Source organism: Papio anubis, chromosome 1 (genome assembly GCF_008728515.1).
Source record: "Papio anubis isolate 15944 chromosome 1, Panubis1.0, whole genome shotgun sequence".
Classification (NCBI taxonomy): Eukaryota; Metazoa; Chordata; class Mammalia; order Primates; family Cercopithecidae; genus Papio; species Papio anubis.
In genome coordinates, this window is record NC_044976.1 from 102582911 (window position 1) to 102727089 (window position 144179).

Sequence of the window (144179 nt, forward strand, 5' to 3'; positions counted from 1 at the left end):
CCTGTGTTCCTTTGAATCTTTCTTCCTCACCCATACATCCAATTTACACCAATTCTTGTCTCATTTAACTTCTAAGTATCTTAAATCTGAGCATATCTCCTTCCCAAGTCCTGCCACTCTATTCAAAGCTAAAATTTCTACGATTTGGATTCTGCCATTGGCCTAGCAACTTCGGCTCTCCCTCATTCTTTCTCTGTTCTGCTGACAGAATGACTTTTTCAAAGTGCGGTTTATATGTTATCTCTCTAAAGAAAAAGCTTTCAGCGTCTGCTATGCTCTTAGGATAAAGGTCAAATTCCTTAATAAAGCCGATAGGTACTTTTAGGAACATGTGACACAAAAAGTAGCCCAAACTAGCTTAAGCTATGAGAGGATGTATTAGTTCACACGATAAAAATCTAGGAAAGTAGCTCATTTCAGGCACAACCTGAAGCAACTGTTCCCCTTTCTCCTTCATCCAGCAGAGCCCAGATGAGTCTGAGTCTCCCACTAACCCTCATTCAATGCTAATAAGAAATAATTATTTGTTGTTTTGAACAACAAATATTTTTGGTGCCCCTCTTCCAGTTTAACCTAGAGAAACCTGAATATAGAATTTGGTATCCAAGCTATGGGGTGCTGTTAAAACAAAACACCAATGTATGTGGCATTTGCTGCAAACTGGAGGAAGGCAGTGAGGGCACTAGAACAGTGTGCTGGGAAAAGAGAGACCACAGGATGCTGTAGTGAAATACTTGGTAAAATGATCACTTACAAGCGAGAAGATGTGCTTTATACCCTTTGAGGTTTAGAGGAAAAGTTTTGGAGCAAAATATTGGCAATTTGAGTTGGCCATTATTTGTTCTACTTAAGGTAAATCAAGTAAGAAATAAGCTCAGGAAAAAAAAAAAAAAGGTTTTCAAGTAGGGAAAGAAGGGAACATATATAGAGATTTTTCAGGGCTGATAAATGCATTTATCCTTCATCTCAAGTTGGTAAAAGATTCTCAAATGAAGGTCAAAGCTAAAGATAAAATCCAAATCAAGGTGTGCCCACAGACACATAACCTGGAGACAAAGACTAAATAAAAAGCACAAGTGTCAAAACTTTTCTTAAGTCTGATTGTGTTAAGTAACCCTGAAAAATAATTTCCATTGGACAAAATTTCTTACAGATGGGAGTACACCTTTGTGGTTTCATGGAAGCTTGATGTATTAGTCAGCTCAGGCTGCCCTAACAAAATATCAAACTGGGGGGTTTAAAAACAGATTATTTCTCACAGTTTCGGAAGCTGGAAGTCCAAGATTAGGTGCCAGCACAGCCAGGTTCTGGTGAAAGTTCTTGCTTGCTTGCAGATGACCACCTTCTCACCGTTTCCTCACATAACAAAGAGAGTGATCCTAAGAGAAGAGGATTTCTTAAAAATACTGATCTCAGACCATACTGGCTAACACGGTGAAACCCCATCTCTACTAAGCATACAAAAAAGTAGCCTGGCATGGTGGCGGATGCCTGTACTCCCAGCTACTTGGGAGGCTGAAGCAGGAGAATGGCATGAAACTGGAAGGCAGAGCTTGGAGTGAGCCGAGATCGCACCGCTGCACTCCAGCGTGGGTGACAGAGCGAGACTCCGTCTCAAAAAAAAAAAAGAAAAAAAGAAAAAGAAAAGTATATTGATCTCATCATGAGAGCCCTACTCTCACAGTCTCATCTAAACCTAATCACCTTCAGAAGCCACACCTCCAAATACCATCACATTGGAGTTTCAATATAGAAATGTTTGGTAATGGGGCATAATTTAGTCTACAGCATCTGATAAACAGAAATAATTTATAATTAAGTCTAAAAAGAGTGTGAGAGAGGCCCTGTCTCAGAAAGAATTGCAAATGTGGCTATTGGCACATAAAGCGACTGGAATCAAAAAAATAAATGCTAGCAACATTTTTGAGCATTGCATTGTCAAAAGTGCTGTGTAACTTGATGAAAATGACTAAATATCTTTGACATAAAATGTCCCTTAGTCTCCCAGCCCTCTATGTGTAGAAAAAGACTGAGAAATTTATTCAGTAATAAGGTAGGCACATCCTCAATGCCTTTTGAAGCTATGACCAAAGAGAACATCCTCAAAGGAAAAGCCAAGTTCCCTGGAGAACAAAGAATAGAATAGTTAATTCTGTGGAACAGAATTGGAGCCTCATCGGGAAGCATTACCTGTTAGGTAATCTCATATTTGGTTAGGGGCAATCTCATATTTGCCCAATGTGATTTCAGAATTTCAAAAAACTGGTGATTACTGTAAATGTTCATTTTCCTTGCTTCTATGTGAATATTCATTGTAATTATCTTGTCCCTGTTCCCTCACTGTATTTTGGACATATAGGGGATCAGATAGTTTTTGTTGTTGTTGTTGTTTTTAATTAGAAGTTCTTTGATTCATGAAAAATCCTAACAGCATCTAATTTGGATTAAAAGCCTTTTTGTTTTTGTTTTTGTTTTTTTGTTTTTTTGTTTTTTTGAGACGGAGTCTCGCTCTGTTGCCCAGGCTGGAGTGCAGTGGCGCGATCTCGGCTCACTGCAAGCTCTGCCGCCTCCTGGGTTAACGCCATTCTCCTGCCTCAGCCTCCCTAGAAGCTGGGACTACAGGCGCCCCCCACCGCGCCCGGCTAATTTTTTTTTGCATTTTCAGTAGAGACGGGCTTTCGCCGTGTTCGCCAGGATGCTCTCGATCTCCTGACCTCGTGATCCGCCCTCCTCAGCCTCCCAAAGTGCTGGGCTTACAGGCGTGAGCCACCGGGCCCGGCCAAAAGTCTTGGTTTTTAAGCCTTTTCAAACTTTTAGATGAGGCATTAAGTGGCTTGGGGATGGAATAAGTATATATTTTGCCTGATATATGGAAATGACTATGTTAGATTGTATTATTACTTTAAAATTATACGTTTCCTCTTCACACTTGTCATGCTTCCTGGTACCACTGAATTTGGGATTGGTCATGTGGCATACATTTGCCAATTCACTGTGAACACTTGAGACTTTTGACAAATCTGACCCGAAGGTTTAATTGTAACTGAAATGGCTTTACTGGGGTCCTCTTGCTCTAGCACTCCCTCATGAGCACTTTTCTGGGACAGAAGCACCTGCTTCAGCCTAGATTCTGGATTGGGAGTGTATATAAAGCCAAGTCTAGGTCAACCAAAGCAAAGCCCAACACAGTCACAATTCACCTGAAATCCTTATGTAACATATATGACAAATAAATCATTTTTAAATATTGAGATTTATAAAAATTGTTTTAATAATGTATAGCCCAGGAAATTCAGATTGCAGGGATTTTTAATTTTAATGAAATAATAAAATGGTTAATAATATAATGTTGAGTGATAATAGCGGGGCTGGAAGTGTTGTGTACAGAATAATCCTGATTATATAGAAGAAAATTTTTAGAGCTGTATGTGTTCATTATATGAGAAAAAAATAGTGCAGCATCAACAATGGTTATTTTTGGACGGCAGACTGAAGAGAGATTTAGGGCTTTGTATTCAGAAGATCTAGATTCAATTCGCTGTTCAGCCACTCACTAGCCATGTGATTTTGAGTGGAGCAATTTAACTTCTCTGCCTCAGATTCTTCATTTTTAACGGCATCTTTGTGCCTTGGTGGGTCATTGTGAGATTAGGTAAGATATGAGTATATAGGTGTAAATGAATTAGTAATAATATGTGTAAATGACTTAGTAAAATACATCAGAATAATCTCTAGATAAATGCTAGCTATTACGATTATTTCAATATTGTTATAAAATTATTCTGTATTTCCAATTTTTTTCAATGGGAATGTTACTTTTTTAGTCAAACAAAAAAAATCAAAATCAGTAAGGTAGAAAACTTAAATTGCCAAGTTCTAATATAAAAAATAGCATGTTAAATGACTTATTGGTGAGAGTTAATGGTACCTAGTCAAAAGGCGTAGTGAGCAGACAGCAGACAGCTACAAAGCAGAAGCATGCTGGAGCCATTCTGATTGACGGTGCATGGTTGTCAGAGAAGCTGGCTGATTAATCTCCATGTATTGTAAGGAATACGTTGAAAGTGACCCAGAGATGAGAAAAAGGACAGAGGAGTCCTTGGAAAAGATAGTTCACTCTGGAAACTTAAGAACATTCTTTGCACCCAGTGGGATGTAGTTTGATGAAGTCCTGGCTTATGTGCCAGGAAAAATACCTAATGAAGGTATGCCTGCAGAGAGAAAACAGGCTGATATCTCAGCTTTCACACCTCTTTAATGGGAAATAACCAGTAGACGGTGACTTTTTAGCGGAGTAAGAGGAGCTCTTAACTATTGGTACTTACAAGGTCTCCTGTAAAATCCAAAGGGTTTTCTGAGGTCAAAGCTGTTGTAAACTTGCTGGGTCAGCAGTGAATTAAAAAAAAAAAAAAAAAAAAAAAGGCCATTATCCTTAGCAACAGCACAAGAACAGAAAACCAAAAACCACATGTTCTCACTTACGAGTAGGAGCTAAATGATGGGAACACATGGACACACAGAGGGGAACAACACATACTGGGCTCTATTGGAGGTTTGAGAATGGGAGGAGGGAGAAGATTAGGAAAAATAACTAATGGGTACCAGGCTTAATACCTGGGTGATGAGATGGTCTGTACAACAAATTCCCATAACACATCTTTACTTATGTAACAAACCTGCGTGTGTACCACTGAACTTAAAATAAAAGTTAAACACACACACACACACACACACACACACACACACACAAACCCAGGCTGTTTCTGCAAGAACTGGAAGCATAAGTATTAATTATAAGTATGTTCAGAACCAAAAGTTTGTGGCTGAGAAGTAGAAATTAATCTTCATAGATTATTTTCATAAGGCAGCATATTTGAGAACAAGCAACATGTTTTTATGGGTAGCAATATATACTATGGATAATACAACAACCTAAGTCCACTCCTAAATTGCTCCATGACTTTGTAATAATGGTTAGTATCTTGAGATATCAAAATATTCATTTATATAAAATTATGGTTGTTTTTGTTATACGATCTTTTACATCCTTTTTCTTCCTAATCTTTTTGTATGCTTTAATTTCTTTACAGTTTGATACAGAAGCATATTTCATTTAACATTAATATATAATAATAGGTAATTGATGCTTAAAAATAGACACTTTCAAAATTGAAGTATAATATCACACAGTTTACAGGTCACATATAGACAGCTCAATGAATTTCCACAAGTTCACAATCATGTAACCATTACTGGGATCAAGAAATAGAACGTTACTAGCCACCCAGATGTTCCTCTCATAGGGTTGTAACTCACCCTTTGAGTTACTACCTTTTCCCAGGGTAATCGCTCATCTTACCTACAAGAGAAATTATTTTTGCCTGTTCTTGAACTTTATAGAAATGGAAGCATATAGCATTTTTTTTTATTTTGTTTTCCATGTGACTTTCTTCACTCAGCATTATAGTTATAAAATTTTAACAGGAATGTTTAAAACAACAAATATGTAATATTTTAATTAACAAGGCATAGATTGATAATTAATGCCTAACTGCATTGTTAAATACACAATCCAAAAGAAAGCACTACCTTGTGGTAGCTATTTTCTCATATTTTATTTTCCTCCTAATGTGGCAGCCTCAGGGCAGTGCTTCAGTGAGCAAGGGGAGCATCTCATAGCCTTTTCTTACTTAGTCTTAGGGATTAGGCAGTGTTGTGTCAGTCACATTCTATGGTTACAAAGAAGTAATAAAGTCACCAGACTCAAGGCAAAGGAATTAGACTCCATCCTTGAAGGGAGTCTCAAGTTTCTAGAACAGAAGCTGGCAAACCCTCTGCAAAAGATCAAAGAGTACATATTTTAGACTTTGCAGGCCACATACAATCCCTTTCACATATTATTTTTCAATAGAAAACAAAAATCTTGGTTTGTGGGTAGGAAAAAAAAGAAAAAAGCAAACAGGCAATTCAAATCTAGGTGGATTTAGTCTGTAGGCTGTAGTTTGTTGACTTCTGTTCTAGAAGAATTTATGAGATGAAAGATATTGTAGCCATCATTAGAAAACACAGTATGCCACAAAATGAACATGAAAGAAACCTCCAGGCATGTGACAAGATGACCACTGTGGCTAGATATGAGAGTGTGTAAAATAGAGTGAAAAAGCAACACAATGTCAGGTAAGTAGATCATGAATACTTACTAATAGTTTTTATTTTATTCTATACATCATTGTCAGTTCTTTTTTTTTTTTTTTTTTTTTTTTTTGAGACGGAGTCTCGCTGTGTCTCCCAGGCTGGAGTGCAGTGGAGTGATCATACAGGCTTGAGCCACCGCGCCCGGCCATCATTGTCAGTTCTTATATTAAACAGCTAAATTTTGCAGGCTGTGTGACACATTGCAAATGTAGATAATATTCAGTCTGACATAGACTCTATACTTGATTTTATATTCTGCTAAACAGATGTACACATGATAATACAAGATGATCAGTCGTGGGAAATGTTTGTGCAAAGTGCTCTCAGAGAATAGTATACAGAAGGAAAATTTAAATTGTTTTGTGGGAAGACTTCAAAAAAGAGGGGATATTTAAATTGGCCTTTAAAAGATGAATATACAGTATTAAGCATAGAAAGGGAGAAAGGCAGAAGAATAAGTATAATAACACAGTCAGGAAAATACACAATGTATTTGGTAAAATGTGAGTAGATTGGGATTTCAAACGTTTAGAATCAGTGATGTGGGGATGCTAAAAAAAAAAAAAAAAAAGGAGATAAGCAAAATCAGTTTGAATAGCATCTTCAATAACATGCTAAAAAGCCTGAGGCTTTTGGCGAAGAGTTTTCAGACCCTCTATCTTGAATTATTAATATTTATCAATGGTACCCCAGGAGGTAGGGCATAGGAAGATTCAGTGGGCACATCTCTGAACCCTCCCCCAGTCTAATAAGCTCATTCCTTCTTAGGCCAGAGAAACTCTTTCTTTTTCTGGAGACATCATTATAGAGCAAATTATATAGAGGCATTGTTATAAATGATTTTTAAATAAATGGATCATAATTGTTATATGCAATGAATAGCCACCAGGTGTTTGAAAGCTGGAGAATGCTATGCTGAGTTACACCTTTTATATTATGATTTCATGAAGAATATGTCATTTGAAGTACACACGTGAAGCAGAGAGATCAGTTAGGAAGTAGGCAATTTGGAAAGTCTCAATTAAATGTAGCGGAAGTGCAGATTTTAATAAATACGTTCAGGAAGTATTTTTAAAGTAATGAAGGACAAATTGGATATGAATTAAAGTGAGAAAGTGTAGTCAAACATTACTTTTTAGATAAATGCAAAATGATCTTTGATGCAAATAAAATTTACAAAGGAGATTTGTAATTTGAGGGATGTAATCAAACGTATTAAGAATATATTATTTTGGGATGTTATTAGAATAGCAATACTTAATAAGCAGTTGAAAGTACATTTTGGAATATGAAATAAATTAGAAAATCTTCAACAGACAGAACATAGCTAAAAAATTAGGAGCAGATAAGATAATATCCCAGTGGGATATATGTAACAAAAAAGAAAAGTAAATGAGACTGAACTCTAAGGAGTCAGTCACTTAAGAGCTAGAGAGAGTAAAAAGAACAATTGAGAAATACAGAACATGAATCAGGAGAGAGCACTGGAATAATCTAAATGAAAACAGAACCTCGAGAAACAAGTAGTCAACAGAACCAAAGTCATTAGAAATGAAATAACGTAGAAAGATGTACAAAAGAAGCCACTAGATGGGAAGGTGAGCAAGTGTTTAGGGAGTTTTGCAAAAGTTTCTGTAGATAGCTGGAAGAGAAGTTTATTAGGTAGGCAAAATACCTTAATATTTTATTCATTTAATATTTAATATCACTTCCTGGATTGAGTTAAACTCATTTACAATTAGAAATAGAAAAAATAGCTGTGTTTGGAGTTCTCAAAGAAGTAAAAATCAATATCAGAAAAATTATTAAAATTTTAAATTTCAATTTAAAAATATGTTTAAAATAAAGGTACATTAAAGTAAATTCCTAAACATGTTCAAGTTTTAAATGTAAACTAATTTTTTTATAAAAATAGGTCTTGAATGAAATTTTGAAACAGTATACTACATATTTAGGATAACTTAAATGGAATAATAAACACAGACATTCTGATAAAACTGCTAGATTATAAGAAGAGAAAAATATTTTGGAGTCCTCTAAGAAAAGCCTCTTGTAGGTGAAGGAAATCAGATTATTATTAGATTTTTCGATAACAATAATCTTAGGCCAGAAGACAATGGAATAGCACATTCGGTACTCTAGGAGAGAAAAATGTAAGCCAACAATTTTATATAGTGCCAACTTACTTTTCAAATATAAAGATGTGTACACTGTGATAAATATACAAGGACTCAGGCAAGGGTATTCCTACAGTCACTTCCTTGGGAAATATTTTTATAAGCACTGTCTTTAAAAGTCTGTTAAAGAATAAGATTAAATGACCAAATGCCAGAATGGACATCAACATAAATACTGGTGATAAACATAAAAATACATTTTCTTTCAGAACCAACACTAAACAATGATTACAAAAAAGAGAAGAGTGGTTATAATAATGGTTATAAAGGAAAGTATGGCATGGCTATATACTCTAATAAGGTAGACAGAATATAGCCATCAAAAATAAGAAGAAGGGGTGGTGGGATCATATGCAAGGTAGAATAAATGTTTTAATTCCTTATGATTTTAATTAACAGGAAATTTTTAACAAAATAAGATGGCATGGGAAAGGAAGAAGAGGGGAAATAATTGGTGAATAGCTAATTTCCTTATTGTTCATAATAGGGTATCACTAGATAATGAGAAACAAAAGAGAAAACCTTTGACTTCATATAATTATGTATAGAAAAGTAAATTTTTGAATAAAAATAAAAACCTTCCTAAATATAAAAATAAAAATTAAATAAACAAACTACATAACGAAAGACTATATAAAATGATTAACACAGAAGAGAGGACAATTTTATCAATTATATCTGTAAGAACAAGTGAACTTAATACTCCTGGTAAATAAAAAGATTTTCATTTTGCTTAACCAGCAGAATATTAAGTAACAAATTGGCAAAGGGATTCAAAATAAACTAGTCAAATAAAACATGTTATATCCACTAATGAGATAGGGCAAAAAGATGGTGAAAGTGCCCTATAATTAGATGCAGATTATTTCTAGTTCATCTGAAGTAATCGCCATCCTGAATCTAAATCTATTAACTCCTTTCTTTCTTTATACCACAGTTTTATTGCACGTATTTGTATCACTATAGAGTATATTTTTGAATTATAATTATTTTAATTTATATAAATATATACTTCATGTATTCTTTTGGACTTTTTAAAAACTTCTGTTAATGTTAACATTTATTCATATAATGTGCCTTTCACAGGAATCACAAAGTCATGTGGTTCCTGTCCATTTGCTTTGACTGCTTTATAATAGTTGTGAGTGTGCGCGTGAGTAAATTTATTCTTCCCGTCTATGTAGTTATCTATTCCTATTTGGATTTACTCTAGGTTTTTACTACTGCAGATAGTATTGCTATGGAAGGATATTCTTGTGTTTATATGAAGTACAAATACAATTTTATCTATTTCAGTTAATTATTTTTTCTGACTTAACAATGATTTGATCTGTCATTTCTGGCTTATTGCAAGTTGCATATATGCATAGGTTGGTTTGTGGGTGCTGTATTTTATTTCATTAGTCTATTCCTTTCAATATATCACTGCTTAATTACTACAGCTTATAAGTGTTCTGAATATTCCTGACATTTTATGCTTTCAAGAACTTTTAGAATCATTCTATTAACTTTCCTAAAAGTCTACATTGAGATTTTGATCAGAATTGCATTTTACATGTGTTTATCAATCTCTCTCTCGATATTTATACATGCTTATCATTCTCCTCTGTCACTTTCATTTTTGCTCTTCACTACTTCTTTCTGTGTTAAATATTTTATTCTCAAAGTTTATCCTTTAGAGGTTCCTTCTGTAAATGTCAATCGTGGTTCAATCCTTTCAGGTTTCATTTGTCTTACAATTATTTTATTTCTTCATTATTCTGAAGAAAAAACAGCTCTACATCAATTCTGTGGTATGGTATAGTGATATTTTCTCTTATCATCTTGAGAAATAATTTTGTATCTAGATTCTATTTTTGGTGATACTGCATTTAAATTTTTGCATTGTAGATAATGTATTTTCCTCATGTCTGCTTTTAACTTTTTTTTTCTTGGATATTCTGCTCTTTCAGTATGTTGTTTTATGTATGAATCTCTTTTCTTTATCTTGCGTGGGGTTTTCTGAGGCTTTACGTCTTTCATTGGTTCTGGAAAATTCTCAGATATTCCTCCTCAAATATAATCTTCTTAACATTCTGTTTCCTTTCCCATAATACTATTAATTAATTTCTGGATCTACTCATTCTATACTTTGTGCTTTTAGGCAATTATTTTCTATATTTAATTTTTCTCTCTCTATGCTAAATTCCAAGTAATTATTTAGTTTTCTATTTTGGTTTAATAACTCTCTTCTGTTTTACCTTAACTTCTGTTTTCATTTTTTAAATTTCTCTCTCTGTTTTCTTCCTCATTTTTTTCTTTTATTTATTGTAGTATCACATTCATTTCCCATGTGTTTCATTCCAACTGTTAATGCTTTAATCACTTCATTTATTTTATTTTTCAGTCAACTATGGTGTGAATGTTTGGCTCTTCCCAAATTTATGTTAAAATTTAATTGCTGTTATAACAGTATTAAGAGATGGCATCTTTAAAAGATAATTTATCCACGAGTGCTCCACCCCCATGAGTGGGATCGGTGTCATTATAAAATGGCACATTTAGCCCCCTTTTGCTCTCTCTCTTTGCCTTTTCACCATATGATGCATCTCGTCATGTGATGACACAGCAAGAAGGCTCTAGTCAGATTCCAGCACCTTGATATTGCTTCCCAGCTTCCAGAACTGTAAGCCAATAAATTTCTGTTCACTATAAATTACCTAGTCTGTGGGATTCTGTTATAGCAGCATAAAATGGACTAAGACTAAGTCTATATCTGACAGTACATTGTCTTAATATTGAGGCATCTAATTCTGTGGCTGCTATTGTTGTTTATTCCGTTGCTCCCTGGAATGAAGAATGAATCCCTTCAGAAAATATTTGGATTTGCTTCTGTCAGGCACCCGAGTAAGAGCTATATGGCAAAACCTCTTTTCATGTAAATTTCTTTGTAAACTTTTAGGAGATAATATTCAGCCTAAGCTGATAATGTATTCATGGCACTCCTATGTGATTTGAGCAGATTTCTTTTTTTCTGTTTTACCCTTTCACTGAAGATTTTATCGTTAGAGTATTCAATCTTCTCATTTTTAAAATGGTGGTAGAAAAGGAGGTATGTACTTTAGTTTCAACTCCCTAAAAGGGAGTTTTCCACTAAAAGACTCTCGCTAAAACTGTTATGTTACTTGAAGACTGGTGAATGTACCCACGGTGGTTAAATATCTATACTACTTTTCCACTTTGGTTTTTAAAGTTCGGTTTGTTTATAAACCCATGGGTTCTTCCTTTGCCCTTATCTTTTATGTGTTCATCTATGAATTACAAAGAATATTCACCACATATAACACTATATATTTTTGAGTGTTTTGTAGTATACAACATTTTTAAAGATATCTAGACTTCTACGTTAATAGAAATAGAAAATTTCCATCCAATATTACATCCACATCAGAATTAACTCCATATTCTCTGAAACAAATTATTACATAGTTTATTGCTACTGAGGAAAATCACTATCCATAAATAAGTTGTATTATTTTGTCTTTTGCATTTCCCCATCCTGCTGCTTTTTCTCCCATCTGCAACACCTAGAGTTAGTTTAGGAATCTACCAATTGTAAAATAAATAAATAAATAAAACCTGTGGGAGTTCAATCATACTATAAGTAATTTCAGGTTTTTTGTGCATAAAATAACATTTGATTTGAAGGAGCTGAAATAAACAAAATGACTTTAACTTATAGCTAGTAATTCTAGTTCTGAATGAATCTGAACTGTAGGCCAGCAAAAATGCTTATTTTAATGTTAAAATTTTAATATGTATAATCAATAGATATTTTTCTATGAACATTGTTATGATGTTCCATAGAAACTTTGTTTTGTTTTTGATTTGGTCATTTTATTTTTTAACAATACACAGAGGCACACTCCTGTAATCTCAGTATTTTGGAAGGCTGAGGTGGGCAGAAGGTCAGGAGTTTGAGAGCAGCCTGGCCAATATGGTGAAACTATCTCTACTAAAAATGCCCAAATTAGTCGGGCATGGTGGTGCACACCTGGAATACCAGCTACTCCAGAGACTGAGGTAGGAGAATCACTTGAATCTGGGAGACGGAAGTTGCAGTGAACTGAGATCACGCTATTGCCCTCCAGCCTGGGTGACAGAGCCTAGCGAGGCTCTTGTCTCAAAAACACACACATACACACACACACACACACACACACAAACACACAGAGAAAATTATTTAGCGTATCTTTTAATATTCATCTTTTCATTTACCTCTGTCTTTTTTCTTGTTAAAAATTATTAAAAGAAATATACAAGCACCTGAAAAATTAAAATTCATAAACTGTTTCTTAATTCATAATTAAGTCATCTTTGAAGCTACATTAAGATTATTCCCTATGGTCTTTCAGTAAAAATAATAATAATAATAAGATCGTTCAATGTGTAAGCTACTGACATTAAGAACAGTTTTGTTGGAATCAAGGAGGTAAGTGTTTGATTCAGATTAGTTTATAGGAGAAGAGGATCTAATAATTTGGAAAGAAGACACACAGGCAAAATTCAGAGGAATATAATAGATTTTCCATTTATAATAACCCCTGCCCACACACATGCATAGCCTCCCTGAATATCAATATTCCCTACCAGGGTGGTACATTTGTTACAATGATGAACCCACATTGACACATCTTTATCATTCAGAGTTCATAGTTTACACTAAGGTTCACTCTTGGTGTCCATTCTGAGTTTGATCAAATGGGTAATTACATGAATTCACCATTACATTATTATATAGAGGTTTTTTTTCATGCTAATAATCCTGTGTTCTGCTTATTTATTCCTCTCTCTGTCTCTGAACTCCTGGCAACTATGGCTTTCTTTTACTGTCTCCATAGTTTTGGCTTTTCTGGAATATCATATAGTTGGAATCATACAGTATGCAGCCTTTCAGACAGGCTTCATTTTCTTAGTCGTATGCATTTACATTTCCTTCATGTCTTGTCATGGCTTGATTGCTCATTTCTTTTTATCACTGTGTAACATTCCACAGTCTGTATGTATCACAGTTTATTTATCCATTCCCTTACTGAAGGATACTGATATGGTTTGACTGTGTTCTCACCCAAAATCTCATTTTGAATTGTAATCCCCATAATCCCCATGTGTTAAGGAGGGGACCAGGCGAAGGTAATTGTATCATAGGGGTGGTTTCCCCAATGCTGTCTTGTGATAGTGAGTTAGTCTCACTCAAGATCTGATGGTTTTGTAAGTGTCTGGCATTTCTCTTGATTGCTCTCATTCCATCTTGCCACCCTGTGAAGAAGAAGGTGCCTGCTTCTCCTTTGCCTTTCCACATGATTCTAAGTAATATAGTTTGGCTGTGTCCTCACCCAAATCTCATCTTGAATCACCGCATGTTGTGGGAGGGACCCAGTGGGAGGTAATTTAATCATGGAGGCAGGTCTTTCCTGTGTTGTTCTCATGATTGTGAATAAGTCTCATGGGATCTGATAGTTTTAACAAGAGGACTTCCCCCGCACAAGCTCTTTTTGCCTGCCACCCTCCACATAAGTTGTGACTTGTTCCTACTTGCCTTCCACCATGATGGTAAGGCCTCCCCAGCGATGGGGAACTGAAAGCTCAATAAACCTCTGTCTTTTGTAAATTGCCCAGTCTTGAGCATGTCAGCCTGAAAACGGACTAATACAGTAAGTTTTCTGAGACCTCTTCAGCAATGCAGAACTAAGAGTCAATTAAATCTCTTTTCTTTGTAAATTACCCAGTCTCAGGTATTTCTTCATAGCTGTGTAAGAATGGACTAATACAGACACCTCCATTATTTCCAAGTTTTGACAATTATGAATAAAGGTGCTATAAACATACATACAGGTTTTTATGTGGGCATAAATTTTCAGATCCTTTGGGCAACCACCAAAGGGTGCGATAGCTGACTCATATACTAAGAGTATGTTTAGTTTGGTAGGAAACTGTCATTCTTCAAAAGTAGCTGCATCATTTTGTATTTCCATAAGCAACAAATGAGAATTCCTGTTGCATTTCATTGTTGAAACAACACTAGCATTTGACATTGTCAGTATTTTGGATTTTAGCCATTATAATAGGTGTGTGGTGATACCTCATTGTTTTAATTCACAATTCTCTGTCATATGATGGTGAGCATCTTTTCATATGTTTATTTGCCATCTCTACACCTTTTTTGGTAAGATATCTGTTCAGATATATTCCCTGTGTTTTTGGCTGGGATGTCTGTTTTCTTATTGCTGAATTTTAAAAGTTCTTTGTATATTTTGGTTACCAGTACTTTATAAGGTATATTTTGCAAATATTTTCTTTAACCTGTGGACTGTCTTTTCATTATCTTGATGAAATATTCTTTTGCAGAACATGCATTTTTAATTTTAACGAAGTACATATTATTAATTATTCCTTTCATGAATGACACCTTTGTGGCAATTAGTTATTGACAAACTCAAGGCCATCGACTTTCTCCTATATTATCTTCTAGTTTTATAGTTTCACCTTTTACATGTAAGTCTGTTTCATTGTGAGTTAATGTCTGAGAAGGGTTTAAAAACTGTTAAAATTATTATTTTTTAAATTGGATGTCTAGAGATGTTCCAGCAATATTTGTTGAAAAGACAATATTTTCTCCATTTTATTGCCTTTATTTATTTATTTATTTATTTATTGTCAATGGTCACTTGACTACTTTTATGTGGGTCTACTTCTGGTCTCTCTATGCTGTTCCATTAATTTATTCATCTGTCCTTTTGCCAATATGACCACTGTTGAATATTATAGCTTTATAGTAGGTTTTGAAGTTGGATGGTATCATTTCTTCAACTTTGTTTTCTCCTTCAATATTGTTTTAGCTATTCTGAGTTTTGCTTTTCAATATAAACTTTAAAATGAATTTGTTGATATTGACAAAATACCTTTTGGATTTTGTTTGAGATTATATTAAATCTGCAGAGAAATTTATGAAAACTGATAGCTTTCAGTTTTCAGGGATAAAATTGAGTCTTCCTATCAATGAATATGAAAGAATTCCCCATTTTTTTAGACATTCTTTGATTGCTTTCATTAGACATTTGTAGTTTTCCTGACGTAGATCTCTTAAATATTTTGTTAGATTTCTAGCTAAGTATTTCATGTTGGAGTGAGGATGTGAATGTAAATAATATTGTATTTTTAATATCAAATTTCAAATGTTCATTGCTGGTATACATTAAGTAAATGACTTACTTATATATTAATCTTGCATGCATACTTCCTATAATCCTTTATTAGTTCCAGCAGCCTTTTTGTTGATTTGAGGGGATTTTCCACATAGACATTCAGGTCATGTCAAACAAAGACAATAGTATTCCTACTAGTTATGTATACTTTTATTTCCTTTCGTTTTTAGTGCATTAGTTAGGGCTTCCAATATTATGTTGAATAGAAATGGTGAAAGGGGACATCCTTGGCCTGTTCTTTATGTTGGTTGAAAGCATTTAGTTTCTCAACATTTAATATAACATTAACTATAGTTTATTTGTAACGTTCTTAATCAAGTCAAGAAAGTTCCCCTATATTGCTAGTTTTCTGAGAATTTTTATTAAGAATGGGTGTTGGGTTTTATTGAATGCTGTTTCTCCATTTTTTGATATAACCATACACTTTTTTTTTTTTTAAGTCTGTTGGTGTGAGGGAATACAATAATTAGTTCTCAAATGTTGAACCAGCCTTGCATTCCTGGCATATATCCTATTTGGGAGTGATATATAATTCTTTGAATGCATTTTTATGTTCAATTTGTTAATATTTTATTGAGGATTTTCTTACACTTATGTTCATGAGAAATGTCAGTCTTTTTGTAACATTTTTGTCTGATTTTGGTGTTTGGTTATGCTGACCTCATAGAGTGAATTAGAAGTGTTCCTTCTGCTTCCATCTTCTGGAAATTATTGTAAAGAATTGGTATAAAATTTCTCGTTTCTTTTTTTTGTTTGTTTGTTTTGTTTTTTTGTGGATGGAGTTTTGTTCTTGTTACTTCCACCTTCCAGGTTCAAGCAATTTTGCTGCTTCAGCCTCTGGACTAGCTGGGATTACAGGTGTCCACCACCATTCCCAGATAATTTTTGTATTTTTAGTAGAGACAGAGTTTTGGCATGTTTGCCAGGCTTGTCTTGAACTCCTGACCTCAGATGATCTACCTGCGTTGGCCTCCCAAAGTGCTGGGATTATAGGCATGAACCTTTGCTCCCAGCGCTTCCTCATTAAATTTTTGATGGAATTAACCAACAATCCCATCTGGGCTCTGAGTCATTTATTTCTCACCTGTCTTCTAGTAATGTCACATACCCATAGTACAGTTCTCAAAGCCAGGAGATTAACATTGACACAATATCATTAACTAAATTATTTGACCTTCAATGTACTTCTCTCTTCTAGAATCCTATCCACAATCCAATATTTAACTTAAGTGTATTTTTCTTTATAGTCACCTCTAGTTTACAATAGCTCCTCTGGCTTTCCTTATCTTTCAGTATCTTGATAGTTTGAAGAATACTAATAGGTTTTTTGTTTTTTGTTTTTTTTTTCAAATTTCTCAATTTGGGTTTGTCTTATGTTTTCACATGATTAAACTGTGATAATGGTTTTTTTTTGAACAGAATACCACAGGTATAATGCTGTGTCAATCTTAGAGCATTATATCATAAGGTTCATAATGATGATATATTACTAATAGTGTTGTTATCATTGACACTTAGTTAACGTGTCTTCTGTGAGCTTCCTCTATTGTAACATTACTACCACTTTTTAGTTAATAGATATTTTGGAAGAGATACTTTGAGATGATGAAGTCTAATTTCTCCTCAGTTTTTCACCAGCTACCATTTGCATCCATCAACGGATCGTGTCTTCAAAAATCGTTCCTGTGGCATTTGCTTAATGATGATTTCTATTTTCCTCTTTCTTTCCTCATTTATTATTTGAGACTCTATTATAAAGAAGAGCTATTTCACCAATCTTAGTCGAGTGCTTATTTATGTCAGTATGGACTTATGAATATTTCTTTTATTCTATGGGCTAAAATCCAGCATTTTCATTATGTATTTTGATGCTCAAATGTTCCAGCTTTGGCCATCAGGAGCACCTTCAGGTTGGCCCTTGTGTTGTTTGGCGAGCCCCCATTTTTCGTTGAGCATTGTTTTACTTCTGGAACCAGGATACTCATATTTTCTCTGCCCCAGTCCTGCAATTAATCACCTCTCCAAAAAGCCCCCAGTTAATGTATTGGTAAATGATATTTAGAAACCAAAATTCAGGTGTAGGTGTGTTTTTAAAACTATTTTGAATTTTAAAATTGTGTCATATTTTTAAAGGGAGGAATTATTCTCAGCGAAAGAAGATAAATCCCTCTGAGGTGTACACCAGAACTAAAACAAAGGAAGATTCAGATTTTACATACACGTTAAGATGTGTGTTCACTAAGTGTGATTGTCTGCATTGTTTTATTTTATTTATTTATTATTGTTTTTATTTTTTATTTCAATAGCTTTAGGGTACAAGTGGTTTTTGGTTACATGGATGAGTTCTATAATGATAAACTTTGCGATTTTAATGCACCTGTCATTCTTGTGGGATGTACATTGTACTTAATATGTAGTTTTTTATCCCTCTTCTCCCTTTGTCCCTTCCCCCTTTTGAGTCTCCAGTGTCCCTTATATGATTCTGTTGTGCCTTTGTGTACCCATGACTTAGCTCCCACTTGTAACTGGGGACATACAGTATTTGGTTTTTCATTTCTGAATTACTTCACTTGGAATAATATCCTCTAATTTCATCCAAGGTGCTGTGAAAGACATTATTTTGTTATTTCTATGTTTGCATTATTTCAAATGTGAACATTTTTAGTTTCTGGATTAACATATGTGGATGACTTTGTCTAAAGTGAAGTTTGTATGATACAAATACACTGTTGTAAAGAGTCACAGATTAGATAAAGCTTTTCTCATCCTGAGAGAATCAGGACAGGTGATTCTTGTTTATTGATACTTTAGCAATTGAGAAAAACCAAGTGAGACAAATAAATGAAAAAATTCATGGAGCAAATAAAAGGAGAATGGCTTTTATTTAAAAGTTCATGTATCCATGGGCAGTATGGGCCTCAGGGACAAATGGAACTAGGAGTATGAATACTCCCAGAACTTTTTCTGTATCTAACATCATGGACTCTTTCTGTGTTGTTGAATGCAGTTTTCAAATCCCTTCATTTTGGGAACGTAATTTCTGGTAGGCCCCATGCCTTATGTAGCATAGCTTAGTCATTAAACAGGGCCCGAATATCTTGATTCAGTGAAGTCGACAAAATTATGAAGATGGACTTCTTCACATGGCTTGGACTACATGTCTACCCTTTGACAAATCCACAGTGTTCAGGAAACATTATTCTATAATTAGCATCCCTCACTAGAGTTGGTTAAAGTTCCACAAAAGACAGATGTTGGTCTTAGAGAAGGAGAACTCTGTGTAAAAACTAAACATAGTCTAACCTTAGGCAGTAATGTAAAAGATAAGAATCCATTATTTTATGCATAGAAACGTGTGTGTGTGTGTGTGTGTGTGTGTGTGTGTGTGTGGTGTTAGGAAATATTCTGTGCAAATAAAATTGGAACCTGAAAGTCAAGTGGACACAAGAGAGCATCAACATCAGAGGAGACTGTAGGGGAACATAAGTGGTAAAGAGAATGTTGGGTGATGTGTGTATACCATGAATATTTCCTATGGAATTATTTACAGAGAGCAAAAGAACAGAAGGTGAAATGGATTTTGGAGAGAAATACTAAATTATTTTAGGATATATTGGGTTTAAAGTATTTGTGCAACATTCAATTATAAATAACTATACTAATCTGATTAAATATTTCAAAATTCTGTAATTCATTTGCCTATGTTGATTAGATTAGTTGATTAGCATTCTGAATGAGGAATTTGGTCTTGAAGTGAAACTGTTTGATTTGCTTTATTCCTTCACTATTGACCTCATCCATAACCCTAACCAACTCTCTTGTAAATATACACACTCACAAGGGGTCTTGGGTCAAAATACATGATCAGCACCACTATATTACAACTCTGGAGTGAAATATAACAAACTAAAGTCCTAATGGTGGTGATCAATGGTTGCTTTTGTATGTGAACATAAATTTTATGTACAGCAAGCATTTTTTCTAAACCAAAACCTTAGATATTTGGTCCAATAAAAAATGTTCTGTGATGTTTCTCTCTACAAAAGGCAGAAAATGAATTAGACTATAGATAGTAAAATATTACAATTTATGGAATTTTAATGATTTTTATAAATCAACAAAATATTGGAAAAATATATTTTTTAAAAAAGTGCAGGAAGTATAGTCACCATAAAATTTGAGGATAATTTAAGAAGTATTCTTTTCTAATTATATTAATTAATTAATACCTGTAATGTAAATGATACTCAAACTCTCACTTTAATTTTCCTTTTTCACATTTCACACTGAACATCTTCCACAAAATATAAAATGTAGCACATTAATTTTTAAAAAATGATATCTTTTTTCATGAATTGAAATAAAAATATTTAGTCAAATTTCCTCTTATTGCATATATATACACACGTACACACACACACACACACACACACACACATTCCATAGGGGCACAAGAACACATTAAATCAGAATACCTTGAAAAACATACTATTCCTCTTTCAAATCCATTGTTAAACTGTGGGATATATGTATAAGCAGCAACTATTTACCTCACAATTTTATAAATGCTTCTGCTATTTTCCAACACAATATTTGCCCAAAAGTAGACAGTTTTGATATAGTTTGATAAACAATGCAATAATTTAAAAAAACACAGATACATAATCATCATTTCTAATTTTTGTAATGTCCCAAATCACTCTCTTTAAAATCTGGGTGATTATTTCAATAAAAAAAGACAGTCTGAAAAATCATATTTAATGTTCAACTACACCTCTAAATTATTGCTAATCAAATAGTGAACAGACATGGAATAAAGTGAGTTTTAGTGGTGCATTACAAAAATACTAGCTTAAGTATTTTTAGTTTTATAAATAATAATAGTGAGGTTTTACACTATCATTGATGATGTAGAGCTTACTTATGGGAATGTAAGGTTAAAACATTTTCTAGTTCAAGAACCCATGGAGAGAGGATATAGTAATTTATTTTCTTAAATGAATGAATTTACAAACTGATTCCATAGAGGATCTGATAACAAAACTGGTGGATAGATGGTGTATTGTTGTATAAAGCTAAACACACGTATTAAAAAAAAAATCAGAGAGGGAGAATGAGAGAGAAGATGTAAGAAGGCAGAGTGAATTGATCCAAAGAAAAAGGTGTAGTGAACATTATGAGAAAAGCCAGGACAATAAGGATGGGAAGAATTCAAAGACCCAATGGGACAGATTTGGGTCTGGAGAAGAGTGGGAAAAATGCAGAAATTGTTGCTAAAGTGAGGTTACACAAAATAAAGTAGGGGAAGGACCTGAGAATAAGTGGTCACATTTATTCAAAATGGTCACATTTTTGACGTAGGCATTATTCTAGCTAGGATGATGAAATAAAATATTTCTACCTGAAGCCAAATAGAGTCCTTCAAAGGTTTATATGGTTTGAAACTACACTTTCTTCAGCAACTGTTAGTTTAGTCTCTGTTTAGATGACTGTCTATTACAAGAAAGACACATGTGTAGCACATGCGGAGCTGTTCTTACTCTCTTTTCTATGGCAAACATGGATAATGTATTAGGACCCTTTTCCACCTAAAGCCTGAACATGGTCTCACAACTCTCCTCGTTACAGTGCTTCAGAAAGCACTTGCCAACTAAAGTTGGCACATGACCAAAAATCTAGTTTCTTTATCTATGTTGAATCTGTAAGGTTGTACTAATCAGAGTGACATAAAATCATGAAATATTATGAGTAGAAAAGACATCAAGTGACATTGGCTTCAATTTTCAATCACAGTAGGTGAATCTTTGCATTATTATCTTCCTAAATTTTGATCTACAACGTGACTGAAAATAGAACCACTGGGAGAGCTTTTTAAAGCAAGGCAAATTGTTAGGATTAACATTTGGACATTTGGATGCTCAACCCACTTCCTAAGATGAGGATTATGGACTGAATTGTTCTCCCCCACAAAAAAATTCATATATTAAAACCCTAACCCACATTACCTTAGAATGTGACTGTATTTAGAGATAGGGATTTAAAGAGGTAAGGATGTTAAAACAGGTTCATTAGGTTCAAACCTTAATTCAATATTACTGGTGTTCTAATAAGAAGAGATAAGGACAGAGGCAAGAGACAACACAAACCACAAATAAGAAAATCAGCATCTTCTGGTTTGTTTTTAAGAGAGAAATACGGAGAGAAGATAGGCGGTGATGGCTCAACATAATCCCAGCACTTTGGGAGGCCGAGGCAAGCCGGATCCGAGATCAAGAAGATAGGGAGCCATCCCTGTAGGCTCGCAGGTGAAACCCCGTCTCTACTAAAATACAAAAAAAAAAAAAAAAAAAAAAAAATTAGCGGTGGTGAACGCCTGTAGTCCCAGCTTCTGGGGAGGCTGAGGCAGGAGAATGAAAGCAGACGGGAAGTAGACTTGCAGTGAGCCGAGATCGCGCCTGGGGCGACTTCTCAAAAATACGGAGAATAACCTGACACCCCGTGCAACACAGAGACATATTTTAGACACACATACACACAATTTTTAAATTCTACATATCTTGTAACAGCAATCCAAGTCACTCTGATAGTCACATTTTGGCTTTTGAGTCAACTATTATGCTTGTTTTCTTGCCAAAGACATGCTCAGCTTTCAAAACGCAGATCACCTATTACCTTGTTTTAAAGCATTTTCCAGCTGTCCTTGTAATGACCACCTATTTTTGTGTAAAGCTCTGTATGTACTGTTGCACATTTGATATCATTTTGTCTCTATTTGTTTGCATGACTGCATTTTTTTTTTTACTAGACCATAAACTTCTTGAGTACAAGAATTTACTCATCTTTATATCTTCAGTATTTACCACTATTTTTGGCAAATAAGTATTCAGTAAATGTGTATGAATTAAAGAATAAACCTATATGAAACATGTTATCTAAATCTAATAGTTTTATGAATATATTTTTTGCAGGGTTCAGACAACCTAAGAAGTTGTGTGCTTGCAACCTAAAAATTTGTGTGTTTGCAAGTATGTTAATTTCACCTAAATGTTAATAGGTAGGAGTAGGCAATTCATATTTTTTAAATAAGTAGATAAATGATAAATAAATGATGATTAATGTGTTCATTTATTGCCAACGAAATAAAACATCTGAAGCATTGACTTAGATCTTATAAAATATTACTTTTTTGAAAGTGCTGAAAGAGTATTAAATATAAAATATTATATATCTCATTGAGTTTTTAAAATCAAGTCTCTTATGGGATGTAGTAAAATAGTTTTCTTAATACACTTAGTATGGGCAGTGAAAGAAAAATAATGCACCTATTCAGATACTAATTGTGTTTTCCTGGAGTAGCTAGAGTTTTGGGCCAAGATTGAGAGAGACAGCAATGTCATAACTAAATGCATATAAGAGCAATTTAATGAATATTTCATATTCTGATCAGTGATGTTAATCTTTCACATTGGTCCTGAGGTTTAAAATATACAATTTAGAAAAAATACACTAATAAGTGAATTATAATATTTATATATTTACATAATATATTATCAGCTTAGGGGAACAGAAAATATATTATTAAACCAGTTTTGTAAGTTACATTAAATTTTTATTATTCAGTTTATTTTAGATACTTTATTCTAAAATAAATTCAGAGTTATAAAAAGTTGTAAAAATTATCATTGGATTCTTATATATCTGACATCCAGCTTCCCAAAATGTTAATATCTCTTATAAAATGATTACTGCTACAATGCTATTAGATAATCTACAGGCCTATTTGAAAATCATTAATTGTTCCAGGATCCAATCCAAGATCACATATTGCACTTAGTTTTCATGCCTGTGTAGCTTCCTTTAATCTGGGACAGTTCTTTAAATTGAAGACATTTCTATCTGTGATGAAAGAGTAAAAAAAAATTGTCCCTGATAAGGCATGTGATATTATCATAATTTTTAGAGCATTAATTCTCTTCATGTAATAGGATCTGAAAACTTGTGAAATTGTCGTTAATTGCTTCCCCCCCTAAAAATAAGTTATTTCAGATAGATGATATCCAAAGTAACTAAATCATTTCAAGGACATGTGTTTGGCCACTAGATGACAATAGAACCCTTTTGTATTTGGCAGATTTTTTTTTTTTTTTTTTTTTTTTTTTTTTAAGTTTGGTTCAGATTTCCAGTTTAAGAATCACTACTAGTGGTGTCTTAACCAAAGGTATTACAATATTCTGATACTATTTGGAGATACATGAAAATCTTAGCAATGGTATCTTATGCTAGAAGATTGAACATTTTAGAAATCATATTGTCTTATAATTATTTATCTCTGTCTCTTCCACTATACTGTGAGGTACTTAGAGTACCTAGTATCTTGATTTATTCCTATATTCATGGTAAAAGCGTACCATGCTACAACCAATATATTTTTTCAGTATGTGTGTGTATGTGTATGTGTGTGTGTATGTATATATATACACACACACATATATATGCATATATATACACACACTATATATATGTTTTCAAATACTTGCTGAATTCTTTATATATATATAATATATTACATATATATTGTTTAATGCTCTGTTTTTTGAGAGAACTGAGAATTATTTTTAAATTTGTTTTTTAAAGACAGATTTGGGGTCAGTTTCACTGGAAAACAACATTTAGTAATTATGTAGTATTTATTAGTATTACAAAACTTTTTTGTTTGACTCACCGTGTCTTTCTTAGTTATCTTTCAGTCAAAAGGGACAATATAATCCAGGTTTAGACCAATTAACTGAAAGTAGAAGTGTGCTGTGGACTTCCTGCAGACTTTTGCTGTTTTCCTATAGATGTTGTCTTTTTTCCTTTCCTTTATCTTCCATTGAAACAAATACATTATTACTCATTTATAATGGGTTGTGCAGCAGGCGTCTTAGGATCATGACAGGTATTCTTAAGGGAGAGCGGAAGACAATAGCAAGGTTATAGGTCCACATTCAATGAGCTGCCAAATAGACAACAGCAATTGTCTCCATCTAGAATATATGTATATGAGAAAAATTAGCCCTATATATTTGTGTCACTATATCTTGGCTCTATGTTACTTAAAGCTTGATTCATTTCTAATGATGGATACAAGTTTCATGTGTAATTTGGAAGGAGGAGCTGTTACTCCTTTAACCAGGCTTCAAATTCTACAATGGCAGGCATCATGTTTATCTTTGCTTTATATTAACTTTCTAGTGACTAATACAGGGCCTCATACATATTAGAAGGCTAATAAATATTTGCCAAATAAATGTATAAATGAGTTATGAAGTCTGTAGGCATAGCTTATTTTAAATTGAAATATTCTTTTTGAAATGGTCATCCTTACTCAGAAAAAACAAACAAACAAAAGGGTAATGAATTTTTCAGAAATCAAAAGAAATTTCAAAAATTAATCAGAAATTATACCTGCTTTTTAATTATTCCCACACATAAACTTTACTTTAAGCTTGCCAAGTTTCTACAACCTATTTCTTGATTGTTTGCCCTTTATTCTGACTGAATGATCTTCAGAAGATATAGTGAATATCCCTCATGATCTCTAAGCTAATAATAACATATATCTGACTTTATGGCTTAATATAATGCTATTATAAAAGTCCAAATCATCTAGGGTTATTAAATATTCAGCTTCTTAAAAATTGGTAAGATTTTGTTATATTTATTACAGAGATGATTGGCACCTGAGGAATTATTAGGTTAGGCAGATATGGGAAGATTTCAGATAGATCTTGCTCTGTTTTGTATTAGGGTCTCAGAAGCAGCAGCAGAAAATAAAACTAGAAGGAACATTTATCATTAATTAATTTGTTATCTTATTCTTTTGATATGCATTTTACTGTATGAAATGCTTGCTGTTTTATTGTCCATAAGTTAATTAAGAAATCGGTGTCATTGAAAACTTTGGGACAAGTCTGGTGGCTCATGCCTGTAATCTCAGCACTTTGGGAGGCAGAGGTAGGAGGATCCCTTGAGGCTAGGAGTTTGAGACCAGCCTGGGCAACATAGCTAGACCTCGTTTCCACAAAAAGTAAAGAATTAGATGGGCAAGGTGGCATATGCCTGTAATCCCAGCTACTCAGGAGTCTAAGGCGAGAGGATTGCCTGAACCCAGGAGTTTAAGGCTGTAATGAGCTACGATCACACCACTGCACTCCAGTCTGGGGGGTGACACAGCGAGCCCCTGTGTCATATTAAAAAAAAATAAAGAAAAAAAACTTTGAAGTTAAGCAAGGGAGGCAGATGAATAAGCCATGGTACTTTTGGGAGATGGCAATACAAAGTTCACATTGAGCTAAGAATTTATTTATTTATTTATTTATTTATTTATTTATTTATTTATTTCTGGGCAGCAGCAACTAAAATCCTAAGGAAGACCTGACAGTGGAATTGTAGAACAACTTCAATGTTGTTCTGGTTGTTAGTTAATGCTAGTAAAGCCAAACTATGAGAGGATATGGGGAGGCTAGAAATTGAGCCTAATAGGTGAACCAAGAAGCAAGAAGTTGTGTAAAAATACAGAAAGTGTAGGCCAGTTGGAGGTTAGGAAGCAACTTACATGAATTGTTGGTGGACAGAAATAGCTCCCATTTGAACTCCTTGAGGGGCTTTTTATCCTATTACCTCTGATCTTTAAGGAATATTGAGAACCATCTAGTTGCATTTAGAGTGAATGTAACAGCTTTTCTTTTTCCTCTTACATAAAAGAATCTCATAAAAATAAATCATAACAAACATCCTTCCTAAAATCTGTAGTCTTCTGTCACTTAAATATAGTGATTTATTTTTCTAAATTACTAAACTTTTTTCTAAGAAATTTTAGGTTTACAAATAAAGGAAGCCGAAAGTACAGAGTTCCCATATATCCCTTCATTTCCCAAGCCCCACAGTTTGTCCTATTATTAATATTTTGCATTTGTGTGGCAAAATATTAATAATAGGACAAACTGTGGGGCTTGCATTTATTATAATATATGAACCAATATCAGTACATTATTATTAACTGACATTTTTTTACACTGAGGTTCACTCTTTGTGTTGTACATTCTATAGGTTTTGACATATATAATGACATATACCCACCATTACCATATCAGACATAATAGTTTCTCTACCCTGAAAATCCCCCATGCTCTGCCTCTTCATCTCTTGTTCCCTCTCTAAGCCCCTGGCAATCATGAATCTTTTTTCTCTCTACATACTTTTGCCTTTTCCAGAATGTCATATAGTTGGAATAATACAATATTAGCTTTCTCTAATTATGAATACAACTTAACATTGCATTGTTCAAATACAAAGATTTGAACAAAGAAAGAAGCCAAATTATCAAAGATTGGCTTCTTTCACTTAGCAATGCGCATTTAAATTACCTCCAAGTCTTTTCATAGCTTGATAGCTCATTTCTCTTTAGGACTGAGTAACATCACATTGAATGAATGTATTGAAGTTTGTTCATCCATTTACTCATTGAAAGGATATCTTGGTTGCCTTCAAATTTTGACAGTGATAAATGAAGTTGCTACAAATATTTGGGCACAGGTTTTTTTGTGTGTGTGGACATACATATTCAACTCATTTCACTAAATATCAAGGATTGTGATCACTGGATCATATGGTAACAGTATGCTTAGCTTTTGTAAGAAACTGCCAAACTGTCTTCCAAAGTGATTGTACCATTTTGAAGTACCACCAGCAATAAACGAGGGTTCCTGTTGTTCCACATCCTTGTCAGCATTGATGTCATCAGTGTTTTGGAATTTAGCCATTATAACAGGTGTATAACGATACATCATTGTTTTAATTTATATTTCCCTGCTGCAATATGATGTTGAATATCTCTTCATATGCTCATTTTCCATCTGTATGTTTTCTTGGGTGAGATATCTTTTCAGATACTCTACCCATTTTTTAACCGGGTTGTTTGTTTTGTTTTATGGTTGAGTTTTAAAAGTTTTTTTGTATATGTTGAATACCAGCACTTTATCAGGTGTGTGTGTTGCAAATACTTTCTCCCAGTCCGTTGTTTGTCTTTTTAGTCTTTTCACAAATATTTATTTTTCAAGATAATGAAGTTGAAGATATACAATACAACAACGTTAAGCTGTATTCATAATTAGTAGAGATTTTCCACAGCAGCAAAACATTGTGTGATCATAATTATTTTAGATGACCAATAAAATTTAATAAATAACATAATATTAAATAAATCTCAAATATTCCTGGAAAATTATCATCTATAATTTGAAATTTCTGAAAAATATGTGTTTAGTGGTAGTGTTGGCTATTTGTGCTGTTAATTAATGGAGTTGAAAGAAATGAGATGCTTCCAGGTTTTATTAGATATAATGTGTCTATAATTAGCAAATATTTTACAGCAATGAGCTCTTCCATGTAGTTAAATATATACAAAGGATACAGAGACTTCCGAGTTTTTCATAGTAACCATTATGCATAAGCTTAGGTTTCATAAACTACTTATTGATAAGCAGCCTATATTTATCAAAAATATTTAATAATGCAGAAAAAGAATTATTTCAACTTAATTTGTACTAACTAGTCAAATTATGTTTATTTGGATCAATTAAGTTAGAATACAACTATATTGGAATTCCCAATTGCAAGCAAACTAACTCAGGCTGATTTAAGTAAAACAAACAAACTTATGTTTATGTATTTATGGCATGGTGTGACAGAGGTGAATAACTTTTGAAAAGATGTTGTCCTTTTATTGTATCAAATAGGATTGTTGCTGAGGAATTGCTGGAACCTATGGACTACAACTATATTTCCCTTCACCTGTGAGTTCATGTGTGTTTGGTGTCTGGGTGTCACCAAAGAGAATGCACAAGAGACAGGATTTTTTTTTTTTTTTTTTTTTTTTTTTTTTAGTAGAGCAACTTTCTATGCCCTCCTTTCTCTTGCTCTAACCATAAATGTTGAAGAAGTCCCAGAGGTTTAGAATGAAAACAGCCTGAGTCATCCACTACCAAAACACCCTCTAAGGTTGTTGAATTGGTAAGAAAGGAACTTTCATGCTTTAAGCTACTGAAATTGTGCTGATTTATTACAACAACTGCCATAGTTACCTTAACTGATAAATTCACAGGTTTACTGGAATCCTGATCAAACTGGAAAACTGGCAGTAACCATGGAAAAGTAAAAGTCGAAATGACAGCCAAATCACACCAGTAAACAAGTGGAGTGAAGACACGTCTATTTTCACAGCTGAACACTGGAAATTGCAAATTTGATTTCCACTGGCATTGGACCCTGGAACTGCTTCTGTTTCTACTGACATTAGCATACCGGAGTACTTCAAGTTGCTGTAGTCTGCAGTATTGAGTGTTGGAAGGTGCTAGAAAATGACCGTCTGTCCTTTTTGGCTTTTATACTGGAAGGCAATCAGCTAGACTTATGCTGGAGAGTCATCGTACAAGATCATTCAAATGTACAGTAAACTAACATGTATATTAGTTACCTATTACATTACGATAAGTTAATCACAAATACGAATGACTAAAACAAAAAATATTTAGCATCTTGCAGTTTCTCTGTCAGGAATGTATTGAGAGCTTAACTGAGTGGTTCTAGCTCCAGGTCTTTCATGAAGGACTTTGTAGGGGCTGCAGGCATCTGTTGTCTTGACAACAGCTGGGGAATACGCTTACACGGTGACCCACTCACATGGCCATTGGCAGGAGGCACCAGTTTCCTGCCACATGGGCCTCTTTGTAGGACTATGTTTGTGTCATCACGATATAGCAGCTAGCTTCTCCAGCATGAGTAATGTAAGAGGGAGGAAGACAAGCAGAAGCCACAATTTTTGTTATAACTTAGCCTCATAAACATGTCATCACTTCTGTCATATTTATTGATCACATAAAGCAACAATGATATAAAGAAGAGTAGAGTCTATTTCATTACTTATGTTTCAATTTTGGCTACTCAATTTTAATCATAGAATATTCAATAGGGGTTTATTTTATTAATCCAATAGTACCAAATAATACTCTGAGATTGTTTAATTAATATCACTATTAATTCCTGGCTTTCAGTCTACTTTGGGAAGAGGCTAGCTTGTTTCATATCTTAAAACTGAGTAGTATCAGCATTGTTGGTAATTCTATATGATCATATTCCGAAAGTAGTATCAAGCAAATACATGGTAAGAATGAGGATGAGAAGTTGATGCTGTTCAGTTATCTGGATAGCAGGCTAAGCCTATTACTAAGATGCCAATGCCTAAAGGTAGGAAAATATATAAATATGCTGAATATTAAAAACATGATGTATGTTTAGGACCAGGTGGTGAGCCTGAGAGTTTACCTATCCCTCAAGGAATGTGTGTATATTGGGAAAATTCAAGTAGAGAAGACTATGAGGTTGAAGCAGAGTGGACAAGAAAGTGTTGCAGGGTAAAACAGCCAAAGGGGATGTCAGGTAAGATTATGTAGGGTTTATAGGCAAGGTTGAATTTTACTTTTATCTGAGAGGGATTTGAGTAAATGATAGATTTTTAAAATTGTTTTAGGGGATAAGGGTTATATGCAGAGATGCAGAATAAGAGGTCAATGCAATAATCAAGGCAAGAAGTGATGGCTACTTAAACTGTAATAAAATTTTGGAGTTGGTGAGGAGGAGTTAGATATGGGATATATTTTGATGATAGAGTCAGCATAATTTGCTTCCAAATTGTATGTGAGGTATGAGAGAAATATAATGTGTGGATGAGATCAGTAGCTTGGCCTAAGCTCCTGAAATTGAGTAAGATTTTAGGAGGATTGTTCTTCTTTTACCAGTGGTAGGGAGAACCAAGAAATTGGCTCTGGACCTGGTTAAGTTTTGATGGTAAACTAAACATAGATGGAGGTGTTGATTAGGCAATTTGATATACCAAACCTGAGCTTTCTGAAGTTTTGAGGTTTAGGAAAGGATGAAGAATTACAAAGGAGACTGAGAACAAGTATTATGTCAAGTAGAAGAATTCAGACAGGTGGTATTTTAGAAGCCAGTTGTAGAAAGTGAGTCAAAACCACCAATGATCGGATGGTGCTGATGGGCTGAGTCCCATGAGAACTGAACAGCGACCATTGGATTCAGTCACATTGGTGTCATTCATGAGCTTGACAAGCTTTCTTTCAGAAAAGTACAGAGACTGAAATCCTATTGACCTGAGATCAAACAGAATGGGAAGAGATGAACAGAAAATAAAATGAGTTAATCAATGATAGTGAACACAGTGGTGTCTGTAGAGGGATGTAGGGTCAAAAGAGGCATATATCTTTTTTTCCAAAAGGAAGAATCTTTAAACCCAAAGGCCATGTAGAAGTGCCCAGTACATTAGTGTGTGGAGTTGTGACTCCTACTTTACTACTTACTTTACTACTTACTTTACGCTTTCTTGCTTTTCATTGAAGGATAGTTTTCACATGTGTGAATTTTTATTTTAAGAAGCTGAGATAGAGATAAGTAAGATGAAGATTGAAATTATTGATACAAGAAATCTGCAGCTATACTCAGAAAGCTCAGAACTTTGTGGCATTTGGTTGGGTTTTCTTTTTAATTAAAATACAAGTCTTAATGTTTCAAAGTTTCATTTCTGTATTTGTCAAATAAAACTGTTCTTTCAGAGACCAATAATTAGAGGAAGAAACAAACTCTATGAACTTCTGGTACAATTTCCCAATCTGTGAGCTACCAGACCGGAGTGTTTTGGTAAGAGGTTCGCAAAATCAAATACAGCATTCCATTGTCTGCAGACCAGTTAATGAATGTATAGTATTTTAATGTATGTCATAGGTACAAATACAAAAATATCCTCCAAAATGGGAAGACTGGAAACACAAATTAGAGCCATCAAAAATGCACGTTTGTCCAATTCCAGGTGACTGATTAATTTGTAAACTGATTCAACCATACTCTTTGGGTTTCAATTTTGTACAAAGCAATGCACACAAATACAAATGTATTAACCAACAATTAGAATGTACATTTTCTGTCTTAACTGTGTTGTCATTGATATTTGAATGGAGTTTTATTGGGATCCAATCATATCTACTTTCTGCAGGAGACAAATTAGTTCATACCTTATCTTGACTTACAGAGGAATTACTTTTTCAACAGTTTGGAGAGGTGGACAATTTACCATACCTTCTGACCTGCATTATCTTACTTTTATGGTGAATAATAGCAACAAGATATTTTGATCAGAAAAATCCTGATATTTACTATTGAGGTAGTGGTGAAATAAGGTGACAAACATTCCTTATTTGATAAAAATATATGCAAATCAGCTTTTGTCTTAACCAGTAGAAAAATAAGAAATAGATTAATTCCCTTCTCTGTTTTCTGCAGTCTTATATTTGTTTACCTATTCATGATGAAAAGCAGATTACTTTCTGATTACACTGAAGATTATTCATGTCATTTGGGATATTACATTTTCAGGATTACAAATTATTACATTTTATTGTAAAAACATATACTGTAGGTATATGGAATAATAAAGAAACGACTATGTCATAAAGAAATAATGTAAACATTGACTTATTTTCTTGGCAATACCTTATAACAAGTATTTCTTATAGTTTACAGGAAAATTAGTAGTTTCTGCACTTAATTTATTGTTTAACTCATTCTAATTTCAATTTATTTCTTGGCATCCCACTACCTAAATAGCTTTTAATAAAGTTGCCAATTATCTCAAGAGTCTCTTTTTTTCTCTGATTTTATTTTAGTTTTTACTGTTCAGAAAATCTGTCTGGCATTTTACACTTTACTACACAACTCATCCTTCTCAAGACTCTCTCCTTACCTGGCTTTTGTGACACTGCAGCTTCAGGTTTTCCTACTTTTCTGAGTCATCTTCCATCCCTACCTTCCTTTCTCCCTCCTTTCCTTCCTATCTGTCTTTCTTATTTATTTATTCATTAATTCATTCACTCATTCATTCATTCATTCATTCATTCTTTCATTCATTCATTTTTGGCTACTCTTTCTTATCCTGATCCTTCTATGCTTTTATTCTAAAGCTTTTGCATTTGCTGATTTTTAAAATATTTATTAGTGTTTTTTAATTGTAACTTCACATAGCAATCACGAGGTGACCTTTTCTAATACAGCAACAGCCGGCCCCAGCCACAGAAATGTTGTTTGTGGGGTGATTCCTATGTATTTTATTTTATTTTATTTTTTTTTAAAAAAAGCATCCTAGGTAGCTTCAAACTGAAGACAGATTTGAGAACCACTACTATTTACATTCTCCTAGAGTGATCTCATCCACTCATAAAACTTCAACTACCTACTTTACACAGAAGATTTATAAATATGTACCAGCAGCTCTAGCTTGTCTCCTGAGCCTTCTCCTGTTATATATAATTGCCAGTTTGGATTCCTTCTTTTCTCCTTTCACTCATTGAATGTTTTTTAAGTGCTACCATGTGCTAGACACTGTGCTAGACATGAGGATTCAGAAATGAGCTACATATAGTTGCTGCTTTCAGGGACTTTGAGAAACACAGTATATGGAATAAAGACAACAGAAAACTAAATGTTACCATGTCATAGTCTAGACAGAGGTAAGAAGAGGAGAATATAGGACATGAATATAAGCCACATTAAGGCAGATGTTTATAATTTTCACAAATTTAATTCTGGATATGTACGAAAGGCAAAATATATCTTAAAAATGGAAATAAATTTCCAGGTATAAAAGATATGGCATGGAGAGAGGGAAGATAAATCTCAGGAATAGGCACAAAGAAAATTAGGATAGAATTGGGGCAGCACCCATAGAGGCTTCTCCTTCAGAGCTTCTTCCTATTAATGATTTCCTAGTGAAATACTTTTATGTCTATACTTCATAGAACAAATTTATCTGTTAGTGAAAGAATTTGGGTCAAAATTTATACTTATGCCCTCTAATGCAAAATAATATATTGGAAATCTCATTATTTTCCAAAACAATTGGTAAAATGTCAGATTCATGTGTAGATGTTTGAAAACTCACATTGACTATCAGCAATAGGGACATGCATCTCCATTGCTACTGGTACTGTTAGAAGATTCACATTCTCATACCCTATTTGTTCCTCTCTCTGTATACTTTGTCATCATCCTGAATTTTTTTTTCATTTTTAGCTTTTGTTGTTGCCTACAGTCATGTAATGAGCAACAAAAATTAAAACAAACAAAAAAAAAGGAAAGAAAGCTCACACAAAAGGTAACAAGGGGTTTGATGAGAGTGATTACATTTGAAGCACTGTAAGTATATGCAAAGAAAATGACTAGCAAGAATATGAGCAAAGATGCATTTTGCAATTCGTGCATATTAGAGCATTGACCACATGCCCTGCAGAGTTACTGAGCCTTCTTATCACAGAGTCCTTTGATGCACCAAAATAGTGGAAACTGTCAGTTCCTCTGAGTCTGGTAATTATCTGAAATTTACTCTTCAACACCCATCTGTTCAGCACCATAATGTTTCATAACCAGTGACATACTGTGCCTGCTTCAAATCTACTCCCTTCTCCGTCTTCCACCTTTCAAAGTTTTTATTCTCCTTCTCACTTGAGAGTAAAAAAAATTTTTTAATGAAATCACCTTGCTTTTTTTAATTAAACATTTTTTATTTTCTTTGTTCTAACAAAAATGTATTTATTTGTGGATTTTTGCCTTGCTATATTGTGAATGTCAACATTTATGGCCTGGGATGCAAACACTACACATTATTGAATAAAAATCAATGGCTTATTAACAAACATATTGATTGTTTAGTAATGAGATGAAGGTATGTTTACACATCATGCACTCTGACCCTATCAATTGTAATGAATCTAAGTTTTTTTTTCAAATGTTGTAGCTCCATTGTTCAGAAATTACTGGAGGGCTTTAGCTTGATAAGTAGCTCTTGGTAATTTTATTCACTGGGAAACAAAGTCCTAGTTGATGTTCTCATGCAATGTCTAATTTTGGGGAATGGATTACTGATGTTACCTGGAAAAGGCAATGCCTTTGCTTCATCATGCCCCGAAGACAGATTCCAAGACAGTGACCTGTTGAGAGAAGATGGAAGCAGGCTCTGGATCATGGTGAATCATATCTACCATGATAAATAATTTGTATAAAGACATCTCTGCAAAGTCTTTGACTGATCTCAGTGATACGAATTTATTTGAACTTAGAAAGGTTATTCTGCTGTCAGTGTTGAAATAGGATCAAAGGAGCAATACTGAAGGCAATGAGACTATCTAAAAGGCTGTAGAAGTAATCCAGGCAGAACATTCTGAGCATTTCACAGAAGCAAAGAAAGGAGAGTAGAGAAGTTGATGGATTTTAGAAATATGAGGAAATCAACACAAGTGTCCAACAGGATAGCAAGGGGCATGGTGAGCATAAAATATTAATGTGTAAATGGATAACTTTCAAAGTGAAAAAGGCCACTATTTTCACTGCACTGGGTAAGCACATGTGAAGTGGGTGTCCTGAGGAAAACTGGGAACTATGGCAACCACAATGATGTGTCATGGAGAATAGTAATAAAAAAAAAAATTCACAAGGGCATATATGTATCAGGCACTGTGGAAAGTCTTTTTCATAGATCATTTCACATAATCGAGATACCACCCCACACAGTTAGGTTCAATTCTTACTGCCCAGTTTACAGATGGTAAAATCAAGGTTAAATAGGTTAAAAACTTTCTGAAAGTGACAAATTAGTAAACTACATTCAAACACTGGCCTTTCTGATTTTCAAGTCATTCACCTCACTATTGCAATTATTGCCCTTTCATTCTGAATTGTTGACAAAGAATCTCTCAAAATACTATCCTCAAACAAAATTAGTAACAATATCGTAAGAAAGGTATAATTGATCTTCATATGGGGAAGAGGTAGGAATACTATCACACTTTGGGAGGAATTTGTTTGATACCCACATGATCCAAGTGAGCATTTCTTGGCTTCCGCTTGCCCAATTTAATGGGAAATAGACAAGTTTAGGAATTACGCTCTGAAAAAAGCAGAGATTTTGTGCTCAGATTCTCTACCGCAAACTACCAGGAAAACAACTGAGACTAGAACTGGTGCTAGCTGAGGGTGATGGATATCTAGAATGGGTATTATGAGAGGAAGAGAAGGAATGTTATCTGTGGTCTTAAAGGTAGGCTACCGTGGTAGGGGCTGTAGTTTTTACAACTTATTTTCTTAGTTTCCCCCAGTGGTTCATGTTCTAGATGAGTTGAAATAAGTCCAGTTTACCTGTCTATACTATTGAATGCAACTGTGAAAGCTGGACAGAATGTATAAAGCAACTACCTGATATTCTGTAAAGTGAATAGTAGCAGGTAGTTTGGGGAAGAAGACCAGAATTTAGAACCTACGGGGAGTTTGCCTTTGTTTTATTTTCATGCTTGTATCCCCTTACCTCAAATCATTGTAATTTGAAGAACAGAAGGGGCTCCTGGGACATAGAGAGGAACAGAGCCAAAGAAGCACTCTAGCACTAACTCAAGGAGCATGGGAAATTCCATTTTCTATTCTCTCTTTTTTTCCAATTTCTTATATCGCAGGTTCCAAGCCATGCCGTTGTGGCAGCTCCAGACCTTTCAACAGGAGTCTTGAGGAGCCAAAATTCCGAGAGGGAGAAACTTCCTCTCTGATCAGTTGAACTGCACTTCCTTAAAGGATAGGGTTGGTGATTTTCTTCTCTGCTGGTGTTTTTCTTCTCCTACTACTTGGCCCCCAATGCAATCATAGAAATGCAGGGCAAAGTGCAGTAAGTAAAGCCACACCTTTCTAATTAGAAGAATAAAGGGGAGGACATTAGAAAATCAGAAAGTGTGGGAGAATATTGTCCAGAGAGGATTGCTAGAGAAAAGCACAACAACCTATGAATTAGCTTATGTGCTCTTGGCCCTTCTGCTGAGCTGCACATGCGTAGATATGATTCTCATTAGAATGCCAAAGACTTTGAGAAGTGGACTAACAGGCCATGTGCTGGTCAATGAGTAGAGTTCCCGTGGGAGGCAATCAAACAGCCCAGCAAAGACTTTGAAGGCTGAAGTGACAATGGAACCACAGTCCACAGAAGATAGTTGGAACCTGTGGTCTGAAAAAGGCTGCTTATTTTAAGAGAGAGAGAGAGAAAAAAAAAAGGGAATTGGAAGGTACTCAATTCCTTAAAGCACTGGATTAGAGAAAAACTTGGGATAAGCATACGGTCAATTCATTCAAAGGACCAACTGGATTAGATGCCCTCTCTTAGACAAAAGAGATTTATGCTCACATCCACTCTCAAAAATAAACCAGCTAACATTGTAGCTCTGGTAGAAACATGTTTAAGTAGAAATGCGAGAAACATAAAAACAGAACAAAACCAAACATCATGTCTGATCTGCTCATTTTTTCCCCAGGTGTTTAGAATACCATTTTATAAAATGTGCTTAATAATTGAAATCTTAGAATATCAATGCTTTAAAAATTATAAGTCAGATTAACACTACTAAACATTTAATCTTACAGGTGTATGGTTTTATATAGAAAACATTCTCTAAAGTTTAAAAAGCTTTTAAATTATAAATACATATTTTTAGGCTAACAGTGGCTCATGCCTATAATCCTAGTACACTGGGAGTCCAAGGGAGGAGGATTACCTGAACACAGGAATTTGAAACCAGCCTAGGCATCATAGTGAAATCCTGTCTCTGTAAAATTAAATATATATAGTTTAAAAAAAAAAAAAACCATAAGTCATTGCTTTTGAGTTATATTTTCTTTTATTTTTAAGTGCAACTAAATGATTACTAACAGTGACACATTTTCTATTTTTATCTAGAAAAATATTAGATGAAATCTAGATATTAATTGATGAAATGAATAATTCCCCAAGGATAACAGTTATTTATTCATGAATTATAAAAGACAAATTATTTATAACACTCTAGAATGCAGCTTAATTTTGAAACAATTTGAGATAGGCACTAATAATTTTCCCTTATGAATTTAATTGTGTGATTCAAAGATATTTTTACTTCTGCTTCAGCTTAGTGGCATTTCAAATTTCTAATAATTGGATTACATTTAAAGATTCAAAAGGTAAAAAAGATTTAGATTTTATTTTTCTCATTTTATAAACCAAAAACACATTTCCCTGATCTCTTTTCTCACATTCACCAAAGGGGAAAAGAAAGTACAATATAATTAATAATAAGTAAAAAATTGAATACCATTGTTTTATTCCTATGCCCTATTTGGTAGTATGTTTCAATAGTGTTACAGTTTCTTTAATGGCTTTTAACCTATCCAGATTTACTATTTCTCCTTGTGGATATTGCAATATTATTTTTTGAAGAAGAATCTTTCATTAATCTATATCTTTAAATATTTAAATCTATACAACTCATTTTAAATTTCTATCTGTAGTTACATCTTTTTTCATTACTAATATTCTTTCATTAAGCATTCTCTCTGTCTTAAATTTTAGTCTAGTAAGTAGTTTGCCAATTTTGTCCTTTCAAAAACTATGTTTTTCTTCTCCCCTTAATGTGTGATTTTACGTTATCATTTTATTCCTCATCATGTTGTAATACATCCTTTTCACTGTTGCTCTTGAACCCTACTTCCTTTGGCTTCATTTTTCCTTTTGTAGAAATAATGATTTGTGGTTCTTAATGTCTTAAAAGTTTTGATTGCACTCATTGAAAATTTTGCAGTGCATAAACTTTTTATATTTACAGTTCTATCCTCTCAACACTTTTCTCTTAGCATCTACCTTTGTTTATTGGTGATTTGGGATATTTTCTTTTCTTCATTCTTCATGTTGAGCAGTATCTCTATGAGGTGATGAGATATTAGTTCAAAAAAAGTTTATTCTACAATCTATGATTGTTCACCCTATGAAATTTTTCATCCTGTGGAATTGTTACAGTAGGTCATCAGGCAGACATAAGCAGGGCAGGAGAGGGCTCCCCCTGCAACCAGGAATGTCAGGCAACCATGAGCGATGGTCAGGGAGTTGTTAATTACCTCTCCAAAATAATAATTGGTCACAGCCAGTGCCAGGGAAAGGCAGTCTCCCTATAGATAGAAAAAAACTAAAACTGTTGATCAGCAACTTCCTAATAAGATCTCAGGAGTTGGGCAAGTATGCTCATGCGTGCACATTAAGAGGCAAAATGGCTGAGTATAACTGTTATGTGACCTTCCAGGGGCATTTGGCTGAAGGGAAGAATGCCTCAAGTGAGTATGCATTCAACTCCAGTAAACACACTGTACATGCTCCCCTCCCAAGCACATTAGGCCACTGTACATGTGGATAGACCACCCTATGGGAAGAATCAGGGCAGAAGAGATGCAAGACCCCAGAATGCCAACATAGAAATCCCCAAGTCAAAAGGTCTGGGAATGACACTAATTGGAACTTTGGCTCTGTCAGCTCCTTACGACTTATCACATGGTTTTTGTTCCTGTTATGCTCCAGGGCCAAGTTTTCTGGTGGCTTTTGAAGCAGACTGTCTACCTACATAGGACCTCACTCTGCGGCCCTTTAAGAATCCCACCTATTGGCTTTTATGAGCTAGCACCCCTTTGAAAGAAGGGGAAATTCCTCCTTTGCCATCTGTGAGTTCTTACCCCAAGAACTCCAAGTCCTCTGGAGTTTGCCACTTTATGTCAAGAGGGCGAATAAATGTTGCCCTTTCAAATCCAAAGGCTGCCGTTTTTGTGAGCATATAATGGCCCTGACATAAGTATTCCTCATGCATCCTCTCACTTCCTCCCGTAGCCCCCATTTCTCTAATTATATCCACATCCTTTTCAACATGCATCAAGACCTCCAAGGCCATATTCTAAGAGGGGAAGCAAGGAAGTGCAGCCCCTGCAAAACAGGCTTCTTGTCTACTTAAATAATGTAGGAAATGGGAGTCTGAGGAAAAGGTAATCTTTTATTTATTTTCTTTTTTTCTGGAATGCTCTGAGCAAGAGTCACTATAAGATCTTGGAGTCAAGGATATAGGCTGGCCCAAGGCCACAGGCACAAGAGGCACATAGAGCAGAGATGAAGGTTAGTCCCAGGCTAACAGGTTGCCATTAGAACACAGATGAAAGGTTAGGGGTACAAAGTAAGACTAGCTATTCCAGAATCCCAAGGATAAATAAGGGGTTCACTGTTCACTCCAGTATCTCCTCTGTTCTCAAGTACATAATTGTGGCAAAATGGTACCAATGGTACATGGTAAGACTAGTTCATTCTGGAACCCAAATAACAACGTGGGACACCCCACTCAGGATCATAGAAAAGTAGAGGGGGCACCTGCCTTTTTCCTTTTCCTTTTTTTCACCTCTGTTTTCTCTTCACAGGTGGGTAACTGCATCTTCATCCCACAGGAAATGTCCCTCAGATGCATCCCCGCAAACTAGGAAAAGTTTGATTCTCTCAAACCTTAAAACAAGCAACTAGTTTTTCTTTGTATTACTTTTTGGCTTAAAAATGAACTGGGAGGGGCAGGTGCTGTGACTCATGCCTGTAACCCCAATACTTTGGGAGGCCGAAGAGGGCAGATCACCTGACGTCAGGAGTTCAAAACTAGCCTGGCCAACATGATGAAACCCCGTCTCTACTAAAAATACAAAAATTAGCTGTGTGTGGTGGCAAGCACCTGTAATCCCAGCTACTCGGGAGGCTGAGGCACGAGAATTGCTTTAACCCGGGAGATGGAGGTTGCAGTGAGCTGAGATCGTGTCACTGTACTCCAGCCTGGGTGACAGAGCGAGACTCCATCTAAAGAAACAAACAAACAAACAAACAAAAAACTGGATGGCAATTACAAAAGGCAGCCTTGGAACCCAATGACCCCGTTCAGGACATCCTCAAATTCACCTTCTCAGTCTTTTATAACTGAGAGTAGAATAAAGAGGACTGGGCTCAGAAAAAGGAAGAATGCACAGACAGGAGGCAGACTCAACTAGGGGCTGCTTTACAAGCTCTCCAGCACCCTCCAGGTTGCCCTAAGTCTAGGCTTCCAGGTAACTGCCATTGGTGCAGGAAGCCAGGCCACTGGAAGGCAAACTGCCCCAATGGCATAAACATAGGGAAAAGCCCTGTGTGGCTTGCCTTCTCTACCACAAGGGCCCCCAGGACTGAATTCCAACTCTTAATGGCCTTTAGTGGAAGGGGCTCTCAGCTCCAGCAGCTAACAGCTCAGATATCAACAGAACAAAGCCAAGGGCAACTCTGGAGGTGGCAAGTAAAATTATAAATGCTCCTTTTGCATTCAAAAGCTGCCTACTCTGTGCTAATCTCTTTCTCTAAGCAACTCTCCTCCAAATAATGTTGCACAATCAGGGCGAATGATATCCCCTTTCTTCAAAAGGAAAGATTCATACTCCTTTATATTACTTAAGGGATCAATTACTATTCTCCCACCAGTCCCTGGTAAAGTTTAAATACCCTAGACTTCCGTAGGGCAAAAATACGCTTTCCACAATTTGTGCTCACTTAATATTTACTCAACCTCTGAATTCATTTTTCTCTCTAATATCCCTATTTCTCCCAGACAAGCTAATTAAATTGTTAACCAATAACTTCAACCTGAACAGTCCTACCTCTGGGGTTTAGAAATAGCCCACACTTATTCAGACAAGCCCTAGAAAAAAATCTAACTGAGCAATCTCTTGAGGGGGGATAACTTCTATAGTATGCAGATAACTTCTTTATCTGCTCTCCACTCACAGGATGTGCACAGTAACATGCAGTACAAACCATAACTTCCTAACAGAAGGAAAATGACTTTTGTTTAATTACAGTTATGGGTGGCATGTGTAGGATCATAGAATATAGGGAGCTTTTTCCTCCCCACAGAGAAAAACTTAAGATCAGATGGGACAGCTGGAAAAGATCCCTTTGCTACTAACAAGTGTTTACCTGAAATTCTGATTCACTGTTGCTGCAATGGGTGGGTCTTTCTCTGACTTCACTGAGCTCCTTGTCTTCCCCAACCCACTGCAGTCAATGCTTTTCTCTCCCTCCTTCTCTCCTTTCCCTTTCCTATCTTTTGTGTTAGAACATGCATTCCTATTCTCCTGTTTTCTCTGTGTGTGTTTTAAAATGGACAACTGGGGGTGTCAGGCCTCTGAGCCCAAGCGAAGCCATCGCATCCCCTGTGACTTGCAGGTATACGCCCAGATGGCCTGAAGTAACTGAAGAATCACAAAAGAAGTGCAAATGCCCGGCCTGCCTTAACCAATGACATTCCACCACAAAAGAAGTGAAAATGGCCGGTCCTTGCCTTAAGCGATGATATTATCTTGTGAAATTCCTTTTCCTGGCTCATCCTGGCTCAAAAAACTCCCCCACTGAGCACCTTGTGACCCCCACTCCTGCCCACCAGAGAAAAACCCACCTTCGACTGTAATTTTCCTTTACCTACTCCAATCCTATAAAACGGCCCCACCCTTATCTCCCTTCGCTGACTCTCTTTTTGGCCTCAGCCGGCCTGCACCCAGGTGAAATAAACAGCCATGTTGCTCACACGAAGACTGTTTGGTGGTCTCTTCACATCGACGTGCATGATATTTTGATGCCGTGACTCAGATCAGGGTACCTCCCTTGGGAGATCAATCCCCTGTCCTCCTGCTCTTTGCTCCGTGAGAAATATCCACCTATGACCTCTAGTCCTCAGACCAACTAGCCCAAGGAACATCTCACCAATTTTAAATCGGGTAAGCGGCCCCTTTTTACTTTCTTCTCCAACCTCTTTCACTATCTCTCTACCTTTTTCCTTTCGATCTTGGCACCACCCTTCAATCTCTCCCTTCTCTTAATTTTAATTCCTTTCATTTTCTGGTAGAGACAAAGTAGACACGTTTTATCAGGGGGCAAGTTTGAAACTTTCCAGTTCGGTATTGGTTGCTAAGAGAAGTGACTAATGTCTATGTTTTGTCAGGCATATTTTGCTCTGGCCAAAGTGGAAAATATTAATTTGGCTACTCCATGAAACCACTTGGGCAGCATCTTACAATATCAAGAGGATTTTTGGTCTGTGGTTTCATGAAATAAAAAGATAATAGTAATTTTTCTTTGTTTTGCAGCTTGGCCCCCAGGGCTACAATACAGAGAGCAAGGTTGCTAGGGCTGCTCAGGGAAAGGGAACCCAGAAACCTGGCATGCTGACAAAAGGGTAAATTCTTATCAGTCAGAATTACAGCCTCTTTCTCTATGCAAATTTACTGTAGCAATGGTAAAAATCACTGTCTCCTCTGCAACATTTGCATTAGTAAGAAAAAGGATTTGTGAAGCTAGTTTCAGATTGTAACGAATCTGGTGTACTTTGTGCTATACATTTGTCTTTCTGTGTTGTGCTATATTGGAGAGTGATACCTCAGGACAGAACATGGGCTTAGGATCTCATAGCCCACTGGTCAAGGCAGCCTGGAAAACTTCAGTTACAAACTTTACTGCAGGTCCTCAAAACCAACCAACCAAAAAGCTAGATGAAGTTTCCCTCTTGTCTTGTTTTACCTCCTTGGGAGCTTGATCTTGTAACCATGTGGCAATACTTTCTTTTGTTCTCTGCTGTCTGGAGGACAGGAATTTTTGAGTTTATGTTATAGTTAGCACTGTGTTTTTTTTTTTTGAAATGGAGTTTCACTCTGGTCTCCCAGGCTGGAGTGCAGTGGCTCTATCTCAGCTTACCACAATATCTAACTCCCAGGTTCAAGCCATTCTCCTGCCTCATCCCCCTGAGTAGCTGGGATTACAGGCACAGGCCACCACGCCCAGCAAATTTTTGTACTTCTTTCCTCTTTTTTTTCTTTTTCTTTTTGTAGAGACAGGGTTTCATCCTGTTGGCCAGGCTGGTCTCGAACTTTCAACTTCAGGTGATCTGCCCGCCTCAGCCTCCCAAAGTGTTGGAATTACATGAGTCACTATGCCTAGCCACACTAAAAATTATTTTGAGTGAATTAAAAGCCACTGACAGCTCAAAATTGGCTGCCTCCAGGAACCTTCTGGAAAGAGCAATGAAAACTGCCCAATTCTGTAGCTCAGCAGCTAAGTCTTCACCATTTTATAATGGTGGCCAGGGCTCAATTCCTGGTGTAGGGAATGAGTCCTTTCACATTTACCTGAGACCTTTAGCATTTATGGATTCTCTGCCCCTCCAGAATCAACTTCTGACTTCCCTTCTTGAATTTTCCTTTCTCTGAGTACCTGTGGGGTTACTTACCTCAGTATCTCCTTCTGGCTTATGCCCCTTAGTCAAATTCCTTCTTCCGAGGAGGCAGGAATTGAGGTTGCTGCAGACCCATATGGATTCGAGGCCAGTAACAGAAATTTTTTCTGTTAGATTTTTCTGGTAGATTCTGGGAATATCTCTCTCTTTACACACACACACACACACACACACACACACACACACACACACACACACACACACAGTGTCTTTATCTCTCCAAATATCACTTGTTGCTCCTTCTTTATTAGATATGTTGAAACTTCTTGCTCCATTTTCTGTGTTTCTTAGTTTTTCTTTAGTATCATTGATTATTTAACCTTTCTGTGTTACATTCTTAAAGATTTTCTGCATTATTGTAATCAATTAATTTTTCTTCAGCTATATCCAATTGCTAAATTCGCTTTTAGTTGTAACTATTTATGTTGACATTTTTACTGATTTTTTAATCCCCCGAGTTCCTGTAGAAATTTGCTTTGTGTTTAGCTTCATAACTGTCCTTTCTTATTTAAGAAATTATTATTTTTACATATATTATTTCATCACTTTATACAATATCTATAAATATAGTTGCTTTATAGTTATTTTGGATTACTCTAATATCTTTTCCTTTTCTTTTGGCATTTTGTTCAGTGTGTTGATTGTCTTTCTTGGAAGTATATGCTCTTTTAAATTTGGTATTTTACGTTTAAGAGCTAATCTCCTGACCAAGTTCCTCCCTTTATGGTAACTTTCTGTTTGCTTAAATCCTGGTCCCTCAGAATGGATTGGTCTTTAGTTCAAAGTCTTCCTTGTGACTATAGGTGCTGAACCTTTAGGTTCTGATCCCATGTGTTCACAGCAGCAACTTGGGAAGCCCACTGAAGCTCTTTTTCTAATAAATGAGCTTTTTATTTTTTTTTAAATAAATGGATAACAGAGTTCCAGCTTTAGACTTAATGAGTGGATCCTGATTGTAATTTTCTGCCAAATGCGAGATACTTGTCTTCTTTTCTCAGGTGGCCTTCAAACTCGCATGCCATTTGTTTCACATCAAATCACAAAATTCAGTACCTTCTCACCATCATGAGATTAATTTGTATTTTTAATCAAGATATTTCTTTCTTATTTTCAAATATGCATACATATTTTTAACCAGCTGGACTGAAGTGCACTTGTGTACAACTGTAGTTTGTGTACAATGAAATGTACTCATTTTAAAGGCATGCTTCATTGAGTGTTGACCAATATATGCACAATCAAGGGATATAATAAAGGTATATAACAGCTCCATTACCATATCAAGTTTCTTTGTGTTCATTTTCTTATGGTTTCTATAATTTTAGAAACCATTTTAAAGTTATAGAAAAATTGTAGCACAAATGACTTTTTTCCTAAACCATTTGAAAATAAGTTGTCAAATCGATGCTCCATCACCCTGAATATAATTTGAATAATTCTTAAAAACAAACCTGTCTCCTTATATAACCACAATTACGACTATCAAAATAAAGAAATTGACAGTCATACATTACTACATACAATCTTCAGACCTCACTCAAATTTTTCTTTATTTTTCAGTAATGTACCTTATGGCAAAATAATATTGTTCAAAATAATGTATTATATTTAGTTGACAGGTCTTTATAAGTCTCTTCCAGTCAGAACATTTTTTGCAGTTTTATTTTCACTTCTATGACTGAAATTTAAAGATAACAGATCCATTATTTTGCAGAATGCCCTCAATTGTTTTTTGACTGATATTTTCTCATAACTAGATTTAGATTATGTTTCATTGGCAAGAGTATTAGACAAGTAATATGTATTCTCCTCATTGCTTTCTGCCAGTTGTGTACAGGTTCAGGTTACCTTTCTTATTACTGTGTTGTTTACTTTGATTCTTTCACCAAAGTCATGTATTAACAGCTTTCTCCCCTATGAAGGGATTCTTTTGCCCTTTATAATTAGTAAATAATTTGTGTAGAGGTGCAGTACTTTGGAATAACTCAGTATAATATTCAACTTTCAATATATTAGTATATTTATGTATTATTTCAGTGTGGATGCATGTATTATCATTTAATGGATAACAACTTATTGTTAATTTTTATTTTGATATTGATCTTTTCTTAGAGTTGGCCAATCAGAGAGAATGTGCCTTCAAGCTGGCTTCCATGTCCTCTGGACACGTCCCCATTCTTCTTTAAGCACTTCCTTGCTATCTGTCACAATAAATGTTCCAGGCTCATCTTCTAATTGCCCTGCTCCACCTCCAGATTCAGCCATTTCTCCAAGGAGTCTTGGTTTCTTTTAGTGGATAATGATATTTATAATTCAGCATGTGAATACTAGGTGCGCTCATTACTATTGGGGTTTTATTGTGCCCAGATTCTCTTAGTAAATAGACATATAACACATACATCCATATACACACACACACACACACATATGTATGTATATATGCACACATATATGTATACATATGTGTGTGTACATGTGTGTGTTTATACCTGTATGTATATAGCTCACCCCAGGCGCTACCCTCATGTTGGTGTCATACTTACTCCACTCAGATTCTGATAGCCCACATCAGGTTGCCCATCTACATGAACAGCCTCTTCGCAGCACTTGTGCCGGACGCCCAACCCACGCCAGGCCCACAACCTGTGATGGTGCCTTCTCGTTCTGCTCCAGCATAACTCTCAGTGCCAGTTGTTCTTCTGCACCTTCAAATGTTAGTCTTCATTTTGGTTATATTGTTCCTTCCTTCTTTTCCTTTTTCTTTTCAACCTGTAGGATATTATGTGATTAATTATTCATTGTTTATCTATATTTGTTTTCTTTCTTTACACTGGTTCCCGCTTTCTAACCTAAACTATCTGCCTACACACTGCCTAATCTTCCTCATGCCACACGTTCATCATTTTCCTTCCTTTCACTTTTAGACATTTTTTAAAAGTCTGTGTTCTTTCTCGTCCCATTCTCAACCAATCACTATCATCTTGTTTTGAGTCTCATTATTCTAGTAAAAAGGATCTCTTTAATTTTAACCGTGACTTCACAAGTTAAATACAGCCTCCTGTTTCAGTTTTTAAGTTGCAAAACTTAGTTTTATCACATTATTTTTGAACAATGTATAAAATGCAGAAAGATTCACTGAAAGAATTACTACAGCTCCTAAAATTCTAAGAAATTCAGGCCTATTGATAGAACAACCCAATAAAATCAAAGAAAAAATATTCTTAACAGTATAACAAAATTAACATATCAGAACTTTCAAATAAATTAATTTATATCTGTGCTTAATAATATTTTTCAAAATTTAAATAACATTATAAATGGAACATTACAATTACTTTATATCATATATCATATAATATTAGTAAGATCCCAGTAATACTTATTTCCAAACTACCTAGCATTTAGGATATTATGTTACAATAGATTTTTAACTTTAACTTGTACACACACACACACACACACACATATATATGTGCATATATATGTGTGTGTGTGTATATATATATGTATTTAGAGACAGAGCCTTGCTCGGTTACCCAGGCTGGAGTGCATGCAGTAGTGCAAACATGGCTCACTGCAGCCTGACCTCCTGGGCTCAAGTGATCCTCCTGCCTCAACCTTCTGAGTGGCCGGGACTACAGGGGTGTGCCATGATGCCCAGCTAATTTTTAAATTTTTTTATAGAGATGGGGTCTTTTTGTGTTGCCCAGGCTGGTCTTGAACTCCTAGTGTGAAATAATTCTCTTGCCTTGGCCTCTCAAAGTGTTGGGATGACAGATGTAAGCCACAGAACCAGGCTTTCAGTTTTGATAGCAAGAAAAATTATTTTTAGACTAAAATATAGACGAATAAATAGGTAACTTCTGTTTATAAGGAAAACTTCTTGTGTGTCTTGAAAAGCTGTGAGAAAAAAATCAATCATGGAATGGTTCGAGAAAAATATTTAAAAAGATGCTCTGTCTGTGTGTGTGTGTGTGTATTTATATATATATATAAATATATATAAATATAAATATATATATATATAAAAATTTGAGTGCCAACACAAATCATCTTACCTTTATAAATTGATGGAAATTACATTATTTGGATGTGCTTTAAAGCACTTAAATTTATAAATATTTGGTGAGAATGCCTAATCATATTTATATCTCCCTTGTTTAAAAGATTTATCACATGCTGGCAAAGGCTAAATATGGTCTGGTTAACTGATTTAGCATACAAATATTTGCCTGGGAGCAAGCTGTGTAACCATGCTTTATTATAACTGGTAATTGGGTAGCTGGCAAAGGATAGATAACTCTGTGAGAGAAGGAAATACAAAAAGGAGTTCAGGCTGTTTATTCCAATCCCAATATGCACAATCCCAGGAAAATTGTGTGTTTTATAATCACACTTGTAAGTTAAGGATTAATTTATTTTATCAAATGTTTATTGAGTACCTACTATGTCACTGGGCTAGTTGCTAAACAGCAAAATTGAATAAAAGGCACAGTTGCCCTAAAGAATTGATCTTATCATTTAGTGACTTTAGTGTTGAAAACTGATACACAAGCAGCACATTTCATTATAAGCTGCTAAGTGCATGATAAGGATATGTTCAAGATGTTTTTCCGCTGATTAAGAAGTCCCTGAGACAATATCAGTCCTGAGGCTAAGACACTTTAATACACAAATGACTTCGTGTGATGATGTTTTCCTTTTGTCATCAGAAACTCCTGTAAAATGATTTAAGCCTCTATGCCTTGGATATAAAGCTGCTCCTGACACTTGCCTATAAACTTGATTCTGAAAGTATGTATATGTAGCATGTGTCAAATGTAAATATGCAATAAGGATTTAGTTACAGTTATTTGTTTTAAAATGTCTTTTCATCTTTTAAATGTTTCAGCAGATCAATTATGAAAGCACTGCTGAGTCTTGATATGGCAGGTTACATGGCCTGTGTTTGTTTGACTGCTCCCATTAAATCACATTCTTACTCAGTTGGCATTCTGAGAAGGGGAAGCCCAAGGATATCTCTGGTATTTTGACAAGTAGACTTTGCAATACACAGGAGGAACTGCTATTCCTCCTCTGGTCAAGAGAGGACAGCCCAGCTCCTTCTCAAATATGTATTTGTCAGGAGTATGAAAACCAAAGTCTTTTTTCTCCTCCTTGACTAGCCATCTTTCCCTTTCCTAACAAGGTCTCTGGAAGATAGAGAGAGAATCTTCTGCAAGCAATTTTTATTTGCATTTGTTATAATTAATGTAGTTAAAAGTTATACATTCTTTCAGATTCATCTCTTTATTGAATTGTGTGCCATTAGATCACTTTCATTTTGTGGAGCTTTAGAATTTTTCTGTTTGTACAAAATGTAACACTTTTATAATTTGATTGGAGAAGATTTTACATGTGAATACTCAATGTGAATTATGTGAATACTCAATGGTTTTTTAGTGGATTTATCAACTTGCAAAATACTAGAAGTCAGTTTTAGAACATTTTCAGCAACTCATTAAGATCATTAATGTCCACTAACTGTTAATCTTCACCTTGCCATCTGTCCCCATCTCCCCACCATAGAAAACCATTAATCTATCTGTGTCTATAGATTTGTCTTTTCAGAATATTTTCTATAAATTAGAATCATGAAATATGTAGTGTCTTTTATCTGGCTTTTTGTACTTAGCATGTATCAATAGTTCATTCTTTTTACCATTGAATAATATTATTCATTGTAATGGTATTCCATTGATATGTCTATCAATTCACCAGTTGATGGACAATTAAGTTGTTTTCAATTTTTGGCTTATGAAAAAATGCTGCTAAGAACACTCATGTGCAAGTCTTTGTGGTTATGTAAGATTTAGCATTTTTTGACATCATATTGTTGTCCTCAGTTTAGTATCATTTGAAATCAAAATCAAGTATGTGTTTTCTATTTATATGATTATTGTGAAGATGAAGTGCAATATGTGAAATTGAATTATGCTTTCTTTATCCACTTTTAAAGCTCTCCTTTGAGATTATGTTAAAATGTAAAAACTTGTTTTTGATTTTTTTAATGTTTTCCTTATAATTTTCATTATTGTACTCTTACGCTGTCTTCTAGGAAATTTTCTGTCATCTTTTTTATAAGTGTTTCTACTTTCTATATCAAAAATCTTGTCCCTTACTGTCTTATATATCTCACTAATTTATTAACAAGCAAATTTTGTTTTCCTAATAATTTTGCTTTGTTCTACATATTTTAATTTTATTTGATCCAGATCCTTTTAATAATTCTACTTTCAGTTTATCCTTCCCTTTCCTTATGGCTCTCAGTTTCTTTTATTTTCCATCTTATTCATCTTTGAAAGTAAATATTGTCTCAGGTTTTAACCTTTTAAAAATTATTTATGCTTTCTGATTTAACACCCTTTCTCATCACTTACTCGGCTACTCAATATCTAAGTTTTTTTGTACATAAAATAAAAAAAAGTACCAAACTGGTTAATAGTCAATAATGACAAATCAGTTTCCTAATAGATGGATAAATAGAATAAAACCTGGTACCAAAGAAATACACAAAGAAATATAATCTAACTAAATGTGAGAGAATCATCCAGAGCTTAAAACAACAAATAGTAAGAGAATGATTTAATACCAGTCAGAATTTTAGATCTTACTAAAAAGGAAATTAATTATTTGAGTACCTGAAGTATATCTGGGCTATATTAGGTTTCATAAATGTTTTAAGTTATTTAATCTATTTTAATAGTAACATGATTTACCCGAATGCAGTTCTTTGTCTCTTACCAACAAAACTGAGGTTCAGAAAGGTTAGGATTGTAGAGAATTCTGGATAGGGTCTTTTGGCTTTGCTTCTATAACACTACGCACTTCTTTTGCCAGTTTTTATATTGGACTGTGTCATTCATTTTACAAGCCCTTAGATAGCATATATAAGTAAGAGCCGGTTGTGGCCAATACTATCTCATACCAGTCCAAATTATATACCTGATTCTTGTTTACTAGCAGAAGCTCTCTGTTACCTCGGACAATGGGCTGATTCATGGAATGCAGTGTGCTCTGGGCTCCCTGCTTAGTTGTGGTGTTGAAGGACAGGGGAGCCAGGAAGGGCAGGTCCAACTGAAGGTCCTCTGTGGCAAGTACCAAATACCTAGCGCTTCCTCAGTTCTAAATTATCTGCTCAGGGATGGAGGGAAGTCTAAGCTCCTAATCTGGGAGAGCGGGTTCTCCAGATGCCTTGAGATCTGTCGGGGTGTGGGGCAAAGAAGGTTCCCTTGCACAAAGATCTCCACACAGGACAGGTTGGGTGACCCGGGCTGTTGCACCAGGCAAGTAGCCTGGAGATTTGCCTGGGCATAGAACAGAGAGAGTCCCACAATAATAACAACAACAACAAAAAAGTGACAAGTGGGACCAAATTAAACGAGAGCTTTTGAATAGCAAAAAAAAAAAAAAAAAAAAAAAAACTATCAACATAGTAATAGACAACCTATGGAATGAGATAAAATATTAGCAAGCTATGCATCTGGCACAGGTCTAATATTCAGAATCTATAAGGAAATTAATCAAACAAGCAAAAAACAAATAACCCCATTAAATATTCCCACAAATAACCCATTTAAAAAATGGGCAAGAGACCTGAACAGACACTTCTCAGTAGAAGACATACAAGCAAGAAACAAACATGAGAAAATGCTCATCGTCATTAATCATCAGACAAATGCCAGTTAAAAGTACAATGAGATATTATATCATACCAGTCCAAATGGCCATTATTAAAAAGTCATAAAACAACAGATGCTGAAGCTGGAAAGGCTGCTGAGAAAATAGAATGCTTACATACTTTTGGGAATGTAAATTAGTTCAGCTACTGTGGAAAGCAGTTTGGAGATTTATAAAAGAACTTAGAACTACCATTCAACCCAGAAATCCCATTGCTGGGTATATCTCCAAAAGAAAACAAATTGTTCTATCAAAAAGACACATTTACTTGCATGTTCATCTTAGTGCTATTCACAATACCAAAGACAAAATCAACCAAGATGCCCATCTATGGTAGAGTAAATAAAGAAAATGTGGTACATATACACAAAAGGATAGTGCACAGTCATACAAAAGAAAGAAATAATGTCCTTCGCAGCAACATAGATATAGCTAGAGGCCATTATCCTTAGTACATTAATGGAGGAACAGAAAACCAAATACCACATGTTCTCACTTATAATTGGGAGCTAAACACTACCTACTAATGGACATAAAGATGGCAGCAATCGACACTAGGGACTACTAGAGGGGGGAGGTGGGAAGGGGGTAAAGGGGTGAAAAAACTCCTGAGTATGATGCTTAATACTTGGGTGATGGGATCATTCAGACCCAAAACCTCTGCATCGGGGAATATATACCTAGGTAACAATCCAGGACATGTACTCCCTGAATCTAATATAAAAGTTGAATAAAAAAGAAAGATTAAGAACTTTTCTGAAAGTCACACAGCTATAAGAATTTATGTGTAGAACTGGATTATAACAAATCTGTTATAAATAAAAAGTGTGTTCTTTTTACTAGAGTACATTCACACTGATTATAATAAATGTCTTTAAAACTTTAATCAGTTCACATAATCTTGGGGTTTTAATTTACTATTTCTTAAATTGTCTCTGGGAGAAAATAGATATTGTGAACTCCATTATGCCCTAAAAATGTGTAGAACTATCTACATGTCCCTGCCATATGCTATTTCATGGATGCCATCCCAAAGCCTTTCTACTGCAAGCTCCACTGACTCATTCATTGCCTGGGAACTTTCTCTATGTCTCAAAGGTCCTTACACAATTCAAAATTCCAAGGAATTAACTTCTTTGGGAGCATCCTTCAACTACTGGAGTTCTTGCGCTTCAGGTGTGAAAACAGGGAAGGGTGATCTTTAAAATCTCTCCGGGGTGATTGAGCCCTAGATAAAAACAGTAATAAATTATTCATAAACACTAATTAGCATTCCATTTTTATTGGCATTTTATCTTTCTTTGTTGCACTTTTCCTCTGCTCCATCCGTGCTCCCTGGGATCAGATCCTCTCCCACAAAAACTATGTGTATTCAAGTCCATGTCTCAACATCAGCTTCTGAGGGAATGCAACTTAAAACAAGGGAATCTATTGTGAAAATATAAATTGTTTCAAAATTTATAAAATGTATATGAATTCCTGGATGATGCGTGAAGGATTATCAAGGTAATTTAATTATCTTTGATATTTAATATTTTATATTTGAATTGAATTAAGAATTGATTTGTGAGAAGAAAAATGACTCAGTATTTCCTGTCATTGTTTTTTATTTCATTTTCTTTTAATTGGACCATATTCAGCCATATAAAACTAATTATTCTTTTAATTATTCAAGCATTTAATTTCTAGTAACCAAATACGTAATTAAGTGTAGTTTTCAATATACTGAATATTTCACATTAATCTAAACATGTGTTATAATAAATATCTAGTCTATTAATACTCATTCCTTTTGATAAATACCATTAGAAAAAATTTGCTGTAGAACATTATATTTGAATATATTTATTTAACAGTGATGTCAGCATTATTATTGTAATTTTATTGCTAGTTATTAAAAGTATGTCCATGTGTTTATACTAAGCATATATTTTTCTATTATGAATGTTTTTCCTTTTCTTACAGAAATGATAAAGAACCCCTTGGATATCAGATCTGATACATTTAAATATGTAAAGATTACAATTTGATTCCAGGAGCTGGAGTTTGTCTAATTGTGTTTTTACATATTTTTCGAGAAAATCACTCTGATCATTCTGAGATGGTTAGAAACATAGAAATTATAAGTAGATACCACACATAAAAACTGAATACACTAGAACTGCACGCTTTACTGTTTGTTCTTAGAAGTGTTTCATTTCTAGAGAAGCATCCTGCTGCTGTGGTTATCTTTTTCAGAGGTTGCTCAAATTCCATGAGGACTTCTTTTGGATAGCTTACCACAAAGATTACATTCTCTTTGGTGTTCAGATACCATACATCAAAACACTGGAGCTTTTGCAAGTTTTCTCTCAACAGGGGAAATGTATCCCCTACAAACTAAAGGCAAAGTCAAAAGAGCAGTAAACAACTTTGTAACTTTCTTCTCCTGGTTTCTTTCCTTCATTAAAAAATATGACCACACTATGCTCTTCTTATAGTATACTTCATTATTCACACTAAATCAATGACATGAATGTTGTAAGTATGTAATTGCAATAGGCACATTCTTATATTTGCTTGCTTCTTTTGGTTTATGGCTTGCTTAAATATAAGCGAGAAATAATCTGGATTTTGAAATAAATAATTTCTAAATTTAATTATTGCATGTTTCAAAGGAGACAAACATCAGCCTTTCTGGAGTAACATAATGCAAGGATATAAACAAAAGCAAATCACATGTTTCCTTCAGCTAATTGTGCTGTACCCTCTTATGTTATATTTTACCTTCTCTTTAAAATAGGGAACATTCAAGTTCTAGAATTGATATATAACCATCAATGATTATAACCAATGACTATCCCCTCAAGGAGGATTCCCCTTGAGTTTTATTGCACATATCCAGTTTGAAAGAGTTACAGTGATGTTTCCAAATATAACTGTATTTTATCAAGTTCTTTTACTTGTAGTTAAGATGTTGGTTTTCTATCTATTTTTTAATTTTGTTACATACATTTATAACTCATATTTCCTTAATAAGAATGCCTACTTATTTTCCAATGTCCTTTATCCTGTTAATTGCTTTTAACCTTAAATTACACCTTGTCTTATATTAATATCACTCTACTTGCTTGCATTTTGTTTGCATACACTTGCTATCTATTTGTTCATCTCTTAATTTTAACCTTTAATTATTACCATGCTTAGGGTGTGTTTATGGTAAGGATCATTTAGGATGTGTTTTAACCCTAAACTGATTTCTGTGTTTTAATGGAAGGTTTTAATCTGTTAACATTATATGTAATTAATGATATACTAGATTTTTATTTTACTTAATATTTATTACTTATTTTGTAGTTTTCTTTTTTTCACTTCATTCATGCTTGCTTTTGTGTTCAAAGTCTTCTTCATTACTCTTTCTTTTCCTTGGTAAATGAAAATACTGCACATTTCCATTTATTAACAGATATAGTCACTTTCCCTGATCTTATAATCAAGAACTATGCCCCAAATGTTTTCCCATGACAGATGTTCAAATTCCCCCAAACACAAATAAGATGGATCTTTCCAGTATTCTAATTTCCAGTACTCTCATCCCCCACTCTTTCTTCATTTTGTAGATAACATTGTAGTAATTTATTTTTCCCTTCCTTTCTTCACTTTCTCATTCTCATTGTTTTGCTTTTGTGAAGATAGTCTAGCACTAATTTCTCTTAACGATAGCTCCTTTCTATTTTAAACGTTCTTCTTTAGCTTTTCTACTTCTCATTTCTATGCATTTATTCAGCTTTTCTGCTTCTCATTTCTATGCAGTCTATACTTGCCCATAAGCATATCTCACAAGGTTTATGGCTCACTTCTTTCCTCTAATTATTTCCTCATCTTAAAATCCTCATTATTTTTCATTTGATATTTGCTTAGAATCTTTATTCAGATGTTTGTCTCAAGTTTGGAGTATGATGGCAATATATACTGCAGGAATTCTTTCATGCCTTCAAATATTTTTCTATTTCTCTGGCAGATAAATAATATATTTGGGTTGAAATCTTTCTCTGCCAGTAATATATCAATACTGCTCAGCTGTTCTCTAGCTTCCAGTGCTGCAAAAGGAGATGCACTTTGCCAGTCTGAGTCTATATATATTTCCTAGGTAAGTTTCTTTTTTTCTCTCTCTCTCTCTAGAAGCTTATGATATTTCCTTTCAATCTAACACATGTTTTTATGATTTTCATTATTGTGTATCTAGCCTAGAACTTAGGGAGATTTTTGATTTACAAACTGATGTATCTTCGATCAATTTTTATTTATATTATTTGTTTAACTATTGTCTCGCCATTTTTATTAGTATATATATATATTTTTTCATTTGTGCTGCTTCTGAAACTTTTATAGTTCATGTTTTAGGGCTCCTGAATCTATACTCCAGTCCAAGTCTCTTGATTTTTGTATTTTGATTTTTCTATTTTTGCACTATGTTTTTCTTTTCTTTCTTTTCTTTTCTTTTTTTTTTTTCTGCTTCATAAAGCTTTATTTCCACTTGTTTCAAGGATTGAGAGAGTGCTCCAGGGTAGCTCAAAAAGCTGCCTAGTGGCTCCTAGGACGCTTAGGCAGAAGCCCTGTTGCTTTATGAGGGGTCCTTCAGAAGTCGCTGGGCACAGTAGGCCCCTAGTCGTGCTTGAGAGTCAGCCTTTCAAAGAGATGGTCACCCAGCCCAGCCTCTGGGCTGGCCAGCCTATGGAGAATCTGGGTAGGGTGGTCACTCATCTTCTTGAGGAGTTTTGCTTCCTTATGTAGGAAGTGACTCTCCAGGAAGCAAGAGAGATGGGATTCTGTGTGCGTAGAACCGAGGGTATGAAGATCTGAAAGGGCCTGATTCCGTTTTTTCTCCAGGCTATGGTGGCTTCCCTCGCATCCAGGATTTTATTCCACTCATGTTGGGCCGGTATCTGGATGTCATGGAAGAGAGCCCGGCCGCCATGTTGGCTTTGCCTTTTCAGGAGATGTTCTGTGCCCTTGCGCTTCTCCTCGGCCAATTCGCCAAAGTGAATATGCCTTCCAGAGACAATACGCCTTCCAGAGACACATTATCGTGGTGGGAATAGAAGCCCAGACAGAGGCAGATGTAGGAGGCCCGCAGGTACAAATTGACCAGGCTGTTGATGGTTGCCTCAACCTCTGTGGAATAATTTTGACGAATCTGGGAACTCATGGTTGGTTGGCAAGAAGGAGCTAACCACAAAAACGGTGTTGGCTGGCCCCAGAAGCAGCAGATGGCCAAGAAGATGGTCCCAGAGGTTGCAAGTGGAGAGGAGATCCCAGGGTGGTCGGAGGCTGGAAGAAAGAGTCCCTGGATCTGTTCTGTCCAAACAATGTTGAAGCAAGACACAGATCTCTGGGCCCTCCAAATGGGCTGCCAGTATATTTCTTTTTTGAGACAGTCTCTCGCTCTGTCACCCAGGCTGCAGTGCAGTGACTTCTGCCTCCCGGGTTCAAGCAATTCTCCTTTCTCAGCAATTTCCGAGTAGCTGGCATTACTGGCACACACCACCAGGCCGAGCTGATTTTGTATTTTTAATAGAGACGAGGTTTCACCATGTTGGCCAGCCTGGTCTCGAACTCCTGACCTCAGGTAATCAACCCACCTCAGTCTCCCGAAGTGCTGGGATTACAAAGGCTTTAGTCACCGCGCCCGGTCGATATTTCTTACACTGGATCTTCTGGGTCACTAGTCTCTTTCACCAGTGACTATCCTCTCCTTAAATGTATTTCCTGACTTTATGTGGAAAAAAAAAAAAAATCATAGGTTTCTCAATCACCAAATATCTTATATGTACGTGTGTATATGTGATGTACTTGAATATCTTTAAACTCTTCTCTTCTGGTAGCCACATTCTTTAGCACTTCTGCTTCTCTGGATATGTTTTATTATTGTCCTGCCAACTCTTTTTTGATTTGGCTGCTGAGTCCTTTGGAAGAGCTATTACTTTTGTTATTGCTTTCACTTTGTTTGTCTCAAGTCTAGTTGTTGGTGGTTAAAACAAGCAAACAAACAAAACAATCCCATACATGGATTTGCGTTGTATAATATAAAGAGGCTGTCAGTCATGATAAAGCACTTGGGGAAAACCTTCAAATTCTTCAACCCCCTGAACTTACCAAGCCTCCAGAACAGGAAAGCTCTGGCCACTTATTCAGCTTCCTGTTGACATTTTGGGGGACAATGATAGCAAACCCACTTATGTGGAAGCTGATATCACCCTTTTCTTGGTGAATCCCCTAATCTCCGCCAAAATTTTCCACAATTCAAATATGTCGTATCCCTTCTTCCTTGGTGTTGACACTGCTCTCTGTGTTCTCAATACTTGGCCAGTCTCCAGGGAAGAAAGTTCAGTGCCACTTCTTTCTTTCACTGTTTGTTGAAACCCCAATAGAGTTCCTGGCCTCATTTGAAAAATGTCTACCTAAAATATCCAGAAGTTAGTCCCCTATGTCTTCAAAACTAATGATTTCAAGCTTTAGTATTTTTGCCTCGATGCACGTATAATCAGAATAATTTGTATTAACTGGATTCTATTGACAAAGTGATTTTCCACATGTGATTTTAATGATCATATAGTTTCATATCCTTAGAAAAGAAATTTTAAAGCCACTAATAAATCATAAAAGGATATGGGAAAAAGGGTCTGTTAATAGGTGAATGGATAAAGAAAATGTGGTATATATACACAGTAGATTCTTATTCAGCCTTAAAAAAATGAGAAATCTTGGCCAGGCACAGTGGCTCACAGTTGAAATCTCAGCACTTTGGGAGGCTAATGTTGGTAGATCCCGTGAGCCCAGGAGTTCAAGATCAGCCTGGGCAATGTGGTGAAACCCTGTCTCTACAAAACAGTATAAAAATTAGCCAGGCATGATGGTATGGACCTATAGTCCCAGCTACTGACGATCGGGGATTGGGACTCAAGTGGGAAGATTGCTTAAGCACAGGAAGTCGAGGCTGCAGTGAGCTGAGATTATGTCACTGCCCTCCAGACTGGGAAACAAAGAGATAGAAACCCTGTCAAAAATAAATAAATAAATAAATAAATAAATAAAGGAAATCTTGCTGCTATTTGCAAGCAACATTAATGAACCTAGAGAACATTATGCCAAGTAAAATAAGTCAGACACAGAATGACAAATATTGCATTGAACTTTTTGTATGTAGAATATAAAAATTAAAACTCATCAAAGCAGAGAGAATGGTGGGTCATACTGGAATGGGGCAATATTGGTCAGAAGGTACAAACTCTCAGTTATGAGTAAGTTCTACTGTATTTTTAAATTGAAATTTGATAATAGAGCATATTTTAAGAGTCCTCACTGACCACTTGCAGTCTCTCAAGCCTGTAATCCCAGTACTTTCGGAGGCTGAGGCAGGCAGATCACCTGAGGTCAGGAGTTCGAGACCAGTCTGGCCAACATGGTGAAACCCTATCTCTACTAAAAATAGAAAAAGTTAGCCGGGCCTGGTAGTGCACGCTTTTAGTCCCAGCTACTCAGGAGGCTGAGACAGGAGAATCACTTGAACCCGGGAGGTGGACGTTTCAGTGACCCAAGATGGTGCCACTGCACTCCAGCCTGGGCAACAGAGTGAGACTCCATCTTAAAAAAAAAAAAAGAAAAGAAAAAGAAAAAGTTCTCATCATAGGAATAAATACACAAAAACATGTAACTATGGATATGTTCATTAATATGATGGTGGTAATCATGCAATGTATACATATATCTTCTTCTTGTAGACCTTGAATATATACAGTCTTTGCCAGTCATTTTTTAAATTAATAATAATAAAAAAATAAGATGGATGCAAAGTATCCATGGTCAGGGCTCTTACTATAGGTTGCACTCTCCTTCACACTATGTTCTGGTAAGTATTGTAATTAAAGTTTTCAGAAGAACGCCTTAGTAGTTGGTGTAAAATTAAATATATCTACCCAAAAGAAGACATGTGACAATGGCAAATGAGAGGTCTTATCAGTACATTGTTTGAATTATGAGATAGATCTGATGTAAATTAAGAGTTATAAGTGCCCTCCTTTTTTGTCTTATGTAGATGAAAGCAACTTGCATTACCTTAAATGCCAACCTGCTCTTGGAGACACATGCTTCATGAAAACTAGATTACTTAATGAACTACTTGGCTACTCCATTCATGACAAGTGCATTTGAAAATGTTGTAAAATAGCCATAGATTACAGACCTCATCACACACATGGCTATTAATGCAATGAGACATGACAGCGCATGAAATGCACAATATTCATTCACATTGGGAGCTGAGTACTATCAGTGCATCCATGTGTGAATTAATATAATATAACACACTCCTGGCCATGGAATATCACACAGTGATGGTGATTGGGATTGTAAAATGCCTTAATCAAATATTATTTGAAAAGAACAAGTATATACTGTCACATTGATGACAAGGTTTAAAAGCGTCGAGCTAAATAAATTATGCTTCACTATAGTCAATAGTCCATTAATTCCATCAATTGTATAATTATTTTGAATTGCTTTATTTGAACTACGTTTCACTTCTGAAGTCTTATATGAGTAAAAGGACATTGGAAAAGTAAATTAAAGTCAGCGGTATATCTTTATAACTTCATATCCAGAAATGTAAGCATAGTAAAAATATAAATGTGATTATATTCACTTTTATGTATTTAGGGACACAGACATACTCTGTTGGTAATTTTGCCTCTCTGTCTCTTATAGTTGTCCCTTCTTTTTTTTTAATAGCTATTTTCCCACAATCTGTGTATAAGTGTTTCAGTCATTTCCATGTTTAAAATTTACCTTCTTAGATCCTGCATGCCTCTCCTTCTGTTCACAGGAAATATTCTCAGTTTCCATTAACTATTACCACTTCTATACGTTTACTCTATTATCAACTGACAACAATCAGCTGCTTTCCTACCACCCCTATTCCCATCTCAAACCCCGATCTTAAGCAATAACTATTTTAACTGAAGTCAATAATTATTAATTAATTATTATTATTGTTTTTTTGAGACGAAATCTCGCTCTGTCGCCCAGGCTGGAGAGCAGTGGCTCGATCTCAGCTCACTGCAACCTCTGCCTCCTAGGTTCAAGTGATTCTCCTGCCTCAGCCTCCCGAATAGCTGGGATTAGAGGTGCCCACTACTACATCCTGCTAATTTTTTGTATTTTTAGTAGAGATGGGGTTTCACCGTGTTAGCCAGGGTGGTCTCGATCTCATGATCTGCCCACCTCGGCCTCCCAAAGTGCTAAGAATGCAGATGTGAGCCACCGCACCCAGCCCTCAATTAATTATTATAAAGACCATTTTTCAATTCCATGAATCTTGCTTGATCTTTCTTGTGTTTGACAATTTCTATCACTCTCTTCCTGATTTTCATTACATTACTTTTAACAAATTCCCTTCAATGTCTTTGGTGATTTCCTCTCAGCATTCTTCTCTTCCTCTTCATATTCTGAAACTATTATTATTTCCTAAGATTCTGTTCTTGTCCTTTTTATTCTTTTTAGATCTCACTCTGCACTCACCTGATTAATTTTTTTCCACACTCTGCGTTTCCAGTGCTTATAATTCAAGTGTCACCACTAGCTTACACTTTTCTGAGCGGTAATCCCATATATGTCTACTGCCTACAATATTCCTCCACTTATAGAATCCTCAAAGTCAACATAACCCAAGTAATCTTCCCTTTTATCATCCTGCTTATTTTCCAATAATCCCTGTTTTGTGAATGGTTTCACCATTAGCTCATTTATCTAAGCGTCATATGTAAAAGTTGTTCTGGCGTCCTATTTTCTCTACTTTCTAAATTATACATGTGTCTCTATTTATTACTTACTTACTAAACAGTGGGAATATTATTAGTGGATTTATGCTTGTACTCATCAATATATGATTTTTTATTAGATTGGGATGTCATAAATTGGTTCTTCATATTCTCATAAGTATTTTTGTGGTAGTTTTTCTTTCAATATGTTAATGTATTTTTAAAATTTTGTGAGACTCAGTATATTAAATCAATGTATTGCTCTATTTAAGGACTTTCATATTGCATTCTTCTGTAGTATAGATATATGCTTTGTGTTTAAAACACAATCAGAGACAGAGGTGGAGCAAGATGGCAGAATATAAGGATTCACTAATTGTTCCCATAACAAGGGCACTAATTTAACAACTATCTATACAAGAAAAAAAAAAAACACCTTTGTAAGAACCAAAATCAGATTAACACTCATAGTACTTGGTTTTAACTACATATCATCAAAAGAGGCACTGAACATGTAGAAAAGACAGTCTTGAATGGCAGGTGATCAAAAGAGTCTCAATACAGTAATCCAGAGAATTCTCCTGAATCTTCCCCAAGACATTTAAGGTGCTACCTACAAGTCTGCAAGGATCACAGCATTACTTCCTAAGAAGGAAGGCTACCAATAAGCCCCGACAGTGAAGGCTACAATAAGTAGATAACTCTTCAATGCCCAGAAACTGAAGAACATGTGTTACTATCAGTGCTATCCAGGAAAATATGACCTCACCAAATGAAATAAATAAGGTCCCAGGGACCAGTCCTGGAGAAATAGACATATGTGACCATTCAGACAGATAATTCAAAATAGTTGTCTTGAGGAAATTCAAAGAAATTCAAGATAACACAGAGAAGGAATTCAGAATTCTATCAGATAAATTTAACAAAGAGATAGAAATAATTAACAAGAATTAAGCAGAAATTCTGCAACTGAACAATACAATTGGCATACTAAAGAATGTATCAGAGTCCTTTAATAGCAGAATCGATCAAGCAGAAATAAGAATTAGTAAGCTTGAAGACAAGCTATTTGAAAATACAGTCAGAGTAGACAAAATTTAAAAATGTCATTTTTTTTTTAAATTTAAAAAAGACCTACAGGATCTAGAAAGTAACCTCATAAGGGCAAATATAAGAGTTATTGGCCTTAAAGAGGAGATAGATAAAGAGAGAGGGAAAAAAGTTTATTCAAAGGAATGTAACAGAGAACTTCCCAAACCTAGAAAAAGATGTCAATAAAACAAGAAGACTATAGAACACCAAAAAGATTTAACCCCAGGAAGATTACCTGAAGATATTTAATAATCCAACTCTTAATGGTCAAAGATAAGGAAAAGATTCTGAAAGCAGCAAGATAAAAGAAAGAAATAACATACAACAGAACTCTAATATGCCTCACAGCTGACTTTTCAGTAGAAACCTTACAGGCCTGGAGAGAGTTGCATGACATATTACAAGTATTGAAAGAAAGAAAGAAAAGTAACCTAGAATAGTATATCCAGCAAAAATATCCTTCAAATGTGAAGAAGAAATAAAAACTTTCCCAGACAAACAAAAGCTGAGGAATTTCATCAACACCAGACTTGTCATACAAGAAATGCTGAAGTAAATATTTCAAGCAGAAAGAAAAGGATATTGATAAACAATAAGTAGTCACTTGAAAGTACAAAACTCACTGGTAACATAAAGTAAAGAGAGAAACACAGGATGTTGTAATACTGTAACTTGGTGTGTAAACTACTTTTATCCTAAGTAGAAAGACTAAGTGATGAGCCAATCCAAAATAATAACTACAACAACTTTCCAAGACATAGAGAGTACAATAAGATAAGAATAATAAGATATAAATAAGTTAAAAAGAAGAGGTACAAAGTTAAGGCATATAATTTTATTAGTTTCATTTTTGATTTTTTTTGTTGTTGTTTACACAGTGTTAAGTTGCTATCAGGTTAAAATAATGAGTTGTAAGATAGTATTTGCAAACCTCATGATAACTTCAAACCAAAAAACACAACAGATACACAAAAAATTGGAAAAGCAGGAAACTAAATTATATTACCAGAGAAAATTACCTGAACTAAAAGAAAAGAAAAAAGAAAGAAAGAAAGAAAGAGAGAGAGAGTGAGAGAGAGAGAGAGAAAGAAGAAAGAAAAGAAAGAACCAAAAAACTACCAGAAAACAAATAACAAAATAGTAGGAGTACATCCTTATTTGCTAATAATAATATTGATTATCAATGGATTCAACTCTCCAATCAAAAGACATAGTAGCGAATGGATAAATAAAATAAAGACCCACTGATATGCTATAAGAAACACACCTCACCTGCAAAGATACACACATAGACTGAAAATAAAGAGATGGAAAGAGATATTCCATGCCAATGGAAGCAAACAAACAAAAAAAAAATAGGCCTATCTATACTTATATCAGACAAATAGATTACAAGAAAAGAACTATAAGAAGAAACCAAAAAGGTCACTATAGGTTTGCTTTTATTTTTTTTTTTTTTTTGCCAAATATAAGATCATATCATCTGCAAACAAGGGAAATTTTCCTTCTTTTATTCCAGTTTGGATGCCCTTTAATTATTTATCTTGTCTGATTACTCTAGCTAGGACTACCAATTACATGCTGAATAACAGTGGTACACATGGGCATCCTTGTTGCATTTCAGAAATCAGAGTAAAGACTTTCAGCTTATCCTCATTTAATCTGACACTAGTTGAGGGTCTGTGATATATAGCTTTTATTATGTGAAGTATGTCCCTCTATCTATCCCAGTGAAAAAGGGTTTAATTCAACAAGAAGATATAACAATACTGGAGCACCAGGATATATAAAGGAAATATTATTAGAGCTAAGGAGAGACAGAGGCCCCAGTACAATAATAGTTGGAGGCTATTTCTTCCAGACAGAAAATCAACAAAGAAATGTTTGTCTTAATCTACATTATAGACCAAATGGATCTAGTAAATATTTATAGAACATGTCATCCAATGACTGCAGAAATTCAAAGATTTATTAGTGGCTACTATGGACAACTATATGCCAATAAATTGGAAAACTTAGAAGAAATTGACAAGTTCCTAGACACATACAATCTACTAATAATAAAGCAGGAAGAAATCTAAACCCTGAACAGACCAATAACAAGTAATGAGATTGAAGTTGTAATAAAATGTCTCCCAGAAAAAATAAAAATATTTCTGGACCTGATGTCTTCACTGCTGAATTCTACCAAACATTTAAAAAAGAATAATAATGCTATTTAAACTATTCCAAGGGCGGGGGGAGAGAGAGAGAGAGAGAGAATACTTCCAAATTCATTCTATGTAGTTAGTATTATCCTGAAACCAAAACCAGAGAAAGACATCAAAAAAAAAAAAAAAAAAAAAGAAAACTACAGGCCAGTATCTCTGATGACTATTGATACAAACATCCTCAACAAACTGAATTCAACAGTATATTAGAAAGATGATTCATCATGGCCAAATGGATTTATCCCTGTTATGCAAGGATGCTTCACCAAATGCAAATCATTCAGAGTGATACATCATATCAACAGAATGAAGGATAAAAACCATGTGATTATTTCAATTGATGCTGAACAGGCATTTGATCAAATTCAACATCACTTTATGATAAAAATCATAAAAAACTTGAGATAGAAGGACATACTTCAATATAATAAAAGCTATATATGATAGACCCTCAGTATCAGACTGAATGGGGACAAAATGAAAGCCTTTCCTCTGAGTTCTAAAACACAACAAGGATGCCCACTCCTACCACTGTTATTCAACATATTACTGGAAGTCCTAGCTAGAGTAAACAGACAAATAAATAAAGGGCATCCAAACTGGAATAAAAGAAGAAACATTTCCCTTGTTTGCAGATGATATGATCTTATATTTGGAAAAATCTAATGTCTCCACACCTCAAATTATGAAACTATTACAAGAAATCATTGGGGAAAATCACGGGTTGGAGAAAATTTTATTGAGTAATATCCCAGAAGCACAGGCAACCAAAGCAAAAATGGACAAATGGGATCACATCAAGTTAAAAGCTTCTATGCAGCAAAGGAAGCAATTAACAAAGTGAAGAGACAATAAGCAGAATGGGAGAAAATATTTGCAAACTACCCATCTGAGAAGGGATTAATAACCAGAATATACAAGGAACTCAAACAACTTGAAAGGAAAAAATCTAATAATCCAATCCAAATAATGGGCAAAAGATTTGAATAGACGTTTCGGTAAAGAAGACATAGAAATGGCAAACAGGCATATGAAAAGGTGCTCCACATCATTGATTATCAGAGAAGTGCATATCAAAAGTTCAATGAGATATCATCTTATCCCACTTAAAATAGCTTTATCCAAAACACAGGCAGTAACAAATGCTGACAAGAAAAGGGAACTCTCGTATGCTGTTGGTGGAAATGCAAATTAGTACAATTGCTATGAAGAACAGTTTGGAGCTTCCTTAAACATCTAGAGATAGAGCTATCATACAGTTCAACAATCCTACTGCTGGGTACATACCACAAAGGAAGGAAATCAGAAAATTGAAGAGATTTCTGCACTCCCATGTTTGTTGCAGCACTATTAATATTAATCAAGATTTGGAAGCAGCCTAAGTGTCTATCAACAGATGAATGGAAAAACAAAATGTGGTATGAAGTACAATTCAACCATATAAAAGAATGAGATCCAGTCATTTGCAACAACATGGATGGAACTAGAGATCATCATGTTAAGTGAAATAAGCCAGGCACAGCAAGACAAACATCACATTTTCTCACTTATTTGTGAGATCTAAAAATCAAAACAATTGAAATAATGGACATAGAGTGTCAAAGGATGATTACCAGAGGCTGGGAATGATAGTGGGAGGCTGTGGGGGGAAGAGGGAATAGCTAGTGGGTGCTAACAATTAGAAAAAATGAATAATATCTAGTATTTGATTACATAACAGGGTGACTATAGTCAATAATAACTTAATTATACATTTTTAAATAACTAAAAGCGTTTAATTGTATTTTTTTGAACATAGAGGATAAATGCTTGAGGTGATGAATACCCCATTATCCATGATGTAATTATTTCACATTGCATGACTGTATCAAACATCTCATATACCCTACACATATATATATACCTACTATGTATCCACGAAAATTCTAAAAGGTAAAATTCTCTGGTTAAATAAAAAGTAAAATAAAACACAATCAGAAGGTTTGGGTTATGTCAGCTTTGCTGAGTGTGTTGTTGTCATTATGGCAAGTTGTATTGAGGAAGAAAATCATCAAAAATATAAAATGGAAAGAAATGTCAATCATAAAAGATTAATTTTCACACTAAAAGTTATAAGATGGAACTATAATTTATAATTAGTGTTCCTAAAAATTAATGAATCTTCCCAAAAATTAGCATGAGTCAAATGTAAACAAAAAGATAGGATCTCATTTATTGTGTTTTTCATAACGATAGAATTTGAAATAATACTATTTTTCTAATGTTATATAACAAATTACTAAAACTTAGCAGTTTAAAAGAATACCCAGTTATTATCACACTTTTTTGTTGGTCAGAAGTACAAGTGGGCTTACCTGGGTTCTCTTTTCTAAGTACTATAAGACTGAAATCAAAGTGTCCACTAGGGTGGGGCGTTATCTGGAGACCTCAGTTCGAAGCTTATATACTTCTAAGCTTATACGGGTCATTGGCAGAAGTCATTTTCTTGTGGTATAGAACTGAGGACTCATTCCATGGTTAGCTGTCAGCCAGGCTCCACCATACCTCTGAAAGGCACCTCCCTTTCATCTCACATGGCTTCTTCAATCTTCAAAGTAGCAGTGGCTCATTGAGTCTTTCTCATGCTTTGATTCTCTCTGACTTCTTCTGCCACCAGACTGAGAAACTCTTCTATTAAGGGGATTCAAATTTCACTTCCATTTAGTGCCACTAACTGTACATTTTTATTAACAGGCACCTCACATTGGCTGAGGCTATTAAATGTCTGCTTTTGATAGCGTGGGCCCCAGAGAACATCTCCTGGGCTGCAAAGAGTGACTCAGTCTTCTGGACCTGTAGAATTACATCTTAGCTTCTGGACATTTACATCCAGTGTGAAATGCAAGGTGGTTTTTATAAATCCTTGGGAATTTGCCAGGCTGTATGGCAGATGTAAATAGGCAGAGCATCAGAAAATTGTCTCATAGTTCTGGGACAGCTAAACAGGGCTGCATAGGAGGGAGAACTGTGAGAGGCAGCTATGTTGGCCTTAACCCTCACATAAGATCCTTCAGAGTGTGTGGGCAAAATGGAGAAGTCTACAGGGGAGTGAAGGCAGCTACTGAAAATGGAACAATTAGGGAGTAAAACTCCTGAGCAAGGACATATGTTTATTTTTTTATTTTTTTAAGAAGTGTAACATTATCTGTGTTTTCTGCAATGTGGAAAGAGTTTGAATCTCTGAACCAGTTTGTGGCATTCTTCTAATCAAAAAGTAAGCAGAGTAAGATCTTTGTTATTACCACTGTGGGAAGAAAAATCAGAGGCTCTGTATGAGGGACATAGGAAACAAATCTTCAGAATCAATCACATGGAGAAAAGCCAATTCTGGATAAAAAGAAATAGCCAATACATGTTATAGTGGATGTAGAGTGAGTGAATTTCTCTGAAAATAAAAGTAACAAATAGTCTGACTCTACTTTGAACAAGCAGTTAAGTGGGACTAAGAATTTTCAGTTAAATATGAAAACCAGAATGCACAGATATGCTTTTTTCCACTTTCCTAGTACAGAATAATATTAAGCTGAAGAAAAGAGATCCAAAATGTCTTCACAATATAAAATAAAAAAGATAAAATTGAATAAATATACTCTTCAAGTTCATCTAACTGGAAGTGTTTAAAAATTATTAAGCTGAAAAAAGAGATCTAGAATATCTTAAGAAAAGAAAATAAAAAATTAAGATTTGGTAAGTAGAGATATTCTTCAAGTTTATCTAGCTAAAATTTTTCAAAAATTCATAGGCAAAAGAAATTGAAGATAGAGCACAATCATTTTGGTTTTAATCTGCAGTTTCTATGAGATTTTTGTGTTTAATGAAGTTAATCATAAAATGACAATAGCATGAGTTGGTCATTCTCATTTTCACTAAAGCACCCATGTGTGTCCCAACATAAAACAAAGTTAATTGAGAAAGTCAAAGCCATCCTGGGATTTCCCTTATGCATTTATGTCTGATCCATGATTTGGTGTTGAAGGCAACACTTAAGATCGCTGCAACATGTGTCCCCTCCTGGTCAGCCAATTTTAGGGGAAACTATCGGGATAAGTAATATTTGCTTCATATTTTTGCTTATTTAATTCACCAGCAAAGGATATAAACCTCCTATGTCCACACCAGCGTTCAATAAGAAGAAAGAACCCATACCAGTTATTTGAACAATGAAATTTTAATATGAACAATTATTAACTAGGTACAAAATTGATAATGAGACAACTGAAATGTAAGAAGAGAAAGGAAAAGTAGCTACCGTAGGAGCAGTTATCAATCGTAGAGATGCGGGAACAAAGAGAAGGGATTCAAATTACTCTTGGTAATTTAAATCAATTTCCTTATCATTAAAATGAGGCTGTTTGACTAAATTATGCCTAATATTCTATGGCTATTATTCTCTACAATCTGTGCTCTAAAATTCTGTGACTTCATAAATCATGCTCAATTAACCCCTGTGTGATTGAAAAAAGGTGAGAGTAGTGTTTGTATTTCAGTTCTTCTGAAGGGCTGGCATATTAGAAGAATGTCACCTGAACCCCCAAATTATAATGACTCAACCAATATTGAAGGTTATTTTTGCTCACTTAACAGCATGAAAATGTGTCCCTGATCATTGAGGGATTATCCTGTACTTACTGACTTAGGGACACAAGCCTTCCCAGCAATGGCTCCCCTGTTCCCCCAGTCACTATGCTCATCTGCACCAAGCTGAGAGGGGAAAGCACATGTAAAATGTATACATTGGAGGTTTTGATGGTTATATGCAAAAGAGGTATTTATTATTTCCACTCACATTCTACTGGATAAAACTCAATCACTGTCAAGCCTAACAGAAAGGAAGGAAAAAAAAATTAGTTGAGCTCTGCTCCCAATAGAAAAGAAATATGTTTGGTAATCAGTTAACCATCTCTGCTACTGCTAGTTTTATGTAAACATTTTAGGGTGTAAAATTTCTGAGATAAGCAGCTTAATTAGCCCTATTGTGTGTGCGTGTTTTCCCAAAAGCATATCTAAATTGTGATCTTATTTATTTAATTGATTTTTATCCTTTTTCCTTTAACACTTTTATTTAGATGTCTAGATTTTATTTTAAAATGTAGCACTGTGTATTAATTTTTATTTATGTTCCAAAGTAAAGAGATTTTTGTGCAAGTTACCACATTATATAGAAATACTTTGTACATTTATTTATCTCTCCCACTGAAATTTAAGCCATCATGGGCAGGGACTGTATCTTTTTTATCTTTTGCTTTCTTACCATCAAAAGCACATAATAAAACCATTTAACCTATTAAAAAATGACCATCTACAATGAAGTAAATGTTTTAATTTTCTCATTTCTGCCTTTTATTAAGGAGGTTCAAAATTGTTTATGATATAAAGGTATATATATATATATATACCTTTACTATATATATACATATAGTAAAGAACAGTATGATGTTAGGAAGTGTCAGAAACAGCCATGGAAGACAGAAAGAGATGTGAGTGCACTTGTAAGCAATTTGTTCTTTTTCAGACAAAGTCACACCCAGGACCAGAATTAATATAATATTTCCTCTAGGTCTTATACACTGCCCTTTATGTGAGGCAGTCTTGACCCTCAGGAGTCACAAATGGCTTCACTAAAACTTTTAAACTTCATCAACAAAGGTGAAGAATCAACACAGGCAGCATGTTTGCTCCTCTCCAAATCAAGAATAATCCAGCCCACAGTTTCTAAGATCTTGCCTTTTCCCTGGTTAAGTTAGGGTCAAAAAGGGATCTGGAGTTCCACTCTCAGTGAAGGTGGATATATCAGCTGCCAGAAATAAGCAGCCAGCAGGCTGTGAACCTTAAAGGGTTAAAAGGAGGTATACACTCTGTATCTCTCCTGATGGTAACAGAGGGCGCCAGGGGTGATATGTTACATATCTTTTTCCAGCTTAGTATTGTTCTCTACTAGGGAAGTGAAATAAATCGATCTGTGCATTCTGGTTTTTATACTTAACAGAAATTCTTAGTTCCACTTGCTCATTGCAGTTATTGCAGGTTGAGGTGGCAAGGGTAGAGTGAGTTTTGTCTAAGAGCTTGGCAACTTCGGGCAGGACACTATTTTTGTCTCCGTTTTTTCATTTCTAAGATGAGAGGTAAGGAGGAAATGATTTCTAAGTTACCTTTCGGTTCTAACTTCTAATAATTGTATTAGGTTAGCTTTTGCTCTGGAGAAAGAAGACCTAGATTTGACTCTATGTGATCATGGGTGAGTGATTTAATCTCTCCAAAGCTTAATGTACTCATTAACAAGATGGGGATAATAATACCATTCTTTATAGGTTAGCACACATCTTCACCTATAAAAATAGCTGAATAAAATGTAGTTATCATTAAAATATCTGTTACTGGCTATCAATCTCTTAAACTTCCCACAGAGTAATATCTTTTCAAATACCTCATTTATTCAAATCTGAAAATCAATAGAATTGTCATGAGAGTTTATAAAGTATATGCACTGTTATTAATTGTATATTGTTAACCCTTTAAGAGGCTTGACTTAGTAATTATAAATTTAGTCTCATCAATTTCTACTCATCCTGGGTGTATGTTACATATAATTGGGGGGGGGGCTGGGTTGCAATTATTCAATTTAATAGTTTTACTCAAAATAATTAAATTATTTTTTCTTCAATTAAACCAGAGAGAAGTAGTGACGGGAGGTTGAAATGAATTATAGTCATTCATTCACACAGATAAATGTGAAAGTGATAAAACATGTAGTCTTGGACATAGCAAGAGACACTGAAAACAGATGAAATATTCAAATAGGCCTTATAGAATAAGTAGCACTTTCATCACTATAAATTTTGAAAATACTATGATGGATTGGGTTGGAGGAAGGAAGTAGGAATGGGAAGAGAATGCCATGACCACAAAAAAGAGTAGAATAAAAGTGCAGGACACACTGATGGAAACATCTGAAAGTAATTTTGAGTCTGGAAATGTAAGTCTTAAACTTAAGTTAAAGAAATGAAATAAGCGTTAAATGCAATAAATGCTAAATGAAATAAAGCCTGCTCATAAAAAGTAAGTGGAATTTTAGGGAAAGTTTTGTAGGGAAAGTAAAAATGACATTGATAAGCCAGTGCTGCATGTATGAATGGGCAAGAAGGAATACATTTATATCAATATTACTTCTTACCTAAAATTAAATACACGTTTAGGAAAGCTTTATCCCCCAAACACTAAACTCCTAACTTTTTGTTTTTCTATTGTCACATTGCAATAAATATTAAATAGACAATTAAAAAGAAATGTTCTGTGTGAATTGAACTGTTTTTTATACCCAAATGTCTCTGATTTTGTTGAAGTTACCAGATACTCTGAAGTTAGATTTCACAGGAAGTTTAGATTCTCCTCTCTTTCTTGAACTCAGTGAAATTCTTCAGCAGTGTAAATCCCTTTGAAGTCAAGTTGATATGCCAATGTTGAATCAAATTTTGTGAACTTCAAAGCTTCCTCTCTTCTAGAGGATATCCTGGTGAGGCTAGATATTGCAAAAAGAAATGAGAATACTACCTGAACATTTTAACTAACCTGGTTTCTAGAATAATATGTGAGCCTTCTTATTTTGTGACTATTCATCTTTTTGATATATTTACAACATTTAGTGCTTGTTTATTACTTATCCTATTTCAAAATTTTGGTTTATAGTTGTTTTATGCAATAGAAGTCTGATGAACTTACTTTACATGGAAATTTTATTTTATTTTCTTATAAAAAGGAGTTTTGAAAAGAATATAGAATTGTGAATCACAGAAGCTTCATGAAGGTGTCAGCTATGTGTCCTGGGGTAAATATGTTCGAAAAAAGAATTAATAAATCCACAACGCAAGTTTTTTACAAGAAGGAAATAACATGATGTATGTATAAGTGCTTAGTATTCATTTAGAGTTAAAGCATCTGATTGAATTTTCTTCCTTCTAATCTCCGTGAAAAACTGAAAATTATCAAAGCAATGAATGTTTAAATTAAGATATTTTTATTAACTATCCCAAAGTAATGAACATATGGGGAATAACATGTATAACTAATTACTTCCTCTCATATCCCACATACAATCCACAAGGAAATTGTGGGTTGTATGGGAATTAGATGCTATTATATTAGAATGTTATTGTAGCGTCTTCTCCGAACAAGTCCAAAAGTATTACAAAAAAATACATAAATTTTTACAATGCCATATATAGGCATGAATTTAATTAAATCACCACATTCATTCTTTATCAAATTGGTACTGAGAGTCAACTATGTACCAGGCACTTTTTCCATCAAGAATAAATGAAACACTCTTGTCCTCATGAAGCTCATGTTCAGAGTTGAGAGACAGGCAATTAAAAAAAAAAAGGAATGAATAAGTATATAATAGTGGGAAGTACTACAGAAAAAAAGAAAATGCAGAGCAGGGTTAGGTGGATCAGCAGTGGAGGGCATCCCTTGCCTGTGGGTTTAATTTCACATAAATTGGGAGGGAATGCGTCGGTGAACCTGTAACACAGGAACCAAGACTTGGAAGTGAGAGAGTGAGTGTTGTGCATAAGCAGGGAAAACTTTTGAAGTCAAGGCAGTGGCAGTGTGGAAGCCCGAGAACAGGAGTGTCCATCAAGTGGTTAAGGAGCACAGTTTCCTGCAAGCAAAGTAAGCAAGGACAGAATGGTAGGACATGGGAGAAGGAGGGTGATTGTGTAAGGAAAATAAGGCTATTTTTAAAAATTTTAATTACACTCTGGATTAGCAAGAGCCATGGGTGGAATTTGTGAGGTAAACTGACTTGTTTTGGTTCATATTTTGAAAGGAACACTCTGGCTCCCGTCTTGAGCGTAAACAAGACAAAGATGGAAGTAGGGAGAGCAGCAAGAAGGCTGTTGCAGTGATGAGAGGGAGAGAAGGCTGTAGTTCCCAAGAGAGTGCCAGCAGAGTGGGTGGTGGGCAAGGGGTCAGGCTCAGATTTCATTCTGAAAGAAGAACCAGTAATATTTCCTGATGGGTTGTATGTCTGGTATGAGAGAAAGTGAGGCGACACAGATGACCCATGATTTTTTTTTTCCCTGTGAGTGACAGAAAGAATGAGCTGCTATAAACATGGGGAAAGCCATAGGAGGAACAGTTTCTTTCTTTGTTTGATGAGAGTGGGTGGAATGAGAAACTCAATTTTGATAAAATAATCTACCCAAGTCGCATACCCTTTTCCTTATTGAATAAAAGTGTAACATAGAAGACAGATGTATCTGTATTAACTTAGGTAAGAAGTCATCACAGTTTTCATAATTCAGTTTGGCCTATGTTGCAGCATTGCATTTCTGGTGTCATAGACTATTAATAAACCCACAATGAAAAGCTTAGGGAGACCAATATCTTTAGATATACTTAGGACAAAGTATAGATAGCTCATATTGAATGAAATTCTGCCACATGAATTTAAGAGAAAAGGATCATTTTTTCAATATTAATCTTGATACTTAGCTTTTCATTACATGGATAGGTATTAAGGGAGGCATTAAATGTATTGGAAAAAGTGAATTGCTTGCCACGAGAATAAAATGTTAAGGAGGTAATTTTAATATAATAAAAAGTATTTTATCAAATGAGTGAAACAGAATATCAAATAACAATTGGTAACCTTTAAAGTCAATTAATACTAAAACGAGAATCTTTCAGATTATCAAAGAAATTTTAGGCCCATAGTGGGTAAAGTACTGGTTAAAAACTTTTTTTTTTTTGGAGGTAGAAAGATTTTGGTTATAACTCAACTATTTAATATACTTAGCTACTCTTAGTTTCTTTCTTCTCAACAAATGGAATAATAATCACCTTATAGGATTTGGTATATGATGACTATGAAAATAATTTCAATAAGATTGCTTGTAACTATGTGTAAGATATACACATATATTCGTACACACATATATTTACATACATATAACTTATCACAGTACTTAAGATCCAGAATGTGAACACAGCCAACATTCAGTTTTCTTATAAAATTAAATCCAAATTTTCTTTTGGAGGATGAATCATTTTACCTCATACAATCTGTTGAGATTATGGTTGACTACAGTTCAGAATAATAGCAGTTAAGACTTTCTAGACTTCTATAAAAACCACTAAAATATCAATAGCTCCAATTCAGTAAAAGTGCATCTATTAATTACATATAAATCAAAGGTAGATACTGCAAGATGATGGGAATTTTGCTTCCATAGTGATTTGGAAATTCACACTTTTTTCTTATTTTCTGACTGTATCAACCTCTAGGGCTTGCTGAATATCTATATTTAGCAAGTTGAAGGATTAATAGAACATGGAGGAATTATATCTACTTCCAAAGAGATGAGCTTTCTGAGTGTAGTCTATTGACCGTTACTTGTCATATTGTCACACCTGACAGCAAAGGGCCGCTGAGGAATAGAGGTCTCAGATAGTTATTTCTTACCTAAAATTTTATATACTATGGAAATGAAAAATAAATATTCATAATAATCAGTTATACTAGCTAAAGACTGAGCATCTATTAGATCAGATATCAGCACTTGACCCAGTGTTGATCAAGTGAATACTATTTTCTTTTCAATTTTATGTTTTTTTGGATTTATTTTCTTAGTGGTTAATCTTGGGATTACAGCATACATCTCAAATTAGCCAAATCTGTCTCAAATTTATACCAACTTAATTGCAGTGATACGTATACAATTTGATTCACTGTATGGTCATCTTTATTCACTGTGTATTATTCCGTTTTCATGCTGCTGAAAAAGACATACCCAAGAATGGGGAATTTACAAAAGAAATAGGTTTAATGGACTCACATGTTCCATGTGGCTGGGGAGGCCTCAGGATCATGGCAGAAGGTGAAAGACATGTCTCACATGGTAGCAGACAAGAGAAGAGAATGAGAGTCAAGAGAAAGGGGTTTCCCCTTATAAAACTATCAGATCTCGTGAGACATATTGACTACCATGTGAACACTATGGGAGAAAACGCCCCCATAATTCAATTATCTCCCACTGGGTTCCTCCCACAACACGAGGGAATTATGGGAAGTTACAATCCAAGATGAGATTTGGGTGGCGACACAGCCAAATTATATCACACTGTTTTATTTTTCATGGTTTCAGTTACCTGTGGTCAACCACAGCCTGAAAGCATCAAATGAAACTACCAGAAACAAACAATTTATAAATTTTAAATTGTGTCATTCTGAGTAGTGTGATGAAACCTCATGCCATTCTACTGCATACTGCCCTAGACATGAATCATCTGTTGGTTCAGCATATCCATACTGTATATGCTACCTGCCCTTTTGTCACTTAGCAGCCATCTCATTTATCAGATTGGCTGTCATGGCATTACAGTACTTGTGCAAAAGTAACCCTTATTTTACTTAATAATGGACTAACACAATAGTATTGGAGATGACAATCTGGACACACCAAAATGAAGTCATAAAATATTTTCTTTACATTAAAAGGTAAAAGGTCAAAACTTAATAAGAAAAGAAAAAAAATCATATAGTTTGGCTGCTAAGATCTAGGGTAAGAGCAAATCTTTCATCCTTGAAGTTGTGAAGAAGGAAAAGGAAATTTATACTAGTTTTGTTGTCACATCCCAAACTTTATTATAAGTATGTATGCATAGGAAAAGCATAGTGTATGTAGGTATTGTTACTATGCTCTGGTTTCAGGCATTCATTTGGGGGTCTTGGAATATATCCCATGCAGAAAAGGGAATACTATTGTAGTTTTCTTCACTACCCCCTTCTTTGTGCTATTATTGTCAAATATATCTGTATATCTTACAAACACAACAATGCAGTCTTATAATCATTGCTTTGTATAAAGTTAGGTCATTGAAGGATAAAAATATGTTTATAGTTTTTTAATTAAACTTATTTATCACTCCTGATAGTCTTCCTGTGGCGTGGAGTTAATAACTGAATGTCACTTTCTTACTCCACTGTAATCTTCTTTCCCTCACTGCTTTGGGCTGTTTTTGTCAAATATGTTATGTGTTTATATGGTATAGTACCAACATTTCAATTTTGTAGATACTATTTATAGTATTATTTTAAATCAACTAAGAAAAGAAAATAAATGTGTAATAATAGTGTCTTTTGTAGTTACTAGTTTGTTATCTTAACTGGCATTTTTTATGTCAGTTAGAATTACTGTCTGGTATTACTTTATTTTAGCCTGGATAAATTTCTTTAGTATTTCTGACAAAGTACATCTCCTAGCAACACATTATTTCAGTCTTGGTTTTCAATGTTTTATTATGCCTTCATTTTAAATAGCTGTGTTTCATATAGGACTCTTGGTTGATAGCTCTTTTCTTTAAGCACCTTGAATAAGTCACCTCACTGCTTTCTGGACTCTATTATAGTTTCTAAGGAGAAATCAGCTGTTTATCTTATTTGTGTTTGCTGGTATATGGTAAGTTATTTTTCTCTTGCCGCTTTAAAAATTTGTTCTTTTTCATTAGCTTTCAACATTTTGACTATATCTAGATATATATTTTTAAAGTTTACTAGGAATTTGTTGAGCTTCATGTACATGTAGATTAATGTTTTCCATTAAGTCTGGGAAGTTTTCAGGCATCGTATCTTTGTATATTGTATGCCCTTTACTCTTTTTTCCTTTACATTCCACTGGGCATATGTTTGTGCCCTTAATAGTATCCTACAGATCTCTGAGACTTTGTTTGTTTTCCAGCATTTTTTCTCCTGTTCTTCAGATTCCATACTCTCTAATAACCTGTCTTGAAGTTTGCTGATTCTTTCCTCTGCCAGTTCAAAACTACTGCTAAATCCCTTTAGATAATTTTTATTTTTAATTATGGTAATTTTCAACTCCAGAATATGTTTTTTTTTAATATCTACCTCTTTATTTATAATCTACTTGCCATTCTCATCAATTTTCTTTAGTTTGTTGAACATATATTTATAGTGGCTCTGTTGAAGTCTTTGCTAATTCTAATATCTGGGTACCCTCAAAAACAGTTTATATTCCTTGCTTTTAAAAATTCTCCTTGAGTAAGGTACACATTACCTTATTTCTTTGACTTTAATATTTTTTTTTTTGTTAAAAATTGGATATTTTAGAGAGTAAAAGTTAGCAGCCATTCCCCCACTACCCACCAGGGGTTGATTTTGGTGTTTAGTGTTATTTGCTTAATGACTTGGCTAAATTAATTCATGAAATCTATTTCCCTTGTAATGTGAAGTCTCGGATGATGCTTTTTCCCCCCTCACTTTTAAATTATGAGCTTGCTTGTCTAGCAGTCACTCCTGGGTCAACATATTTTACTGTTCATCTAGTGGCTAGTCAAAAGTTATTATGTGTTATTTCTTGTTACAGCTATAGTCATGGAACTCTTAGCCTTCTACTCTTAATCCTCTATTCTTCTATTATTAATTGCTTACTACTAGAACTATATTTGTTGAGAAAATCTTAAGGCATATGATTTCCATCCTCTTTTCCAAATAAAGTCACCCCCTTCAACAGATGAACACGGCTGCCTGTCTTTCTGTGTTGTCTCTCACCTAGGCAGAACCTCTGTTGTACCCCACTGGAGGAAGGGGCGGCAGCCTGTTTCTCTGGAATTACATCTCTGTCCTATAACCAGAAGCTAAGGAGAAATGAGGAGGAAAAGCCCTGAATTTTCACCTCTCTCGCCATAGAACTGTCAGAGGCATGTGAACCAGAACAACTCTATCTTGACTAAGAGCTGCGTAAAAACCTACTGGGCTGCATTCCCAGACAGTTAGGGCATTCTAAGTCACACAATGAGATAGGAGGTTGGCACAAATTACAGGTCATAGAAACCTTGCTGGTAAAACTGGTTGCAGTGAAGAAGCTGGCTAAAACCCACCAAAACCAAAATGGCCACAAGAGTGACCTCTGGTCGTCCTCACTGCTACACTCCCACCAGAACCATGACAGTTTACAAATGCATAGCAACATCAGGAAGTTACTCTATATGGTCTAAAAAGAAGAGGCATAGATAGTCCACCCCTTGTTTAGCATATCATCAAGAAATAACCACAAAAATGGGCAACCAGCAGTCCTTGGGGCTGCTCTGTCTATGGAGTAACCATTCTTTTATTTCTTTACTTTCTTAATAAACTTGCTTTCACTTTGCACTGCGGACTAGCCCTGAATTCCTTTTCGTACGAGATCCAAGAACCCTCTCTTGGGGTCTGGATCAGGACCCCTTTCCTGTAAGAGAACCACTGCCCGACAAGAACTGGGGAGTACGGGCAATTGAGATCGCAGTGTTCTCAACCACCCTGCCTGGGTAAAGATTCTACCTTGTGAATGGGAGCAAGGTGGAAGAAGAGCACTAGCTACCTTAAACACACCAACCCAGAATAGAGCTTCCAGAACACATGGCTGTTATGGGGGTGAAAATGAGAAAATCCAGCAGTCTGCCCCTCCTAGGCGGTATAATCCCACAACTGTGAACTGAAAGGAAAGACAGCCTCCATCTTCTTGGATGCAAACTTTTGGAGTAAAGTTTCTGAAACATGTAACTGGAGGGTGGTGGGTGGTAATATCAGGTTCTTACTCAAATGTCTTAGACTTCCATTGTTCTTGTGAATATTCAGCATATATTCTTAAGTGCTTCTTGATTTGCTTTGTGAACTTACGTGAATTTCCAGAGAATTCAAATGGTTCTGATTTACAAATTTCGATAGTTACATGTTTGTTTTGATGAAGAGTGGGTTTACCAAATTCTTCACACGGCCATTCCAGGCTGAATTTTTTCTTCTTGAAATTTGAATATTGAACAGAGGGAAAAGGACTCTATTAACATTTGGAAAAACATTCTTCCTAGTGGTGATGTCATGATTTGACTGTTCCATCTACCAGCTTCCAAAGCCACTTTATTATGATCCCTTGCCAGGTATGATTCTCCAGCCATCAGTTAGATTTGTTCATTCATTTGTTTGTTCAATAAATACTTATTGGGTTCCTATTATGCCTTAGACACAGTTGTGGAAACAGAGGGTAAAGCACTAACACATGAAAATTCTTGCCTGAGACACTATTTTCTAGTGGGCAATAAATATGATACAGAAATAAACATATATGTAACATATTAGTGACTGATGATTTATTAAATAAATCTAATTATGTGAATCTTGGTCTCCTTTACAACGTTTTTTGTTTTGCTGTTGAAATTAGACTGAGTCAGTCTCTCTGACTGACTTTAACTCTGCCTGATACAGTAGCCATTCATGAAATTATGGTTCTTATTATTGTTATTCTACCATTTTAAGAAAGATTAGAATAGAAAAAATACATTAAAATGAGAATCTGTACTTTGTATTTTTCTATGATTCCAATTAAATGTAGAGCTGTCTATATTCATTATTTTTTGCCAGTTAATATTAATTGCAGATGTTTCAAAATTGAATCATTTGAATTCTTTATATATTTTTTATATGAACCCCTTATCACATGTATGGTTTGCAAATATTTTCATCCATTCTGTGTTTCTCTTGCTGTGCAGAGGCTTTTTAGCTTAATATCATCTCATTTGTCTATTTTGACTTTTGTTGTCTGTGCTTTTAGAGTCATATCCAAAAAATCATTGCCCAAACCAATGTTGCAGAGATTTTCTTCCATGTCTTTTTAGAATAGTTTTGTAGTTTCAGGTTTTATATTTAACTTTTTAATCCATTTTGAGTTGAGTTGTGTGTATATTGTGACATAAAGATCAAATTTCATTCTTCTGTATGTGAGTAGTCAACTTTTCCTACACTGTTTATTGAAGAAAGTATCTTTTTCCCATTGTGTTTTTGGCACCTTTGTTGACAATCAATTGATTGCAAGGTGTAGGCTTATATCCGGACTTTCTATCATTTTCCATTTATCAGTGTCACTGTATGTATGCCAGAGGCTGGGAGTGTAATGGGGAGAGAGGGAATGGGGGACTGTTGATCAAACAGTACAGAATTTCTGATAGACAGGAGGCATAAGTGTTGAGATATGTTGCACAGCAGAGTGACTATAGTCAACAATAATGTATTGTACATTCCAAAATAACTAAAAGAGCATGTTTTAATATCTCAACATGAAAATAATAGGTAAGCAAAATGATGGCTATGTTAATCAGTTAGACTTAGTCCACATTTCATACATAGATCAAAATATTACCTTGTACCCCACAAATGTATATAATTTACGGTTTCTCATTGTAATAATATTAATAAAAAGAAATTATGACAATAATAATAGTTCAATTTAACATATTTAATGAGAACAGAAGACATGCTTTTAATTTAATATTGCAATTAACTATAAAGGAGACTGAATTTCTAATTAGTCTACTAGACCTAATATATTTAAGAGTATTAAAATATTGCTGTAGGAAAAAAATCATAATTCTTCTTCAATCTATAATAAAATTTTATGTAAAATCTAGGTATCACGCTGTCACACATGAGGTAAGCAAAGTTAACAATAATGTATGACCCTCACTTCCCATTGTTCTTCAATCATCAGAAACGCTCTAATATGGTACAGTAGAAAACAATGAGGTATACCAGCTGGGCACAGTGGCTCACGCTTGTAATCCCAGAACTTTGGGAGGCCGAAGGGGGTGGATCACGAGGTCAGGAGTTCGTGACCAGCCTGACAAACACAGTGAAACCCCATCTCTACTAAAAGTACAAAAATTAGCTGGGCGTTTTGGTGTGCACCTGTAGTCTCAGCTACTCAGGAGACTGAAGAAGGAGAATCGTTTGAACCCAGGAGGCGGAGGCTGCAGTGAGTCGAGATCTGGCCACTGCACTTCAGCCTGGGTGACAGAACTAGTCTCCATCTCAACAACAACAGCAGCAACAACAGCAATAACAACAAATGAGATATATCACAAGAAACAGTAGTGAAAGCTGTGAATCTACTGCTTAAATAATTTTGAGAAATCAGAAACTTATAAAGCCAATCTTAAATTCAGTTCTTTAGGGGCTTGATCTCAATTCTTCAAAATGTTGTAAAAATAAAATACTCTCATATATGCTGAAAGCTTTCTAAGCCATAAATATCTGCACAAATATCTAGCTTTATAGAAAAATATAGAATACAATTATATGTGTAATATAATTAGATAATAAATAGATCTACACATATAATTACACATAGAATAAAATTATATGTGTTATATAATTAGATAATATATATACATATACTTAGAGTATTACATAATTTTATGTAAAATATGACACATATTCAGCAAATTAAGATAGATATGAACTTATATAATCTTATGATTAAATACCTTTACTCAGCAATGTTGATCAGAAAAATAATAATTTTTATTACAAGGTCAAAATTTATCTAGGTTACTTGGAAGAGATAAATGTCATAAAGTCAATGATTCAGAGGTGTGTCTCCACAGGTCAAAAAGTCATCATGGAGCTACAGCCAACATGCAAAGGGAAATACTGCAGAAATTCTCATTCTCATTGCCCCCATTGAGGATGCTTAGAACAATGGATGGAGTGAGACTGTATAAAGGGTAAAGCAAACTATGTATACTATGGGAAATACATTTCTTCTTCAAGTTAATTATATTATCATGAGAAAACCACAGGGAAACAAAATACAGTGGGGACCTCACTTGGGTTACTTTGTCATATTCTGACCATCATCAAGGAAAATCTATAAAGACATATGGAAAGACAAACAAAAGATTATTGAGAGAAATAATAACTCCTGTGTCAGAGCTCTGAGTACCGCAGATTTGTTCATTCTGCCACATAAGTGTAGAAAACCACAACCTACACCAGATTTGCCTATCTGGTCCTGTTTCTGATCTCACTGACTGTTATGAAACATAGGAAACCAGAACAGGAAAGGCGGATGCCTACTTTCACTGTGCTTTGTAAATGCCTACGGTCTCAGCAATGGTGACAACCTGCCGTTTGCACTGTTCTGCCCTCCACTATTGTACCCTAGAAATTCCAGTTTCCCCAGTTGTAGTGTACAGTGGTAGACTACAGGAAATCTACATTTTAAATTTTGATTACATTTTAAGATTTGTGAAAGGAAAATAAATATTGGGGCCCCCAAATCACTCAGTTAAAGGGAAAAGTCAAGCTGGGAACTGCTTGGGCAAACCTGCTTAACATTCTATTCAAAGTCATCCCTCTGCTCACTGACATATATGCATATTTGATTGTCTCCTTTGAAAAGGCTAATCAGAAACTCAAAAGAATACAACCATTGTCTCTTTTCTACCTATGGCCTTGAAGTTCTCTGCCCATTTTGAGTTGTCTTGCCTCTCCAGACCGAACCAATGTTCATCTTACATGTATTAATTAATGTCTCATGTCTCCCTAAAACGTATAAAACCAAGGTGTGCTCTGACCACCTTGGGCACACGTCATCGGGACCTCCTGAGGCTGTGTCACTGTCATGCATCCTAAACTTTGGCAAAACAAACATCCTGAATTGACTGAGACCTGTCTCAGATTTTTGGTGGTCACAATTTTTAGGGCCATGCAAAGGATAAAATAGATACTTTCATAACCGTTTCCACTTCTCCGAGAACCAAAGAATGTAAAATAAGGAGATATCAGATACTGGGATATAGAGTACGAGTATTAAAATGATTCAAATTTTTTGTAGGTAGAACAAATAAATTACTTGTTTTTATTCACAGAGAAAAAAATAAAATAACTTAAGGAAAACATCAATGAATGTTTGAGGTATCTAACTTTAAAGCCCTTATAAAATATTTCCATTAATTTCACTGTACTATGTCTTGGTTTCCGTGCTTAACAATATTACTCAGAATGACTGCAGCTTACAACACTTACATTTAACAAACATAACTTATTATTATTTTTTTTAATTTAGATAATGATATGGTTTGGCTGTGTCCCCACCCAAATCTTATCTTGAATTGTCGTTTCCACAATCCCCACATGTCCTGGGAAGGGCCCTGTGGGAGGTAATTGAATCATGTGGGTGGTTACCCTCATGCTGTTTGCATGATAGTGAATGAGTTCTCATGAGATCTGATGGTTTTATAAGGGGCTTTCTCCTTGCTTCACTCAGCACTTCTCCTTCCTGCTACTATGTGAAGAAGGAAATGTTTGCTTTCTCTCCTGCCATGATTATAAGTTTCCCGAGGCCTCCCCAGCCCTGTAGAAACTTGAGTCAATTAAACTTTGTTTCTTTATAAATTACCTAGTCTTGGGCAGTTCTTTATAGCAGTGTGAGAAGGGACTAATGCGTGTAATTCCTGTAAAATTACATTTGATTAATTGCCACTAAACATCTCAAAATTTATATTTGGAGAAAAAGAAATGCAAAGGTAAAATAAAATAGGAATTGAGACTTATGTTGATCACTTATACATGGTCAAGCAGTGTTCTATGTCTTTTTACTTATCTTTCTTTCCCCCACAATAAAACAATTCTAGTTCCTTGACACTGGGAGAAAACTTCAAACAAGTAAAAAATTTTTACTTTTTAAAAAAATTGCTGAATGTTATCAAAATAGAAGAAGAATACAATAAAAGTGACTCTTTAACTGTGGTGTAAATTTCCTACATTAAAAAAAAAGTCTTTTTCTTTTTGACCTAATGTAGCTATTTTCAACTCTTAAATTTGATTGACAAGCCCCATGTTTCAAACAGAGTCAGGCGTGCTGGGCATAGGAGAGTCTGGCAATTGAGATGTCTATGACATTTTTGACTTCTCTATTCATTGATATCTCATCTGTGGCTCTTTGTGGCAGCTATGAAGAGGTCATTATTCTTTGAAAAGTCTTATTTTCTGATGTGAACATCGTCTCCAGAGCCACCTGTTCATATTACAATTTCAAGATACAATAAAAAAGTATGTTATCTGGATAAAAATGTTTCCCTGAAGAATTCAAGAATTTCTTTGTCTAATATCCGGTATTTTAAAATGTTTCTTTGTCAAAACATAAGTATTTCTTCTTTTTTCCTGTTGAAATGAAAATTCTAAATCAAATGTGCCCTTATATTCCACTAAAAGTTATTCATAATTTAAGGCAAACACAAGATTTGAATTCTGTTTCTCATGTTTTATGCTTAGTTTACTTGTTTTTGAGTTAAATTTTAAGAAATAATGCTCACGCCTGTAATCCCAACACTTTGGGAGGCCGAGGCAGGCAGATCATGAGGTCAGGAGTTTGAGATCAGCCAGAGCAACATGATGAAAACCCATCTCTATTGAAAATACAAAAATTAGCCAGTCATTGTGGCACACGCCTGTAATCCCAGCTACTCAGGAGGCTGAGGCAGGAGAATTGCTTGAACCTGGGAGACACAGGTTGCAGTGAGCTGAGATCACACCACTGCATTCCAGCCTGGGCAATAGCTCAAGACTCCATCTCAGAGAAAAAAGAAAAAAAGAATGCTGAAAATTTTGATTTATTGGCACCAAAATAAAATCTCTACAAAAATTACTTTTTTCCACTAAATGAATCATGAGTGGGACAACAAACAAAAGTTATATTTAATGCATTAGGATCGTATTGTGGATTTCAATTATTAGTATCTGAAATTGAGAGTCAGATAACTACATGTTCTGATTTTTTTATATCTCCAAATGGAATAATCATCCACATATTCCTTACATAATAAATATTTAATTAATAGAAAAATATCTGACATTATGTTAGATATTGTATACCAGTAGTGAGGAAAAAACAAAGAAACAAAAAAAACAGCCCTTGATCTATTGGGGGCCTATTTTGAAATGGAAAGTTAGGAAGAATGAAGCAGGGACATTCTGATTGATTTTACTGAAAGAAAAGTTAGATTAAATTACAAAGAAGTGGAGGTGTATTCCATATTGAGAAAACATTATGTGAAAAGTTCCTAAGGATTTTTCTGAGGAAAGTTTAAAATGAAGATGAAAATGGAAAGCTCTTCTGCCTTAGGCAATAAAAGTCTGAGACTATTCATGTAAGTTTTACTTTCAGTTTTTGAAGGTTTTATCTCAAGATTCTTTAGTATTTCAAGCAATTGCACCATCAATTGAATAACATGACTGTTATATTGTAATATAATAAGAAGATCATATTTTGTCTCTGTCCCTGGTAAAATGCTTGTAATTTCTTGGTTATCATGGTGTTAGAGGCATCTTTTGTTCAAATATTTGGTCTTTGACTCCAGGTTCTGGCACAGACTGTGAATCTCTTGAAATTTCCTGGGTGATAGGCGTGTCTTTTGTTCTAATGACTTTTGTTGGGTTCCAGGATGGGACTGGTCACCAGAAAGACCAAGCTATAAATACAGGCTTAGAACTTTCATTCATCCTCACTCCTCAACCTGTGGGAAGGCGAGTGGGGTTGGAGATTGAGTTAGTAATTAATCATGGCTATCTGATGAAGCCTCCATAAAGAAAAAAATGCCTGAACTACAGGCTTCAGAGAGTTTCTTGGTTGTCAAACAGGGGGAGGTGCTAGAAGAATGGCACACCTGGAGAGGTCATGGAAAATCCACGCCCATTCCCATTTACGTTAGCCTATGCATTTCTTCATGTGGATGTTCATCTGTATCCCTTGTCATGTCCTTTATTAATATAATAAACTGGGAAATCTAGGTATTTCCCTGAGATCTGTGAGGTGCTCTAGCAGATTCATCAAGCCCGAGGAAAGGGTCACAGGAATGCTGTTTTATAGCTGGTTAGGTAGGGTTAGGAAGATGAACAACCTAGGGCTTACAACTGACACCTGAATTTGGGGCTGGTCTTATAGGATTAAGACCTTAGCCTATGGGATCTGACGCTATCTCCTGGTAGCGAGTGTCAGAATTGAGTTAAATTGTAAGACATTCAGTTTATGTCCACTGAAGAATTGTTTCATGTATGGGGAAAACCCTCTAAACTATCCGGGGTCAGAAGTGTTCTGTGTTGGTGTGAAAGAACCCAAACAGGTTGTTTTTTTTTTTTTCCCCCTATCTAATACAGTGATCCTACACTTACATATGTTCTTTCTTAATGAAGCCACCTTTCTGTCCAGTGAAATGATAAATGATATAGTGCCATATAATACATCTTCAATGTAGATAACATCCCGTTGCACACTAATTAAATGTATAATCTTCCTGAGCTACTCTCGAGTTCTATTTATTTACTTAAAGTATTGGAATAAGTGAAAATGAAGGAAGGTGAGACATTTAATGTTGTTTTTTAGGACAACCACGCTATGGTATCCATACTTCTATCAGGTATAGAGCCATTTTTAAGTTGAATTCTGTAGAAAAAATTCTATGTGATAATTTTTTAAATAATTCTTTTAACTATAGCATGCAAGTAACAACAGTTCTACAGAGACTGGCTGCCACTATCAGAACACTCACATTCAAATAATGAAGAAAATTATTTTCTATAAAGGTCTGTCCAGGAAAGGAAAAATAAAGTATGCTATCTTTAAAATATGGAATTTAAAACATGGATTTTGGAACTTCCCCTGTAAAGAATTATTTCCCTTGAATCTGGGTAGCTTGTAACTGTTTCGACCATAGAGTATGGTAGAAGTGATGCTACGTGACTTCCAAAGCAAGGTCACCAAATATCATACTGCTTTATGCAATGGCACATGCACTCTTGGAGCCCTGAGTTACTTGTAAGAATTCCAGTTACCTCAAGTTTGCCATGCTGTGAAGATGCACAAGCCAAATGGAAACCAACAATCACATCTTTACCTTTGTGTCTCACGTGTGTAAAGAAACCTTTAGATGATTCCACCATCCAGCTCTTTAAGTCACTCCAGCATTCAAGTTTTTCCAACAATGTTTTCAGATGTAGAATGGAAATAATTCATACCCACTGTACCTTCTTGGAGTCTGACTCACAGAATCCAAGATCATAATACAATGATTGCTGTTTTGTGTCACCAGTTTGGGTTGTAGGTGGTTATTACACATTGATAGATAACTGGAACATTATTACAGTGATGTTTCAGGGAAGCCCAATAGATATTGTTAATGAATGCAGTGAATACAATTTGCCAGATTGAATTGTAGCCCCAGATTACCATCTTTGGCTGTGCAAATTGTGCTAATATTATACCATATTTAATTTATTTTCCTCACTTATGAAATGAAAACCGTGAACCAGATCACCTTTGGATTATTACCATAATGTACTCTTATATTTTAAGTGTCTTTATGTACTTTTCCATATCAACTGTATACCTTTAGGAAGGTTTTATCTGCACCTTTCATGAGACCTTATAGTTTATGCTTTTTTTTTTTTTACTTTGTCTTTTGTATGATTAGCAGACTCTAAAATTTTATTATACATTCTTAGAATTTATATGTTAATAACCTCATAAGGCTTTGTGCATAAGAGGCAGTCAGAGATAATAAATTGGCTACTCTATTAATGTGTTTGCCACCAATAGAAAACACAAAGGAGGTATACAATTTAAATCCTATTTTTCAGGAACTTGTGCTCAAATTGAAAGGACATGATTATAAATGGAGAAGAATTCACTATAAAATTAAATACTGAATGGTATAATAATAGTTTAGTAGATAAATGCCAATACATTTTTATGATGTCAGTAAGTATAGTGTATACTTACAGAAAACTCATTCTCTGTGTGTTTTACTGTTATTTCCCATTAGTTCTCACATTTTCATCCTTTATTAAGAAAATTCGTGTATGATTTACTCTTCATTCATTGGCTAAATGGAATGGAAATAAGACAGAAAAAATAATTCTTGAAGCTTCATCTTGGGAAATGTGTAAATTGCTCTAAGATTTTGGAGTGGCTACCATATATAAGCTAGAAGAGACAAGTTGCCTTGAGAACATGACATTCAGAGAGCTGCTGGCAAAGACAAGCACTTCATGTTTTACTCTAAGTTCAGACGCCTTCATCAGTCTAAGTTCATGATTATTAACTGTTCTATTTTGCTTTCTGCTAAACTACTAGAATCTGCTCTCAGAATTTTTTTTAGTAAATGATACGTATGTGTTGTATGTTGTTATGAGCCACTATAATATAGCACAAATACAGAAAATGATACGTTGTGCTAAAATAGCCAAACAAAGCAATAAAGTTTCTTTACCTTTACCTGGGAAAATCCATTGAAAACCAACATTAATTTAGCCTTGACAGTTTATGGTATTGTTATTATTATTTCTGAGATGTATTTTTGCAAATAAAAAACGGATGTTGCTCTCTTTATATTTATGTATACACAAACATGTGTAAACTTACTTATGAGTATTACTTGAAACCTTGTAAGATAACTCAATTTGTTCTCTGTCTTTGGAAAAAACAATTAATGCCGTATTTTTTAAAAGTTGCTTTGTAATAATCTATAGGGTATTTTTCATAATACTATTGAGTATATGACAATTATTATTTGTTTTAAGATATACTTAACATTCACTTTTCTCATCATAGGTGAAACCTCAAGATACAAAGCAGCATCTAGCAGTACAATAAACATCTGCATTTTGGTCTGTTTTGAGATAAATGACGTTAGAGAATGTAAACCTCCAGGGTTGTTGTCAATGGCAGAGAGTTAAAACAATAAAATATCAGAATTTCCATAGAATATTGTAAATCAGGCATGTTTTCTTCTTTTATGATCAATGTTCCTTAATCAAAAGAGAAAAATATGTAATTGCTATATATTAGTAAATATGTGTTTATGTTTTGGAAAACATAAAAAATAGGCTTGATTTATATTTTTAACATAAATATTAAAAACATTAAAATTATTTGAACCAAAATGACTTATTTATCCAACATGTATTTTTTTCTTTTAGGGAAGAATGATAATAGAAAAAACACAAATAGAGGAAAGATATGGATAATTAGAGAGAGAAAAGTGAAGAATACCATATTGAGTAGTCAAAGGCATGAATACCTGAGAATCAATGAAAAGAAAAATGAAGCCAAAATTTTCTGCCATGAGGCCATTCCCCCAATAGTCCACCTGAAAATGTCGATAATAATAGCAGCAACTTGATTAATCCCTTCATATGTCTACTGTTTTTTGAATATTTATTAAGTGCCAGATATTCCTTTATAAATGGAGAATATAATAGAGAATATTTTATCATTTAAGAACTTGAAGAAATTAAATTAGTAAAAGAATACGAAGCATTATTTTGTTCAGAGATTGGAAAACTTTTTCTGTAAACATTCAGTTAGCAAATATTTTCGGCTTTGAGAGCCATATAATCTGTATTGCAATGTATATGAAGCAGCTGTAGACATAGTGAATGAACTGGTGTGTCTACTTTTTTTATCAAACTTTTTAATTACAAAAACAGGCCATGGGTGAGATTTGGCTCATGCTGTACTTTGTTGCCTCAATTTAGTGCCATTACTAAGCATATTATGAACAACGAATTAAATTAGCTCAAGTCTCTGCTTTATAACTTGGATTCTAATGTCTTTCACTTACCATCTTTCCCCTAACCCTGATAAGTCAAATCCTCAATTAGCAGCTTTTAACCAAGTGAACAAGAACTTGAGTTTTTGTCCCATGATTCCTCTTTTCAACTTTACTTTTACACAAAGGTCTGAAATCAAAAGTAAGACACTTATCTTGTATTTTTTTTTCAATTTCTCAGTTGTTTAAAGTATTATTCTGTTTGCTGTATCCAATAAATATACAGTCTAGCTTGCTTCGTATGTTTTGCCTTAGATCAGTTATGTCTCCAGCCTACCAAATTTCCCATTTATCCTAAAATGTATCTCCTCATCTATTGTCACTCAGAAAACAACTTCCTTACCAAAAGTGCTGATGACTTGTACTAGAAATCTGCTTAATGTCTGCTTATTCAATGGGATTCTTTGTGTCTATTTCCTAGATGCATAAACATGTTAATTGCAATTTTAATTTCTAGAGAGGGATAAGGAGGCAGGGCAGCCAACAATCAGATTTGATTTTGTAATCTGAGTAAGAGTTCACATGACTGGATAGAAGAAGCACAAAAGTGCGAGTGAGAGGAAATCAATTATAATCCTTACTGTGTCAGGTCATGTGACTCAGAACTGATAATTTAGTAAATGTGGGGCTCAGTTTCCTCATTTGTAAAATAAAGAGGTTGATTTAAATGCTAATTGAGAACTCTTTATGCTCCAAAATAAGTAAGTCATAATTTTAGTTTGGTTTGGGTTGTACCATTTGTGGTCTGGCTTCTATTTAAAGGATTTTACTTGAGAAAATTATTGCAGTGTCCATATTTTAACTGGAATAAAAATACTTTGCCTTTATTCATTTATTTATTTATTCAAAAATTACATACCAGAGACATACTTTATATTAGATATTTCTGGATATTGCTCATTAAAAATGGTAGTTTGGCAGTAATATAATAAAATAACCTATATACATTTTAATATGCCTGTAATCTGTGGAGATATGCTGGTCAAATGCACATGAAAATGCAAAGGGAACAATTTTATAGAAACTGATGTTAGGATACATTGAAGAACTTTAAAGAAGGACTGGGAAATGGTTATTATAATAACTTTCTAAAGTGAGATTCAGTGTCATTTCAAAAGATAAATTAACATTTCAGTAAAAAGTGCTAACTAATGGCCACTATAAAAGATGATAATATTGGGGGACCTGAATATTTCAGATGCAAATAAAATATTGTTCTCAAAATATCTAAATTCTACAAGACAGTTTGTCTTTTATCCATCTTTTCATTCATTTATCCATCCACCTAATATTTAAGTTTTGACAGAGATACTAAGAAGATAAAGCACTACCTCATTTAAAAATAAAAAATAATTCTACAAGAACATAAAATGTACCATACATTTCTGTTTTTGATGGCTTTACACCAAAAGTTTCAGCCTTAACGAATGGGCATTTTCTGTCATAAGTTTGAATTATTGTAAAACTTTGAAATGTAAAAATACTACTTGATTTGCTTACATTCACTTACTCAATATTATTTGCAAAACACAATCTTATTTATTTCTTTAAAAAAGTCTGAAAAATTATACTCAATGCAATAAAAACAAAATTCAAATGATTACAGTTATATCGACTATCTAGGTTACTAAAAAATTGTAAGTAGTTTTGTTTTTGCTGCTTTTAGCCACAGAAATCTCATTTCCATTAAATATAAAAAACATAATGTTGCACATATATGCCCCTATAGGCTTACCTTTTTATAAACAAGTTTTATTCAATAAAATACTTTGTAGTCCTAAAACTTTATTTATGTTACTGGTTTTTAAATCTGATAAAGCAAATCTTTTCAATTCCATGAAATCTCAATTAATTGCCTGCTGTGATTCTGCCCTAGTAGCAAGCTGAACCACCACTGTGCTGAAAGTGTAATAGAGCCATTTGCTCTAGTTGAAAGTTATAACTCTATGTCAGCTAAACCACAAGTGATTAATTCTTAAGTTATACAAGAGAGGTTTTATATATTTTTGGGGATTGATTTTCACAATTGGCTATTGAGAATATCATTATAAAATGCCATTGACAACCTTTCTTAATATAATCCAGTGGTAAATGTATACTTCTGTCCTCAGGGACCTGAAATTTGAAAAGTATTGAGAAATCTTTGCAATTATCCCTTAACAAAGGATGCATTATTTGAGAGGGAAAAAACCAATGGTTTTCAGGTTGCCATATGACTATGAAAATGTTCTTTGGAAAAAGATTGAATGTATTTACTATATAAAAAATGTCCTCTTGCTTTTACATCCACCAGTGTTTACCTCATATGTTAGTCAAAGTAGTGTGTATACTTCAGCTGACTTAATCTTTTGTGGAAATAGATAGCTATTGTCAGGCATCCTCAGTGTTTAAGCCCCACATCCTCTTCCTTATCTGCAGACCTGTAACTCCTGCGGCATTGTGACAGTAGCACCTGCTTCTTTCTTTATAATTTCCCTATTCTTAAAATAATATAATAATAAAATTCATTTGCAATATAATACCATATGCAATTTTCACCTAGGAGCTGGCTGGGGTGGTTCATGCCTGCAATGCCAGCACTTTGGGAGGCTGAGGCTGGCAGATCACCTGCGGTCAGGAGTTCAAGACTAGCCTGGCTAACACGATGGAGCCCTGTTTCTACTAAAAATGCAAAAAATTAGCTGAGCGTGGTGGCACACGCCTATAATCCCAGCTACTCAGGAGGTTGAGGCAGGGGAGTCGCTTGAACCTAGGAGGCGGAGGTTGCAGTGAGCTGAGATCCAGCCATTGCACTACAGCTTGGGCAATAAGAGTAAAACTCCATCTTAAAAAAAAAAAGAAAAGAAAAGAAAAGAAAAATTCTCTCTGTAAAACTAAAGTTGATAAAATACATGGTGATAATGCAGTTTTGTGCTACTACAAATTGTTTAATAGACTATGGATATGGTTTGGCTGTGTCTCAACCCAAATCTCATTTTGAGTAGTAGCTCCTATAATTCTCATACGTTGTGGGAGGGACCCAGTGGGAAATAATTGAATCATGGGGCAAGTTTCCCCCATACTGTTCTCATGGTAGTGAATAAGTCTCATGAGAACTGATGGTTCTATAAGGAGTTTCCCCTGTTGCTGGCTTTCATTATCTCTTGTCTGCCACCATGTAAGATGTGTCTTTCACCTTCCACCATGATTATGAGGCCTCCCCCACCACGTGGAACTGTGAGTCCATTAAACCTCTTTTTCTTTATACATTACCCAGTTTTGATGTGTCTGTATTAGCAACATGAGAACAAACTAATACAGCTATGAAACTGAGGTTGATCTCAGTCCTGATTTATATTGTACAGATTTTTTAACTCATGCGATTTCAAAAGTTTAAGGCCAATAAACTTGACTTTATCTTCAATGTCAAAAAATATACAAGCAGTGCATATTTATACTTACAGCTAGTGGTATAGAAGGCAGAATCACTACAACTCATTTCTATCTCTTGCTTAAAGAATATTCTATAATCCAATAGAGGTGATACATCCAATAAAAGTTAACATAAAGACAATCGCTCAGATTTGTGTGTGTGGGTGTTCGATAAGATAAGATGTAGAGACAAAAACTAGTGCAATTATTTCATAGAACGCTGAAGAACTCTTGGACATATAAGAAGTCCTTTCCATTTCATTAAAGTTAGTCACAATTGTAAACTCACTTTCCATTAGATATTGCAAAACGCATGTGTTCATTCATCCAAACACTCTTTTATTTATTTTTAACTAATTAATTCAAACCAGATACTATTTAAAATTCTCAAGGTACAGTTCTGAACAAAATAGAAAAGTCCCTGCCCTCAAATTGCTTACAAAAAAAAAGATGAAGTAGAAGGTGATCTGAATGATGAACAGGGGCCACATTTAAAAAGACTTATCGTGTTTACTTAAAGAGATTAGTTTTTATGTAGCAGATGATGAATAATCATTGCAGGCTTTTTCACAATAAGTAATATAAATTTTCCTTTAAAAAATCTAATTTTATAACTAGGTGGAAGGTGATAAACAGTCATTTAGGTATTTTGAATAAGAGGTTAACATAATCACATATTTATTGCAAAATAATTTACCCCAAGGTAGTTTAGAGATTAAATCAGGGGAAGGCAATAGTGGACAATGTAGGGAGGAATTATATTTCTGGCCTGTTAGAGAAATGGCAACAAGCAAACCATAGTGGACTAGAGGGCTTGAGAGAAGTTATTTGATTTGTGTGATATTAAGGAAGTAGAAGCACGAGGGCTTAGTAATTGATAGGATCTGTAAAGTGGTGAGGAGGTAGGCAAGTACAACATAACAGGGTGGAGTCAATCTGTGATATGACAACATTGTTGTATGGATGTTAATCTCTCTCATATTGCAAACACAAAACGTGTTCAGCAGTTCATCAACTAGATACCACTTTTTTCTTCCCCACCTTTGCATGGAAACTTCTGAAAAGAATGGTCTGTGCTTTCTGTCTCCAATTTTCTTTCCTCCCATCGAACAATCATGATACAACTCCACTGAAACTACTCTCATCAAAGTCACTAATGATTTCCAAGTTACTAAATTGAATGACTAAATTTCACTATTTATTTTACTTGGCCAATCAGCAGCGTTTGACATAGTTGATTATTACCATTTTTTCATTTGGCTTCCAGAAATCCATGTTCTCTCGTTTTCTCTTATCTCGTTGATTATTCATTCTCATTTCTTTTATTATTTTCTTCAACCTTGTAATATTGGTGTTGCTAAAGGCTCTGTTTTTGAGCCTTTTCTCTTCTCAGTTTATATTCACATTCCTAATTACTTCATCCAGGCTCATGGTTTTAAGTATCATTCACATGATACTTACTTCTAATTAAAATTTCCAATCCAAACTTCATTTCTGAATTTCAGACATATAGTCAACTGCTTCTTCCACATCTTCACATGGATTTCTAATAGCCATTGTGAATTCAACATATCCAAAATGTAACTTCTGATTGGTTCCCTCCCCTCACCATCCACTACGACTGCAATCTACTTTAATTATAGCCCATCCCATTTCGGTTGAAATTAATTAAACTTTTCAGTTTTCCATACTGAAAAGGTATAAAGCCATTCTTGAATCCTTTTGGCTCTCACACCTCATATCCAAGTCATCAGATAATCCCTTCTACATTCAAGGTATTTCTAGAATTTTATTTTTTTCACTCCGTCTATTGCTGCATATGTGGTAGAAAGATCATCATTTTTCATCTGTGTTATTATAATGATATCCCAACTGGAATTCCTGTTTTCATTTTGCTCCTGTAAAATTTGTTCTTACATAGAAGCAAAAGTAAACCTGAACAACAAAATTCAATCCTAACTCCTCTGATCAAAACTCTTCAATAGCTCCTTATTTAACTCAGAATAAAGTGAAAGACCTTACATAGCAGGTAAAGTTCTACAAATTTTGGTAACTTTAGCACGTTCCTGTCTTCATCAAAAATTCTTCCCCTCCTTAACTCAGCCCCAGCAACACTTGCATATTTGCTGTCCCTTGAAAATATGAACACACTCCCATCTTAGGGGCATTGCTGTGATTAAATTACTTCCTCTTCCTAGAATTATCTTCCTTTCAGACCTGCTTAATTAGCATCCTCACCTTGTTAATGACTTTGCTCAATTTTTATCTTATCAATGAAGACTATCTTGACAACCATACAAGCAACTCACCTGAGAAAAAGCAGTTAGGGGAAAAGGGAAAAAAAAAAAAAAAATCTGAGTGTGAGATTCCAGAAAACCATTAGTAAGATATCATTAAAAAAATTAGTAAGGGATAGATGTGAATAAAACACCAGGAGATCATGAAAGGTAAGGATAAAATGAATCAGATTGATTTAGTAGTAAAAAGCTTATTTGTGATCTTGGCAAGTATAGTTGATTAGGATTGGTAAGTGAAAATGGTAGAGTATGCAGAGTATCTGTTGTTATGCAATGGGATATCAGTACACCACTGATTGATGTAAGACAATTTGAAATACTGAGAAATTGAAGAACCATCTTGTTCCAACTCACTCTTATTCCCAGTTCCTTTCTTCCTTCCTTCCTTTCTTCCTTCCTTCTTTTTTCTTTCTTTCTCTCTCCCTTTCTTTCTTTTCTTTTCTTTTCCTTTTTCTTTCTTTCTTTCTTCTTTTCTTCCTTCTTCCTTTCTTCTTCCTTTGCTTCCTTCCTTCCTTCCTTCCTTCCTTCCTTCCTTCCTTCCTCCTCCTTCCTTCCTTCCTTCCTTCCTTCCTTCCTTCCTTTTTTTTCAGGAAAAGACAGTGACATACTTTTCTTTATTAATAAAATGGCCATAAAGTTACCTGGTTGGCAGTTGTAGACTCTTGTCTGGAAACTTAATTTGAAGACCACTACTCTTCCACCAAACTATTGTGCTATTATTTATATTTTACAGGAGAAAAGGTGAAACCCTGTGCCAAATAAAGGAATTAAAAATTAAAATGTGCCTGCTATCCTTTGGAAAACATTTACTTAAATTTATATTTCTTGGAAGTGATAATAAAATAATGTATTTGAACAGCAAAATGTTATAAACCATCATTTAGATTACTTTATAGATTAATAAACCAGTGAAATGTTGTTTTTTTGTATTCAAAGGTGTTTTTATTTCTTTTTTTGAAATTTATTTTTGTTTATAGACAGGGTCTTGCTCTGTCACCCAGGCTGAAGTGCACAATTATGGCTCACTGCAGCCTCAAACTCCTATTCTCAAGTGATTCTCTCACCTCAGCCTCCCAAGTAGCTGGGACTACAGGTACGTGCCACCACATCTGGCTCTTAAAAAAAAAAAAAAAAAAAATGACTGACTTTTTCTTCTTATTATTTTTTTTCATAAAGATGGAGTCTCACTCTGTTGCCCCGGTTGATCTCAAACTTCTTGCCTTAAGTGATCCTCACACGCCAGCCTCCCAAAGTTCTGGAATTATAAATGTGAGTCACCATGCCCTGCCAGGTTACATTGTTTGAGACATTACTTCACATGTTTATGAAGATCTCACTAATGTGTGAGTGACAGTTATTTTGAAGAGTCAGTGGCTATAGCCAGCAGGGCTACCTTACCTCTTAGCCTTGTATTCAACCTGCTGTTTTCTTCAAAATCAGAGACCATATTCAATTGTAATATCTTTCTGCCCTGCTATTGTTTCTTTCTAATGATAATGTTACACTTGTTAAAATAGTGATTGAGGGTGCTCTCGCAGTATTTCTTCCATGTGTCTTAGGGGAAAAGTAAACTTAGAGGGTTTATGTTGTAGCATTCATTCTTCCTATCACTGCAATCTCTCTTTTTATGTAATAACCATAAAACTTTCACTTCCAAGTTTACCTGTCCATTTGAAAAATTAAGTTTTCTTCTCTATTTTCTGGATCAGAGAATGTATCAAATATCTTGTGAAGATATTTGGTAATTAATATTTGCTCTTTATAAATTTGGCTTTGCAAAGTCAATCGTAGAACTTAATGTGTGAAGGCTTGGATCAAATTGTTTGAATTACATCAGGGCATCAGAAATCCAATCATTTATCTTTTTACTTTTCATTAAAACAACTTTAATTAAATTAATAGCATAAAATATTTAACTGCCCACTAATTACTGAGTATAACAAAAAGGGACAGACTACATAACACTTTTAAAGAAATATAACCACCTGAGTACAAGTTAACTACTTTCAAGTTAGGGACCATCTGGCTGCAACATCTGTTGCCCATTAGTTGCCAGTATTCATTTGCATGGTCTGGGTTACTAGATGGGGATAAAGAAGAATTTTCCTCAATAGAAGAGGATCCTTCTTGGGACAGGAGTATACTATAACACTGCTTCTTTTATTAGAAGGTCATAATTTATTGCTACATTTAATTATTTTCTGTTTGGGGTAATGGCATGTACTAATGCTCTTTCTATCATGAGATAAAAATCTGCTTAAGCCTGCCCACATTGAATTGATAGATGGTTACTGAATTTTGTATCAATAAACAACTCTTGAACACTGCCTCTACATCCAGTGCTGTGAAAGGGGATATGGGTATGCAGAAATGAAGATGACAGAGTCACTGCCTTCTGTTAGGAATGTAATCAGTACTATGTCAATAAACAGCAGGTTGTAGAAGAAATAGGAAAGCAGAAGTGAGCTAGGCCAGAACATTGTCATGATATGGAGGCTGGTTTTACTTATAAACAATACAGTTTACTAAAGCCATTTTAATGTGAGATTGATATGAACATGATGCAGATATAGAGTTTAAAACGTTAAAGGACAGTCAAAACACAGAGTAAAAACTAAAAACTATTATAACCATAACAGAGAGATCGGTTCCTGTCATACTAAAACGTGGATCTCAGGTTTTTAGTTTCCGTCTCTGTTTCCAGCAGCTTCTCTGTTAAACAGTGACTACTTCATCTCAACACATTTACCTAATGCTTAGTCAGTGCTGCATATTTTTCCACTTGACTCTGCTTCAGTCCAAGAGAAACTATCATCTTTGTATAGCTTTTATTGTTTTATTGTCTTTACTTTTTTAAAAAATATTGGTTATCAATGTTCAGGTTTAATGCTATCACTCTTTCTCTCTCTCCCATTATTCAAATTCTCTTTGTTAGAACTAGTGATGTTCTCTACCTATATTCTCTATTGTAAATAAATTCCCAGCACTTGACCTGGTTTCTGTGCTTGTTACTCCCCTCTGTCATGGAAGAATTTATCTTTCTGTTGCAGCTAACTTGATTTTAAATCGAATTGTTGCCTAGAATATCTCACATCTCTTCTTGCTCATCAAATGTGTCAACCTAAATAACCAAAAAGAGTATCTCTAAAAGAAAATAATATTTAGGAATAGGACATTGCAATGTGAATAAATGTTCCATAGAAAATGATATGCATATTCAGGAGAATAAAAGAAGACAAATAATTTTTTAAAGAAAAAAATGAAGAAGATTACATAATTGTTTGAGATTATTATCTTTGGCTACAAAGGTTAATAACCTTTGTAGGTCAGTCTAAAGTTGCACAAGCAGTTGCTGGGCAGATGTTCTTACAGTAGTATTTTTGTGTAAAGTTGAAATGGCCTTTGTACAAGGTAGTGTTTTTTGCAGTTTTTTGTGGTGCTTTTTGTTATCAGTTATTTATAAGTGAGAACTCTTCTCTTTATGGACTTCCCCAGCTCTATTGAAGGGTTCTTTGTTTGTTTGTTTTTAACAAAAATCACTCTGGTTTTGATCCTGACAACTTTCACAAATACATTCATAATTAAACTTTTCAGAATCATACCTGAGGTTATTCACCATAACTTGAAGCATTCTGTCCCCCATGTACACTGGTGAGCTGCCCCGGGCTTTACTGTATCCTAGAAAGTGTATTACTGCCCTGTTCTTACCTTGATGAAAATGTCTTATTTTTTATTCCATTAGTCATTGCACATTATTAAGAAAACTTTAAATCATAACTTAGCCATTGCAGTGTTCTGCTTCCTCAATAATTAATTTTTCTAGTTTCTTCTTACCCCAAGATTAGCTCTTGTATAGCTATTTCACAGAGCTCTGTTTAAGTGTTCAACATATTTAATTTAATGATTTTGCTGTTTCAAGGATAATAAACTCAAATGCCTTTAGGAAGTTTACCTACTTATGTGAAGCTCAAATGTGTAAGTTAGTGAATGAAGAATGTATAGCTCTTCTGTATATTTAAATACAACAATAACGTTACTTTCAGTAATGGTGCAATAACTTCTTTTTTGTTGTTGTTGTTGTTGAGACGGGGTCTTGCTCTGTCACCCAGGCTGGTATGCAGTGGTGAGATGTCGGTTCACTGCAACCTCCACCTCCTGGGTTCAAGTGATTCTCCTGCTTCGGCCCCCTGAGTGGCTGGGATTACAGGCGCACTCTACCATGCCGAGCTAATTTTTGTATTTTTAGTAGAGAAGGGGTTTCACTATGTTGGCCAGGCTGGTCTCGAACTCCTGACCTTGTGATCCACCTGCCTTGGTCTCCCAACATTCTGGGATTATATGCGTGAGCCACCAGACTCGACCAATAACTTCTTTCAATGAAATCTTCCACTGAGAACAAACAGGAAATCATAAAAAATGTTTTTTCAAAATTTGTTTAAAACCATTGTCAAACAACTAACAAAACAAGAACCTTTGGGGTTAAGACTAGGAGAGAAGAAAAACAAAGGAACTGAGCCTGATATCTGACACAATTTTTCACTTGTGGAATTTGCATTTTGATTGTGGTGCTAAATGGCTGAGAAGTTAAGAAACACTTTGACAATTTCACTTGACTGAGTGGAGAAGCTTGGAATTTAGAGTTTGACCAGGAGAAGAAGCCATGTTAATAATGTCATATGTTTGGATAGGTACCTGAAAGGCAACACAGAGTAAAGAAGAGTAAAGAAGTCCTAAGAGTAAAGAAGTCACTTTGAATCTTGTCAATTCATGACTGAATTAATGTGATCCAAACCAAGTCTATCTGTCTTACGGGATAAAAAGATACATACTTTTGGGGGAAGTTAACACCATCCAGAGAATGAAATTTTCGTTACGGTGTTTCTATCGCAATGTCTATAATGCAATGTTAAAAAGTAATGAAACATACAAAAAAGCAAGGGCTGATGAAATATTAATGGAAAAAATAAAAGAAACAATGAAGACAGGTATATAAGAGATCAAATAGTAATCACACACTTGACTTTTAAAAAGGTGTGATTAATAAGATAAAAAATGGCACATAAGCAAAAAAAAAAATTAAATGGAAATAAAGGGTATAATAGTGGATAAGAGGAAGCTGAAGGAGTAATTGCTAACCTGTAATATGGGTTTGAAGAAAATTGCCTGACTGAGGCAAATATATAAAATAATAGAAAATTAGAAGAATAAGATATATCAATATGCTGAAAAGGAAAAACGGGTGATTAATTGGTGCCCAAGGAGAATAAGAATAAGTAGAGAAGAACAAATATTTAAAATGATAATGATTGAGATATTTTTAAAACTGCTAATATCTAGCCACAGATTCAAGAGACACTTTGATCTTCAAGTAGAACAAATACAAAACAAAAAGTCAAAAAAAAAATAAAAATAAAATGAAAATAATATACTTATAAGTCTAAAAACCAAAGGCAAAGAGAAAATTTTAAAAGCATTTATTCAAAAAGGCATACTGACTTCAAAGACTGACAGCTGACTTCTTAACACAAACAATAGAAGGTAGGCAGTAATTATTTAGGTGGATTTACTTTAAAATAATATAATACCACTATGTAGGGGATAAAAAGTGATTTTTTTTTTTTCTCACCCTTTGGCTGATTCATGACTGATTTCTTATAACAAAAGAAAAATTAATAAGATGGTAACATGCATTTTTGTTTAATATAAGTTTTATGTGACTTGGAAACCTTCACAGACTCAAATAAACAACAAAATCTGTGTATTTTTATGCTATTTCATAAAGAAGTGTATAATTGTGAGGAAATATGATTAAACAAAAAGGATGTGATATAATCTAATAAACTAGAGGAAGTTTACCTGTTTGTACAAAATTTACTCTGTGTCCCTGAGTCTTCAGAGATAAGGGCATTTTTTCTCTTTTGAGTATAGGAAGGGTATCTGTGACATGACAGTCTTATAATCAACTTTAGAAGTAGGTCAGATAAATATTTTATGGCTTGCTTTAGGGAAAAAGTGCAGAGGATCAGAGAGACTTTTCTACATCTGCTCTTTACTCAAATGCCAATGAGCCATGTTTTGGGGTAGCATTTTCTGAACCCTATCAACTACATCTATGAAACCTAGGATCTTCAGGTTCAAAAGCAAATGTTCTTTCTACCGTAATGTTTTTGCCTTAAAATTCATTTATGTATGATCTCTTTTTCTGGCAAAAATTTTCTTTAAGCCCAAACTTTGTCTCATTTTAGACACCATATTTTTTGAATACATATTTTTAAATCCCTGTGTTATCTTCCTTACTAGATCATGTAAATGAAATACTTCATTGATAGGATACACTAGCATGTCTCAAATGTCTATAATAAAAATTATAATGTAGTAAGAATGTTTTATATATTAATGTGATCTAATAGAAAGAGCTTAAGTTTTATATATAAGTGGAAATAAACATCCTTGGCCTTATGGCTAATTCAATGTATCTGGGTATGCTAGTTTTTATTTAGGAATTTTACTTTCTTTGTTTTAAATTGTATATTTTTTAGAAAATAAAATGCACATGTGATGTAAGTGTTTTGTTTTTCCTAGCAATTGTTAACAATATTCTATCAACTAGTTTCTTTGTTTATAAAATTATATTACTATTAATTTTCTAAATTAAAAAAATGAAATTATTTTAGGTTTATTATATTCTTCCTTTTGTTTGTAAAAGAAATGCATTTTATTATAAAATGTGCACATTCAACCAATGTTCTGAAGCATTTTCTTATTTTTTTTAGTAGTTTTGGATCTTATATTTAGTTTTTGGTCCAATTTGAGTTGATTTTTATATACAGTGAGAGGTAGATGCCTAGTTTTATTCTTCTGCATCTGGATATTCAATTTTCTAAGTACCATTTGCTGAAGAGACTCTCCTTCCCTAGTGAGTGTTCTTGGTGTCTTTGTCAAAAATGAGTTGGCTGAAACTAAATAAATCAATTTCTCAGCAATCTTATTGGATATTTATATAGAGGAAAGGAAATCAATATATTGAAGAAACATCTGTGACCCATATTTATTGCAGCAATATTCACAAAAGCCAAGCTATAAAATCAACCTAAGTGTCCAACATCAGATGAATGAATAAAGAAAATATCACTTATGTACACAATGGAATACTATTCAACCATTAAAAATAGAATGAAATCCTGTCACCTGCAGCAACATACATGAAACTTGAGGACATTATGGTAGATGAAATAAGATGGGAAGATAAATGTTGTATGTTCTTACTCATGTGGAAGCTAAGAATGTTGATCTCATGGAAGTTAAAAGTTGAACAGAGAGTACTAGAGGCTGGGGAAGGTAAGATGAAGAGGGGATAGGAGAGCTTTGTTACAATACAAAATTACAGCTAGATAGTAGGAATAAATTCTGTGTTCTATGCCACTGTAAAATGATTATAGTTAACAGTAATTCATCGTATAAGTTCAAATAGCTAGAAGGAGGATACTAAATTTCCTCAACAGAAAGAAATGATAATGTCTGATATAATAAATATGTTCACTACCCAGATCTGTTTACTATACATTATATGCATCAAAACATCACTATATCTCCCATAACTATGTCCAATTATTATATATTAATTAAAAATAGGCAAGAAAACAAAATGAGAAGAAATTATCAGAATCAATTATTTCTGACCCTGAAAATAAACATCCATGTAGAAGCATTTATTCAAGAAAAATGCCTCAGTCTTGGTTGGTAACAACTGTGATTGTTGTGGCATTTTAACTTGACTTAGGCCCATCTCCTACTCCCCAGAGAACCTTGACAAATAGCAGCTAATCTTCCTAGTGTTGTAGGGAGAAGAATGGAACCTCATTCTTAAATGCAGTGGCTCAAAATTACAATCCCAGCACTTTGGCAGGCCAAGGAGGGCTGATCTTCTGAGGTCAGGAGTTCGAGGCAAGTCTGGGCAACATAGTGAAACGCCATCTCTACAAAAAAAATACAAAACGTTAGCCAGGCCTGGTGGTGCAAGTCTGTAATCTCATCTACTTAGGAGACTGAGGCAGAAGAATTGCTTGAACCTAGGAGGTGGAGGTTGCAATGAGCCGCGATCATTCCACTGCACTCCAGCCTGGGTGATAGAGTGAGATTCCCTCCTTGTCAAGAAAAAAAAAAAAAAGAAGGAACGTGACCTCATTCCCCCTAATTGCCCTTATTTGACCTGCTTGATGGCTCCCAGGGAGACTCCACTGAAAAGACTTATCTTTATTTGAACTGCATTCAAGGCTAAAAGCCTCTCCCTAGGGAACATTTGTCGCAAACATTTAGAGGCAAATATTTTAATGCCACAGCTGCCTGAAGAAATGGATAACAATTAAGGTCAAAAACAGACTAACCAAAAAGCTAAAAAAAATAAATAAATAAATAAAAATAAAAGGATGGGGAAAGAGATGTCCACAGGGACTTTGAAAATCTCAGACATGCTCTCTGCAATATAGAAGGTATGTACATTTGTCAGTTGTGTGCATGCTCAAGAAATATCTGTGAAAGCTCTAAGCTCTCATCTTTGAACTGCAGACTCTGTGCAAACAGAAAGTAAGGGCTAAGGAAGAGTTAGAAACTGCCTAGCTGAGTATTGGAAGCATGTTCCAACACAAACACACAGGGTCTCTTCAGCAAAGACTGAGATTTATGCAAGAAAGTCTTTATGAAATTTTCTGTCCAACCTGGCAGCTAAACCAATTGTATAGTGACTTCAGTGGCCACAAATGATAATAATAATAATGATATATAATTAAAAACAGATTTAACAGAATTATTTCAGAAAAGCTACTGAAAAATTAATGACTACGACAAGGAGCAACAACAACAAATCCTGCTTCAGTGAGAAGAGGAGGATTTGATTTTTTGAGCTGTCATATTTTTTAAATGTCTGTGTTTCAATAAAAATTAATGATATGTGAAAAAGCAAGGAAGTTTGGCCCATACACTTTGAAAAAGAAGCAATGACAGAAAATATCTTTGAGGAAGCCCAGATATTGGACTTACTAGACAAAGACTTTATATCGGCTATTTTATTTTATTATTTTTATTTTTTGAGGCAGTCTTGCTCTGTCGCCCAGGCTGGAGTGCAATGGCACCATCTCAGCTCACTGCAACCTCAGCCTCCCAGGTTCAAGTGATCTTCCTGCCTCAGCCTCCTGAATAGATGAGATTATAAGCATCCTCCACCACGCCTGGCTAATTTTTGTATTTTCAGTAGAGCTGCCCACCACCATGCTGGTCTAATCTTTTTACTTTTAGCAGAGAGGTCTTGAACTCTTGACCTCAAGGGATCTGCCCGCCTCAGCCTCCCAAAGAGGTGGGATTATAGGCATGAGTCACCATGGCTGGCCACGAGAAGATAACCTTGAATGGAGCAAGAGAGAAGCAACTTATCTATAATATTATTGTTGCCCACTGCACAGATAGAACTGATTTACCGAGACAGCAATATTGCAGTAGAGAAAGAGTTTAATATATATAGAGTCAGCTAAGCAGAAGACTGGAGTTTATTACTCAAATTAGTCGCCCCTCAAAATTTGGAGACTTTTTTTTTTTTTTAAGTTTAATTTGGTGGCAAGAGTTTAGGGAATAGGTGCTGCTAATTGGTTGAGGATAAAAATAGCAAAGGTGTGGAAAGTGGTCCTTGTGCACTGAATGAGCTTCTGGGTAGGGCCACAGGACCAGTTGGGTCAAGAATCACAGGTCCGGGTTAGAGACAGTCAGTTCCCAGAAATGCAAAAGTCCGAAAAACACCTCAAAAGAGCAATTTTAGTTTCTACAATAATGACGTTCTCGATAGTAATAATTAGGGAACTTATACATCTTGTGACCTCCAGAATAATGGTAGTTATCATTAACTACATCTATGTCTTGGCAGAATTAAGGCCCCTCTCATAATCCTAACCTTGAAGGCTTTCATTAGTTTTACAAAGGTGGCTTTGGTCTCTGAAGGAGATAGTTTTGGGAAAGGCTATTATCATCCTTACTGTAAGGTTAAACTATAAACTAAATTTCTCTCAAAGTCAGCTTGGCCTATACTTAGGAACGAACAAGGACAGCTTCGAGGTCAGCTAGAGGGTCAGCTAAAAGCAAGAGGGAGTCAGGCGTGTCAGATTTCTCTTACTGTCATAATTTTCCAAAGCTTGCTTCAAAAAGATTATACAACGGAACCAAGTGAAATTTATTCCAGGAAAGCAAACCTGGTTTAAAATGTAAAACTCATTCTATTTAATATAGCATATTAATAGAATAACAAGTCAAGAAACAACACAATTATCTCAATAGACCCAGAAAAAGCATTTGCATGGATATTTCTAATCTTGCCTTATAGTCAGATAACTGGTTCATCTTTCCCCCCTGCCACTTTTTTTTTCCAGGCTTGAATAACCAGTCTTTTTCTTCTCTTTTTTTTTTTTCTTTAAGAATTGGCAGATAATGTAGTTGACAAAGGTTTTATTACTGGAAATACGTCCTCATCCAGACCCTAAGATAGGGTTCTTGGATCCCAAGCAAGAAATAATTCAGGATGAGTCCACAGGGCAAAGTAAAGCAAGTTTATTAAGAAAATAGAGAAATAAAAGAATAGTCACCCCACAGAGCAGCACCGAGGATTTCTGGTTGCCTATTTTTATGGTTATTTCTTGACTATATGATAAACAAGGGGTGGGTTATTCATATCTCCCCTCACTAGACCATATAGAGCAACTTCCTGATATTGCTATAGGATTTGTAAACTGTCATGGTGCTCGTGAGAGGGTAGCAGTGAGGATGACCGGAGTTAACTCTCATGGCCATCTTGGTTTGGGTGGGTTTTAGCCAGCTTCTCTACTGCAACCTGTTTTGTCAGCAAGAAGTTTATGACCTGTATCTTGTGCAGACCTCCTATCGCATCATGAGACTTAGAATGTCTTAACCATCTGGGAATGAATCCCAGCAAGTCCCAGCCTCGTTTTACCTAGCTCCTATTCAAGATGGAGTTGCTCTGGTTCACCTGCCTCTGAGAGTTTGAAAAGAGGAGTTTCAGTTAACCTAGAGGTTCCATGAGAGAGGCAAAATCAAATGGAAGAAGAAGACAGGACTAATCCTCATAATTGTTTTATTTATTTATTTATTTATTTATTTATTTTCTGAAATTCTTCCAAGTCTATGAGACAGGTTTGGACACGGACTTTTATACTGGATTTGAAATTCCCACCACAGAAATATTCTTTATTCTCTAAGAGATTGGTTGATTATTATTGCCGAAATGAAGCCCTTGAAGGTTTCCTCTGTTGCAGAAATAGTCCAGGCCAAAGGGAGTGGGTTCATCAGAAGGCTGGTATAAAAGTGAATAATTTATTTTCTAATAACCTGGCAGTTTAGAGTAAAGACAGACATGTCAGTGCACAGGGTTCTTTAGTTTTGGACTCCTCAGTCTTCACTTAAAATATATTTAAGAAGGTCTGTAGCTGTTCTAGCTATAAAGACATGGAACTGTTTGCTTTCTCCGAGGAGTTTATCCACTATTGTCACTGTAATCATAAGTTATTTTTGGTAAGGTTTACCCCTTTCTCCAGAAAAGCACAAGTTCTGAGTTCATAAGTCTTATATGTGAAATTGGTTGTAGTTCCCGACGGAGGAGTTCTAGACTCCTTAGATCCATATAAGCCCATGATTTCCTGTCTTTGTGAAACCATACTTACCTAAGATGTTCCACTGGACCCAGTTCAATTTGTGTTATGATTCTGAACCCATTCCAAAAAGAAAATGCTCAAATAAAGTCAAAAAATTCAAATACATCAGTTTGCAAAGTTTGAATGTGAGAGGAACTTACCCATGACCTTCAGTTGCTCAGTTGCAATGAGCACAATGGATCCAGTGGGTGCTTTCGCTTGGGGTTGTGCTCCCAGGGGTTGCTGGAGGCCTACTTTGGATCTCTTTTATGATATTAAACTGTAAAATATAACTTTAGACAAATTAAAATTAAAATAATTTATTTGGGCAAATAACAATTCACGAATTTGGGCATCATTCAGAACCAGAAGATTTTCAGAAACTCTGACCAGCAGTGAGAGCACTAATATTTTATGGGTTGAGCACAGATGCATAGTAGAAAAATGACCTAATTGGCTACTTCTAGGCATCTATACTATTTGGGCATGGTGTAGTAGTTGGCTGATTATAATTGGTTAAAGCCTGGCTCTTTGTGATTGGCTGAAACCTGGTTATTTTAAAAATATAAGTATGTATATTATAGTAAGTAAGTATAGTATAGTATTCACTATATATAATAAGTGTAAATATATAATATATAACAATATAGTTATATATCTTACTGTATGTATATATTATATATAATATGTATTTTATATATACATATTATCTACATTATATATATATGTATATCTCCTCCTAGATTAGATTTCAGTCTGTTTATGTATTAAATTAGGTTGCAGGGTTTTTTAATATGGAAACTTAAGGTACAGAGACAGCCACAGGCTAAGGGCATCCTGCTGATTTAATTTAACAAGGATAAGCAACAAAAGAACAAATAGATAAATTAAAATGTATTAAAATTAAAAACATTTTATTTGTCAAAGGTGCTATCAAAAATGTGAAAAGACGATCTCCATAGAATGGGAGAAATATTATAAATGTGATATCTGGGAAGAGTATAGTAACCGTAATATATAAAGAACTCCTAAAACTCAAAAATTTAAAAAAAGAAGTAGAAAATGGGCCAAGTATTAGAACAAACATTTCTGCAAAACAGTTATGCAAATAAACAATAAGTACATGAAAAGGTGCTCAGCATCATTAAGGTATCACTTTATGCAAAAGTACATTAAGGTATCACTTTCTACCTGATAAAACCACTATAATTACAAACAAACATACAAGTAGAAAAGAACAACAGTTGGCAAAGATGTGGATAAATTGGAAACCTCCTACACTGCTGATGAGAATATTAAATTGTGCAGCTACTGTGAAAAAGTTTGCCTGTTCCACAAAAAGTTGAACAGCAGTTGCAACTCTGGGCATATCCTGAAGAGAATTGAAACCATATGCTTACACAAAACTTGTATATGAATGTTGATGTACAAGCAGTGTTATTCATAATAGCCAAAAAGTAAATACAATCCAAATGTTCCTTAGCTGATAAATGGCCAAACAATATGTGATACATTGATACAATGAGATATTATTCAGCCATATAAAGTTGTTAAGTATCGGTACATGACACCGTGTGGACCAACCTTGAAAACAATATTCTACAGGAAAGAAACCAGGCATAAGAAGTCACACACCGTATTATTCTTTTCATGTGAAATGTGGAGATAGTGTATGTATATAGAGACATAAAGCAGAATAACACAGATGCTCCTTGACTTATAATGGGCTTATGTCATGATAAACGCACTGTAAGTTGAAAATATCTTCAGTCAAAAATGCATTTAATATGCCTTATCTAATGAACTCATACCTTAACCAAACCTACCTTAAACATGCTTAGAATCCTTACATTAGTACTAACTGGGCAGAAGCATGTAACAAAAATACTATTTTTATAATAATGTGTTGAATATCTAATGTAATTTATTGAATACTGTACTGAAAGTGAAAAAGAAAATGGTTGTATGGGTACTTGAAGTTTTGTTTCCACTGAATGCATATTGCTTTCACATTATTAAAAAGTCAAAAAATTGTAAATGGAGCCATTGAAAGCCAGGGACCACCTATAGTTGCCAGGGGCTGGGAGAGAGCTGGGGGAGTGGAGAGTGTCTGTTAATGACTTTCGAATTTCTTTTGTCTTTTGAGGATGATAACGTTCTTGAATTAGATAATAATGATGGTTGCACAACTCTGTGAATATATTAAAACTCCCTAAATTGTACATTTTAAAGTTGTGAATTTTATGAGTATGAATTACATCTCAGTTAAAAATAGAAGAAGAAAGCGAGGTAAGATTGAAAAATGGGAGTTTGTCAAATTAAAAAAGAAAATTTTGGATAAGATTAAGGAGTTGGAATTTATTTTTGATACTAGGTATTCTTTAAAAGATTTTAAGCAGGAAAAATTTTGTTTTTATCCAGAGAGTAGTTCATTGGAGATCTGAAACAAGAACTATAGGTATTCAGGAGAGAGAACAACCTAGAAAAGAACAAGAACAAATATAGAAAAATAGAGCAATAGAGCTAGCTAGATTTGGAAATAGAGGGTTGACCTGATGAAAAAACATATCACTTTGGTCTATAAACCAAACATGTGAGTAGAGGACATCTTGAGTCATTAATTTATAATAAAATATTATAAATAATTGAGTATTTTGAATTATGTGGAGTAATTAAGTCATATTGATAAAATTAGCACATGCCAAAATGTCTTACTTTTTAAAATGTTTTAACACAGAGCTCAAGTGAAATGCAATAAATAACCAACTCTTATGTATCACAAATAATTATTAAAATATATTTTCTTCAATGTTAGCAAATAACTAAGCATCACGTTTTGCAGATTTACAGAGGAATCACAGCTTCTTAAATTAATATTCATAAATATTTAAATGATATTTGACTATTAATTCGGCGAGGGCAGAAACTGTAGCTCCAGTGTCCAATTATGTGACTGCTTCATCAAAGATATTTTATTTAAAACATTATTGAATACTAAAATATATAATAAATGTTATGCTTGAGTTAATAATTGTAATAACTAACATTTATCTAGCACTCCCTATGTCCTGGGTGTTATGACAGGACTTTGAAAGTATCATCACATTTATTTCCTTCAACCATACCGTAAAGTTTTTAAAAAATACTATTATTAATCTTCATTTTACAGTGAGGCAACTGAAGCTTAAAGAAATTAAATGACTTGTTCAATGTCACATAGACAAGGACTCAGGGCCAGGGTGAGGCTTGTGAGACAGGGCTGTACAACAACAGGGTAAGTTCCAGTCTTTAAAAGTTTCATATTTTGTTCATTGTGGGGTGGTTTATTGCATCAACTTCAATTTTTAAAATATTACATGAAAATAATATTTATTTTGATTATTGGGTGTATTAGTTTGTTTTCAGGCTGTTAATAAAGACATACCCAAAACTGGTTAACATATAAAGGAAGGAGGTTTAATTGGGTCACAGTTTGCAGGGCTGAGGAGGCCTCAGGAAACTTACAATATGGAAGAAAGGAAAGCAAACACGCCCTTCTTTACAGGGCAGCAGCAATGAGAAGGGCATAGCAAAGCAAGGGAAAAATCCCTTATAAAAGCACCAGATTCAGAAGTTCGAGACCAGCCTGACCAACATGGTGAAACCCCGTCTCTACTAAAATTACAAAAAAAAAAAAAATCAGACAGACAGGTGTGGTGGCAGCACCTGTAATCCCAGCTGCTCAGGAGACTGAGGCAGGAGAAATGCTTGAACCTGGGAGGTGGCAGTTGCAGTGAGATGAGATCATGCCATTGCACTCCATGGGGAAAATGCCCCCATGATTCAATTATCTCTCACTGCATCCCTCGTGCAACATATAGGAATTATGGAAACTACAATTCAAGATGAGATTTGGGTGGGGACACAGCCAAACCATATCATTGTGCTTTTTGGCACGGCCTTAAGTTTTGTGCCTGAGGTAAGTACTTATGATGTCTCACCCTTGCCCCAGTTGTGCTCAGGTCTGGAATATCTAAGGGTTCTCAATGAGTAACCATGACAAAAATGTAGCATTAGTTAGCAGTGTTAGGATAGAGTTTTGCAAGAGTAATCCTGGAGATCATTTAGATGACCATGGTAGTTTCATGGATTAGTAAACTGAAGTTCTTATGGGGGATTTATGTTAGTGGAGAGTCAGGAGCAGAACATTTCTGATAAAGTACAATCACCATAGTCACATCCTCTCCTAACCTTGTACCCAATGGAAGTATACTTTATTTTGAGATATTTTCTCTTATATATGTGTATTTGCTGGATTATGATCATTTTCTTTAAGATAAAACATTTTTAAATGCATATCTGTATTGCTATTATGCTTCAAAACTTTTTTTTTTTTTTTTGCTGCTTTTAATGCAAAAATTCAGTTTTTCTTTTCTTTTTCTTTTTCATTTTTTCTTTTTTTTTTTTTTTTTTTGAGAGATGGACTTGCTTTGTCATCCAGGCTGGAGTGCAGTGGCATGATCTGGGCTCTCAGCTCACAGCTCACTGCAAACTCCACCTCCTGGGCTCAAACAATCCTCCGACCTCAGCCTCCTGAGCAGCCAGGACCACAGGGGTTCACCACACCTGGCCTTTTTTTTTTTTTTTTTTGAGAAGGAGTCTTTGGAGTGCAGTGGCACAATCTTGGCTCACTGCAGCCTCTGCCTCCTGGGTTCAAGCAATTCTCTTGCCTTAGCCTCCCAAGTAGCTGGGACTACAGGCACCCACCAACCCACCCAGCTAATTTTTGTATTTTTAGTAGGGATGGATTTCACCATGTTGGCCAGGATGGTCTCGATCTCCTCACTTTGTTATCTGCCTGCCTCGGCCTCCCAAAGTGCTAGGATTACAGGGGTGGGCCACTGCGCCCAGCAGGCTATTTTTTTTTGTTTTGTTTTTTGTTTTTTGAAGGGGTTTCAAAATTCAGTTTTCTATAGCCCTTTATATTTATTTTGTTTAGATTTAGGTTTATAAGAAATCTATTTCCACCAAGAGACACCTTTCCAAATACCTTGAAAGTAAATTTGCCACAGTGTCAATATATATTCTCTAGTAATAACAGACTTCTAAGATGAACAGAATGTCATAGGCAGGCTTGATCTCCAGTTTCACTGGCACGCGCTTTTCCTTCTTAGACTGGGGAGAAGGTGACTAGTTGACATTTTGAACAAGAGGACTTCTTGTTAATAATAAAGATAAGAGTAGGAAATTGTGTGAATATAAGTAAATTGCATGAAAATGTGTTTGCAGTGACACATTTGGATGATTATAGCAATTGATAAATTATTATCATCACAGCTCTCATTTATCTTTAACAAAATGGTAATATCTCCAAGCTCAATTTTAGGTCCATTATTTTGGCTTCCAGAAAATAAATCATTTAAGAATCAATGCTTAGTTCTGGTTCTATCTATCAGCCTGATAAAATAATTTGAAACTACGGTTTAAGATCAATAGACCAAAATACAAATGTGTGTGCGCACATGTGTGTGTTTGTGCAGGTATGAATGTGCATGTGTGATAGAATGGAATGGTCTGATACCTTTATTCCTTTCATTCTGTCTCATTTTCACTGGTAAGGAGGAGGTTTTTCATCATAATGACTTACTATGTTATTCCATGTGGCAGTATATATCATAAATGCTATACTGTAAGTATAAGAATCTACCATAGTCCTTCTAAGATGGAGCCAGAAACAGGTTTTACCAAACAAGAAAGTAAGGGTTAAATGATTCCTCTAAACTGAAAAGAGGTTGGAGGCTCTGAGAGAAGCATATAGTTAGAAAAAGAGAGAGCGGGCCGGGCGTGGTGACCCACGCCTGTAATCCCAGCACTTTGGGACGCCGAGGCTGGTGGATCACGAGGTGAAGAGATAGAAACCATCCTTGCCAACGTAGTGAATCCCCGTCTCTACTAAAAATACAAAAATTAGCCGAGCGTGGTGGTGGGCACCTGTAGTTCCAGCTACTCCAGAGGCTGAGGCAGGAGAATTGCTGGAACCTGGGAGGCGGAGGTTGCAGTGAGCCCAGCGAGCCAAGATTGCGCCACTGCACTCCAGTCTGGGCGACAGAGTGAGACTGTGTCTCAGAAAAAAAAAAAAAAAAGAAAAAAAGAGGGAAAGAAACAGATGATGCAATCACGGGACTCCATTCTCTCTGTTACAGTCATTGTTTCCAGGATAGCACATTAGTCCATTACCAGCTTCCGAAAAGGTTAATAAGAGGTTGATGGGACAGAAAGAGTTTCTCTTCCTTTAGGGTAGTGGGCTCTGTGTAGGGTAAACATACACTCCAGATTTCCTAGGAATGTTCTGTTTTATACATCTTTTCTTGGAATAGTTATTAATAGCACCCATTTTCACTTTCGCATATGTCTTTCTTTGGTTATTAATAAATATAGTTATTTGGCTCACAAATCACGTAAGCCTGAAGCGGCTAGTGTCCCTTTCTCTTGTTCAAATGAATTTAACTATCTGCAGAATAAAAACAATCTCTGAAAAATTATAAGGCAAAGAAATGTAAAGATACAGAATCCTCACATCATCCATAGCCTCTGAATTGATGTATATTTCAGGCCATACACCCTCTGGCTTGAGGCAATTAATGCGCCAATAATATCCGCTTTTTTTTTTCCTTAAACTTTTCCAAAAGACTTCTAATAACACATTTAGCATCTTAATTTTTTTTTCTGAGTTGTTACCTTTATCTAGTCTTCCATATTGTTTATATAGTGTTATATAAACGGAGACCATGTCATATTTCTCTTTTTGTTTTTCACTAATGAAAGAAATATTCACTATTGAGTAGGTGCTCAGTAAATATTATCGAATGAATATAAGAATTGATGAGTGAGAGAATGAATGGTTTATGTGTTCAATAAGGGATCAACAAAATATAGCTTTCTTGGTAGATTAGTGCGATGATGGGATATAAACATATGTAGAAGAACCTCATTTGTTCAAGTCCTAAAAGTTCTAGAACTAAATTTGCATATAATCTCTCTTCTCTCTCTGTTGACTAAAATCCCGAAAGCAGCACCTGCATCTCCTGGGGAAGCAACTCTTTATGGGTCTCTTCTCTTTCTACAACTCTTATGACCACTGATGACTTTTACTCTGGACCGTGTTTGCAGGGGTGTTGCGTACTAAACACCCATAGAAAATATGATGTGTCTCCCTCTAGAGCAGAGGGCAAGTTTGTTTATTAACTAGTATAATTTATCCTTATAGGACAACAGTGGGGCAGAATCGTTCGGAGCTCTTTACTTTAATTGAATTAAAATTTAGTTAAGTTTTAAAGGCTGAGTTTATTAGTTGACTCAGGCTACCATAAAAACATAGCACAGGCTAGGTGGTTTAAGCAACAGACATTCATTTTCTCATGGTTTGAAAGCTAGAAACCCATGAGCAAGGTGCCAGCAAACTCAGCTTCTGGTGAGGACTCGCTTCCTAGTTTGTAGACAGCTACACTCTTTTGTTCCAACATGGCATTTCCTCTGTGCTTACACAGAGACCAAGATTTCTGATGTTTCTTTCTCTACTCATAAGGACATTAAGCCTATCAGATTAGAGTCCCACCCTTGTGGCCACATTTAATTTTAATTAGCACCCCAAAGGCCTTATTTCTAAATACAGTCACATTCGGGGTTAGGGCTTCAACATATAAACTTTGGAAGACACGATTCAGTTCATAATGCCAGGATTCTCTAAACTTAGGGTTCTTCAACTAATGCAAACCTATTGCCTGCACAGCAGCCACTTAGGCACACCCATATCGCTCCTATAGGGCACAAGAAACAAGGAGAAACCGCATGCATATGACGATCATGCTGCTATCTGCTTGCTGTGCAGCGAGTGAGTAATAATGTCCTTTACCCTTTTCTGATCAATGAGTCGTGTGTCTTCTGCTAGCATCCTTGAAACCACAGCAGACTAGTTTGCTAGCTTAGAAAAACAGTCAACTCATGGCCGGGCGCGGTGGCTCAAGCCTGTAATCCTAGCACTTTGGGAGGCCGAGACGGGCGGATCACGAGGTCAGGAGATCGAGACCATCCTGGCTAACACGGTGAAACCCCGTCTCTATTAAGAAATACAAAAAACTAGCCGGGCGAGGTGGCGGGCGCCTGTAGTCCCAGCTACTCGGGAGGCTGAGGCAGGAGAATGGCGTAAACCCGGGAGGCGGAGCTTGCAGTGAGCAGAGATCCGGCCACTGAACTCCAGCCTGGGTGACAGAGCGAGACTCCGTCTCAAAAAAAAAAAAAAAAAAAGAAATACAGTCAACTCTTGGATAATACAGATGTTAGGGGCACAGTTAAAAATTGCATATAGCTTTTGGCTCCTCTAAAACTTAACTACTAATAGCCTACTGTTGACTGGAAGCTTTAGTAATAACATAAACAGTCAACATATATTTTGTATGTTATATATATTATATACTGTATTCTTAAAGTAAGCTAAAAATGTTATTAGGAAAATCATAAGTGGAAATGGATCATCATAAACATCATCATCTTCGTTGTCTTTACATTGAGCTTGCTGAGAAAGAATAAAAGGAGGAGTTGGTGGCACAATTTTTGCTCCAGATAAAGTAATTGTGTGCCTACTATGTGTTAGCCATTACATTAAACCCATTTTGAGTTTCTTTTAACTCATTTTCTTTACAAATTTAAATATTAAAATGGTGAATGATACTTGAATTATTTACAATAAAGTGTAATAATTACTGGCAGCTCTCTATGTGCAGAACTGACTACCATATGCCATACATTCATAAAATATTCAATTAAAATGTCAGGAATAGTGATGGCTATGACACTTTCTTTAAGAAAACAACAAAGTTCTAATTCATACTATCTGTAAGAGAAAAAAATATCTGATACTAAATAGATTTTCTAAAATTTTCAATCTAAATCTCCTTTGAGTTTTATTCTTGAGATTATTTTTTCTTTTCTGAGGAAAAATTTAATGCAACAATTATCAAATTCAGTACAGGGAAAAAAAGACATCTTTATAATGTCTATATATTAAGCTACTTGATATAAAATAGCCATATGTTTGAAATGTGCAATTATTTTCTCAAAGAATCAATTCTTTTGGACTATCTTCTTGGTTCTCTTGACAAAGGCCTTTAAACAATTGGCACTAAGAAGACTAGCCTAAGTATTGGATGGATGGATAACAAAGAAAGAGGTATATATGAAAATTACTTCCTTGGAGTTACTGTGGAAGGCTCTTCTGGACTTACTGTGGAAGGATCTTCCTCTTGAGATAGTCAGTGCAATGCTATTAGCTGTTTCTACACTCTAGTTTAACTATGTATATTCCCTCTTTTTTAACCTACAAAAGCCAAACTAATTAACCTTTGGTTAGAACCGCATGCATGGGACTGTAACATGTGCCCCAGTAGTCCAACATTGTGGGCTGAGCTAAAAAACACTACCGTACCACAGCTCCATGTACGCATTCCCACTCCTGTTCATCAAAACAGAAGGAGCTGCTTACTAGTTCTTCTCCTAAAATCTATTTCACAAAAACTAGGCACTTCATATCTTTGTAGACTATTTCCTTTAAAACCCGGGCAGAAAAGAGAGCACCTAAATACCATTAGCTTTACTTTTCTATTCTATTTATGGAGACAAATCTAATAAATCAAGGCTTTAATCAAGTCTGGACTTACAGACCAAAGCAAAAGTGACTTTGGATTCATAAGGTTCATAAATCAGCATAGACTCTCTGACCGTTGACCAGTAGGGATCCAGTTCCTTCCTTCCTTCCTTCCTTCCTTCCTTCCTTTTCTTCCTTCCTTCCTTCCTTCCTTCCTTTCTTCCTTCCTTCCTTCCTTCCTTCCTTCCTCCCTCCTCCCCCTCCCTCCTCCCTCCTCCTCCCTCCTCCCTCCTTCCTTCCTTCCTTCCTTCCTTCCTTCCTTCCTTCCTTCCTTCCTTCCTTCCTTCCTTCCTTTCCTCCCTTTTTTAATACTAAGAAATTACTTTTCTTTCAAATAGAGAAAATTTAATTTGCAAGATGAAATTTTGAAATTAGAACTTTCAAAGTTACATCATCATTAAATCATCAATGCAAATAAATGTCTTGAGTGTTCTCAATAAAGTCTACACATTCTATTATTGTCTAACCTATTTTATTTGAGTAGAATGTTCTCTAAAATTTGAGTATTTATTGTAGGTGTGAGTTCAAGATAATTTGAAGGATCAGAATTCCAAGAAATGAAAGAATATTAGGTAATGGTAATTAAACTATTTGATACTAACCAAAACATATTTTCCCAGCATATCATGTGCTTCTCACTTTTCTTCAACTGTGCACCTAATGTATAGTATTTCTAAAGTATTTTTAGCTCACCTCATGAGCTTTTGCTCTAAATATTAACTTATCTGACTCCTGTGTTTCACTCAAGGTATAAAAGCCTGCTGTCTCTATCAAATATTTCACAGTTTTTTTTTTTTCTGTACATTGTAATCAGTCTGCTTCTTCTACTACTATAACTATCAGCCCGCTGAATTTACTTACTGAAATTTTATCTTTTCTTTTTTTCTACTGCTCATTATATTTCATCTTGCCTCATTTGCTTTTTATTTGCAATTCTTTTTGGTTTCCCATGTTTTTCATCCTCTCTTTTGGTTCATTTTTCCGTTGTCTGTCACTCATACTAGTGCCTGCTTTGCTTTTAATTTCTTTATTGTATTAACCATGTGTATTAGTCAGTTTTGCCAAAATAAGGGTTGTGTAACCAACCACCTCAAAACTCGGTAGCTTACAACAATCAATATTTATTTTTATCTCTAATGGTCTGCATGTTTGTTGAAGTAGCTCAGCTTCTGCTTTTGAGTTAATTTCAAATCAGTTCCAATTGTTATTACATTGTTCATGGACAAGTAAGATATAGAGAACATAACCTTCTCTTGATGGTTCTAAGGAACAAAAGACAACAGGTCAAAATCTCTGATCACAACATAGCCATGAACATTCCATTGGCCAAAGCAGTAGGGTAGGGATCTATATAGTTCATCCTCCAAAAGAGGTGGAGTATCACTAACAAATAATCCAACCCGTCACAGTCTCCTTTCTCTTTATTATTTTGCTCATTACAGTTTATTAGGTTGATGAAAACATGATATTTAGTTAATTCTTAAGCACTCGTGCTCATATCAAGTGATATTGCTTCAGTTTTTAGTCCCATCCAGCTTCTTCCAGTCCCATTAAGTTATATCTTGTTCAAAAGCTCTTTATTGTGAGTTATTGGTCTCTAAATACTGTAAGTAGTTTGAACAAAAGGAAAATTAATTGGCTCATGTGATCCACAGAATAGTTTGCAATCAAACCATATGAAGGAAAGAATACAGCTGAATCTTAGGAAAAATGGGATTCAGCAACTCAGTTGCTGCCAGCACTTTGTCTCTCATCTTTACTTCTTTTTGTGAGTTTTATTCTCTGTCACAGCTTACTTGCTTATTCAACTTGATTGAACATCAAAGAACTATCAAATATTCAACCCCAGAGAAGATCTGCATATATTTTTCTTCCTTCCAGTTTAAACAAATTAGAAAGGCCTGCTTGGGATTGGTGGCTACTGGAGACTAGCAGGGCATAAGGAAGAGAAAGCTTCGATGTGGATGAATAAAGACTTCTGCAGGAGAAAAAAAAATGAGGGGTCTGTCAACATCTTTCATATCTCTTATAGTATCTTTGTCTCTGTTTTGTCTCATCTGTAAACATAATTCTAGATGGTTCTATCACATCTGCTCTTGGCCTGGTAATGAATATTGCTCACCTATATTGAACGCTGCTGTAGATAACATAATTGGTTTAACAGGAATTCATCACTAGTACACAGTTTCTGTATATAAATTAACATCTATATGACATAAAATCAGCCATTATTAACTCACTTTCTTTTAAGGTAATACAATAAAATTACTATACAATTTCTTAAGAGAATGTAAAATTTCATTTGAATTCTGAGATGTCTAAATTTCCTTGACAGAAAAACTCCTCCATTCTATAAAAACTCAGTAGTGTTCCTTCTGTAAAGATAGATATCACGCTTTAGGGAGAAAAAAAGAAATCATACCATAAACTCAAGAACAGCATGACCCTCAAATTCTGAGTCTATCTTATTTGTTCTATTATACGTGTGAGAATTATACATTAATCTGACTGCTATTACCAGTGATAACCTCAATAATAGGTGCCTGAAAAGGGGGGAATGGCAAGTGCTTTGAATGAGCTGCAGAAAGCCTTTTAAGTGATAAAGTATGCTTAAAATACACCAAGGGAAAAATATAATCCTCGAAAAATAGAGGAGCTCCTTATAAGCAGTAAAATAAAATCCTCTGTGGCCATTTTTGCTTCATGTGATAACCTGAATGTTATGAATAAATGTGACGCTGAGTTGAAATAATTTACCATCTGGTGGCTGACCGCACTGTCTTTTCCTTTTGTTGGCAGCTCAGCAAATAACTATTTTGAAACCCAAATGAAGAATTTTTCAGATAGGCTGCAAATGAGAGTCCTACTTATCAAACCTAAGAGAACTATGCTAAATGTACCCTCCGTTCTATATCACTCACTAACAAACTCAGAAATCTAAATAAAAATGAAAATTATACATCATTAGACCTCCATCTGTGTGTGTGTGTTTCTACTCAGAATTGTATTTACTAGCTTACATATTTGATTATATGGGAAAATGTTAATGATCACCCTGTAACAATGCTTTAATGAATTCCCAAATCATAAAATAATTATTTCAAAAGCACAAACTAATTTCCAAGGTGAAATTGGTCATTAGTTGGTGCTCAGATGCTGTTATATAAATTATTTTGACAATTCAATTAAACACTTTTTTAGTAAGTGCCATTATTTGCACAGTGCTACATGAAAGATGACTTAAAAGCAATTGCATCTAAACCCACAAAAGTTTGCATTTTTCATCTGAAGATTAGATATGTAGCCAAATATTTATATCAAAAGGAAGAGTACATGTTATTAAAATACAACTTTATGCCAAGACCTTAAAGATTATGACAAAATTAGGATCACAACTAATTTTGAACCTCTGGGAAGGCTTTTTAAAGCAAGAAAATGGAGACTAAAGAATTGCTAGTAGATTGATGAGTAGGTATGAGGACAAAATAATTACTATAGAAGAAATTTATCTAATATATTCTCTACTTAATCAGTGTTAGTTAAGTCTAAATCCAGGTTCCCAGGAAATGTAAGTGAAGAAATGGAGTTAGTAATAACCATGTTTATTGTTTGACAATAAATGATATTTGTACTGTTGACAACTCCTCACACAAAAATTTTGTTGAAGAATAGTTAACAGTGCAAATTTCTTGAATTACAGATTTCGTGTAAGGTAAGTGCTAGACAATGAGTTAGAGTCATGTAAGAAGCAATGATATACAGGGCTTCAACTATCATTCTAATAATATTGTATCATATTAAATAGACAGTGAGGTGCTTTGAAGTTTTCTGGGAAAGAACAAAGTAGTCAGTGTTGTTTTAAGTGGATTAATGTGTCCATAGGTTATAGAATGGATTTTAAAGGAGAAACTTAGAGTCAGAAAGATTAATTAAGAGAATTTGCAATCATCTTTTAGACAGGTTGTTCACAAATATGCTGCCTCTATTTTTTCTGAGAATGTGATACCATTCCATATTTCTGCCCATTTAAAACCAGAGTAGCAGGTGAATTGTTTTGGGGGGCGGGAAACATTTGGGCAGAATATTTAGAATCAGACCATTGCCATTTCATGAAGTGGCTGCCCCATCAGCATCGATTCATCAGAACCCTCCTTTGATTTACACTTGATATGTAGCATGAGTAAGGAATCAATCTTCTACAGAATTAAACCATTGAGACTTGGGTGTTTGATTTCATTGCTTTATAATCTGGCCTATATTGACAGACCAAAAAAAAGTGTGTGTGTGCGGGGGGGTGATATGTTTTAGAACTATGTTCCCACCAAATCCCATATTGAAATGTAATCCCCAGAGTTCAAGTGGGGCCTGGTTCAAGGTCAGAACCAGGATCTGGATCAAGAAGGTGTATCTCTCATGAATGGCTTAGTGCCATCCCCTGGTGATGAGTAACTTCACATTTGATGTGGTTGTTTACAAGTGTGTGGCACCTCCTCCCACTCTCTCTTGCACCTGCTTTCACCATGTGAAATGCCTTCTTCCCCTTCATCTTCCATCATGATTGGAAACTTCCTGAGGAATCATGCTTTCTGTAAAGCATGCAGAACTGTGAGTAAATTAAACTTCTTTTCTTTATAAATTTTGCAATCTCAGGTATTTCTTTATAGCAATGCAAACATGGCCTAATGCAAACGGTAAGTAGGAGTTGGACTAGCATTGATTTACGCAAAAAGAAATGTAAAGATAGATAATGAGACTGTTATTATATGAATATGATATTGCCTAGGTTGATATAATTCTATTCTTTGGGATTCTAGCTATCCTTTAATTTTGTAACACTTGGCTCTAAGACCCTGCTAGGTTTCCATGAGAGATCTAGTATCATTTTATTGTTTTATGTACGATGATACCATATCATACCTGGAAACATAAATCATACAACATATAGAAAAGGCAAAAGCAAATGAGACATTAAGGTCACCAAAGAAAACTGAAAAAACTGAAAAGCATGATTTCTAATAATTATGTTCTTCCTAAAATTTTTCTGACTCCTTATTGTTTTTAATAGGTGGAGTTAAGGTACCAGCTTCATCAGAATCACCTGCAGTCTTAATAGAAATGTAAATTCCTGAGTCCCATCCAATACACATAAAAGTATTATGATCTCTGGTTGTAAATGGAGCCCAGAAATCTGCACTATCCATGAACATTTCAGAAAAATGCAATGCCACATTAAGTTTTAAGAACTACCACTCATGTTAACATACTCTCTTTTCTTTAAATTCTTAAAGCATCATTTTTTGCTTTCGTCATTTTTTACAACCCTTAACATGATATTCTTAATTTTAGTAATTTATGTATCGTATATTTTAGTAGAGTTTATGTGCCCAAGAGTCATTAATTATCTACATCTTTTATTCTTCACAGTGTGAGGCACAGTTATCTCATAGTACAAGTTAAAAAAAAATAATTATATGGTTCATTGATCTTAGTCACAAAAAAAAAAAAAAAAGCAGAGATTTGGTAAATGACATTGAATATTTTATGGAAACCTGATAGGGCCTCAGAGGCAGAAAACTAGCAACAATACCCAATCACAACATAAAAGTTCTTCTAGGGAAACACGACCATTCTTGTCACTGCAATAGTGTTTGGCAATTTATAGCAAGAATTCTGCAACTTCCACACTTGCAAGATTGGTACCTTTAACAGCGTGCTTATCCACTTTTGATTAGAATATTACTGCTAAACAATACCACTGAAGTGAGATCTAGTTTATCAATGTCCTCTATTCAATACAAATCCTTTAAATTCTCTGGACTCTAATGTTTTTCTTTGTAAAATAAAGATCTCAAGCCACAGCATCTGTAAGATCTTTTTGCTCCACAAATTCTTTAATTCTTGCCTTTCCAGTGGAAAAGTTAATGTTTCAATGACAAAAAAGATTCTTGTTTACATATGCATTTGAATTCACTAGGCATTAACTAATATTCTCTCTTTTTCAGCCTATGAATCATATTATTGTCAGTGTAGTACACGTGAAATACAGGACATAAAATAGGCGGTATTAAGGGGAGGAAAAACAAGTCACTGAGGATTCTTTATTAAGAAATCAAATTTTTGTTATTTAAATTGATCCCAAACTCCCTGAAATAGCACACGTCTGGAGTGTGAGTGATATTTTAAAAATAATATTAGTCTTTCATCCTTTGTGATATTCCTTACATTCAAATTTATGTCTTTTCTTTTCTTGCCTTTCAGGACCAACTGAAAGCCCTTTCTACAGGGCATAACACATCTTAAGCATGTTATGTAGCATATGATTTGTAACCACAGTGTTCAAGAGCCTTCCCTGTTGCTTACTGGTTATAGGTTTACCTTTTGACCTTATGTAGTATTTCATGTAATGTCAAATCGGCCAATGGGGAGAAGGTTAGTGACCTCATCAACAATATAAAGTGGCCAAGCCAGTTCCCTGTAACCTCAAATGAATAAGATAAAAAGGGGGCAAGTGCATAAAATGGCAATATGAGTAACTACTTTTTTTAAATAAAAACCATGGGCATGAATAAAAATATTTTATAACATCATGGTTTATACATTATTGCAATATTTATTTTTGCCGTAGCATTATTTGCTAAAACAATTCTGGGCTTCATATTCATGAAAACGGAAGAAAGCACAAACTAGACAAATTTTTTGTGTTAAGATATATTAAAGGGAAATCATTAAATAATTCATAATTTAATATTGGTAGAATAAAATATCAGCGAAGGAGATGACAGTTTTTAATGAAATAATGATATCTAATGAGATTTCTAGCTACTCATCTTCACTTTCTAGATAAAGTACATTTTTTTAAAAGCTATTACTATCACAATTTTCCAGCAGTGATTCTTCATTATCTATGGCTCTTTTCTCCCTGCTAACCTGAATCAGTGACTATTCCAGCTCAGATCAACATCAAGTGAACTTTCATCTGAGATCTTGATGTCTGAAAAACCACTATCCTTTCTACTTCATATAATACACCAACTTGCCTTTACATTGCATCCACCCATCTCCCATCTTTTATCTCAATTTTTTTTCTTGCTACCACAGGCATACCCCAGAGATACTGTAAGTTCAGTACCAGAGTACCACATTACAGCAAATATCACAATAAAACAAGTCACACATTTTTTGGTCTCTCAGTACATATAAAACTTGTGTTTACACTATACTCTGGTTTATTTAATGTGGAATAACATTATATCTAACAAAACAATGTACATTTGTTAATTAAAAAATAGTTTATTGCAGAAAATACAAATAATTATCCAACCTCCTGAGAGTCATAATTGGTTTGCTCATAAAGGGTCTTGCCTTGATGATGTGGCTGCTGACTGATTAGGTGGTGATTACTGAAGGCTGGAGTGGCTGTGGAAATGTCTCAAAGTAAGACAACAATGAAACTTGCTTAATCAACTTACTTTTTTTTTTTTTTTTTTCATGAAAGAGTTCTTCCAGCACACAATGTTGTTTGATAGCGTTTTACCCATAGTAGGAATTCTTTCAAAATTGGAGTCAACCCTCTCAAAACTTGCCTCTGCTTTGTTAACTAAGTTTATGGAATATTCAAAATCCTTTGTTGTCATTTCAAAAATGTTCATAGCACCTTTACCAAGGGTGAATTTTATCTCAAATAACTTTCTTTGCTCATGCATAAGAAGCAACTCCTCATTCAAGTTTTATCATGAGATTGCGGCAATTCAGCCACAGCTTCAGGCTTCACTTCTGATTCTGGCTTTCTTGCTATTTCTAACACAACTCCATTTACTTTCTCCACTGAAATCTTGAATTCCTCAAAGTCATCTCTGAAAGTTGGAAAGAAGCTCTTCCAAACCCTTGTTAATATTGATATTTCTACCTTCTCCAATGAAACACAAATGGTCTTAATGACATCTAACATGATAAGTGCTTTCCAGAAGGTTTTGAATTTATGTTACCCAGATCCATCAAAGGAATCACTATCCATTGAAGCCTTAGCCTTACAAAATGTATTTCTTAAATAATAAGATTTGAAAGTCAAAACAACTCCTTGATCAGTGAGCTTCAGAATGGATGTTGTGTTAGCACGCGTGAAAACAACATTAATCTCCTTGTACATCTCCATCAGAGTTCTTGGGGTGACTAGATGCATTGCCAATGAGTGGTAATATATAGAAATATTTTTTTTCTGAGCAGTTGGACTCAACAGTGGGCTTAAATTATGCTATAAACCATGCTGTAAACAGATATGCTGTCATCTAGACTTTTGTTTCATTTATAGAACACAAACAGAGTAGATGTAGCATACTTTTTATGTGCCCTAGGATTTTCAGAATGGTAAGAACAGTGGTTTCAACTTAAAGTAATCAGCTGCTTTAGTCCCTAACAAAAGTCAGCTTGTCCTTTGACGCTTTGAAGCCAGTCATTGACTTTTCCTCTCTAGTTATGAAAATCCTAGATAGTGTCTTCTTCCAGTGAAAAACTGTTTTGTCTACATTGCAAATCTTTTTTTGTGTGTGTTTTGCCACCTTCCTCAATGATCTTAGCTATATCTTTTGGATAACTTGTGGCAGTGTCCACATCAATACTTCCTGCTTCACTTTATACTTTTATGTTTTGAAGATGGCTTTTTTTCCTTAAATTTCATGAAACAACCTCTGCTAGCTTTCAACTTTTCTTTTGCAGCTTCCTCACTTCTCTTAGCTTTCATAGAAGAAAAGATTTTGGATCTTGATCTGGATTATGCTATGATTTAAGGGCATGTTGTGGCTGGTTTCATTGTCTATCCAGACCACTAAAACTTTCTCCATACTAAAAATAGGGCTGTTTAGCTTTCTTATCACTCTTGTGTTCACTGGAGTAGCATTTTTAATTCCTTTCAATACATTTTTATTTACATTCACAACTCTGCTGTTTGGTGCAAGCTGTCTAGCTTTTACTGTCTTGGCTTTTGATATGACTTCCTCAATAAGTTTAGTCATTTTTAGCTTTTGATTTAAAATAAAACACATACTACTCTTTCTTTCACTTAAATACTTAGAGGCTGTTGTGGGTCTAAGTTCAATATTATTATGTCTCAGGGAATAGAGGGGAATGAGAAGGAGAGAGGTGGGGAAACAGTCAGTGGAGGAGTCAGAACACACATTTATTGATTATATGGGCATAGTTCATGGTACCCCTAAAGCAATTATAAATACTAACTTAAATATCATTAGTTACAAATCACTACTACAGATATAATAAAGCTTGAAAAATCTCAAGAATTTATGAAAATTTGACACAGAGGCAGGAAGTATGCATATGCCATTGGAAAAATGATGCCAACAGACTTGCTTGATGAAGCATTACCACAAGCCTGCAATTTGTAAAAAACACAATATCTGGGAAGCACAGTGAAATGAAACACAATACAGCAAGATATGCTTGTATGTCATGTAAAGATGTTTCCATTGATTTTATTTACCTATTTCACGTCTTCCTCAAAATGTAAATTCTCAAGAAGTTTCAACTATATATTCTTTGTCATATTTTCACAATTCTTTTCCTTCTACAAAACATTATGCAATTGTGTGACTGGGTAGATACGTATCAAAATCCCCTTCCCTCAGTCTTTTATTGATATTTGAAATTTTACTTTCAACAATTTTATTTATATTGTAAGCATTGACTTCTCTGGTTAACCCTCTCGTAAAATTGTTTCTTGTACTGGAAGGAATAATATATTAATTCACAAGTACCTTATTCTGAATAAGTTTCATCAGCTTCCTTATCATGGCTTAAAGGCCACAAAGTGACAGAGTGGCTGGTTAGGTCTTTCTGTATGAGAGGTGTTTAGGGAGTTGGTTGGAAGAAGAAATGACAAGATTTGTCTTGTAAATGCATTTATTTATTTATTTTTATTTATTTCATTATTATTTTTTGAGACAGAGTCTCACTCTGTTGCCCAGGCTGGAGTGCAGTGGCAGCATCTCAGCTCACTGCATCCTCTGCCTTCTGGGTTCAAGTGATTCTCATGCCTCAGTCTCCCAAGTAGCTGAGGCTACGGGTGCAGGCCACCACACATGGCTAATTTTGTATTTTCAGTAGAGACAGGGTTTTGCCATGTTGCCCAGGCTGGTCTTGAACTCCTGGCCTCAGGTGATCATACTGTTTTGGTATCCCAAAGTGCTGGGATAACAGGCATGAGCCAGTGTACCCGACTGCATTTATTTTTGATAGGATTATTTGTTTATATAGAGTGTTTTGAAAAGAGACCTAGTAGAGACTTGAAGGCACTAAATTTTCATCCAAACAATATCCTTGGTGTGGCTGTTGTAAATGTGTGTGCTGAGAGGTTAGATATTTGTTCTGGTCCCTTCAGTTTACTCCTGTATCCAGTAAATATATATTCAGTGTCTTCTATCTGTCAAGTGTTATTTTAGGTACTGATGATACAGAAAAAAAAAAAAAATACTTATTTTATGTAATCTGTGGAATTGAATTCCAGCTCTTGTGTCTTGAGTATCACAACTCCTTCAGAGCCATGCAGGGCTTTTCTTACAACATTTTTGAAATATAAAGTTGGCACCTCAGTCTCCTTTTCCACGAGAAGTTTATTAGATAACAGGACAATACTGAAACAATATTTTTGCCTAGCAACAATCAAGCGCAGCATCTACTTCATCACAACGAGCTGCTCTTCTTCTCCTTGGAAGCATTGCCCTTGGGACAGAGCAGGAAATAAGCCCATCTTTTCTGGGGCTCTGGATATCTGCTTCTGGGGATGGGACTCACAGGTAGATGGAGATGAGTGGGTCTAAAATACAAACAGGATCACTAAGGAAATGTTGTAAGCAAATACAACTACCCAAAATATAAATATAAGTGTGGCTGTTTCTTGCGTCATTTTTACTTAAGGAAGTTTCATGCAATCTTTTTAGCACATCTCAATTTCATTTTTATAACATCGGCATTCCAGACTTTTCCACCTAAAGATGTACAAAGAACAAATCATTGTTTTCGGGGAATTGGTCAGAGTTATTTAAGTTTTTCCTAAGAAGCACAAGAATTTGTTTTGGAGAGTACTGATTTAAAAACAAACAAACAAACGAACAAAAATACCCCAAGCAAAACCACAAATTCTCCTAAAAGACAATTTGTATATTTTTACTTCAAATATTTAAAGTATTTACCAAGATGCGAACCTCTTGGTAATGATCAACAGAGAAATATCCTTCCACTTATCCTCTGATTTTACTTAGATAAAATGTCTTGTATATTTTTTAAAAACCTTAAAAACTTAAAAATCTAGCATTCATATTAAAAGTTTTATTTAATGTATACTATTTTAAGAGTAAATATTAGAAAAAAATAATATGAACACCTATTGCCTTATTTTCCTATTGCTGTGTACATTATTACCACCAACTTAGTGGTTTGGAAAATACATGTAATTTCATGCTTTCTGTGGGTCGGGGTGGGGGCATAGCTTAGCTGGGTCCTTTGCACCAGTACTTTATTTCAGGTCTCAAAAGGCTGCAAACAAGTTGTTAGCCTGGGCTGTTGTCTTATCTCAAAGCTCAGTTGAGCAAGGCTCCACCTCCAAGCACATGTGATAGTTGGTAAACTTCTTTCTTTGTGGTTTAAATTCCTGAGTATCTCTCTTTCTTGCTGTCTGTTGAAGGGAGGCCTCCTTCATTCTCTTCCCATGTTGGTGTCTCCCTAGGACAGGTCAAAACACAGTAGCTGCCTTCATCAAATTCTGCAAAAAAGAAAGAGGCTGCCTGTAAGACACTTTATAATCTTATATAAGTAATCACTGAAGTATTTATTATATTAGTTAGAAACAAGCTAACCATTATGAGTTCTTTGCACACTCCAGTGGAGAATATTACACAAGTTGTGACCATCAGAAAGAAGTAAAATTTGGGGTCATGTTAGAGCCTTTCATGGTAGTCCACATTCTGACCTCTAGCTGTTCACATCCTTTCCATGCACAAAATACATTCATCTCCTCCCGACATCCTGAAAAGTCTTATCTCATCTGCTCACGGTCCAGAATCTCATTGTCTAAATCTTATCCAAGTGTGGATGGCTCTCCTTGGGTAGTTTCTCTTGATATATAAATCTGTGAAGCTAAAGAGACAAGTTGTTTTCTCTCTACTCCCCAGATACCATAGTAGAACAGGCATAGGAAGACAGCCATTGCTATTCCTGTTCAGAAATGGGAAACATGAGAACAGTTCTGAAATACAGCTGGGCAAAAGCTGGATGTCATTTAATTAAGATTATGATTTTGAGGCAGCAAACCACCTAGTGTTCTTATTCCTTATTCTTACCTTTTTCTGGCTCTAGATGTTCAGCAGCACATTTGTAAACTACACTCTCGGGCCTCATGCTTTACTAACCATCTCTGCAATTTCTTACAGCTCAGAGCTGTTTGGCTGCCACTCCAACCTTGCTTGTTAGAGTAATTGTGTTCTCTGACTTCTAGAGGTAATGTATCAAAACTTGACCTCTATGATTTGAGAGGTCCATACCTCCTTGGATATTAATATGAGCAGATCTGTGACCATGTCTACAACCCTCATCCCCAGCCCGCTGAAGAGTGAGTGACTATTGAACTTATGATGCTGGTGTGCCTCTCATAGCCAGTGAGTGATGGTCTTGGAGGATGATGTGCCCTCTGGGACCACCTTGGGAACATAATCATCTGATAGATTTGCTTAACTTCTATAATATATCCATTGTAGATTTTACAATTTTAGGTATTTTCCACCAGGGCACTCGTGTTAGCCTAATAGACTCCCTAGGCTGAAACTTGGAGATCTGCAACTATAATCGCCAGATATTGGATCTGCAACTGAGCTGTAACAGCTCTCTTTCTGCAGGAGACAACTGCCACCTTGTGAGTTGTCACCAAAAGGCCCTCTGTCTCTCACATTTCTCTGTTTTCACATTGTCCTTCACATCTTGGTTTCTTATCATTCCTCTGTGGGCTATCAATAGTACTTAACTAAACTAGGCAATTCCCCTGCCTTCGTAGGTATTGTTCCGATCCATGTGTTTTGAATGCCTGAATCATAGCAAACTGCACAGATGTTTATCTTCACTGGAATGTCTTCAGAGGTCATCATTTTAGTGAAACATTTACAATTAAGACCCCATCTTATGTTAGCTATTAGACCCCTGAGAATGGGCTCTTGTTCCTAGGGCTACAGCAAGCTTCAAGATTTGCTTACCTCTTAGGAATCTAGCTTTCAAAAATTCTATGACATTTTATCTAGCTCAGCCATTCAAGATTTCTTTAATGGGTGGGTTTCTCTGTTCCTCTTGTCTACCATATATTTGGGAACCAAGTCTCATGAGCATTATGTTGTTTACAGGAATATGAGAATTTATTTCCTCCTAAGCCTTGCTTTCTTTCTTTTTCTCAATCTTGGTATGTGAGAGAAAGACAAATTGGATGCCTTGTTAGGTTAAGAATGCATTTATATTAGGCCATGAAATTGAGTCCTTATTAGCAAGAAAAAAATGTTAATGTTTTTTGAATTCTGAAAGACTTAAGCTTCCTTATATTTGCTTTATAAGACTATTTTCAAGAAGATCCAAACACACACACACACACACACAGACACACACACACATACATATACATAACTGGCAATATTTTGACTTACCTGTAAATATAATAATAATGTCTCCTTTTTGATAACCTTTAAAAATATACAGAGACATATTTTTCTGATTACTAGTAGAGCAATTAATGTTTTAAGGTATACATACTTATAGTTTAAGGAGTTTACATGGAATCAAGTTAATTTTAGTTTTCTATTGTTGCATAATTAATTATTACCAAACTTATTGGCATTATGGAACAAACATTATCTCCCTATTTCACTGGTTCAGGAATGTGGGTTCGCCTTAGCAGAGTGCTTCTGTCTTAGGGTCTCTCATTAGGTTTAGTCAAGCTGTCAATTGGTACATTTTGCAGCTCACCTAAAGGAAGATCTGCTTCCAAGCTCACTCATAGTTGTTGGAAGGTTTTAGTGTCTCACAGCCTGGAAAACTGAGAACCTCAGTTCCTCTCTGACTTTGGTTAGAGCCTCCCTCAGCAGCTTGTCATGTTAGCATTTGCTCAGAATAGCTCACAACATAGCAACTGACTTTCCTAAGAGTGAACAAGCCAGAAAGGGATTTGAGAATGAGCACCCAAGATTGAAGCCACAGTTTTTTCATAACCTAATATCTGAAATCACATCCCATTACTTCTTCCACATTCTAGTCATTATAAGAGAAGCAATATGTCCATCTCACATGTAAGAGGAAGAGATCACACAAGATGTTAATACCAAGAGGCAAGGATTTTTAGATGACCATTTAGAGGCTGCCTATCACGTTTCTCTTCCTACATTTTTTGTGGAATTTCTTATATTTTGATGATAATGTACTGCATAATACAATGCACACTGTAATCACCGATGACATTCTGGGTTTTTCTGTTATTTATGCTACTTTCTAGCAGTGCAACCTCTGGCAGATCATTTCATTCTGAAAAGTCTCACTTCTTTCTGGAAAATTTGGATAATAATATAAATCCTGACTAATCAGAATGTTATAGTTTTATTTTGTCTCACGGTGTGTGGCCCTTAGTATGAATTCACACCCATTTGTTAAAATCAAATACAAAATGATTATTAGAAATTAATTACTATTTCTGTATTATGTATTCAATAAAAATTATTTATTGAAAGAAATGAATAGTTCACTACACAATATAGACATTCTGTAAACTTATAAATAATAAAGTTGTCTTTTCTTCTCCTAATTTCTTAAGTGTAACTCAAACTTCATTACTAAGTAAACACAAAGAAAGGTTGTTTTAAAAAAAAATCATTTGCCATTTTTATTCTTTGTCATTTAAGTGGGAACAAACATCATACTTAGGTAGTGAGAAATCAATTCTGACTGGTTTCCAGGCTCTCTGCCCTAGTGAATTATAAAACCACAATTACAGTGGGTCAGGTCCTGCTGGTTCTCATTATTGCACTTCCACGCCCATCCATCCTCTCTGCAGCATTAGAGAACACTAACCAGAGATCTGTGTGCCCTCTTAACCTCTCAAGAGCTCCCTTTTTCATTTGTAACACAATGGGGGTGGATGAGCTGAGTGGAAAGATTCTTTTAAGGTCTTGTTTGTTTCCTAGAAAGCTATGATAACCCACATCTATTTTCACTAATAACATTTGCTTAAAGTCTATGCCTATAAAGAGAAAATTCTTACCAATTAATCGTTATGTACAGATAAGCTTTTACCTTAATTTATGTTTACTACGACATTGCATTGATATATTATTAGATATTTCAGCAACAATAAAAAACAAATTTAGTTCAGTATTCTGTGTATATCAATTATTTTAATGTTAAGACAATTTAAGCCATATGAATAATCAGAAAAGTGCCAAGATTTAAGAACTTTTCATTGGCTGGGCGCGGTGGCTCACGCCTGTAGTCTCAGCACTTTGGGAGGCCGAGGCAGGTGGATCACGAGGTAATGAGATCAAGACCATCCTGACTGACACGGTGAAACTCCGTCTCTTAAAAAAAAAAAAAAAAAAAAAAAAAAAATAGAAAAGAAAAAGAACATTTTCTTTAGATTTTTATATATTTTTCTGTGGTTTTATATTTTATTTATTATATTCCATAATAAATGTCATTGAGGAATGGCACAATAAAACTTAATATTGTGTATCAGGGAATCAAAATATAAATTAGTTTTTTCCTGTACTTTTAAAATAAGGTACTACATTTTGTGTAAATAAAAATATATTTTTACTTAGAAGCCTAGTTTTTGAGGCCATTTTGTTTTCTATCAGAAATGGTTTCATGTAGAAATAGTAGAAATGAAATGCTTGCAATGTGCTTTCTCATAATTTCTCATAATTTTGTAAATGCTGCCGCCATTCCTTTAGAAATGTGATCCTGAACTACCTTTGGCAGTGTCCTATGGGGCAAATATAGAGAATAATATAATCTGGCACTTAAATAACCATAAATGACTAAATAAATGTCCAAGTCACTAGGGGAAAGAGAAGGTCATAGACTCCGTATTTCAACTGGCAGAGCTGGAATAAATTATGCCCTAGAGAATTTATCTGTGTTCAAGGAGGCAGAGCATTACCTGTGTTAGCATATTGACAAGAGGACAAAGAAAGGTTTAATTAACTCAGTAGTTAACCTTGAAAGTTAACAAGAATGTGTAACTGGAAAAGTAGAATCAAATTCATTATCTTTTTCCAATAAGGGCTATTTACTTGTGCAACAAATATGAAGCACCAATTACAGTGACATGCTTTCATGGAGTTTACAATCTAATTGGAGAAATTGAGATTAATTAAATTATTAAAGAAATAAAAGTGCAATTACAGACCTAACCATGTGTTATATCCCTTTAGACTCTAAAGTTTAGAGAACTGAAGTGGGGAACTTGAATCATTCTTTGGATGTCAAAAAGGCATGACCTACAGAAGTGACTTGAGTTGACAATTTATGATTCAGGTCATTTACTAGCAAATAGGTAGAACAAATTGGGGGAGATAAAGCTTTTGAACAGAGAAAATAGTAGGAGTGTATACCTTGAGGCAAATATTGCATACGTGACTGTTCAGTAGCTAAAGAAAACCAGTGTGGTTGGACAGGGGTTAAAAAAACAAAACAAACAAAAAAACAGAAATAGAGATGTAGATTTCCATTAGGAATTTTGGAGAGCCTAAGCTTTGGAAATATTGTAACATCTGATCTTCTAAAACATAAATTTAAAATGTACCAATGAAATGATTAATAAAGTTTTAATTATCATTGGAAGACTAGTTTTACATATGTATTTTTGGAAATATAGCTACTTAAACAGTGATTTTTGGCGATGATGCTTTCTAGTTTCCTAAGAGCGTGCCACCCAGTAGCAATTTCAACACTGGGTGGGGGTCTGATCATGAGAGTCATTGTAGGTCTTGCTAAATATTTTGGTCTTTATTGTCAGAATAAAGTAAGTATATATGGTTGCAGAGTTACAAACAAATTGGAGAGTGGCAGGGAGGCTACGGGAAGTCTGTATTGGAGGTAATGTACTAATACATTCAAAAGGTGTTACGTTGAAAAGAAAACTGTGGGAGAGAAGACAACAAAATTGACACATCTTTAGTTAGTAAAATATAAATTGAAATATTTATAGTTTCCAATTTCACTTAGATGCATTATATTTATTGAGATTTTGATCAATGGAGGATAATTAGAGGGTTTGGGGGGGACCAAGGACTGGCTGTGATTGTCATGTGTGTTTAATTTGAGGCAGCCTTCAGAAACTCCAGTAGAAATATTTAATGGATAGATAGGTCTGGAGTCAGAAAAGAACTATGAACTGGGCATATTGTTTTTAGAGCCATTGGCGTATGGTAAGCAACTGAATAGAAGACAATGCCTAAAAGAATTGTTTTCTCTTTAAGTAGCTGAAGAAAAGTCTGAAAAGGAGATTAACCAGAAGGGTATGAGTAAAATCAGCAATGCAGGATGAAAGAGAAGCTTGAAATAAAAGAATATAAGGTCACTAAACACACAGTATAATTCAATCTTCCAAAAACCAAGAAGATAAACAAGGACACCACATAGCTAAGGAGGGAGATAGCTAGAAAAACAAAGCATTTATCTGTCTATGGGTTGTACATTTATGCTCATCTGATTTGTTCAAAGAAATTTAGCAGAAATAATTATTCGACAGCCTTTTGTTTTTCCAGTAACTAATTACTGAATGTCCATTATGAAACTGGAGAGGGGGTGGGAAGACAGGGAGAGACTTTTTGTTTTTATGCAGTTTATAATCTATAATCTAGTATTCCATTAGGGGAATACAGACAGCAAACAAATCAGTCAGTGATGATTTAAAGAAAAATTAAAGCAGAATGGAGATAAATAAAGAGATAGTGTGTATGGGAGGAAGATGTTATGTTATATCAAGTATTCAGAGAAAATCTTTTGATACAGTCGCATTTGAACAGAGCCCTGAATGAGGTGAAAGACACAGGAGTATTTACTTGGCAGAGGGAAAGGAAGTAACATACATCTTGAAGTGGGAAAAATCTCATCTGAAAATTTGCAAATGAGTCCAATGGGCCTAGAAAGGGGTAACCATTATTACCATTGTCTGTGGGCTCTTCTGATCCCCCAGGATAAAAATCAAGGGAAATTACAACAAGAACTAGTAAGAAGAAAGTATTTATGAAAGCTGTGCACACAAGGGAGCAAGCTCCAAAAAAGGAAGTGGGCTGCTCTGGAAACTTAGGGGGTGGTTTCCTTTATGGGACTCTAGAGTAAGGGAAAGTAAGGGAAACTACAGTCGGGGCATGTAGAGGGGTGTTTCTGGAGCATATGCTGTGGTTTAACATGCTTTTTCATACTAGCCATGTGTTATTAGCATCTTAAATATCCACCCCTCAGCATGATTTTTAGCATTAAAATGTGGAAAGGTGACTTTAAAGGTAAGCCTTTGTCATTGCATGCCTGCTTGAGGCTGGGGAATTTTCTGGCTAAGCAAAAGTTAAATTTTGCAGTTAGTTGTTTTGTGTACTAAGTTGACTTTTTATTTCACTAGCCATCTATGCTTCTTGTGTTTTAGGCCTGTCAGCTTCTAAGCCCCCGTGGCTGCTTGCTTGTTTCAACCACGCTGATAAATGGGTGGCCAAAATATTTATGCCACGAAAGAGAAGATAGTTTGATTTTATTGAGAATTAGATAAAAGAACGTTAGAAATTTGACTTCTGTTTTTAAGGGCATACTAGGGCTGCTTTGGCTGTTGTGAGGAGACCACAGCAAGGAAGCAAGATTTGAAATAGTAAGATAACCTACAAGATCATTAAAGGAGTACAGGATATAAAAAAATGGTTATTAGACCAGGAATGATAGTGAAGGTGGTAAAAGGACTTGTAGATGATAAATGTAGACAAATCTGTTAAATAATTTTATTGGATAAGAAATGGGAAAATAAGGAAATAATATAGCTCTAGAAGGATGTAAGGTCAGCAGTGTGTGTGGTGTTTGTTATGTGGGAACATACTGAATTTAAATTAATTGGCATATGTTGTATATGGATGGAAATAACATAGAAGGGATTTGAAAAATGTAAGAGAGAAAAAAAATATTGCTGGAGTGGCTGAGCATAGTGGCTCACTCCTGTAATCCCAGCACTTTGGGAGGCTGAAGCAGGGGATCACTTGAGCTCAGGAGTTAAAGGAGTGGACTTTTCACTGCACTACTGCCTGGATGACAGAGGAAGAATCTGTCTCAAAAAATAATAATAACAATAAAATTACTGGAACCATTTCCTTGAACCATCAACCTTTTAAAATAACGCAGTAATTGTGTGCCAGGTACAGTTCTGGGAGATTCTAAAGTAAACAGATGATATATCTGCTCTTATAGAAACTAATTCTGGTAGCTGGGGAGAGATAACAAATCTATTAAGTAAACATTTCAGATGGTGAAAAGTTCTAAGGAAGAAGCTAAAGTTGGGAGTTGGGATGGAGGCAGCCGGGGAATGAGCTGTGAGGGTAAATAGGGCACTCAGGGAAGGTGACCTGAGAGGGTAACTGTGAAGAAAGACATTAGGACAGAGGCAGGTTTGTCATGTTGTGACAAGCAAGCCCCAAACTTCATGACAGCAATTTCTGTAATTTCCCATTTTAAAAATCTTTGATAGGATTAAATCTTGGCTGAAAATTTATTTTAACAGAGTGTATTCTTCCTAGATTACTGAAAGAAGGATTAACAATAGCAATTGCATCATCTACATTTTGCATAGGAAGGTAAATTGGACAGATTAGAAATTTATCTTTCTACTTTCAAAAGATCTTAGACAATGAAAGTTTAATATTTTTATAAACACATAAAAATGAGCATGCATAGCACAATTCACAATTGCAATTCAAATTGTGAAAGAAACCTACCCTCAACTGGTTCCACAAATGGAACCACATAAGTGCCCATCAACTAATGAGTGGATAAAGAAAAAGTGCTATGCATACAGCATGGAAGACTATTCAACCATTAAAAGGAACAAAATATTATCTTTTACAGCAACTTGGATGGAGCTAGAGGCAATTATTCTAAGTGAAGTAACACAGCAGTGGAAAACCAAAAACCATCTGTTCTCACTTATAAGTGGGAGCTAAGTTATGAGTACGTAAAGGCATACAGAGTGCTATAATGGACTTCAGAGACTAAGAAGGGGGAGGGTAGGAGGGAAGCTAGGTATAAAAAACTACACATTAGGTACAATGTTCACTGTTTGAGTGACAGATGTACTGAAATCTCAGAATTCACTGCTATATAATTCATCCATGTAACAAAAACCACTTGTGTCCGAAAAGCTATAGAAATAAAAATAAAAAATAAAGCTATAGTAATAAAAGAATCACACCTTACAAAACTCGACTGTGTAAAATACCATTGCATATTTGTGCAACTATTAGAGAAAGGAGAGAAAACATGGAAAACTTTAACCTCCATGCAGTTTTTGTTATAATGATCAAAATGTCAAAATTCTGTTGGAAAGCAAAGCAAAACAAAACAAAACAAACAATCTCAGTCTTCTCTCTAGTGTCTATAGACTTAAACATATATTTTTTTCTTCTATCGTTGCTTCAAAGTAGTTTAAATCTGCATCTACCTTCATGTAGCATGTCTTAAATTACATTCTTCCTGTAGTTATATCATTGTTAGTGAATTCTGTGTGATTTACACACCTAATTATTAATAGGTGTATTGTTAATATTCATTCATGCTAGAAGTGAGATAGTTGCTATATAAAATGCCTATCCAGAAATTTCAGTAGCATACTTCTTTGAATGGACTTCAAAAAGGATCTTAATAGTACATAAGATTTTTACAGTACACAAAACTTTCAACACTATGCCAATTTAATTTTATTGTTGTGATTACATGATGCTTTTATAATACAAATTTTATTTTTCAAATAAATTAATAAATTTTTAAATACTTGTTTAAATACCTGGTGAAGAACCTGGCGTATTAAAGTGTTCAGTAAGTGATAGTTATAATAATAATATTTTCTTAGCATATCCAACAAAATATTAGTCAGATATAATGGTCACATAGGCCAGGTGCAGTGGCTCACACCAGTAATCCCAGCACTTTGGGAAGATAAGGTGGGTGTATCACTTGAGGCCAGGAGTTTGAGACCAGCTTGGCCAATATGGCAAAACACTGTCTCTACTAAAAATACAAAAATTAGTGGAGTGTGGTGGTGAATGCCTGTAATCTCAGCTACTTGGGAGTCTGAGGCATGAGAATCACTTGAACCTGAGAGGCAGAGGTTGTAGTGAGCTGACATCTTGCACTTTAGCCTGGGTGACACAGCGATACTCCATCTCAAAAACAAACAAACAAAAATAGTCACATAAAAAAGACATAAAAATCTACAAATTTCTCAACAAAATGAGAATGATGAAAATACTTATTCAATATATTTTGAGTTATAGCCTACACTTTTAGTAATACAAAAGTTGACAGTTGTATACATACAGAAGAATTCCAAATATACAAACACAAAATAAGGGAAAATCATTAGCACATTACTTGAAATAATGCAAAAGTTAATTCACATTTTATTAATCTTAAAATTAGCTTCTCTTGATTACATTTGGAGGAAACTATATTTAATTTTGCACTATAGTTTCTGATACAGAACCATTATATAAGTATTAACTTCTTTTTATTAGCTATGGCTTGGGTTAATAAGATGTTACAAACATTATTCAGAATTCTAAGAGTGGTAGAATTCAGTGTTTTTAAAATTCAAAATTTGCTCTTTTTCATTGTAATTTATCTATATTTTATATGGCTTCAGTACTTACATATGCGTAAAGTATGTGGTGTCTACATGATATGTAGTTGGTCTGTGCAAATAATTTCAACATCAGAGCTGTCTTTTTGAGACACAGCATAGAGAAGTAAGCTCTGATGGAATGCTCCATACTTCTGTGGTACCTATTTTAATAAAGAGTGGAATGCTCTATCTCTAACCAACAAAATCTAACTTAGTTCTAAGTTACTTACTTAACTTTGATATCCTCTCTTTCATCTTGACTTTTAAAACTAAAGAAATTTATAGTTAGTATATGTAAATGGACAGCATGGATATGGGTGCAGTGAATTTAAATTTTACATACAAATACTATAAAAAATTCAAAATGAAACCTAAACCCTTTATGGTACATTATTATATATTTCTCATTAGCATCCATACTACTTTTTATATTGTTCCACAATAAACTTTCATAAAAGACATGTTTTCTTTTATTTCTGACTTTTTCCTGATTAATAATGTCATTTAATACATATATCATATGTGTATATATATTGTTTATATATATCATTTAAACTATCACTCAGTAAATAAAACCTTTGCTTTCTTTAGGAAAACAGATTATATAATTGTGCAATTTAAATAAAATACGTAGGTGGGTCAGGACACAGTGCATTCATTGCTACAATGAGATCAGTCAGATGGCTTCAAATCATGAATAAGAAGGTGACAATAGCTGTCCTGTAAATTCAGAAATTATGACATCAATAAATATAAATAATTTAATTTGAGAATATTTAAATACATCTGAATAAACTTCCAGTGTAAAAATAAAGAATGGTACCTATAAGATCATAAGTATATTCACTGTGTGTGCAAAATAGGCATGCACTGGCCTCCTCAGGAATCCAAACTTTGGTTAGAAAAATTGATTCAGATAAAAATATATGTGTAATAAAAATTAATTTCTATGCTGCTGCTAGATTTCCAATAGAAATTACTTTTTAGGCTTTATTGTATCCATTAATTTCTCTAAGTCCATTATTAAATTTAGCATCGTTACAATGTCAGTCTGCCTAGGGGACTATAGAAAAATATCCCCCATTCCAAGAATAATGTAAATTCTACAAGCACTGCTTAGCTTCCAGCTATACGTATTCTACTTTCACACAGACTGCTACCTACAGCTGCCACATGAATATACACAGGAAGAAAATGTTTATACTGCTTATAAATTTAGTTTATTGTGTTTCAAAGAGTTACTTGATAATTACATTTTCCTTGATTTTATCATCTTGGAATTATTCTTAATTACTGTCTTTCTTTGACTTGATATTTAATCTGATAGAAAATTCTGTTGGTTTCACACTCAAAAAAATAACTCATCATTTCCCACAAGATCTGCTGATTCCGCCCTGCTATAAACCACCATCATCTTTAACCTGGACAATGAAAATTTCCTCTTAAAATTTGTCTAACTGATAATTTACTTAACAGAACTAACACAATGATGCTATTTAAACAGAAATCATGTCATGTCGTCTTTCTGTTTAATACCCACGAATGGCTCTCTTTCTTATCTCAAATTCAATCCAAAATCCTTTTAAGGGCCTACACACCAAGTCCCTTTATCATCAATTGAATCTCTGACTTTATCACTTACTCATTTTTTTTTTTTTTTATTATACTTTAAGTTCCAGGGTACATGTGCACAATGTGCAGGTTTGTTACATATGGTTATTCTCTTCCAGTCACCTGGTCTCCTTTTTGTTCTCTGCATTGTAGAATGTTTAGTGGCATCTCTTGGCTCTGCCCCTATTGAGAAAATGAAAAATGTCTGTAGACATTGTCAAATGTACTCTGGGGGAAGAACATTACACCCTTCCCCTCACTGTGACCCACTGATGTAGAGAAAGCTAGAAATCACTGTGGTGTCTGTTCATCATGTTGTTTAATTCATTTACATTTCTGGGCACTTTTTATAACTTGTAGCTCACTGGCTGCTATTTTTCTCAATAATGTCTTGAATGTTTGGCAAACAATATACTTTCTTTTGAAGGAGAGATCTAAACATAAGACTTAGTAGTTTATATGTCATGTAATAGACAAATTGTTTTTAAAATACTGTAAAATCAAAAGTTATTGCTAAGCCTACTAATGCATGAAAAAATTTTCTGAACATTGCAGTTTGCCTCTGAAGAGAAATCACAATTGTAAAAAATAAAAATAAGAAAATGGACTCTATTTAAAATTTTTTAAGATAAAACATTTTATATGAAATGCTTGTATCAAGCATTGTGTAACAAACCATCCCAATAAAAAATAAGCATTTATTTAAGTGCCTAAAGTAATAAACATCTACTTAGCTCACAAATTTACTACTTGGCTAGGTGGTTCTGCTCACTGCAAGGAGATGAACTAGGCAAATATCAAGAGGCACACTTTATCTGTAGTCAGCTGCAAATCTTCTGGGCACTTCTGTTGGTCTTGGCTAGACCATCTCACATGTCTGGGGCCATGGCTGGCATAGCCAGATCAAGTTGTCTCTTCCTCATGAAGTCTGATGTCAGTAGATTAGCCTCAATCTTTTTCTCATGCCAGATGTCAAGTTTCAAGAAAAAGTGAAATCTCATTAATCCTCTCGAGGTTCAAATTCAGAAATGTCACACTGTGATGTCTACTGTTTTCTATTGGACAAAGTAAGTCACAAGGTCAGCTCAGACTCAGGGCTTGACAAAAAAGACTTCACCTACTGGTAGGAGGAGTTCAAGGTCACTTTGTAAAAGGATAGACTTAGACCATTCGTAATAAAGTTACCAGATACAGCATGAATGAAAATGTTTGGAAAATCCCCCTGCATTCCTCTTCCTCCAATTCCTTAAAGTTCCAGATAATACACTTAAAAGCAATATCAATTCAGTATTGTTTGAATAGGTGGACATGGGACACACAGTTTAATATGGTGTTTGGTGGCATACTGATCATATAGCATAGCCCAATTGTCAAAACGAATGTAAATAACTTCAATTTTGCTTTGAAATAACCAGTGATCTTGCTTGAAATTACTTATACTCCTATAAAAGGTATATTTTACAAAGCGAATTGGAGCATTAATGTCTACTTCAAATAACAAATTTGAATTCAAAAACAATTATCAAAGTAAAATAAGAGGAGAAAATCCAGAATCACTCCCAAGAAGATAACCTTAATGACTTTTCGTAATTTAATGTTTGCTTTTTGAGGGATTATTAGCCTCTTCAAACATCTGGCATTTTGTGTTTATGTAAAGAATTCTTATTTGGGTATTATTTAATAAGAATCAAACAATTGTTGTGTCTTTCACTAGTACTTGGAAAATAACAATCCATGCCAATTGAGTACATACTCAAAACACTTTCAACATTGACTTGTAAATATTTGAAACAATAGTATTTTTTTCTTAAAGATATAAGGTTTTCAAAAACTTTTTTTAATTTTCACAATAGGTAATAACTTATTGTTTCCATTTAAATTTTATGCAGAATTTTAAAGCTAAATGCCGTGAATTAGAAGGTTTACTTGTCCTCAATTCATGCGTTCTATGCAATACATAAAATAAGTGGCTCCTGTTTTTACCAGCCAAATATTCTAAACAGATGACAACATTTTTATTAAAATTGCATTTACTTATAAATATATAATGTATGACAGACACGTGTATTATTCTTCTAGGGAGATCAGTACACATGTTCTGGAATCATATATTTAAGACTAACACATTTGGAAGAAAATATTTAAAATATCACCATCACATATTGATATATAATATTATTATGTAATATTTTAAAGTTTTTCTTCATATTTTTCTATGCATTTTGTTTTTCCCACAATATCTTTGTATTTGTTTTACAATAAGAAAGAAAAAAACAAATTGATCAGTTAGGAAATCAAACAAAATCAGCATGTTTTCAATTGACATATGATTATTTTTGTCAAATGAGACCTGTTTGAAAGATTTGATTTTTTCCACAATATATTTGTATTTATTTTAGAATCAAAAATAAATAACAAATCAATCATTTAGGAAACTGAAGAAACTCAGCATATGTTTTCAATTGACATATGATTTTTTACTTTTAGCAGGAGACTTGTTTGAAAAATTTTATATTTATGTTCATTAACAAAAGTTTTCTGTTCCTTTCTTAATAATAACAGCAACTGTAGCAACTGGCTTCACTATACATCCAAGTACTATTCAAAACATTTTACAGGTATCTTTTCATTTAATTTTTGAAACAATATGAGGTGTAATTATTATATCTATTTTATGGATGAAAAAATGGATACACAGAGAGATAATTTAACTGATGTAAGGTCACAGCCAGTCATGGTGAAGAAAACAAAGCACTTAGGAAGAGTCAACATTTTTTTAATGCTTCTTCAATTGTTATGCACATGTTTTGGAAAACATCTCTAAAGATACATTATTGCACATATGGAATAAATATTTTTCTTGGACTTATTCATAAAAGTTTGACAAAAATGCTAACAAATTATTTTATTCTAATTCAGAGGGGTTGCAATATGAGTCTCAGAAAAACATTAAGAAGAATTTTAAGGTATATTAAATGTTTGTAACTAAATTATTAAAGTAGTAATATCATTATTTTGAGAATAAAGTAATTTTAATGGGATTTTGAGGATAACAAATTACTCAAAGCTCTTTTCATATCAAATATCACGCTTACAATAAAAAAAACTGTTAAAATGATCAAAGCAATGAAATTGTATTACGCTATAGAAGTTATCTATTTACTAATTTCAACAATTTGTTTGATAGGTATAGTATTAGTTATCTAATGATGCTGCATAACAAATTACCCCAAGCATGGCAGTTTAAACAATTAACAATTAACATTTATTGTATCACAGTTTCTATGGGCCTGGAAACTAGGCACGGCTTAGTTATATATCCTCTGAATGAGGGTCTTTCAATGACTTGCAGTAAAGGTGTCACTCAGAGCTGCAGTCATCTCAAAGCTCAACTACAGAGAAAAACTGGCTTCCAAGATCACTTCTG

General features: G+C 34.7%; 1 pseudogene; it reads right to left on the reverse strand.

Annotated features, from left to right (window-relative positions):
- Window positions 1–56109: 56109 nt before the first annotated feature.
- On the reverse strand, window positions 56110–57039 carry LOC116269164 (annotated as a pseudogene).
- Window positions 57040–144179: the final 87140 nt, after the last annotated feature.